Source organism: Manacus candei, unplaced genomic scaffold (assembly GCF_025592945.1).
Source record: "Manacus candei isolate 608988 ecotype Guabito, Panama unplaced genomic scaffold, ASM2559294v1 h1tg000017l, whole genome shotgun sequence".
Lineage (NCBI taxonomy): Eukaryota > Metazoa > Chordata > Aves > Passeriformes > Pipridae > Manacus > Manacus candei.
Window position 1 is genome coordinate 24,546,610 of NW_026138065.1, and position 121,956 is coordinate 24,668,565.

At 43.0% G+C, this 121,956-nt stretch overlaps 5 protein-coding genes and 1 non-coding gene across 10 annotated transcripts; 3 read left to right on the forward strand and 3 right to left on the reverse strand.

The window, feature by feature from the left end:
- The first annotated feature begins 4,695 nt into the window (after positions 1–4,695).
- On the forward strand, positions 4,696–4,768 carry TRNAT-UGU (transfer RNA threonine (anticodon UGU)). The gene has a single exon. It is a non-coding gene; the product is annotated as a tRNA-Thr (tRNA).
- Positions 4,769–5,761: 993 nt separating this feature from the next.
- Positions 5,762–25,744, reverse strand: HHIPL2 (HHIP like 2). 2 transcript variants are annotated; one of them, XM_051783556.1, is made up of 10 exons: positions 25,116–25,744; positions 21,832–22,043; positions 15,981–16,633; positions 14,132–14,275; positions 13,459–13,790; positions 11,873–11,999; positions 11,380–11,525; positions 9,863–9,944; positions 7,002–7,084; positions 5,762–6,219 (listed from the first exon to the last, which is right to left on the reverse strand). In XM_051783556.1, exons 1-10 carry the CDS (start codon positions 25,117–25,119, stop codon positions 5,834–5,836), a joined length of 2,169 nt encoding a protein of 722 aa, XP_051639516.1. In that variant the 5' UTR covers positions 25,120–25,744; the 3' UTR covers positions 5,762–5,833. The 2 variants fall into 2 exon arrangements, with proteins under 2 accessions (XP_051639516.1, XP_051639515.1); XM_051783555.1 differs by lacking the exon at positions 25,116–25,744 and having other exon boundaries at positions 21,832–23,263.
- Positions 25,745–25,944: 200 nt separating this feature from the next.
- Positions 25,945–38,794, reverse strand: TAF1A (TATA-box binding protein associated factor, RNA polymerase I subunit A). Its single transcript, XM_051783560.1, has 10 exons — positions 38,512–38,794; positions 36,876–37,045; positions 35,472–35,585; positions 33,991–34,189; positions 33,148–33,278; positions 32,148–32,306; positions 30,978–31,044; positions 29,392–29,512; positions 27,438–27,598; positions 25,945–26,260 (listed from the first exon to the last, which is right to left on the reverse strand). Exons 1-10 carry the CDS (start codon positions 38,645–38,647, stop codon positions 26,118–26,120), a joined length of 1,401 nt encoding a protein of 466 aa, XP_051639520.1. The 5' UTR covers positions 38,648–38,794; the 3' UTR covers positions 25,945–26,117.
- A 4,075-nt stretch (positions 38,795–42,869) lies between these two features.
- MIA3 (MIA SH3 domain ER export factor 3) lies at positions 42,870–70,353 on the forward strand. 2 transcript variants are annotated; one of them, XM_051783536.1, is made up of 29 exons: positions 42,870–43,063; positions 43,720–43,853; positions 49,019–49,105; positions 50,702–53,636; positions 54,542–54,823; positions 56,457–56,524; positions 57,649–57,780; positions 58,991–59,012; positions 61,054–61,142; positions 61,272–61,349; positions 61,449–61,559; positions 62,420–62,491; positions 62,693–62,797; positions 63,573–63,695; positions 63,809–63,926; positions 64,777–64,832; positions 64,914–65,004; positions 65,117–65,255; positions 66,675–66,776; positions 66,877–66,937; positions 67,031–67,066; positions 67,158–67,225; positions 67,514–67,611; positions 67,727–67,858; positions 68,065–68,127; positions 68,254–68,330; positions 68,474–68,545; positions 69,141–69,297; positions 69,668–70,353. In XM_051783536.1, exons 1-29 carry the CDS (start codon positions 42,910–42,912, stop codon positions 69,925–69,927), a joined length of 5,922 nt encoding a protein of 1,973 aa, XP_051639496.1. In that variant the 5' UTR covers positions 42,870–42,909; the 3' UTR covers positions 69,928–70,353. The 2 variants fall into 2 exon arrangements, with proteins under 2 accessions (XP_051639496.1, XP_051639497.1); XM_051783537.1 differs by lacking the exon at positions 68,474–68,545 and having other exon boundaries at positions 42,871–43,063.
- An 870-nt stretch (positions 70,354–71,223) lies between these two features.
- On the reverse strand, positions 71,224–100,569 carry AIDA (axin interactor, dorsalization associated). Its single transcript, XM_051783568.1, has 10 exons — positions 100,355–100,569; positions 96,824–96,893; positions 90,159–90,212; positions 88,107–88,161; positions 82,912–82,975; positions 82,400–82,506; positions 77,901–78,023; positions 75,491–75,613; positions 74,899–75,016; positions 71,224–73,950 (listed from the first exon to the last, which is right to left on the reverse strand). The coding sequence occupies exons 1-10, from the start codon at positions 100,462–100,464 to the stop codon at positions 73,854–73,856; spliced, it is 921 nt and encodes a 306-aa protein (XP_051639528.1). The 5' UTR covers positions 100,465–100,569; the 3' UTR covers positions 71,224–73,853.
- Positions 100,570–100,605: 36 nt separating this feature from the next.
- BROX (BRO1 domain and CAAX motif containing) lies at positions 100,606–114,601 on the forward strand. Of its 3 annotated transcripts, none has more exons than XM_051783566.1 (13): positions 100,606–100,762; positions 103,007–103,137; positions 103,899–104,005; positions 105,491–105,587; positions 106,928–107,023; positions 107,684–107,756; positions 108,105–108,210; positions 108,782–108,871; positions 109,646–109,731; positions 111,057–111,138; positions 112,154–112,304; positions 113,719–113,878; positions 114,365–114,601. In XM_051783566.1, exons 2-13 carry the CDS (start codon positions 103,037–103,039, stop codon positions 114,449–114,451), a joined length of 1,236 nt encoding a protein of 411 aa, XP_051639526.1. In that variant the 5' UTR covers positions 100,606–100,762; positions 103,007–103,036; the 3' UTR covers positions 114,452–114,601. The 3 variants fall into 3 exon arrangements, with proteins under 3 accessions (XP_051639526.1, XP_051639524.1, XP_051639525.1); XM_051783564.1 differs by lacking the exon at positions 100,606–100,762 and adding an exon at positions 101,103–101,579; XM_051783565.1 differs by lacking the exon at positions 100,606–100,762 and adding an exon at positions 101,610–102,365.
- Positions 114,602–121,956: the final 7,355 nt, after the last annotated feature.

Here is a 121,956-nt window from a genome sequence, read left to right on the forward strand (position 1 = left end):
ATAATGAGGCAGGGACAGCACTGTTCCCCTACAGTATGACTTAGGAAAAGTGATGTTTCTCCAAAGAGAAGTACTGATGCTCAAACATGAGCAATGAGCACCACAACATCCATTACACGGGCTGGCCTAAGAGCAAAGAGAGATGCATGGATTCTGTCTTTACACATCCCTTGTGTGCTCTGTCACCTTTCTGAAGAACACAAAGAACTGAATTTTCACAGACACATCAATCCCTGCCTCCTCTTCAAAGCTGCACAAAAATGCTGTTAAAAAGACAAGATTTTTTTTTTTTGCATGTGATAATGGCTGTTTGTCCAAAAGAAGAGTATTACCAAAGTAAATTACCAAAGTAATTTTGAAAGGGCATCATATCTGTTGTGGTCTTGAACTTCTTTCCCATGGAAAGCAGAGTGTCAAGGAAGAGGAAGGCTGCACACCAGGATCTCTCGCACTACTCTGGAATAGGGATGCAAGCAGTGCACAACCTTAAACTTGAAAAGAGACTTCATAGCACCTTACCCAGTTTCTGTTTTAAATGGTAATTGTTAATGGAAAAATCACAGCAGATAATTTTTCCTGATTTTTTTAATCTAGTTCTAGCTCACGTTTTGTAGCCAATGTTTCAAAGACAAGTGGATCATTCCTGTGTAACTCAAAGAACAATGATTTTTAAAAGAATTTATTGGCTCATAACTGCAGAACCACAGGGAGTTTCCTCAGGCACATCTCAGTCAAACAGGACTTAAAGCTTCACAGGAAGAAGAGAAGGCGAGCCTCCACCATATGTTTAGATCCTTCCATGCCTAAAATACCCCAAGGACCACCTCCAAAAGCCACCCAAACTCAGCAGGAAATGTTCCCTTGATTTTAATAACATATTACTCAAAAAAACCCCGTGCATTTGCACAAGACAAAGTAATCCATTGGCACTTGCCAATTAAAATGGATACATTAAACTCAAATACCTTCTGGTTACTACAGTTTCTTTAAGAAACAAAGCCCAACAGTGCTGAATCTGTCAAACCATTAAAACCCACAGAACACCTTATTTCACAAGAAGACTGAAGCTGTACTGCAATTCCTTTTTCACAAAACTTAACAAGGAAAGGCAAGCATGCCAGTTTTGCTGCTCTGTATGTCTGATGAGGTAGTCCCAGGTGCACTAGGCTTCCCTCAGGACACAGAAAATCAGCTGCGATGAGGACAAAGGCAGGCAAGCCATGACAGCCTGTTAGGAGACACACCATGTCTGCAGAGAAAATATTTCCTGCTATTTATTTCATACTATTGCAGCCCAAAATGGGTCGCTGGTTTGTGCAACAAAGAACCAAACCCTGTGAAACACCAGTGAAACTGAATTCAGGAGGGAATTGGGTGGCAAGCTGGGTAAAGGAGTTTAGAAAAGAGAATACGGTAGTATAAGAGAATTTCCAGGGATAATTCATGAACCAGCTGTCTGAAGAGCCATTTCCTTCGTTCACTTCTCCTGTTAGCATTTGAATGCAAGATATGGCAATAAGTTCATATGGAATATGTATGAGATTACCTCACCGTGCTTAACGAGATGGACATAAACTCACAGCAACACGGTTGACATCTGTGGACTGACACCAGCTTTACAAGCAGTTAAACACATATTTGTTCAGTGGGGCTGTTAAGGACAGCCACAGAGCTAATCACCAACAAATAAGTCATTCTTTAATAACACCTTAGTCCAGACTGAGCAAGACCATACCTATTCTTACATTAGCCACCCTATTTTCTAGCTTGATGCTTCGTCTCAGTGTAGAGAAGGTCTAGGATATATCTTTCAAACCCTACTCCTTCTTTACAGCTTTTCTCAGGAAGAAGAAACTTTTCTGTGTGTTGCTCTCAATAACATCCAGCATTCCTCCCTGCCATGGGAGCATCTCTTACAAAACTCTCCGACAGGAAAGCAAAAGCCAAACGTGTCGTACCAGCCAGGCAGTTTGCAGAGGGCCTGTGTACTTCTTTCACAGGGCTTTTACCAAACGGCTCCTATTAGCCCTCCACTGCTTTCGGTATTAATTCACTGAACCAGATGAAAAGAACCCATGCTTGGGAAAGTCCTGGTTTAAGCAAGGGGACACACAACACAAGTTTAATCTTATTGCAAATCAGCAGAAATTTTACAGAGCACGTATAAACGTGCATCTTTACACGTTTGGCACACATTTAAAGGTAAGTCATCCTACAGATCTTTCTTAAAAAACCTGTGTGGTAAAAACTCACTTTTCGGCATTTGAAGTCTGTTAAAAGGATTTTCCTCATCTCTTGACGCAGTCCTTAGGTTCCACCTAGTGGCTTTCAACAGCCATGAACAGCAGACTAGATAGGCAATTTTCGCCTGAATGCTTCATTTTCACATCTGTGCGTCTAGCTGCCGAAATCATAGAGTCTTCTTTAGACGTATGATTTACCTTGCCATCTCCCTGAAAATTCTCTTGGTCCTCTGAGGGAAATCTTCCTACTACAGTTATTCTAGTTTAAACATCTAAATCGAACGGGTATTAAATTAAACCAAAGGTTATTCCTGCGCTAACGAGACTGAGCATGTGGACTGGCCAAGAGCATTAGCAGCTTGCAGACAAGAGCTCTGCAGTGCTGCTGTGCCTGTTAGACAAAGCAGCTGCCGTGTCCCAGCCGGGTCTCAGCAGGATACCTGCTCCCTTAACACAGCTCAGGGGTACAAACCTGTCCCACCCAGCGAGATGTCTCTGAACCCATCACAGTCAACTGAGAAACAGGCACCATGACTTAGATGACTTATTGTAGAGGTTTACCTCCAGGTGAGATGAATTACATCCCAGAAGTGTCTAATTTCCATTACAAAGAGAAGTCAGGGGGCTTACTGATAGCGTGGTACTACCACCACACCCTCTGAATCCCACCCAGGGTGTTCGACTAAGAAAGACTGCCTTGTGACACAGTATTTGAGGTGTAGCCCGCCGGTGCAGTGAGCTCTAAGTGGGCAGCAAAATATGGAAGCAGGGAAATCACAACAGTTACACATTTGCACTTAAGTTAAAAAGCCCAGTGGTGGCAGGCAGCCATACTATCACAGAAGACTTATTTCAACACTGTTCTGTTCTCAGAATACATCTTATCCTGCTGCTCAGATGTGTTAGACTGATGAAGGTAGAATTGTCTTATAGCATGAGAAGTGTAAGACAGTTTTGCTCCTGCCTGCTTTAAGGTTATAAAACAAGCTACGCTTATATTTCATTTCCCTGAGGCATTAGCAGAACACTCACCACAGATATTTTAGCCCTCTTTAGAAGAGCTTTACCAGCCCTAAAGAGTCACTATCTTCAAAGGAAAGGGCAAAAAGGCGACCAAAGAAATGTGAAACTTCATTAATTTATCAGCTGCCACACTGGAGGTCAAAAGCAGATACTTTAAAGTAATTTTAGTGGCTTACATAAACAACAAGACAGAGTTCACCAGAACTGGTCTAGCTTGTCCACAGAGATCATATCCATTTAAAGAAAAGGTGAAATAAAAACTACAGAAAAAAAATAAAAAGAGGAAGTTGACCTAGTTCATAATTTGTGGAGTGTGGGATGGATGAAAGGCCTTTAACTCCTTAATTCAGCTTTTTCTGTCTATTCTCATTTCAAGGAGCTTTACTTTTGGTCACACGCAGTTCGAAGCTCGCACCCAGCAAATCATGTCTGCTTTTCCAGAACATTACTCCAGTGTGCAGCTAAACTGCTCAGATTTATTATCCTGTAGTGGTGTCTCTCAATTTCCTCTCCACAGCTTATCTTTTCACCGTCACCTAAGCTTTCATGGAGCGGGTCTGCACGTGACAGACTGGCTCTTTTATGCAAAGAAAAGGAGAAAAATCCTCAAATGGCCTCAAACTTCCTTGCTCAGTAAAAATCAAGAGAGGAATGGAAGGCTGCACAACGCCTATCCTGCTGTTGGGTTCATCCCCCAGTCAAACCAGACTTGTGGTTTATTTGCGAGAGAGTTAAACCAGTTTTCCTGCAGCGGTTATTTCACAAAACCTAATAGGTTTTACAACAGCGAGTTGATTATAATCTACTTAAGCTGACTCTTTCTCCCCACTCTGCACAAAACCACGTGCTGTGCAGCCTTACCTCCCAAAACCTTCCGTCAGGGAGGGGCCGCTCCCTCCTTCACAGCACTGGGGGGACGCGGAGTCAATGCCGGGAGCAATCCTCTCGTAAGCCTCAGGGTACCACCGAAACACCCCCACCAGCACGGCAACTTCTCCCGGAATTTGCGGCAGGTGCGACCGCCCACTGATGAAGGGGGGAAGGGCGCCGGCCGCCCTCGGGCAATGCCGTGCAGGTGGGCTGGGAGCGGGATTCGCACCCCCGCCACGGGCAGCTTTTCCCATGGAAAACGCAGGTGCGGGGCGGCTCCAGGGGTCCGGCTCAGTGCCGGGGGTGCTGAGATGAGACGCCCCCAAACAGCTCCAAGGGGCCAGGAGCCTCGGAAGCCCCCGCGGCGGGAGTGCCGCCGCTCCGCCTCCCTGGCGCTCCGGCGAGCAGACACCCCGCGCAGGGCAGGGCTCGGGGGGCGGCGAGCGGACGGTGCCCACCCGGCCCCTGCGGCTGGAGGCACCCCCGGAATCCAGGAGGAGCGCGGGGAAGCGGCGCGGGAAAGGGCCAGGAGCCGTCGGCAGGGCTGGAAATGATAGGTGGCTCCATAGCTCAGTGGTTAGAGCACTGGTCTTGTAAACCAGGGGTCGCGAGTTCGATCCTCGCTGGGGCCTTTACAGCTTTTCCTCCTCTTTTTTATCATTATCTTCCCGCTGACCAAACTGGGGGCTTGGGGTCTCTCCCCGCCCGCGGGGAGCCACCGCCGCGGCAGCGGGGAGGTGCCTTTTGCATTCCCGACCCGGTGTTTCCAGGGGGTGGCGGTCGGAGACGAACGTAACGCCGGGACTGCAAAATGACGTCATGGGCCCGGCGGCCTCCCAGGCCCAGGGGGGAGCGCAGGTCCGGCCCCGGCTGCGCTTCCCGGATAAACACACTTGTCTGGGACTGAACTTTTGAGGGTTGTGACAGCCTCGCGTCCCCCTGGGTGGTCTCAAACCGGAGGATGGTTCCACCTCACTGCTCAGATGTAACTTGGGTGTTTGAGGGTGTTTCCTTGGCTCCTCCCCTGTCTCAGTTTAAAGCTGTTCCCCCTCGTCCTGGCACTATATGACCTTGTAAAAACTCCCTCCTCATCTTTCTTGTGGGCCTCCTTTACGGACTAAAAGCCTGCTATAAGGTCTCCCTGGAACCTTTTCTGCTCCAGCCTGAACAACCCCAGTTCTCTCAGTCTGTGTATTCATAGGAGGTGCTCCAACCCTCTGAGCATCTTGGTGGGCCCCCCTCTAAAAAGGAAAAAAAAAAAAATCTAATTTCATTGTCTGAAAGACAACTGCTCTTGAAATATACTTTTCACTGCGTCTCAAAGAAAAAAAAAAAAAAGAGGAAGGTGAGGTCGTTGACATATCTCTTCCATATTCTTTGATCAAAGATGAAAGTCCCAGAATTTGGAGGCACTCAGATTTATTAGACAGTCATGCACAGATAAATCTTACCAGTGAATGTCCATCAGAGACTCTCATAATCACTTATGTCAGAAAAGGACATCATAGGAGGATTTGCAAAGAAAGTTAATATTAGGAGGCTGGTGCACTTTAGGATTAATAAAACATATAGAGAGACTGCTAGCACTGCCAGTAACAGAGGCACACCCGGGAGCACTGGTGCAATAAGTCAGTCAAATTCTCTTTTATTTGGTCACTATTCAAGACATTTGTTTCACCATCTTACAAGTGACTTGCTTATTCTGGTACATCACTAAGCTTCAAAAGCTGCTTCTTCCTTCTCTTCTCCAGTTTTCCCTTAGCTAGTGCTGTGTTCTTCGGAAGAACCTTCTTGGGTCTGGCTAGGTGGGAGCTCTTCCTTTTAGGCAAAGGTGGTGCTGGTGTAGTTCTGGAGCTGTGTGCAACCTTTTCTCCCTGCCTTGGCTTGTGAGGTTTAGCCTCAGCTTTGATTCTCTTTCTCTCTTTACCAGATGGAGCTGGTTGTACTGTTGATGCTTTTATTTTGGTGGATGGGGGTTTATTTGCTTTCTTAGAATAAACAGTTGGGATGGCTGCAGGAAGGGTAGAAGATTTTTTTGGAGGCTTGGCTGTTGAAGGCTCATTAAGCAGCTCAAGGACAGTCTCTGAGGAAAATAAATAACATGGTTCAGCATCCCTGCTTTAAGGCAAAAAGGCTAATTCAGAGATACAACTGATAGAAATCCTTAGTAGAGCTACAGTTAAGAAAAATAGCTGACATTCTGAAAGAAGAAATGCACACTATAAAGCTCTCTTCTTCCATCAAAAGACCCTTGGTTTTCTTGGAAATAAAATGTTTAATTTTAGAAATTATGAATGTCTATTTAAGGAAAGTTACTTCCAGGCAGAGTATGATGAAACCTTGCACCCTTTTTTGGCAGACTTAACGATACAAATTTTTCATATTACACTAATATCTGGAAATCCCAGACAAGATAACCTCAACTTGCTAAACACCATTTCTACTCAAGATGGAACTCCTGCCCTAGTTGCATGAGACTTTAAGACAGATGATGGTCAGAAGGAAGGAAGATTGACTCCCCTAGAGGTACAGAGAGGGGATTATTTGATTCAAGAAGGTTGTCACCGAGTCAGGCATAAGCGCTCAGAACTTCCCAGACCTAATCCAATGCCTGACTCAAAGCCATCAGTGCCCATGTACACTACTATTTGGCAACACTAGGGAAAAAAGAAAACAGAGACTGAGATTAAGAAAAAGCATGGCATCTTGTAGATGGCAGAAGCACAGGTTAAATGTGATAGCCAAACTTCAAGATTGGTCCTGCTCAGTGCTTTAGTTTTTAAGACTGCTATAGATTCCAATCACATCCTGGAAAGATGGCTATATGTTTTGCTTCTCAGTAAAATGAGAAGCCTGACAACTTACTTGCACGTGGAACAAATGGTATCTGCTTACTCTTTGTTTTCACTGGAACAGGCTTGTATTTACACTTCCCAGGTGGAGCTCTCCTTGGAAAACAGAAACCCATATGCAGATGTCAGAGATTGTTAGGGAACTTTATTTATTTCATAGGCACACATCAATCACCTGTTGTCATTTGCCTCTGGTGGAACAGGCACGAAAGCACTTTAGGCACCTGGAGTGAAACACAGGTGGAATTCAAGAGCCTACACAAGGCTGCAAGCCACGAAACCCCTCTCCCAATAGCAGCTGGAAGGCTACAGCTTTTCTTCTACCACTCTTCTTGTCAAGTTTCTGTCATCAGACAGCCTGGGCTGTCTTTATCCAGCATCCATAGCCAGTTGGTTGGTTGGTTGGTTGGTGTGTGGGATGCTGGCCTGCCTGGGTGAACTTGCTGCCCACCACTGAATTCAAGGGCATTCAATTCCAGACAATCAGTCACTTCGGGTTGTCCTCACCAATACTGGCTTGTGCATCCTGCCTTGGAGCAGGGGAGTCTCACTCATGCACACAGGGCTTGTCAGTGACAGTTCTCTGCCCTCCCTCACAGTGCAGCACAAGGATCTCTGCACACACAGCAGAATGTTCCACACAGCCCCACAACATTAGTGTGACCTTCAGAGGGAGCTGCTTCGGACACAACCTGGTGCTGCAGTGAGAGGGGTGAGACAGGAAAGAAACAGGCAAGGAGTGAGGGAGGAACAACTGCAAAGAAAATGTGTCCATGTTCTTCTCCTGCTGTTCCCTGACAATTTCCCACAGTACAAAAGCACACAAAAAACCCAAACCTACGTTTTCCCCAAGGTAAAGCTGTCACATATTAAATGATGGGAAGGGGGTACAAAGAAGCACAACACACCTGTGTTTTCCCTTACCCACCAAGGGAAAACGCTGTAGGACAAATAAGAACAGGTTCTTCCAATTTGGCATGCTTGACAGCACAGAGCAAAGCAAAGCATAACCTAAGGCATCACATTTTCTTATGATTAGCATTCTCTTTCAGACAGTGACAAGAGCCAAGTGCTTCCTCCACACCATTTCAATTTTTAAAAAAAGGTTACTAAAGCAGAGTTGTTGGCATTGCTTGCAGGGATTTGGGGGGGGGTGATCCCCCCCTCTTTCTCCTCTCTAATTTTTAAATCACTTCCTAATTCATTTTCCCTCTGCTTATGACTGAAGGAATTTGGTGTGAATCCAGGCACCACTCTGCTGCCTCCAAGAGTAGTGCTGGAAAGACAAGCTGAAATGGGGACAAATGGCACTGCTGTCACCAGTTTTCCTGGCAGGTTCCTAGGGAAGTTTGAGTTGCCATCAGGTGCATGGCAGTGGCCCTGAGAATGTTTTGAAAGCAGGTATTTGTGTGGCTTGCTGCCCTTGCCAGCGTGCTGGCTGATGTGTGGGCAGGAGGCAGGGAGTGCCTGGCTGAGCAGACTGGGACTGCTCCCATCAGGGGAGCCAGTTATCCCAGCAAGACAGTAAAGGAAGAGCCCTATAAACAGCATTAAAATGCAAAGGATAAAGGAGAAATCTCCACTCATGGTACAGTCAGGAGGAGGCCAGAGTACAGCCCAGGAGCTGGAGGTGTTAGGACACTCTGCTCCAGGGCCAAGCATGCTCAGGCTCCAGAGGAGCACAACCCTGGACAAGCCTGCAACATGCTTAAACAAACAGACAAGGGCAAAGCTGACAGAGCAGCATCCGGGCTAAGGTAAACAAGGTGAAGCAGAAAATACAAGAATAAATTCCAGAGAGCCAAGGAAATAAGTGCCTGGTCCTGCTCTAGAAGTGAGGGACATGAAGCTTCAAAAGCACAGGGTCTTCATGGCACATTAGGGACTGGCATAGAGACTATAGAACTTTATTTCTTTGGTGAAATACAGCAGGCACAAGCTCTCGATGTTTATGCAAGCTCACAAATATAGAAATTTTTTAGTTGAAAATATTGTATTTTGGTCAGCCACAGTTAATGCAGTTCAAAAACTTCCTGGCAAATGATGTGTTAAAGGCAGGAGTCTCCTCAAGCAATTACAGCAAGTAAAAGACTCGAAAGTTCCTATTCCCATCACCTTGGTACAGAGCTTGAGTTTACCATCTAGCTTTGGATTTAACTTCACAAGAAAACATAACTTGATGTCTTCATTTTGTTAGTGCCCGAGGTCTCTGCAACAGCACAGACACGTTTGCACTGTATCAGCTTTACAGGGTGATTTGAAATCCATTTAATGCTTTTTAGCAAGATCCAAAATATTGGGAAGGAAAAAATTATGTAAGTGTGCTTATTATTGTAAAAACAGACTTTAGCAAGGATAATGCTTAATGGGGAAAAATATTTTGCTTGGAAAAACTCAAATTCAGACTCCAGTTATTATTTGAACACTGCGTGAACCACCAGGTTTCACTCATCTTCATGAAGAAAACTACACTGTGGAGTACAATTCACTTATTTATATTAAAGTGCATGGTAGATATTTGATGTAATGACCCTGAAGGATATGGGCTGTTGTTTTTAAAATATCACTGTGCTATATTTCAGATATGTAACCAAGGAGATATTCTTCTAATCCTTAACTCTCCCAGATCTTCCAAGGTATTTGCACTCTATTTCCGACTTCTGTGTGCACAGATATGACGAGTGAGGAATAAATTCATTAAAACTGATTAAAGTTGCACCAGATGTAGAGTGGGTGAACAAAAACCAAGGACTGAATGTAGATGTCAGTGAGATTATCTATCAGTAGTACTTAGCATTCTTTTACTGTGGTACCTGGAGAGCATACGGTGATTATAGAAGAATTTGGCCTGGAAAAACATCTTTAACTACAAACCTTGCAGGATCAATAAGCTTGTAGAGCGATCCATGTGGTGCATAGGCACTGGGATAAGAAGTAGACATAAAATACAGCTCACCTAAATGGAAGTGAAAAAAGAAAACTGGTCTTAGATTCAAGTGCCCAAGCTGAATCCCAGTTCTCCATTTTCCTCTCTTTCCTGGCTCTTCACTAATTCATGTGGTCAGAAAAGAAAACCCCTTCAGTTACCCCCTCAGTCATGCCTTATGTCCAAGAAGCAGGCTTTGGCCTCACCCTGATCTGTGCAGGTGGGCTCCCACAGACACCAAATCGTCTCTTGCCCACAGCAGGGTCCACACAGAACCAGCAGCTCTCAATCAGGCAGAATGCCTGAGCAGGACCTTCATTACCTCGTGTCTGTGGCTCTCCAAAAGGTTCATTTCCTCTGTATAAATATGTATTTTTTAAAACATGTTTGTACCGAAGAAGCAGCCAGAAACTACAAATAGAGGGGAAGACCACACAAGAAATGTTTAGCCATCTCATAGTCATACCAAAAAAAAAAAGAAGAAATCCAAAAAGAACTAAATTGGCTAATCCATGGAAGACAGAAGCTTCTTACTTCTCTATGGTAGTTGTGAAAGACACCACCATGTTTGTTTTCTAAAAGCAGCACCAGAAGAGACATTTAATATCCACTCACTCCACATGTTGTTAGAACAGTTAAAAATTGTATACATTATACAACAAAGCCTGCATCTCCATGAAGCTTTGACAGAATATGCTAACCAGACCATCTAGGATCTTTTCATTGCAAGCAAATCCCTTTTCTGCTGAATGGTGAAGCATCAGAGCTCACTAAACCACACCTGTGTTCTCCAAAAACTCACAGCTGCATTTTGTGTTACATAGCTATGTCAGGAGACTGTAGAAAAGTGCACAAAATATGCATCGGTACTTCCACCTTGGTGAGAGATCTGGTCATTGTGACCTTAATAATATCTCATGTGCTGAGACCTTTACACTAAATTTTAAAATGAGTGGCTTTCCTGATACCCAAATAAAGCCTTGGTCTATAATCCATAGTGTAAAGTGCTGTTGTTTTGAATAAGACTGAGAAACTTATACTAGGGAAGCAGGGAAAATTCAGATAAGCTCTAAGAACTCAAGCGAGGATGAGCTGTTACAATGAAAAGGTGAATTGCATTGATATAGCCTTTTGATTAATGAAACAGTAAAAACAAACATCAACAAGAGGACAAGGAAAGGCTGCAACAAACAGGAGCTCAGCCTCCTTAGAGAAGCTGGCATATTTCACGTGAGGATCTGTCTCCTGAGCTCTCCGTCAAGCCAACCTGCAATAGCCACACAGGGCAGGAGACCTCTCTGAACGACAGACCAACCCTCCCTGCCATGCTGAGACAGCCACAAACCTGTTTGCAATGCCTGCTCTGTAGGAACATGTGAGGAGCCACATAATTTTGCACATTCTCCCTACAACAGAGATCTGACAGTGCAGTTTCCAGTGAAGGTATGGCTAGCACGATACCCACCTGCTTCATCCTCAGCAAATGAGATGATGAATTTGCTGTAAGAACTGATCATTCCAGGGAAAGCACAAGCTGTTGTGCTGCCAATGCAGATATCCTGCTTCTTCCACTGATTTGTCTTCTCATCTTCCTGTAAAGCCATAAGTCGACTAGATGAAAAATAAAACCCTGTGTTTTATGTTTCCATTATCAAAATTAGTTCCTGTCAAAATCATGCATTACTGAAAAAAAGTCAGTGAGGACCCTGACTGTTGGCTGATTTTTGGAAAAATAGGCCTGAACAAAAGCAAACGTATCCCAAGGATTCTAAATTGGAGTAAGTTTAGATTCCAACCAAAAAAGTTGTTATAATAATCAAACAGAGCATTTAATCTAGTACACAGACATCCGGCATTCTTATTTACTGCAGCTCAAAAGGGTTTGGGATGCTCCAATACACTTATTTGCCCAGATGAGGGTACCAGATGGGAGCTGCAGAGAAAACAATTAGCCTCACCCGTTCATGAAATCACCAAAAATATAAAGGCCATTCAAGTTGGGCGATTCACATCCTCTGTAGACATAACCTCCAGTGACTGACTTCCCCACACTGCGGCCGTATGCGAATATCGGGAGAACGTCACCTGTTAAACTCAGAGAAATAAAAAGTCAGAAAATTTACTTCCAGAGAGCATCAAAAAGCAACTGCTCAATGACACTGACAGGTACAATTAAAAGAAGGACCAATACAGTTGAACAAAGCACACAGTGAAATTTCAGTAGGAACTCAGTACTTTAGGACAGAACAGGCCCAGGGGTTTTAAGGAGCTCTTTGTGTACTTGCTTATCAAGGCTTAGTCAAAATGAGCTTCCATAACACATAGAACCAAGATTCTTTGCATCAAGCAAGCAATGCAGAAAGGTATCAGCCTGCAGGAAGTGTTATCTTGCAGGTTTGTGACTGCACCAATCATTTCAACAGGGATCATCTTTACTGATTTCAGTATTTTTAGAGAAGGGAGTAAGATCAAGCACTTGCAATTTAACATCTTCATAGGTTCACTAACGTTCTCAGCACAGAACATGAATAAGTCTGCTACCTCTGTTCTATGTCATGAGACTTTAATAAAATAAAGACTTTGTCTCTGGCAATGCTAAAATTTAATTCAGCCCTTTCTCATATTGAATTATTAGATCCCACAAAATTTTAGTCCTGTCCTCACTTTTTTCCCCAGGATCAAATAGCTTGCCTTTAATGATGAGGATAAAGATCACAAATGCAATTCATTAAAAACCATAGATTAACCAGCAAAATCCAAGTCAGTTTTGTTTTCAATGGAGGACTGGGCCATTAGGAAAGCAACCAAACAAAACACTTGAGAGCTATGTGGGTACTGGCACAGCAGAGAGAAATACACTTGCATTGCACTTGTGCAGTAATGCACACTCTGCACTTGCCTGCTCATGCAAATGTTTCAGAAACACCTACACAAGCTTGAGACCAGGTGTCTTCAGGTCTCAGCTTAAGGAGCATTATAATAATATCCGGTTCTTCTACCATGCTTTGCGAAGACCTTTACAAAGACCACCAATTTCTACTCTTTTTTTGAGGCATGAATTGAGTTTGTCCATCACACCCACACTCAGACCCAGAGAACAGCTTTGGGGCGTTCTACTGCAACACCCTGCTTGCTAGGACACACTGCCTCTGCCACAGGAGTTGTTTCAGGGTCTCAGGATCAGCCTGGTCCACTCTCCTTAGCCACAGTCATGGCTCAGAGCCTCTGAAGAGAATCTCTTTTCTAGATAAACCAAATCCATTGCTTTCCTGGTTTCACTGGGAAAACGCTGTCTACAAAATGCACAGGCTTTGAACTTGAACATCTTGTCAGGTGCAGTGTGTGGCAGGGAATTCCCTGAATAAGCAGAGTGTAATTTCATACCAACACCACAGGGCTGGGGAGAAGGGATTTCTGCTCTTAAGTAAACAATCTCTATTTAACACACAACGTGGGATTATTCAGCTTCAATGGAAAAACAGTGCTATAGCCCACTAAATATACACATGTGATAAAGTAATCTTCTATAAGAAAACTTCCTTACCCAAAGAGGAATTGTGGCAAAGCTTTGTGTCGTAGCATTCAAATCCCTCCTTTGCTCTCCAGCCGTAGTTCCCTCCTTTAACAATGAGGTCAATCTCTTCAAACCGGTTCTGCCCGACATCCCCACAGAATATCCTCCCTCTTCCCTTTTTTGTGACAGGGTCCCCTCTGTCAACTGCACAGCGCCACATGTTCCTGACCCCATAAGCATAAACCTCAGGGCGGGCCTTGGGATCAGACACAAACGGGTTATCAGGAGGGATGCGGTAAGGCTTTCCATCAGGACTTTTTCCATCCACATCGATCCTCAAAACTTTCCCCAACAAAGTGCTCCTGAGGAGAACAACAGAAAAAGAAACCCCAGCATGAGAGCCAACTGAAAACACAAAAATTATCTTTCTCTTCCCCCTTTTCAACGGAAAGTTATCTGTCCGAAATTAATTACCCAACAGCTAATATGTCTTGCAACCTTCCCAAATTAGAAGACTCTCTCTTCCCTAAACAACTTGGCTTTCAAAATGCAAAAAAAATTTTTTAAATACTGCATTGGATAGACTTGCAGGTGCACAAGCAGTTTCAGGAAGCACTCTTACTTTATTCTTCCACACTGTCTCACTTCCAAACCTTGTATCTTAGTGAACAAGCTCAAAGCTTTCACTTCCCATCCTACTTACTTGTTCTGAGCATTTCCAAATTTTCCAAAAGGGTCTCCAGCTTTCCCTCCATCCCCTGTGAATAGATACATATAGCCATCCACACCAAAGAGCAGCTGCCCACCGTTATGATTTGCAGCTGGTTCCTCAAGCTCCAAAAGATTCCTGGGGAAAAAAAAGAAAAGACAAATAAGTCCAGATGTGGGTACTGGGAAGGACTGAGCATTTGGGAGGCTGCAGAAATATCACATCACCACTCCTACAGAAGAAAGCAGGATGTCCCAGCTGTACAGATGTACCAGCTTTGTCAAACACATTGCTGGGTGGCATCTGATTTCCTGTGAGCCTGCAGCATCAGGCCACCTTCCTGCCGTGCAGCAGAGCTCCTTTTAGTGTGGCACCCCTCAGGGAAACACTTTTCCCATGAACCAAGCAGCATTCCTGCTTTGGCCTGCACTGCATTAGCACCTCCTGTGCTACAGAGCTCACCCACCACCACGGGCACAGGAGTACCACAGCTCTTCTGAAAACACAACTGCAAATACACAATGCATTCCTCTGCAGGGAATACTTGTTGCCCTTTCAACTTTGGTTGTGGCAGGTGGGTTCTGCTTTCTTATATGAGAAGCAATTGGTGAATATGAGGGCTTCAGAAGCATCATAGGGTGATTGTGAAATTCTACAGAAAAGAAGACCATTTTTAACAAATTTTCCTCCATAATTGAGAATTAGCTTTTTTCTTAGCAGGGAACAGGGTAGGTGCACACACAGCAGATAAAAAGAGTGTATAGTACTGTAGCGAAGCTACAGAAAGGGGCTTCTCCTACAGTACAAAACACTTAGGGCAGATGTGAATTCCATAATAGGCTTAAGGCTGTTATTTCTCTTTAGAAGACAAGAGTACAAGATGGAGAGAGAAGATGACCTGGAAGTCTAGATCCTGGGTCCTCTTTTCATTTTAATTTTGATTTACTGTGTGACGCTGAGCCAACCTGTCTCTGGTAGACTGATAGTAGGCCAGTCACACACCTGAACCAGGGTGACTGGGAATGTGCAGGTTCTGCAAGTGGAAAGAATCATAGAATGGTTTGGTTGGAAGGGACCTTAGAGATCATCTAGTTCCAACCCCTTTGCTGTGGGCAGGGACACCTGGGACCAGACCAGGTTGCTCAGTCTGGCCTTGAACACTTCTGGGGATGGGACATCCACAACTTCTCTGGGAAACCCGTGCCAGTGCCTCACCACCCTCACAGTAAAGAATTTCTTCCTAATATCTAATCTAAACCTACTCTCAGTAGGTAGAATTTGAAGCCATTCCCCTGGTCCTGTCACTACATGCTCTTTTAAACAGTCTCTCTCCATCTTTCTTATAGGCTCCCTTAGGTACTGGAAGGCTGTTATTAGGTTACCCAAGAGCCTTCTCTTCTCCGAGGTGAACAATCCCCATTCTCTCAGCCTTTCCCCATAGGAGAGGTGCTCCACCCTTCTAGTCATCTTGGTAGCCCTCCCCTGGTCTCGCTCCAACAGGTCCCTATCCTTCCTGCACTGGGGATCCCAGAGCTGGATGCAGCACTCCACGTGGGGTCTCATGAGAGTGGAATAGAAGGGCAGAACCACTTCCCTCAACCCGCTGGCCACACTGCTTTGATGCAGCCCAGAACACGGCTGGCTTTCTGGGCTCCAAGTGCACGTTGCTGGGTCATGTCCAGCCTCTCATCCACCGGCATCCCCAAGTCCTTCTCAGCAGGGCTGTTCTCAGTCCATTCATCCCTAGTCTGTACTGATACCTGGGGCTATCTGTCTCTCTGACAGAGACAGAGAAAAATGATTTCTCATTGTGGCCTACAGTAGCATTCAACTTGAACTTTACCTTTCAGAGCGTGGATCAGCTTTGTTGGCATCAGACGCCAAAACCTTCAATTCGCTGATCCTGATCTTTTCCACTCGGTTCTTATCCATGTATGAGTAATAGATATAAAACTTCCCATTGTACTTGTACTTGGGGTGAAAAGCCATCCCCAGAAAACCCCTCTCATCCCCTAGCCATGGCGTAGCCAGCACTATACTTCTAATATCCAGAAAGGGCTCCTCCAGCCGGCTGCCACCGGGCAGGTAGACCCAGACGACGCCCACCTGCTCGGCCACGAACAGGCGGTGGGAGCGGTCGTTGGGGTGCACCATGAGCACCGGGTTCCGCAGCCCGTTGGCAACCTCCCTCAGGCAGAGCTGGATGCAGCCTCCCTGGTCCTCCACCACGGAGCCCAGGTTGTAGTTGAGGGCCGTGTTCCTCAGCACGTTGGGGAAGCAGTAGTCCTCGTCGTGCAGCTGGAGGAGGTTGCAGAAGCGCGTTCTGTTTGTCTCGCAGCATTCTTGGATGTGCTTGTCGCGCGTCAGCAGGCGGATGGCAGAGCGGCAGCTGGAATGAAACTCGGAGCAGTAGTCAAAGCAGAGCCCTGGGAGGCTTCTTAGAGGTGTCCGAGGGTTTTCTGCATCATAGAGATGTGCAGCATACGGAGAACATTCCTAGAAAGTAAAAGAAACTAAGTATGTGACTGTGTACACACATCTGGGAGTAGCCAAGGTGTCTTCATGAAAGCAAACTGGTTAATAAAATGAAAAATTAGTAATGCAGAGAACATAAAGAGTCACCCTTGATGTGGAGTAGTAGAAAGTCACTCAGGATATGGCCAAAATGGATTTAGAGAGCAGTAGTTTCCTTCATCAAAGCGCAAAATTCTTCCCAACGGAAGTACAACTGTGGAGGGTGGGGATTCTCCACTCACTCAGATGGGACTCAACAGTCTTGCAGAGGGGTAATCAGAGCAGGGTAACAGCTTAACAGAGGTCTGTAAACATCACAAGTGACATGGAGAAGTCACTTGTGATATTTACACTTACCCCCAGAAGAAAAATGAGGGAGCATCAGATAAAGGTAGTAGGAGCCAGGTTGAAAAAAGAAGGGGAAACTCTACCAGATGTACATCGATGTACATCTGTTAAAGATGTATATCGATGTACATATGTTAAAGATGTATATCAATTAAATACACAGGCTAAATTAATCTTTGGTCTGATGCTGTACTACTCCAGTCGTGTTCCTGCATGCACAGTATTACCAAAGCAGATGTAGTTGAGATTTAAAACTGATTCAGGTAAGTAAATATCATCTTATGCAATTCATGTAGATATCATTGACTCTATATGTGATCATCAGGAAAAAACCACTGCAAGCAACATTCTCAAGTCTTATGTATTTAAATTATGTTCCTTCAAAGATTACTAAGTTTTAGCTGTGCAAAATATAGGTTAAATTCTGAAAATCAGGCATTGCATTTGAATTTGTACCTAAATTCTGGGCCAGAACTTCCATAAAACATTTCCATTAAAATCCCACCTCTATTTTAATCAGCAAAAAGTTGCAGAAGTTAAAACAGAAGAGACTAAACTCTGCAGAAATATTATTATATTCGTTTCAATGCCAGCAGTTCAAAACAATCTATCCAGGTCTTTTTTTGGGCACACATGTAGGAAGGTAAGTATGTAGGAAGTCGACGAACGAAGAACTACTGCATTAGCAATTTTTCTGCCTCATTAAACAAGTTTGCTTCATTAAACAAAATTCATTTTAAAAATCTGGACAGCTATACAAGCACTGGTTTTTTTTTTTTTTCCTTTTTGTGCAAGAAGCAGCCTTTCTAGGGTATTTAATGTGAAGACTACAGTCCTTGATTCCAAACTTCACACAGTAAGCTGTTTCCTGTGCTCAGAGAAGTACCCGAGGGCTTCTGGCCATAATAAGAACAGATATGATTTGTAAGTAGTAAAGGTCAGTTCTTGGATGGTGTAGCAAGTTTCTCACTTTTCATTGCTGCCATAGAATGAACTGCATAGAATGAACTTGTTTCTGTTGCTCCTGCATCACATCTGTAAGGAACCTCTCCCACTTCCCAAATCAGAAGTCTCCAGCCTTGCAAAGGGAGGCCAAATGTCCTCGGCCTGCCCTTGCAGCCTGACTCCAGCCCTAGTTGGCAGAATCACACCATTTTCCCCATGTTTAATTTCTTATCATAACAAGGAAGGGCACCACCAAACCCTGAGCACCATCCGCAGAAGTCAAAGCTTCAGGTAAATGTCCTTGTCTTTCTGTTCTCACCTTCTTGAAGGAGAGCAGCTTTGGTGCAGGCATTTAACAACACTTGGCTGGCATTTCCTGCCCTGATGCTTTCCTGCCCTGAGTCCATTAGCCATTGCTCACCCTGCCTGCTTTCACCACTACACACTCATGTATGCACCCCCAAATGGGCTGAGGTTTTAGTTATATTTATATTAGCACCATATTTGCACAAAATGTGGTGCCGATTTCAAGTCACTAGGAAGCAAGGAGAGGTGACAGCCTGATAAGGTGTCTCCAAAGAAAGGTATGGGAGAGTAGACAGAGCCTAACCTGCATTTCTAGTCCTGGGAATCTCCCTCATTCCCACTAGCATGTGGCTGCAGCTGGCTCACCATTCCATTGTGCACAAGTCACTGGAAAACTAAAGCTCCTCTCAGCTCTGTTCTGAAGTGATTACTTTATTAACACCCTTGAAAACAATTTTAATTTCTCTCAAATAAGTGGGAGCAGAGTCCAGCTCCCAGACCTGTAACCTGAGAACATTAAAGAAACAGCTGCTTCTGAAACAAGGCATATTCTCACCACCTCTGAGCTTCCTCAACTCTGTTCTGCCAACAGGCTGCAGCATAAAGGTCTCCTACAGTTCATTCTTCTGAATAAGTGTAGCCCCTGAGCAGCTGCCATGCTTTCCCTGCCATTGGGCTTCTCCAGTGTTTGCCTGACAAAACAATGCCTGCAGCACATAGACCCAGCAAGACACATGAGATGGAGGCTGTTCCTCAGGGTCTATGTAAACTCCCGGGATTAGGTGGCCTTGCAGTCACTGTTGGTTGTCTGCTTTCATTTCACTCAAGCATGCAGGAAAATTAATCTCACTACTTTATAAAACCAAAGAAACTCCTAAGATCACATTGATGCTTCTCTGTTGTTTTGTAATAGCTTCTCTGAAGAGTATGCATTCAGGAATCAAGTCAAGCCTCTGATTAAAACTGGCTTAGAAAGTATGTTGCTTTCCCTGCATCAGCTCCCATTGCATGCTAATATCACAGCTTTCAATCATCTTGAACAAGGCTTAATTGACCTTTTTTGGTTTTTTAAGCCTCTCCTGTAGCAGTTTTCTAAACAGAGAAGCATCCTCCCAGCCATCAGCCAAACAGGTGTTCTAGCACACATAGCAAGGTTTGCATCCAGGGAAATTTTCTAGCCACGCAACTTGTACAACACCTCTTTAAGAACATTACAGGCAGTTTTCAGAGTTTCATATTCAGTTTTTAAGCTAAATCCTAGAACACCTCAGCTGGGTGTCAGCCTCTAAAACTCTAAGTTCCTAAAACAAGTGTAGCTAACTAAAATAGACCCAGATCTTGCCAGATGCAAACTGAAACAGCTCTGCCAACAGAGCCAGATTGCTTTAGATGCCTCTTCTAGCCTGTCAGTTTTTAAGAGAAATGAATCTGGTTTAGAGTGACAGCAGAAAATCCATGATCCAGAACACATCCCTGTATAATCACTGTCTGTTAAGAAACACACAGCCCCACTGCCAAGTTAAGGTGTGCTCCATGGCATCCTTCTTGGGCTCTGTGGGACCAAAGAGACTGCTGCTGTTGCCAAAACCAGCTTCCTCTGTGCAATGCTCAGCACTCCCCTCATTGCCACACCAGGAAGGTTGTCTGGTTTTTACTGTCTGCTGGGTTTGGCACTGAAGGGACATCTAACTGAATGAGCTGCTTTGTTGCAACACACAGCTACTGCTCTGATCTTCCCCAGAAATGTGAAATAATGCTACCTTTGCTAAATTAGAGCAGCTACTATTCAGGTTTATCAGTAAGCACCTACACCACTTTCCTCCAATGTTTTGTTCAAAAGGCAAAAGCTAACAATATTATTTTGTCTACCGCTGCTTCTGAGACTAATCTTTGTGTCCTAAGTTCCATATGGAGAATATCAATAAAAGCACTCCTTACCAACAGCAGCGGTTTATCTGAAGTCCTGCCATACACTGCAGAAATAAGCACTTGGCACAATTACATGCTGATCACATAAATGCATCTGTATTTTCATATTTAATGTGGCAATAAGTACATGTGAACATTTCACAGGTAGTGACTACAAACTGTCAGGAGACTGTGGAGGTGGTAGAATGGAGATGTTATCATTTCACATCCCTTCCACATGAGATCAGCAACAATTTCCAGCAAAGTGACTTCCTAGAGCAAAACCATTTGGTACATCTTCACTCTTAATAATTCAACAGCCAAATAATATTTGCTATAGAACTCAACATCATTTCCATGGTTGTCACCAACTTGACCAGGAAGAGCAACACATAACACAATCACAAGCTCCTCCTCAAAGATTTAACAGCAATCTTGCTCTTAAAGATAGAAAAAATAGTAACAGCTTATAACTTTGAAAATCTATAAGTAAATAAGGGTATGGGGTTTGGGTTTTTTAGTTTTGGTTTGGTTCGTTTGTTTACAAAATACACTTAGAACAAAATTACATTGCACCTTGCAGAATGAGCAATCAAAGAAGCAATGGTAAATTTTTATAGTGTTCTTTTTCTACCTGAAACACGTAGAAAAATGTTCATAACATCAACACCAGTGGTTCTGCTAGGACCTGCAACACATCTTTTTCTGGTTTAGCAACTTTAAAGTCACAAACCACCCTGATGCTACTTTTTTCCAGCCCTGGTGCTGAAAGGATGTGTCCTTTACACCAAGGAGATGCCACAAGCTTGCAGCATCCAAAAAGAGTGGAAACATTTTGATACACAGATAATACTTTAAAGCTAAGGAAATATTAACTGCAAGAGTTTTACACATTCTTAGAAAGATTAAGTGTGTCTTTTGGCTGCTTTGAATTTTGGCATGCAGTGAGTCCAGCTTTGTGTGACTACCAGTTGTTAAAAAGGCAGGTGGGTTCTGCTCTCTAATTACGGGGATGCAGAGGAGCTCAGCCAGAACAGTGCCTGTAGTCTTTCCTCCCTGCACAGTGCCCATTTCCATGAGCCAGGTGGGCAATGTGGATACAGCACTGATGAAAATGCTGTGACTGCAGCCTCGGGACCTTGCAGCAGCTGTTTGAAACCACTGCCTACTAAATTTTGTTCTACTTTAACAGCCACACCATTTGGAGCATCCTCAGCAGGAACACAGTCAAAACACATCCTTCATGCAGTGCAGAGATCCAAACACTTCGCCCATAATTCCCACATCATTTGATTGTGTAGAATTTGTAATCCAGCACCTGGTAGCTGCAAGCAGAAGATAAATATTGATCTGTAATTCTCTCCTTCATTATGAAAAAATCAACTGAGCAGCAGGATTCCCATCATCATCTGCACTGGGCAATGCTTTCATAAACCATTATTGCTAGCAAATGTCACTATATATTGCCAGATTCCAGAGTGATGCACCTTACACAAAGCATTTTGCAAAATGCACGCTGAGGATTAGGTGCCATTACCCTGTCAGTCCACCTTTTCCCTGCTCCCACACCTCCCTTCACAGCAACACAACCAGCCATAAGGAGCTATCAGAATCTCAACTGACCCCCAAACCAGCCCAAAGCATAGGATACATATATTATTTTTCTGCCCTACCTGACACAGGATATCTTTGATGTATGTTCCACACAGCTTATGCCCCCGGGGATCAATGTAATCCATGATATCCCAGTATTTTGCTGCAATGCTGTTGTCTCTCTCCTGGTCACAGCAGCCAAATTTTTCATAGGCAGAGCAGAACTCCAAGTGAAAAGGGGGCTGGAAAGGTGGCCCATAATCTAGACACTGAGGATGTCCCAGCACACAGCCTATCAGGCACAACAAGAGGAGGCAAAGGTAGACATGTGGGCAAGAAAAGGAAACTCCAGAGCTGCTACCATTCCTTTCAGCCTGTGGCCAAATATTCACTTGCTTCGGTGTGGGTGTCCTGAGGTCAGATGTATAGAAATCCTGGACTTCTTCAGAGTATGGTTCATTCATCTTCTCCACTTTATTAACTGCCAGCCATGGAGCAGGCACTGAGGTTTGCTTACATTCTCTCTCCCTCTTTCCCTCTGAAGTTTACTACTTGGCAGGAGAGAAACCCTCAGGGCTGCCTCTTTGGTATTTCACACGTCACATAGCTGAACCCTCCCCTCTGGGCATTTCTGGGCACTCACAAATCTAATCTCTACATTTTATTTTAAATTGGCCAAGAAATCCTTCGCCCAGAAATACGGATAATAAAAATACAAGATATGATATGTATACACAGGACTTGATAATCTCTCCCCCTTTACAAGACACAAGTGAATAATTTTCAATTGCTAACTACCATTTTGTTCAGCTTTTAAAATGCACCAAACTTGGGTCTGGTTTCATAAGGACTGAACAGGGGTCATAAAATACAACCAAATTAAGGCAGCAGCAGTTAACCATAGGAACAAGTAATTTCAGGACCGAAAGTTTTACAGGGATATTGATGTTACCCACAAATACAGGTATATATTCAGGGTTAAAATGAGGAGAAATTCAGAAAGTGAAGGAGAAAAGATTTATTTAAAGCACCAGCACAACCTGAACTCAACTGTGATATTCTGTGTTAACCCTGTACTGTGCTTAAGCTAATGAATTTTTAAGGGTTTGATCCCAGTTGATATTAAACTGATTTAAAGCTACACAAGACTTTTGCCCACTTTCCCCTCTGGTGAAGAATGCACGAGCAAGCCCTTCCCATCAGCTGTGCATGCAGGTGCACCCTGTTTGTACACACTGTACTCAGCCTGCGTTTGAGTATGACACTTCCCTAACTTTGCTCATCCATAAGCAGAACAAGGCAACTTTGATCACAACCAAGTGGAAAGGGAAGTTGCAGGGAGAATCTCACATATGGGGACACCTCCACTCATTCAAAACTTCCCCGTCTCCTCACACATCACCATTCCCTCCCAGGATCTAGCTCATGGAGAGGTCAGTGCTCCCAGTCCTGGCTTCTCAATACAATCACCAGTGTAATGTGACACCTGAGAATACTCTGTGACTGTGAGCCTCCTTTAAGTCTTTACTGGGAGACAGTTATTTTAAATTTCTGGGGGTTTAACCTTCACCTATTTTGCTGTGGTACCTTGACTGTCCAGCAGCCTCACAATAATCCTGTCTGTGCTTAGACTTCAGTGAACTGGAAATGCGCCAATCACAAGATTTCAGCACTGTCAGGAGATAAAGCTTTTTAAATCCAACTATTTATATCTGCTGAAGTATCAGCTTATCTCAGTTATTGCTCTCGTACATTGCAGACAATCCCTGAAATTAAGGCATTACTTTGGTGTCCAGAATGGGACAGCTGCTCAGAATACAGAGAACCTGCTTGGGAAAAGAAAGGCAGTAAAAATACATACAATCAACATGCTTTAAAGAGCAGCTGACATTTCATTACCTGGCTTGTCTTAAACTTTAGTAAAGACTTAATAGGAAAATGCAAGCAGGAGCATCAAAACAATGGATGGAACAACAGGGAAGGCAGAAGAGGTAGAGCTGATGAGTAATTTTGTGTTATCATTATGTTAGGTTTTAATATGAAAAATACCAGAGCAAGAGGTGGAATAACAGAGGGACACTGTGCAGAAAATGTGGATTCCCTGAAAAAGTTCCTTGACTCAGCACAAAGGAGAACAGCAAAGAAAAGATGCAATATTGCTTTCATGGAAAGAAAAAAAATCCTCACAAAAGCTTTGCACACAGGATGGGGAAGGCAATTGATAGGAAAATCAAACTTAGAGCACAGAATTCAGAGCCAAAGCAGATCATTCCAATCCCCTAGGATTTACCACCTTCAAAGTACAACACACAGGCTTGAAAACACAGTATGCACTGAATAACTTGCACAGAAATTTCACTGAGGACTTGTGATCCGTAGATTTGTCTCACATGGAAGTACTACAGTGTCAAGAAACAGCAATTTTTTGCAGGACAAGAGCAATGCTCAAGATAATTACACAAAATCTGTGCCTGTGCTGCTCTTCTACTTGCTGACTGCAAGGTAGACTGCAAGGATGGTAGTTCTACCACCGGGAGAGGACATGATCCCCAGCAGCAGTCCTGCTTCCAGAGATCACAGGAGAAAGCTGGAAGCTCAGTGGATTAACAGACTTTTCAAAGACATCAAGCTCCTCTTTGTCTTCTTGCTGTCCTTACCTTCACCCCAATATCTGATGCTTTGTTTCATATTTCTTCCTCAACAAAAGCTCCTCCACATGCCCCCAAAGGAGCACAGACAGTGGAAGGGGGAAGCCCAAATAACACCCTGTTGAGATGCTCCCAGGAGCATCACAGGAGAGTCACCAGCCCATCAAAGGCCTGTCTTTGCAAGTCCAGAGGAGCAGAGGAGCACAGTGGTAGGCAGGAAGCCAAATTAGGGACTCAAGGGAAGGGACACTCTGCCTAGTTGCCTCCCAGAGCTCTCCCAGGACAGGTTTAGTCCCACTGCCCAGGCATGAAACCCATCAGGATAAGTCACTGGGAGCAACAATCTGGACCATCTCTCTCAGCTAATGGGGGAGTTGCTTCCCAGGGGTGCGGGGCACTTTATGAGATGCTGGGGAAGAAGAACATTTTGAAACTTCACAATCTAAATTAAAATAGTCAAAACCCAGCTGAAGATCTCCAACAAAACCCCCTGACTATTACAAAGCCAGGCAACAGCATTTCTTGGGAGTCAGAACTGAACGAGCACACAGGTTGGGAATGATGAGTAATTGCCTTTTTTTAACAGAAGATACAGTTACAGCAAGTAGCTCTCAACACTAGAAACACTGTCTTAAGGCACATCTCACACGACCCATATTAATCCAGATCAAAATTCCAGATAAACACTGAGTTTTTAAAAGCACAGGTGTACTTACCCATAAACTACTCTGCTACTAAAGACATCTTTGTTTCATTCCCAGAGGTGGGTTCCAGCAGTTCATCCTCGAGAATTCTGCAGATCTCTCATTAAAACAGAAGTAGTACTTGGAAAGCATTTTGTTGTTGTTTTCAAGCAAGCTGGAATGCTAGTTTGTAAGAGCACATGAAGGTGTGCTTTCCAAGCACAGCAACACTGCACATTTCAACTCACAGGCAAGACTGCAAAAAAAAATTTCAGAAAGTCTCTTCCACCAAGTAGAGTTTTCAGTATTTCTGTGCCTCTGCTCTTTCAAAGCAGTGTGGCCATGCAGCTACAGCAACCTTTCACTCTTTCCTACCACCAATGTGAAAACAATCCTTGAACTGGACAGCCCCTAAGTATGACATATGGAAAAACTGCATCATCTGTTTGAACAAGCAGCAGTAGATCTTCACAATCAATAATTCTTCTCAATATACAATGCTATAAAATGTGACTGATGGCTCTCCATTTTCCCTGTTTCAGGAAATGATCAGTTATAAGCAGAAGCCACGTAACCTTTACAGGTTGAAAACACGTTTTGACAGTGTGTCAAGTACTGTTCTTGGGTTAAGACATGTCACCTGTTATGAATGCCACTGCTAGTCCTGAATGGAGTTTGCACTGCTTTCCACCATCTAGGCATCTAGACATGAGAAGGCTCAACCTTGTAATACTAGTGAAATAGAGATTCCAAACCATAGTGACTAAGTAATTTTCAAGCTGTATTTGAAATCAATGCTGTTTGCATTTCACACAGAAATATGGGACTAACATTAAAGAAATTCTTCAACCTCATCACTTGATTTATATTTGTTTTATTATAAAATAAATACAAACCAAAGAGGTTTTACAGAAGTATATAAAAAAGTCTAGTACTGAGTCGACAGGGTCTGCCCAGAAGTTTTAGAGTAGCACCAACCTAGACGTCAGTTTTACAGAGAGGAAAAAGTACAAGAACCTTAAGGATGCCTTCTAATCAAGGTTGTACAGAAGAATCAGAAAGACCAGATATTCTCAGGTAGACAGGATTGTGCCTGTTCACAAATTTCTTCAGAATCCGGAACCTTTTCACCTGAGCTTTGCAGCCTTGGTGTGATACATATTTAAAGTACTTGCCATCTAGGGGAATAAACAAACAAACTGTAAGTTATACCATGATACAAGTAAATACAAAATGCTCTCATTGTTTAAATCATATGCAAACATCTAAGAAACTTTTCAGTACTTGAAGGTATTAAAATCCAAGACATGTACATTAGAGATATAACTGTAGTGATAAAGACTCTATCCTCACTTAACCCAGAAAACATTACATGTATATAAATTATGCTGTCTTGCAAAATATTTTTTTCTTTCCTTAATTTTTGCTCTGCAAATAGATCACAAAGCAAAATTTCAAGGGTGTAAAGCAGCATTGATATCATACATTAACTTATTATGCTGGATAAGGAAAATAGAGGCTCACATTGACACCAATAAGCACTAAAACTTCATTCAAGAAAATCAGAACTGGAACAACCTTTTTAGCCAGCTGGAAATAAAAGCTGCAAGACATTTGATAACGTACTAACAACCAAAAAACCCAACTTTCATTATAAGAAATTGTTTTATTAAGTCCAGAAGATAAAGTTATAGAAACAAAGTTATAGACAACAAACAAGTTGACAATCAGAAGTCCACACCAGTGTATGAGCCATGGTCTCCATGACATATTCCCATTCTCAATTTAGCAGCTGATTCTTGGCCTGATCCTCCACTTGGTTTTGGCAGCATTCCAAACAATGCTACTGAAGAGGTAAAGATCTTCATCTTCGTATCAAACTGCTGATGGTTTTCACTCAAGACCCTCTGTCCTCCTCTTTCCTGCACTACAACACCCCCATGGTCCTAAATGTCCAGCTGCTCCCCAGCATTTGCTGAGACACTGCCTAGGCTGGCAGCCAGCAAGCAAACTCTCCACTGTCCTCACAACATTCCCTCAGGAGTGTGTTGTGCCTTTGTGAAATTGTGGTTTGAAGGTTAAACAAGATAAACAGTATTGTGACTGCTCAACAGGGCCAGATAAAACAGAATTCTAAACCAGGATAAGACGAGTTATGCAAAATATGCATCATTGCTAAATATCAAACCAATTTAAACATCTTTCATGTTTAGCTCCAAAGACAAGGATATTTCCTAGAAGGAAGAAATTGCATTTCTTCCAAGGAGCAGAACAGCTGCATCCCATCTTATTAGGGCTAGAACTAGACAGCATTTCTGTTCTATGTAGTGAAAAGGAAAAAACATGTAGCATTACCCTTTCCCAGTAAAATTCCAGCCACCAGAGCTTTTTCATATGAAAGGCTTTTATTTTCCTGCCAGTTCCTTTTTGCCAAGTACCGGCTAAAATGGAAGGCTGGCCACCAGTCCTTCCTGGAGTTCCACTCTTGCTTGATCCAGTCAAGATGCTTCTCAGAGCTGGAAAAAGGTTAAACAAGTTACATAAAAGCTTAAATTGTGATGAAAAGATTATTAGGAGACACTGACACTTATAAAACCAGCTTGCTACAAGTCTCCTAAATTGACACACCGACTTTATACTCAGACTGAAACACTAATCTAAACAGAAATAAGCTATTTTCTTAAATCCCTGGCAACACTCGTTGAGGCAGGAGGCAGTCTAAATAAGACTTTAGTAGTCTTATTTAGATTTGGCAATAACACAAATTATGGTGTGAAATGAAGCAAGCCTTTTGACTTTCGTGCCAGTTTGTCAATAGTAATATGGAAGTTTCTTCAAGTTTGTCAACAAATTGGTAGTATGAAGGGGCTGGTTTGTTTTTAGGAAAGGTTTGTGTTACTCTAGGCATACTCAAAGACTAACTTATCTCAAATAGTTATTACTGTTCTTGCATAACACCCTTAAAAAGAATCATAAAATATGCTGAGTTGGAAGGGACCCACAAGGATCATCAAGTCCAACTCTAAACTGAGCATCTCAGAAACAAAAGCTCTTTCCAGTCCCTCAAGGGAGCCTACAAGGAAGCTGGAGAGGTTTTTGCAAGGGCCTGTAGTGACAGGACAAGAGGGAATAGCTTCAAACTGAGAGAAGACAGGTTTAGATCAGATATTAGGAGAAATTCTTCACTCTGAGGGTGGTGAGGCACTGGGACATGTTGCACAGAGAAGCTGTGGATGCCCCATCCCTAGAAGTGTTCAAGGCCAGGTTGGATGGGGCTTGAGCAACCTGGTCTAGTGGAAGGTGTCCCTGTCCATGGCAGGGGGGCTGGAACTAGATGGTCTTTAAGGCCCCTTCCTAAACTATTCTAAGATTCTATAAAACCATCTGCAACAGGGAAGTGACATTCCCATAAAATGACCAAGATGCCCAGTATATTTCAAGATACTCTGAAGTTGTGTATTCAAAAACAAAAATGAAGGCAAAGTTAGAGTATCATACTACTTTTAGTAATTTATGCAACAACACTCCTAGCTCTAATCCACTAGCTTCTGGTCTTAACAGCAGATGCTGTGTAGGTAGAGGTGGCAATAAAGCAGTAGAATGGGTCACATTTAGTGCCAAATTAATTTACCGGAAATATTTAGGGCTTGAAACACACAACAGCCTGTTTGTTGGGTAAAATAAAGCCTAGACATTGGAGGCCTTCTGGGTGCAGATTGTCAGAGATGGCTTCTTCTGAAATCAGAGGCCATGTCTGTCAGAGTTGGCAAGGACATCAATCTCCGGGCACATTGGCTCAGATTTTAACAATACACCCACCAGCTGCACCCTGTAACAGTTACCACCATCACACAACCCACCAATCTGCACGGTACCAGCCCTGGTGCAGCCCAGCAGTTCTCAAAACAGCTTCCAACAATGCACACGTAAGAACAGAACTGAACAACCAACAACCTTCCTGCCCCAAAAGAGGGCAATTAGTGACGGGCAGCAAATGCTACCTCAACATCTGAATAACTCTTTCTGCATAAAGATGTAACTTGTTAAAAAAACAAAACAAACCAAAACAAACACCACAGCTTTTTTCAGGAAATGTAGTACTGGAAATTTTGAATTCTTCTCAATACTTTCTTCTTCCCTCCTAACAAGAGCACACTGCAGCCAAGCAGTGCCACAGAACTCAGAGTAGGCCAGGCAACTCTTCCCTTCACCAGCAGGAAGAGAAAGGCTACACAGGGACACTTTGCCAATTGCCAAAGGTAGAGACTTGATACATTTGTTTTTAACACATTGCATCAGAGATACTTACATTACAATTTGTTTCACCTGTCTTGCCAAGCAGCTCCATGCTTTCACATTTTCTTTCCAGCCAGCATAATCCAGGGCCGCAAAAATAACTTCTAGCCCCAGTCGACGCTTTTTTCTTTTCTCTGAAAAAAGGTTAAGCTGATTAATGACTTACTTAGACCAAGATGAACTCATTAGTAAGCAACAACTGAAATACAGATCTCTATCCTGCCTCCCCAAATGCTGCTACTGTCCCCATTACTGAGAGTGCCCCCTATTGCCTTCTGCTGCTTCCAAGAGCTGAAATTAAGGAATACTTCCTGTATCTAGAAAACAACTCACACCAGAGACACTCTGTCCCTACTCCCATCCCGCTCAAACACTGCTGATTCAAAAGGAACACATACAACACTCACTTATCACACACTGCCCTGCTTTTTCCAAAGAGAGTTGTTATTTCCAAAACTCACTAATCAGTGCCTCCAACTGGCACCTCTGCTCAATACATTCTTCCCATAGGAAGGGAACACAATGCCTCTGGAATACTTCAAATCCCAAGATGCCACCAAAAAAATCAAACCTGATATCAAAATGACTAAAGTGGACATTTCCCATCATTTGTTAGGTGTCACCAGAGTTCTTAAAACAACACTTGACCTATGACAGCAGGTAAATGAGGAAAAAGTTATGTTAACCTGTATAAATGTCTTCAAAAAATCAGGTTGTATTCATTAGCTACGAAAAGTTAGCAAATGTATCACAAATGAACAGAAAAAGGGAGGTTCCAGCCAAACAGTCTTTTTTACCTCCTTCCAATGAAGAATCACAGAATAGTTTGGGTTGGAAGAGACTGTAAAGATCATCTAGTTTCAAACCCCCTGCCTTGGGCAGGGACACCTTCCACTAGACCAGGTTGCTCAAAGCCCCATCCAACCTGGCCTTGAACACTTCCAGGGATGGGGCATCCACAGCTGCTCTGTGCAACCTGTTCCAGTGCCTCAGCACCCTCACAGTCAAAAACTTCTTCCTAAAATCTCTTCTAAACATACCCTCTGTCAGTTTAAAGCCATTAAGTCCTATCATATTAGAAAGGAGAACAATCTTCATTCAGGGGCATTTCACGAACCTGTTGACCTGCTGGGACATACCAGATCACAATAAGACAGACAACTTGGAATACAATTGATCTGCATGGAAAAAAGTCTCCAAATTGGAAGAATTTTCTACCAACTCCAAGATAAAGCTCTCTTGATTAAGCAATAACAATGAACTAAATAACAGATCCATCTCAATTCCTCTAGAAGAAAAAGAATAAATAAATAAATCAGAGATCCTCAAAAGGGAATGGAGACCCTGGAATTCAGGGTCTAAAAAAAAATCTAAATTATTTTTGAGATTCTGGCTGTGCCTTACAACAGTTTGCTTTGATCAGCCTTTAAAATGAGAAAGGCATTTGTTTACAGAAGTTTGTAAATGCCTACTCACACGTTCAACTTAAAGGTTTCTGTGATTGGAAAGCTGGGATTTGGGTTGTTTTTTGTTTTTTTTTTTTTTTTCTTAACAAACAAAACTACTTTAAAAAGCAGAAAAGAGAAAAGGTAGACTTACTTGATTTTTGAAGCATGGTATTAAAATCTATCATAAGTTCATGAGACGGAACAATATCATGCAAGATCTGAAAATTAAAAGGCAAAACCCAGACACATTATTTTCATGTGAAAACTTTTGAACACTTCTACCCAATCAAGAGAAGCACAGGCTTCAGAATTTTAGGGGACTAATTCAGAAAATTAAGCAATCTAGTACCTTACTGCCTTGGTATAAAGAATGAGTGTCTAGGTCCATTTTGCACATCTGGGACACTACTCTGAGATGCAATCAATGAAACACTTTGATAGCTGCTAAAAAACACTACATGAGGCAAATACAATATAGATTGAAGCCCAAATCCAGAAGGCAATGTCATTTTCTTCCCAGGCCAGTCCTAGCTGCCCTGTCCACTGCTCTGTGCATTGCATCAGTTTCTGGACCTACCAAACCAGTTCTTTGATATGTCACTACTTTTTAAGAGGCTAGTGTCTAAAGCCACTGCTAAAAAGCCCTGAGAAGGTGGAATTGTATACATATACCCTACAGTTTAAAAGCCTAAACTTTATAAAGCTGGTTTTAAACACCACCTGCACTAACAAAAGCACAGTAGTGCCATCAAGTGGCAACACAGACTGCAAAACATTGTTTGCAAGCAGTAGGAAGATCAAGGAGTGAGGGTAAGGAAAGCAGACAATTAAGAACAACTGTACAAAAGCTTAGTCAAGCAAGGTCTTGCCTGCCAATAACCAGCAGACACTAACTTTTATTTTAGCTTTAATGCACAGCTCATTAAAAACAAGCAGAGAAGCTAACTGCTAGACAGGATCAATATGTGAAAGAGCAAGCATCTAATAATTTCTACAATATTGTGAAGGTCAAACTTTAACAGAAATCAATGCTTGTTATGCACAAGACTGCTGATACAGACTTGTAGGACCATGTAAATATGTTCTCTGAGCTTGCACACTGACTTTAAAACCTGATACGATGTATCAGTTAAAGGCAAAGCAAGAACTGGAATTCAAAGATAGTAAAGGATACTGCTCCCTCCTGTAACTTCCCTCTAACCCTCTGCTTCCCACAAAGAATACAACAGGGTAAATAATGTTACAGAGTTCAAGGGAACCAAAGTGTCAGACCACCACTCAACATGAATGACACAGACTGTACCTCCCATGGAACACACACCTTCAGTGCAGAGATGACTGATTTCTTTGATTCACCCTGTCTCTTCAGGAACTGGTAGAGGTAGACATGAGCATTGGGATTGGCAGGAAACTTTGAGTTGTAGGCATATTCATTCAATACCTGGCGGGCTTCATTATGGTCTCCATAGAATTCCAACAGCTAGAAGAAGTTAAGTCATTAGTTTGCCAGATACATGTAATCAAACTCCTACAACTAACTTTGGACTACCACAAAACTATCCAATAGCACAATCTGTAGCTAAGGGTGTAGCATATTAGGTAAGACTAAGAACAGTGTATTTTCATTTTACTGGCTACTCTCATGACAGAGAGACAAAAGTTCATACACAGAAGCTACTATATGAGAAAATTCCTTAACACTTCATTGTCAAAGAATTACCAGCACTTGCTCCTTGGAAGAAGAGCCTGTCATGTCTTTAAAGAGAGAACTTGGGGGATGCCAGCACCAAGGAAAATTCCCTAAGGTTTGCTTAGAGAAGTCAGAGCTTATCAGCACTGACAAAGAGTAAATAATTCCCAAGAGATTTCAAGGTTAACTTTATTTCTTAATTAAAAATTCTAAGCGGATATTTAAAAAACCCAAAACAAAACATAGAGGGGCTGCATTTTTGGCACCTCTAACATTTAATGGATCCAGAAAAAACACTGCCCTGCCAAAAAACAGAGAACTTGTTTTCAAGAATTCAAACAAAAGCAACTATGCTCCAATTTCTGTAGCACCATGAAAAAAAAAATATGCAAGCTGTTTGTCTATTTCTTTCTCTTGACAATGCACAGATAAAGTCCTTTTTGTACTCTGTGCAGGCTCTGCAGTTCTACCAAGAGTAAACTGTGCTCTATATCAAAGCCAGTGACATACACATACAAATGCGGAGCTTTTAAAATATTTTGTTTTCACCCACACACACATAAAAAAGCTGCAGACAGGCATCTTAATGAAAATTAGACAAAAGAAATACGTGTGTGAAACACGCCCTTACGTCCACATAGCATTTCACAAAGAGATCCCAGACTCCAGGTATTTTAATAATCTCCTTTAAGTTCACCGCTGCCTTCCGAAAGCAACTGTGCATTTCCTGTTCAACAGACAAGTCTGCAAATCCATCCAGACCTACCAAAACACCAAAGGATAACACAAAGTTAGCTCTGCCAAGCAAATGAAGACCTTGAAGAGGCGGTGCACCTGAGACGAACACATTTTGCTAAACAGGGACTCCAGGCAAAGAGCTTCTAAGAAAAGATGTCTCAGTTTTCTCAGGAATGAAACAAGACATTTTCACTGCCCTTCAATCAAATTTATTATCCTGCAATTTCAGCTTATGGAGCATGATGAGCAGTACTCCAAGACTCGAAGATGCTACCAGCACAAGGTCCATTAACCAAATCCAACACTTAGTTTTCACAGAAACAAGTTTCACAGAAACTGTTATCAGTTAGATTAGATCTTAATCTAACTGATAACAGAGGTATATGCAGAATTAGATGTGACTCACTTGTAGCAACTTAGGTATCTTTAAATAAACAGAAGTTCAAACACAAGTTTTCAGGGCTTTGCTATCACTCAAAACTTGAGCAGCAATCAAGCAGTTGCACACCTATTAACCCACTGCTTCAAGTGAATACATTCCTCTGACATTATTTGGTTCTATTTCACGCTGGCTGGATATAAGAAATGTGATTCAAGGAGACAAAAAAGTTTCAGAACAGCCATACAGGGCACTTCAAATGCTGAAGTTCAGTAAAGGAAAAGGCATCATTGCAAACTGTGGTGTCTGCACAAGCCAGGTAGTTAAAGTTTACACTTCAATCCAAAAAACACTTACCACGCTCCAACAGGACGTTCTTCTGCTTAGACCAGCTATAGTAGTCCAACAGTCCCCTGTAAGCCTGAATCAGTTTCATTTCTTTATCCTGAAGGGCTGTTTGTTCTCCAAACCTCCAGCTTTCTGCCAGGGACAGGTTTTGGTAAGCTTCATCAATTTGCCCATTACAAAGGAGATGAAAGACATGCTCCAAGCAGATCTGCAATTTAAACAGTCCAAACCACAGCACTTGACACCTCCAACTGAGAGATTTTCAGCAATACAGCAAAGTTCTACACACAGGTTGTAGCAAAAGAGACTTCCTGACATGCACCAAAAAATACTGCCAACACAGTTAATAAAGTATTTTAATTAGAAATTAAAATATTCTTTTATCCAAAAAGTATCTTTACAAAGAATTTTGGAGAAAAAGGAAAGAATGGGAGATTACAAGTGTCACTTTGGGGAGAGAGATAAGACAAGAACCTATATATTTCTTTCTGTCTGAAGATGCTGGAAAAACATTAGTAATTAAAAGCATATCTGACATAGAAAGATACTTTCTGCCCCATAGGTTTCAAAAGCTTCAGTCTTTTCACTTCCCAGAGATACCTTCTCAGGAAAAGGGCTGAAGCACTTGAAATTTGTTGGGCAGAAAGCCACCCATCAGGTGGCAGACACTCAGTGCTACTTATCAAGGCAGCAGAAAGCAGTTGTCTCAAAAACCTGCTCATCTTTAACAAGTGCTGTACCTGTTTTATATCTAGAAATGACATGAGGAAACCCAGTTGGGTTGCATTTGCTGATTTTTCATTTGTCTACCCAACTGCAGAGCACCTGAAAGAGGGATGTCCTACCACCCTATCATGTTGATTAGGCACTGGATCAAAGCCTAAACCTCCACTTAATTCTAGCAAACTCTTGTACACAACTTCCTTCAAAGACCTTCAACAACAGAATGAAAGACAGAAGCACCATCCCAAGTAAGAAACAGCCAAGGAAACCAAAACAGTACAGGTTTGAATGAGCCACCCCAGGAAAAAACCCTGCAGCTGAGTGACACAGATGTGCACAGTGTGCTGTTTCATAGTCAGACTGGCTACTCAAAAAGCGAGATAACGATAGCAACATTTAAGTCAGGAGCACAGTGGTCAAATTAAGGACTGGAAACAAAACTTGGCAGGTGTTAACCTGTAATTAGATGTCATTGAGGCATGCATGAAAATCAATTCAACTGTTTCAAATTCAAATTAAAAGCTTAATTAAAGGGTTTAGGCACTTCTAAGAACTGATAATATGCATTTGTGATCAAATATATAGGCCAAATGAGATAAGGTTAGGTATAAAATAAGATTAAAATATCATGCAATTGGTAACTCAAATGTATTATCTTTTTCTTCTTTTGACGCTGATGTCAGAAATATATTTCAAAAGAGAGACTCAGAAGCTAATATTCAATAAGTGTTCAGGTAAATCATCAAGACTGCTTTAAGTATACTCACCTTCAAATACCTTTTTACTCCTAAAGTTTTCATCTGTTCTATGAAACAGTTGAACTCTTTCATGCTGCTATGGGAATGATGGCACAAAATTTCAGTTCCTATTCTCCAAATCATCTATGGATGGGGAGCAAGAGATTCAAAAACAACCTTAGTACAAAAATGGCAACAGTCACCATATATACAGTCTTATCAAACTTAGTTACTGTAGCACATTAAAAAAATGTACAGTTGAATTGTGAATAAAAAAATAACACTAAGTATTATCTACTGCTGTAGTAACTTACATATTCATCTTGTAAGACTTTTACAGTTATTCAGTGCCTGCTTCATAATTACTCATTATAAATGCAGCACTCCAGCAAAGCTTATGGAAACTGCATTGTCAGAAGGTTCCTCCCTCCTATCACTGAAAAATTATGTTCTCCTTTGATATGATCCCACTGAGACAGAAGGTATACACAGTTCTTTGAACTTAGTAATAAAAATTATTTCCAATTAGATGTAGCTTCCCATCTACATGCACCTGTTTTAAAGGTCTGCAAGTTAGCAATATTCAAGTACTCCGTTTCTTTAAGAGCTCTGATCCCTTTCCTTCCACTTGCTTCCATCTCAGTACCTGTGAGGAGTTTTGCAAGTACTGGAAGAGCCAGTAACGACCTAAATAAGCCACTAACTTTCAAACAGATTCTGACTGATGCCTGTGCCAGAGGCAAACACACTCACTGCTTTTCCATTTTAGAAGACTACTTTAAGCTGACTTTTCATAGATACACTCCTGATGGAATTAATTTATACCAAGCCAAGTTTTCATCTCTTGTGCTGAGAATCTGTGTTAAAAACAAAAACAACCAACACCAAAAAAACCCAAAAACCCCCACACTAAACCCAACACAACCCCACAAAACCAGCCTGCAAGCCCAAAGAACTTTTCAGGACTGCTGAGCACCCTGTCAGGAAAAACACTGCAGGTTCTCAGCACCCCTGAAAGCGAGACCTCAGCAGAATCAAGCTCTAGCAAGATGGGTTAAACCCTCAGCAGAGACATGTCTGTGCAGGGGCAGGCTTTTGGTGAGTAATTGGACAGCATTTGCCTTGAGCACTTACAGTGAGGAGTTCTGGTGTACTTCCTGCAGCCTGCCACTCAAGAGTTTCTACACCAACATCTGAATAGTTGCTCATTTGCTTTTAGAAGCTTCAACGTCTTTATTTTCTAGTCTAATTTATGAAAGTTGAGTAATTTTTCAGGTCTTACCTGCGATTCTTTTTTTTTTTAATTAAAAAAAAAAATCAAACCTGTGATTAATTAATTAAGACAAATGTTGGTCCTGAAGTGTCATAGATGCTGCTTGCAATGCAAGTATTTTTTCAACTGCAAAAGAACCCAGATAACAGACATGGACTTACCTCTGATGGACTGATGGGTTCTCTGGAATAGTCCTTCTCCAGTGACTCAACATAGAAGGTCAGAAACTCTGCAGCCCTTTTCCACTGCTTTTGTAGCATGGCATCCTGAATGTAACTTAGACACGCTTCCTTGCTCTTCTTGAAGTTCACTTTGTGTTCATGGGAAGATGCTAAACAAACAAACAAGCAACAAAAAGGTCAACTGAGCCCACAACTGTCACCTATTCAGATGACAATGTGCCCCCCATTTCAGTATCTTTCTTATATGATCTTTCTTGGACACTACAGAAAGTGATCTTAAACTCTGTGGTTTTGAAGATAAACACACCTATAAGTCCACATTAAAAAAAAAAACTATGGGAAAAGCTGAAAATATAGTATGAAATGGCATTTTCTAGAAACAGCACACAGCTGCAGACACTTAAAACAGTGATGAGCCAATTATTTCACACTACTGCCCTACCAGAATTAGAAGCCCACAGTGCTTAGATAGCTTCACAGCACATTTTGTGATATTTTAGGGGCAACTCTCTTCACTTATTAATCATCATCTAAGTTTGTGACTCCAGTCTGCTGAAAATTTACATACATGTATACAAACAGGCTATTCCAGTGCCAAAGCTAAGCAATTCCCACAAAGATAAAAGTAGATAATTATTCTCTTTTGAGTACAAAAGAGGCCATTTAGCCTTTTTACATGAATAGTGGGTCAACTTATGTTGAAACCAGCACTTCATGCCCACACCTGTTTAAAAATCAGGGCTGCATGCCATGGCCCTACAACAGTGCTCATCCATAAAAGCCTTCTGCAAGACACATGAAGTGTTCACCAAGACACCTCCTACTCGGAGGAGGCAAAGGAATTACCTAACTTAGCCAGCATTTGAGTTATCACAGAATCACAGAACTGTTAGGATTGGAAGGGACCTCTGGAGATCATCCAGTCCAAACCCCCTTACCAAGGCAGGGCCACCTCTCGCAGGTGACACAGGAACTCGCCCAGCTGGGTTTTGAATGTCTCCGGAGAAGGTGACTCCATGGTCTCCCTGGGCAACCTGTTCCAGTGCTCTGCCACCCTCAATGTAAAGAAGTTCTTCCTCATGTTGAGGTGAAACTTCTTGTGTTTTAGTTTATGGCCACTGCTTCTCATCCTGTCGCTGGGCAGCACTGAAAAGAGTCTGGCACTGGACTCTTGGCATCTGCCTTTATATGCAGTAATGTGATTCCCTCTCAGTCTTCTCTTCTCCAGACTAAACAGGCCCAGCTCCTGCAGTCTCCCCTCATAAGAGATGCTCCAGACCCCTTATCCTGTTTGTGGCCCTCTGATGGACCCTCTCCGGTAGCTCCTTGTCTTTCTTGTACTGAGGAGCCCCGAACAGGATACAGCACTGCAGCTGTGCCTCACCAGGGCCGAGTGGAGGGGCAGGATCACCTCCCTGCACTTCCTAATGCACCCCAGGACATCACCTGGCCGCAAGGGCACGCTGCCGGCTCATAAAACAACTAAGGCTATTTTCGAATCTCTTTCTCCCCGCTAACAGACGATTTGGAGAACGGGAGCTGAAATTTGGTGCCATCCTTGCCAAAGCAGCAGGAAGGAGCTCACAAGAACTCACGCAGCCAGCGCCGCCCTTACCCGGCTGGTGGAGGAGCACCGGCAGGAAGGGCAGGTGTAGGGGCGGCTGCAAGGAGCTCCCTGCCGGGGCGGCGGGGTTCCTCCTCCTCCCCACCGCGGCCTCCTCATCCTCCTCCTCCTCCAGGAAGCTGTCCATGGCGCCGCGGGCAGACCAGCACCTCCTCAGCTCATCCGCAGCGGGCAGTTGGCACCTCCCACCTCGTGAGGCAAGATCCGCCGGCCAAGCCGAACCCGGAAGGTCAGCTCGGACTGGGCGGGTCGCTACCGGACCTCCTCCTCACGCCGACGATTCCCGGCAGGCGCGTGCGGCATGGGCGGGGCGATCCCGGCGGGCACCCGCGCCCTGAGGAACATGGAGCGGCTTTGCCGCCATGACCGGTGAGGGGGGCGGGAAACTGCCGTGCGCATGCGCGGCGGGAGAGCGGGGCATCGCCGCCGCCATGATGGAAGCGGGCGCTCCGTGTCCCCGTGGCGGTGGGGCGGGTTGCGCTTTTCCTCGCTTCCCTCTGCCTATGGAAGTGGGAAAATGAGGAATGTCGGCCAAGGGTGGAGCAGGAGGGATGGGGAGCGGCACAGGACGATAGCCGGGAGTGTGTATTGGTGTGGTAGGGCGGTGTTTAATTCTACACGTATCACAAACAAAGCGTCACTAGACTAACCTGGCTAATGCACGGGTTACTCTCAAAGTGACTTAGCGAGGTCCTTTGTCACTCTTTCCATTAGCTGTGTTGCTGCTTTTCTGTAAGTTTGTAATTCATCATGTTCTACAGAAGTAAAGGATTCCCAGTCAAAATCCTGTGCCTTGTAGAGCAACAATGTTGCCTATGCTACCGCAGAATACCTGGATTCTGGGACTCTGCCTCAACCACAGATTCCTATTTGTACAAGTTTGTGCTGGGACTTGTTTCTTTAAACCACTTGTGGAAACTGAGTTTTTCGTGGACTATTTTGATGTGGGTAAAGTCCAGTTTTCTGTGTACAATTTTACAGAGTTTTTTCAGAACAGCTCTAAAATGGGAGAATGTGTAAACAATCAACTGGCTCGGATTGAAGGTTCGTGTAATGCAGTATCCTGGTTCAGCTGTGATCAATAATGTGTGTCAAGAGAATAGTACAAGTCAGAACAGTTGTTTGCAGTATATGAACACTGAACCTCAGTACCATACCTTAATACGACATTTAATAAGTGTGTAGGGACAACAGAAGTCTCCCTTTACTTTTTCTGTATTTTTAATCCTGTGTTCTTTCAGTATACGACCAGCATTTCAGTTCATAAATATTTGGTATTATTAATTGACAATTAACTTACTGGACTAGTGATGATAAACTTATATAGCACCACCTCTCTAAGAGTGTCATCTTCTTTTACTGTCCTTTATAATTGACACCCTCTGTGAGTATCTCATTGATCTTTGGTGTTCCCCAAGCGTGATGGCACTTCCTACAACACTTCTGATCTTTTGTTAGATCAATTCCCTAATTTCAGTATCCAGCTTACCCCACTTTATTTGCAAAAGTTTTCATGTTTGCATAGAAGGATGTTTACATTTGGCTTGTTATTTTTATTTTCCTATGTCATACATTGGTGAGAGTTTTTGCAGATTCTTAGACAAACTTAGCCAACTGATCTTGTTAGTGGGTATTAGTTATTTTAGTAGGTATTTTACTGCAGAATAGATAGGAGAGCTGCTTTGTAACTGTAGATACACACAAAATGTTAGATTTCTCATGTACAGTGGGGCTACTCTCATAGTTGAATACATCTGTTTCCAACATTGGGGTTGAAGACTGAAGGAAATTTTGCCTAAAATATCTAAATTGAACTAAGTAAAATATTTCTGGTTTGCGTCACACATTGGGGAAAGCTGGGTATGTTAATAATAAGTGGGTATGCTTTTACTCTGAAATACTTGAAATTTTAGGGAATGCTGGAGGGTTGCAGTGGTAATCCTGTGTATACCTATTGGCTGCTCGCTATTGCACAATAAAGGCAATGACTTATGCAAGAACTATGTGATCTTGTTTTTCTTCACATCTCCCTTTCTTGCCCTTATGACCAACAGATACCGTTACCTTTTGTCTTGCTCTTTTAATAAAGATAAGCTTGATAACTTTGTACTGATGGAAAATTACTAAACAGCTCTTTCTTCACAAGAGATCGGACCTAAAGGTGTGGGCACTAGAACATAAGAAATATTAGTGTTGAGGGGAAAATGCTTGTCTTTCATTTGTACAGTCATCATAAAATGTGACTTGAATTCATTTACTTCTATATTGTAAATTGTGACAAAATTCACTTCTAGGTTTTCTGAGTTAGGCTTTCCTAGAGCTTTTTATTAGCCAATATCAGCAATGGCAAATACATATCACCTCATTCTATAGGAAGTGAAACACAAAAATGTAAAGAAAATTACAGGGGGGCTACAGCCACAATATTGCACTAGGTCTGGAGAACAAAGGCACTGGATGAATGAACCATTGCATTCCTATACCATGTGGATCCTCAGGATTGACAGGCAGGATGTCCAAGGTGGGCAAAGAGGTACCGACACTTCATTGCAGCACTAAGGTAGACACCTGTTTCTACCTTGATACTTTTTTGTAGTGTGATTAAAACATTAAACTGCTCGAGACGGAGGCTGAAAATTAAATGTTTACATATTTTTCAGAGATTACATAGCAGTAACTAAACTTGGATCTCGGGCCCTGTATGATGGAGAAATGAGAGTCTGTAGAGCAAAAAAATCAGTAGTCATGAGGATGGGATAAGAACACATGCAATTAGAAGTGGTGATGGCTAACTCTTGAGATGTAGCATTTAAAAGGGCTCTTAAAAAAAACCTCAGCTGCCCAGAGTTGTCCTTTGACATTCACAAAAAAAAGCAGAAACATTCACCTTGACTATGAGTTCTGCTGAGTGCCTGTTCATTTTGGGAGCCACTTCAGACTCTGCCCTTTGGAAAGTGAAAAAAAATTAAAATTAACCAGCAAGAGGACTGTCTTATGTTACCTGTCCATTCTTGGCTGTGTCATTTATTTTCTTCGTCTGCTCAGAGTCTCTGCTAATTAACATGAGACTGAAAAGAAGGAGGGATAAAAAGTTTTGGTTTTCAGCTGTACATTAGCATTGTCACTTCTTGCTGTCATCCTGCTATTTTAGATCTCTAAAGCAACATAAAAGTGATAGATGTGAAGAAAAGGGAATGCTAACCTAAACTATTCTGGAATTCTGTGATTTCATGATTCTCTTCTGCTCTGTCCCCACGGAGCTGTGCAGCTTTCCTTCACCAGAACTGCTTCTGACACAGCAACTTCCATTCAAAGCAGAAGATTGTAAAGGCCAGAGAACAGTAAGTTCAAGCCTGTGTAACCAATTGAATTCACGTTGTTGGTGATTATGGTTCTAAAAATCTTCCTTTCTTTCTTTTACCATTGCAGCATAATTCCAGGAATGTGAAATGTGTATAGGTAATTTTGATGAGAGGACTTTGGAACACCAGTGTATTTATTTCTCATTAACTACTCACTGTTTTGGTGTTACTGTGTATGTAATAAGCCAAATTCTTCTGCTCTCAAAACTTTGGCACATGGTGGGATTTTGGGACCTTCCTGTGCCAGGCCAGGAATTGGACTCAATGATCCTTGTGGGTCCCTTCCAACTCAGGATTCTGCAAGGGCAGGCACAGATGTGTGCAAGCACATCTTTCTGTTTGCAAACATTCAATACCTAAAATATATCATCAAGTGGAAGCTGCAGCTACAGAAGGGCAAGGATAGGCCTGGTGGGGAATCCTGTGTTTTCGGCTGCCTGGTGTGAAACCCTGCACTTTCCCCAGTGGGACCACAGCTGAGTGAGTTCAGAAACCCGCTCTCACTGCAGGTGTAACCTCAGGCTCTCGGAGGCCACTGAGGGAGGCGACGGCTGCTCCTCTTGAGCGGAGATGAGAACTGCCCGGCAGGGCAGCAGGGAGAGCAGCCAGAGGGATGTTCGGGTCTGTCATATCCTCACAGGGGCCGAGTACATCCTTCCTGCAACGCGGCCAGGCCGCTGCGCCGCTCGCTACTCCAGCGATCCTCTACTAGCGAGACCCTCTATTAGTAAGCACAAATAAGAGGTAGAACCTTCCCTCTTCTCTCCCCTGCGGGGCGAGCCTGAAAAAGAGCCGGCGATCTGAAAAAGATCCCTGCCCGGCGCGGCGGCAGGGATCGGGATCGGAACGGGGATCGGGATGCCGCCGGCAGAGAGGGAGGGTCCGTATGCTGTCCTCCCTCCCTCCGCGGCGGCGGCGGGGCCGCGCTTGTCCCTCCCCCGCCACATCGCCCTCCCGCCGGCGCTGCTGACGTGTCTGCTCCCTCCCTCCCTCCTCCGTCCCTCCTTCCCTGCCGGCGCCTGCCGACATGGCCGCAGCCCCGCCGCCGGACCCCCGGCTGCTGCTCGCCCTGCTGCTGCTGCTGCCCCCGCCGCCCCTGCGCTGCTCCGCCGCCGCCGCCGCGCCCGACCTGGGCCGCCGCTTCGCCGAGCGCAAGCGCTGCGCCGACCCCGAGTGCAGCAGTGAGTGGGGGCGGCGGGGGAAGGTGGTGGTGGGCGACGATGCCTCCCGGAGGCGCTTCCCAAAGCCCCCTTCCCCCCGCTCCCTCCTGGCTTTGGAACGGAAACTGGGGAGAATCGGGAAAACGGGAACGCGGCGCCCACGCGCGCCGTTCCGCTCCCCTTGGCCAAGTTTTCAGGTCCCCGCAGCTCCGTGGTTGTTTTTTTTTGGTTTTTTTTTTTTGTCTCTTGCAAAGCCCTGTCGTGGTAAACCCGCTCTCTGGGTGTTCTCTGTGCGTGGGATAATTTCAGGACTTGATTCGCTGGGACGTGGATGTCATCTTTCTAATTTAACATTAATAATTAGCTTCATAGTGCACCTCAGAAATGTAATTCTCCAATGCTTTGTCAAACGCTTGTCTTGATCAGAATACTTGCCCTTTTTTTTATAACTAAATATAACTATTTAGTTATATTTTCTATAACTAACTTAATCTCTTATTTTGGCTATACTTTCACTTAAGTTATCTCTTGACTCAATCTGGAAAAATAGGAAAGCGGTGCTTGCGGAGAGGTCTTGTTTACTGCCAGTTGGCAAAGTCCCTTTTAACGAAACGGGTGTATTATTACTATTGTTATTTTTTTTAAGTAGTACTCTTCTCTTTGTTTTCTTTGGACAGTGTTAATGTGCCGAGGGAAAGCAATGCGAGATTTTAAAGGTCCAGATTGTCGCTTCGTAAATTTTAAGAAGGGAGAAGCGGTGTACGTGTATTACAAACTAGTGGGAAAATCAACAGAGCTTTGGGCTGGAAGTGTAAGTACTATAAAGCATTTCTTCTTGCTCTTCTTGGTGCTTTTTATTGGCAATCTATTTTTCTTCCTTTTGCTTTTTAAGAGAATGCTTAGGGTTTTGAATATGACTAAATAACATAACGAATGCCATTTTTTCTTGAGACCAGTGGGAAATGGGATGCGGTTTGATCAAACCTAGGTGTTGTGAAAAATGGGCAACCTTAATGTGTGCTAAAAACTGTTAGAAAACTGCCTTTGTGTTGGAAACCTCCCATTGCAGCACTGTAAGTCGTGGCCCTGGGCCTGTCTGGAAGCTGAGCCACCCTTCCCACTTTGGGTGGCTTAAGCCTGTGGTTGTGTTTTCCCAGAACGTGGTCTCATCCTGCTCTTTGTAATCCTGCTAAAGATCGCTCCATGTACATCTTTTCATTGCTTTTCTCTTCCTAATATTCGTCTGCAGTTGGAGGGAAAAAAGTAGTAAAACTAAAAAGGATTAAGGTAAATTTGATTTTTTTAAAAGGTCTCTCTCTCAGCTGCACTGTAGCAACTTGGAGAGTAGTGGCCTTGCCTGAGTCAGCGTCTTTGGGCAATCTGAGAAGCTTCTGCTAACGGAAAAAGAACATCCCTATACTTGCAGTTTTTTCATAGAAAACTCCTCTTGACTTTCATAAGCACCTTATTTGCCTGACAGAAACAGAACTGAGATACCCCAGAGGAAGAGCAGTTTTTGTGGGCTTCCCTTGAAAATGCTGGCCATCTGGAGGTTGCTTAAACTTAGTCCCTGTTGCTTTCTCCCCGTGTTTACCCTATAACCTTTTTTGTGTCCAGATTGTTTACTTCAACCTCCTTTCTTACTCTGGTCTTCCTAAGGGATAGAAAATTGGGCCAGTGGTCCAAGGTGCTCGAAATCACACCTGGGTGTTGACTTGTGGGACTAGTGGTTTAGTGAAACTCAGGATGTATCACTTTCTGTAACCACTTCAGGCTGGGCGTTGACAGCCAAGCTCTCAGTAGGAGCTGAATCCAATTAGAACGATACAGAAGAGAGTAGAAAAACTGTAGCACGTGGTTAAAGACGAGTTTATAATTGTATCGTGCTGGTAATTCCCTCCTGACGGGTACTGTACCATAAATAATCAGGTTAATTAGCTGGTACAGGTTTCCAGGGCTACTGGGTCTTGAGACACGGAGTAGCAGCGTGGGGCCAATTTTGCATCTTCTTACGAGGTGTAATGCAGGCTGCAAGATCAGACAGCAGGTTCAGTTAATTGCTGAGTTAATATTCAGTTGCATTATTCGCTGATAGGCAGCTCATGCAACAGTTAGGTGTGTCTCCAAGTTAAAAGGATGTTTGCTTTGAGTTTAGCAAGTAAAAGCTGAAGTTGGCAGGTCTGAAAGAATTTCAAAGCTCCGTTTTATTTTTTGTCATTTTTCAATTGTGTTACACTATTTTCAATGTTCCTTTTACAGCTGTGCTGACAGACTGATTTCTTTTGCTTGGTGGCTGTAACCATTATTTCTTTTGCACCCAGTTTGACTGACGGCTGCTGCATTAATTGTACCACTGCAACACTCGGCGTGGAGGTGCTGCAGCAGGGTCAGGGGTGCCTGCCCTTGCATGTTGAGGTTGCTCCTGTCCCTGACTCACAGATAGCACTGGGGTCTCTCTCCTGCAGTGTGATTTCCCGTGCCAGATTTGGCTGAGCAGCTTGATTTCCCATGCCAGGTTTGGCTGGGCAGCTTGATTTATGCAGACCAGCCGTGCCTGCTGTGTGCAGTCTCGGAGCTAGGGGGAAGCTACTCCTTGCTAATTAAAAACAGGCTACCCAGTGAGATCTGCCATCAAACAAATTCCAGTGGAAGGCATGTTACCTTCTGCCACAGCCCTTTACATTTTGCCCACATCGCATCACTTCATGTGGGCTTTATGGGCATCATTTGATCCCACACATCTGCCCTACTGCCTTTTTCCATTCCCCAAAGTTTTAGGGGGAAAGGATTTGTTAGGGGCTAATAGAAACTTTGAAATCAAGGGATAACTGGGGTTCTGGTCTTCAGGTGTGGGCAGAGGTTAGGAGAATGAGTGTATGAGAAGCTTCAACTAATGCAACCTTATTTGAAACAAGTTGTAAATACAGATTCTGATCCTGAAATCGATTTGGAGGAGCCATGAGAAATACAACAGTATTTCTGACCTGAAGAGAGATGATCTGATAAGAAAAGGAGCCTTTCACCAAGTCTGAAAAATCTATAGAAGTTAGGTCTGGGCTTTATTTGCCTTTGCTTTCCTAATTCACTCCACCCTTTTCAAGCCATTGTTGATTTTTTTTTTTTTTTTTGCCCTGTGCCATCAGACATGTTGTATTTTGATAAAATAGGTCCCTTATTTTATGATCCCAGTCTTGTATATTTTATTGCTTACAGAGCACACACTATGCTTATTGGGTATTTTGCATGTGAAAAAATTCTGCAACCCAGTTGTATATTCTATACAATTGTATAGCATGCAGTTTTTAGCAGAGCTATCTAAACCTTAGTAATGAAGCAAACCCCAAAGCTTGGAAAATATTCTATGACCACTATTTAATGGTCATTTTATGTTGTGAATTTCATGAATACATCAAGTCTCCTCTTCAGCATCAACCTTGTGTTGCTTACTCCATCAAGTTGTTATGTAGACTCTCCTCCTATGCCTTTCCCCTGTACTCTGCCCTCACTTTAGCAGGGTCCAGAACTCCCAAAGTAATTCAGGTAATTCCAAGTAAAAACTGCTGCTTTTTAAGAAAACCTTTTTGTCAAATACACTTTAAGATTGTTTTATCTTATGGCAAAGAGATGAACTTTATGCCTATGATTCAAGATTGAGAAAACTATTTCTGGCCTAACATTAGAAGAAATGGACTTGTCTGCAGACTATGGCTTTTTGGGTGGTTGCTTTTTGGTTTGTTTTTTCTTTTGCTTGTTTGTTTGTTTGTTTTCAAATCTTGTACATACGTTAGTAAAAAGAAAGACAGGAGGGGTACATTTATGGTAAGAGAGGAAGACAGAGTATGTTTGGAAGACCCAGAGGACCAGGGAAATTCTGTGTTTTCTTAACAATGCCAGCATTCAGCAAGGGCAGAACAAACAAGCTCATCTTTGCCCCATAATGTTCTGCAGTTTTAGGTGCCTGTGCTTTAGGGATGATGGGCTTTAAGACTAAAAACATGTGAACCTCTTTTTTCCCAGCTGTCTGTTTTCTGGTAGGTGGTGTGAGGGTCTGGCTGCTTGGTCAGTGAATCTGCTGCAGCTGCCTGTCACACGTGGGCACTGGTGGGGACAGATGCTGCACACACAGCTACGTGCTTTGTCCATGCACAACACTTCAGCTGGAAAGAGAGTGGAAATGAAAGATGCACTTTTTTCTCCCTTATTTACTTGGCATTCACAATGCCTTTCCTCTCTCATGTCTGTAGAGAATGAAGAATGTTTCCTTTATTTGCACAATGAGGCATTTTTTTCCTTTACAAGAGAGGACTTGTAGGGAGAAAAGGAGATGAAATTTTGGGCAAGCAGATCCCATATGGCTCATAAACCACAGAAGTGGCAAACTGGGTCACTGCAGAGGACTTGTATGGTCAGCAGCTTGGATTATAATAAATGAGTTTCAAGTTGTGATGCCTGATTATAATTGGAGTCACAGAGATTAGTAAGAAGACTACTTTGAAGCTTCAGCTTTTGTTTTCAGAAGGATTGTTTAAAACTAGAGTAGAAGTTTGAAGAGAAAAACAACCCTATTTAGAGTAAAACTGTAGCATACCATGCAAGGATGAGCTTTTGATTTGATTTGGCAAAATTAATTTCTCATTCCTGGTAATTCCCAATAATAAACCTGTATTCATTATCTATTTTCTGTAAGAGAGTATATGTGTTTGCAAAAGGTGGGGAGCGAACAGTTTGTTATTTTAAATATATTTGTAACTAACTTCAGAGATATCAACTATGGAAGGCAAGATTTGAATGAGAAATAGTAAAAAAAGGAAGTCATCAGGGCTTACTTTGCATATTGAAACAAACACCACCAAAATTATTAGTACCTATTATTTACTAGATACTAATTCCCTTTCTTTTTTTCTATGCTGTTGTAAATCCAGAAAACTTCAACTCAGGTTAACCTGTTTCAGTGCAATCAGTGTAACAATACATATATCTCTGTATCCCTAATTGTTTTGACATAACTGATTTCTTCTTTAATTTGATCTTTAGCTGACTGCTCTTCCCAAAAAAACTCTTCAAGAAAATGGGCAATTGTCATTTTCCTCCTATGACAAATGATTGAGGAAATGACCAACATTATTTTCCCCCCCAGATATTTTGGTCATCCAGGAACTCTGTACCTTTTTAGGTGTGTCTAATTACCTGAATTATCATATCTGTGTAGTGATAGCATGCTATTAATATCAGCTTCTTGACAGCTGTTGTCAGAACTCTCAAGTGACAGTGTTACTGTGTAGATATTATCTGGTGATTGATAAGAGAGATTCTTGTCTTCCACTGTTTGCCTTGGCTTAACATGTTGACTTGCTTGAAAATGGCCATTTGTGACTGATTTTTGCTTGTGTTAGGCAACGAAGAGCAACAGTGCATTTGCAGAGGAGGGTATATTTTCCACACAGGTTTTAAAATGATTAGTACTCCAGGTACAATTTTGCATTTTCCTACAATCCGCTTTAAGAATTTATTTTTTTCCTGTAAGTTACAAAGTGAGCATACTCTGGGCTATAATAATGTGCATGGATGTAAATCTTATTAGTAGAAGATCCTCTTCTGCTTGGTGCTTGAGAAAATCCTCCAGGCATGTGTGGTGCCCCTCAGAGCACACAATAGCAGCTAAAGTACATGAGCCAGAATGCGTGGGCTTCGTTCCCAGCTCTCCTAATAATTTGTTATATGTCAGGCTTCAAAACATGAACAGTAAAACCTACCAGCTTCAAAAGGCTGTTGTGAAATGTAGTATAAAACCTCAGTGAAAACTATAAATAAGGTGTCACTGGTCTTTCATTCACTGTGTTAAACGTAATTTAGAATACTTGAGTCAGTTTGACATATTTGTTACTGGTGTCTGTAATTAGGATTTTTGACACAGTTGCATGATTTCTAAAGCTTCTCTACGGCTTTTTCTTTGCTTATGTTTTTGTTTTGTGACAGGTTGGAAGTGATTTTGGATATTTTCCAAAGGATTTACTTGAAATAAATCATAATTATTCCAATGAGGAGCTAGAATTGCCAACAGATGTAAGTATTCTTTTTTTTTTTTTCAGTTGGGCTTCTTACTGTTTCCTAACCTCAGCATTCAGTAAAATCCCTGAGGAGGAGAATGGGAATATCGTGATTTTTAGTAACTTTTTGTTAGTAAGCAGCTACATATGTGCAAGGGTGCACATATATGTTGGGGGTGGATGTTTGTGCAGCTATGTATGTGGATGAGTGTGAAAGGATCAGCCCAAAATGTGGGCGTTGATCTTTCTTTCCTTGAATGTTATGGTTTTCTTCTAATGGAATCTGCTTGGATTGAACTCTAGAAGTGCCACTAGCTGGCTTGAGCATAGGCTCTTTGGTAGGTGTTCAGAACGGTATCTTTTCCCAGACTTTTGAAGTACTGTCAGAGACAAAGAGAACCTGATACACTTAGCCCTTTGATTCTAGAATTGGTCCTTCAGCCCTTTCACGCATGAATGGGTTCCATGCACTAATAGCTGGTAACTCCACAGTTGTGTGAGTAAGGCCTCTGAGGCTGCAGCGTTAGACAGAAAGCCGGTCGTATCCTGGGCTGAATCCAAAGTGGTTTGGCCAGCAGGTCAAGGGAGGTGATTCTGCCCCTCTGCTCCACTCTGGTGAGACCACACCTGCATCCAGCTCTGGGGTCCCCAGCACAGGAAGGACACTGACCTGTTGAAGTGAGTCCAGAGGAGGCCACTAAGATCATTAGAGAGATGGAGCACCTCTGCTATGAGGAGAGGCTGAGAGAACTGGGTTTGTTCAGCCTGGAAAAAAGAAGGCTTTGGGGTGACCTAACTTTGGCCTTCCGGTATCTGAAGGGAGCCCACAAGAAAGCTGGAGAGAGACCATTCATAAGAGCATGTAATGACAGGAGAAGAGGGAATGGCTTCAAACTGAGAGTAGGTTTAGATTAGACATTAGGAAGAAATTCTTTACTGTGAGGGTGGTGAGGCAGTGGCACAGGTTGCCCAGAGGAGTCATGGATGCCCCATCCCTGAAAGTGTTCAAGGCCAGGTTGGATGGGACTTTGAGCAACCTGGTCTAGCGGAAGTTGTCCCTGCCCATCGTAGGAGAATTGGAACTTAATTATCTTTAAGGTCCCTTCCAATCCAAACCATTCTATGCAATCATGTTCAGTGTCTTGCACTGCTTCTATTTACTTTTCAGAAATTGTGTGACAGGGAGCTTCAGCTTGGAGGACTTGGTCATTTAAGGAGAGATCAGCTAAAAGAGACTGTGACAAACAAGCTTAGCAACATTTGTTTTCTTCTCTTCACTGGCATTCAGCAATAGACTCGTTTTTGATTCAGGATATATGATGACGAGTAAAGTGTAATACTGTCAACTCTGTTGCTGACTTCCACTTTGTTCCTTGCTAGGAGGTCTCTGGAAGGGCAAAGCCAAACACTTTTTGTTTAGGCTTTTATGAGTCCTGGGGTGAAACCTCCACCGATTTCAGAACTTTGGTTAAGGACGCAAGAGGTTAATTCTGCATGATTAACATAAGTTACTTTGCTGCTGCATCTCTCTCTAACTAGGAAAATGGATTTGGTGTCATCACTGTAATAAAGAAAATAATATTTTTTGACTACATATTGTTTTTCATTTCAGGAAACAGACTTTGTTTGCTTTGATGGCGGAAGGGATGACTTTGATAATTATAATGTGGATGAGCTTTTAAAGTCATTGCAAGAGATGATAGCAAATGAAGGGGAAGCTGAATCGAGTGATCCAGGGACAAAACCAGCTGAAGGAACAGAGAGGGATAAGGAGACTGAACAGGCTGGTAGAGTAATGTCCCCTGGTGCTTTGGAGACAGGCGAGCGAAGCGCTGAAGAAGACAAGGAAAACCTTGTCTTGACACACGAAGTAGATAGTTCTCTTACAGAAGGAACTGAAAATACTGGGGGAGACTCCAGTGCCAATAGTCACAAAGAAAACTCTCAGGGAGATCAAATTGCACATGAGCACTTGAAAGGCATGCTACATGGGAAATTAAAAGGGCTAGAAAGTGAAAATACCAAAAACACTAGTATTCCTCAGGGTGAAACAAGTCAACTCGACCAAGAGAATGAAGAAGTCAATGCCTACACACTTTTAAACAGAGAGCTCTCTGTGAACTTGAAAACAAAATTTGGCTCAACTGCTGATGCTGTTGTATCAGATGATGAAGTGACTCGCCTTGTTACGTCACTGGAAGATGATTTAAATGATGATTTGAGCATTAATCCTACTGATGCAGAGGAGGAGCCAGACTTTGAAGATCAGTCTGCAGAAATCCCTTTGCTGTCTTTTACGGCAGAGGATGAAATTACATCCCCAGAGGATTTAGAAGATGATGGAAACGATGACGTTGAGTCACAAAACCATGAACCTGATGAAGATGCAAAGGGTGCTACAAAGCTAAATAACCAAAGAGACAATGAGGAGAAACCCAATTCAGATGCATTAATTCTTGAGGATGCCTTCAGTAGGAGCAAGAGGTCAGGTGACAGTGGAAGTGTGGACAGGTCTGAATCTAAACAGACAAAAGAGAAACAGGATGACGTGGTGCTAATTAGTAAAAGAGAAGCACCAGCAAAAACTCAGCCTGAGGATCTCTCCAAAGAACTCCTTAGAAAGGAACCTGTAGGTTCTGGTGATCTGAGTTCAAAAGAACAAACAAACAAAACTGAACAGTTTGAAGAGCAGCTCACTGATGGAAGAGAGTCACATCCTGGAGTGCTAAAGAGTACAGCTGTGCCTGATTCTCCCACTTTGCCTAGTCCAGAAGATAATCTGGAGTCCAAATCATTTGTTAAAAACAAGCAAGATGCTTTACAACCATCTGCTGATGGTATCAACAAAAGTCCCAAAAGAATGCCGCTTGCTCAAACAGAGAAAAGTGAGAAAAAGTTTGAGGGTGATACCTCAGAGGAGGTCTTGGAGAGTGATTTAAAGCACAAAAGGTCGTGGGACAAAACAAATGAGAAAGAAGGAGCTGAGAACAAGCCTTCTGTTGATGTTCCAGCCAAACCAGTGGAAGAGGTAAAAAATGCATCTCAAAGTGACTTAGGAGATACTGACCCCTTGAGAGTGAAAGTGGAGCATAGAATGCCTGCAGTGGAGAAAGAACTTCTTGGACACAAAGAAGATTTAAATCAAAGAGGGGAGACCGATCACGAAAATAAAAAACCTGCCTTTCCTAACAAAGAACCGGCAATAAAAAATAGAAACATGAAAGAAACTCCTGTAGGGGAGGAAGACCTAAGCCATAGTGGAGCTGTTGAGCAACACAGGCCATGGGAAAATGAGACTGAGTATTTAGAGGCAGATGTGAATGAAGAACTTTCAAGAAATCCTGTCAAGATGCCAGTATTTGAAGAAAGCATTGAGAAAAGTTCCCCAGACGAAAAATCAAAAAGCACTACACATAATACTGATACAGAGAATCTTACTCAGCAAGGAACTGCTCATACTGAGGATGCAGATTCAGACAGAAATCTTGGCACAGATTTAGCTAAAGAAAGAACTCTAAGACCAGAATTGCAATCTGAAGAGCCACATGCTGAAGATGACCCTGACCTGAAACAAGAAGAGGATGAGCTGCTGGAAGATGAGAATGCAGCAAGTGCAAAGCTGTCACAAGTAAGGGCTGCAAATGTACAGGGTGATACACTAAATGTTGAAAATACAAATCCTGAATTGGAAGGACTTAGTGAAGCTGTTTCAGGAACCCCAAATCCTACTTACAAAACAGGAGAAGACACAAACTCAGTTTCTAAGGAGGATAAAAGAACAATCAGCATGCAAAATGCAAGTGAGAACAAAGATGTTGATGTACCAATGAGAAAAGATGCTAAATTGGATGAGATGGAACATGTCATGGAAGATGATGATGAGTCTTCTGAAACTGAGGAGCCATCAGCTGTGGAAGAAGATAATTTCCAATCTCCTGACACAGAAAGCAGCGATGACTTTGACCAAAAGAAAGACCATCTCCCAGAGGGCATTTCACAAAAAGACTCAAAAGAGGTGCAAAATTTAGAGCTTACAAGAAATGACCAGCAGCAATCTGCGCATTTCCCCAGCACTGCTGACGGCTCAGCAGCCATGAATGACACCGTAACAGACTTCAGTGAGTCTGTGAAGCGGCTCACAATAATAAGAGGTTTTCTGGATGAGAAGCGTGTGATGCGTCTCCAAAAGTACCTTGGGTCCCAACACGTGGTCAGGATAGAAGCCATGTTCCATGACATGAAGGTGGAGATGGAGCTTGCTCGTAAGGCAAGCCATAATAACGGAGATGTAGAAAAAGCCTTGGACCAGATACTCGAGTTTTCGGAATCGAACATCATGGATGTTGTAGGAAAAGTTCTGGATTCCAGAGTGGCAGAAAATAAAGAGGAGGTGGTGAAAGAGATGGATTTGTATGATGAGGAGAGTGCACTGATGGATGACATTCAAGAATTAATATATTCTTTAAGGAGTAAATATTCGTCTGTTAGTGAGAGTGTCCCACTTGCATCTGCTCCAGATCAGGAAGATGACCAGCTGTACTTTCAAGGTAGGATGTCAAACCAGTTATTAAATAGATGAAACAGAAGTAAAACCCTATCCCAGGCAACACTATGTGACCCAGAGAAGCCTTAAGAAGAGTGTGAGGGAGTAGAATTGAAAGAGGCCTTGTGAAATCTTCTGGGATTTGGCTTATTTTTCATGCATGTTTTCAGTGTTGTGATGAGTGGCTCAGGGACAAATCCTGAGAGGAAATGTTGAGCTCAGCATGCCTGTTCTTATGGGCCAAGTTCTCTGTAAGATAAGGGGGATCCATGCATGGATATGGCTAGAAGTAGCTAGTCAGGACAAGTCTGTACCTCCTTAAGAAACAGAGATTCATATATACTATTGTGCTGAACTTTCTGGAGGGTTTAGAACAGTCTTTTTTTCCTGAACTAGTTAGCACCTAATTATGAGAGATCCAGTGATTAATGCAAAGTTGAGGTACTAAATCCCTGCACCTAAAATCTCTGATGTCTCTATTATATTTTTTTCCCACATTCGTAAAAGAGCATGTAGGTAGAAATACTGAACAAAGAGATCTTTTCACGGGGGAAGAACCAGAGATACAGTCTGCTGCAAACTTGCTGGTTTTTCTAATTACTGTGTAAGATGTTAAGATACACTCTTAGCAAGGCTCCTTTTACAGTAGTGCATGTTAAGTATGTCATTTGTGACAAGGTCATGAGTGATGAAAATATTTCACCTTGCAGTGTTTCACTGCAAGGTCAGTGGTTGATATCTTGCATAAATTTCATAGAAACATTTAATTAGACGTTACTGAAAGTTGATTGAGAATATATTGAAAGCAATACACGAGCAGAAATATTTTAAAAGTGTCAAGAAAGACAGCTGTGGGTAAGAAATATACATTAGCTCAGTGCTTAATTCCGGTCTCCTTGTCTGTCACAGATGGTGCAAAAGAGGCTGAATATGGCAGAGTTACCATCAGAAACCCAAATGCCATTGATGAGGTCAATCAGGAATTTCAGCAGCTTGATGGTAAGACGCCAGAGCAGCCTATTGAGGAGGAAGAGAGGGCTGTTAATATTCCACCTGAGCATGAAGAGGCCAACTTCTCAAATAATGGGGAAGCTGAAGAAGGTTATGACAGTGAAAGAGGATCGCTCCTGGAAGATGCTTCCTTTGGGTCGGTTGATTCAGAACAAAGTGCCAGGGAAGATATTGCTGCAGGTAACCATTTGGAATTGGGTTATTTTGTTCTTTTGCTCTTGAAGAGGTGCATGGTTGAAAGTATTTTTAGGCAAATACCAGGGGTTTTCACTAATATTTTTACTGTCCGTTGTAATACTAATGGCTTTCCCTGATCCATGGCAGTCCCTCTAGTGGCAGTACTGTGTCATGAAGTTATCTCAGCACAGCAGTTTTTCTGTGATTTCTCAATGTAGGAATAAGAAAAGTGCTCCTGTGAGTATCATAGTTAGAGCTCTGTGCTTGGGCTTGTGGACTGTGTCTCAGGACAGTAGTGGATAAAGAGCAGGAATCACGGGAAGCATACCATTAGCCCAGGTTTCTTCCTTGCAGGGACTGACAGCCCTATGTCGTGTGCTACAGACGGGACTGCCCATAGAATCATGTGCCCTCTCTTCTCACTCTTTTTAGCCTGTGTCTCTAGGCTATATTACTTTCCAGGAAAGATAGTGTGTACCTTCCCCCTCAGGCAGTTCAGTAATGTCTCTGTGTGTTGGAGTAGGAGCAATGTTTGACTCTCTTTGGATGAGGCCTTATCCCTCTGGAGCTAGAGTGCTGATCTGTGCTGACTCGTCATTGTACCAAGAAGAGATCCTATTACTGTCATCTTCCCTAGCTCTGTTTTGGCATGAAACTATCTTTGACTCTATTCTCGGTGCTAAGCTCAGCTTTGCTGTTCTGCATTCACCTCTGATTATGCTTAATAAATCTCTCTCCACTGAGCATTTAGAAAAAGAATTCAGGCACATCTTGCCTAGCTGTTGTACCCTCCTGAGGTGCTGTACCATCCCCATAGTGAAGTATTTTTGAGCAGCTTCTAAGATCTGCAGGAAGCTCTATGTTGAATGCAAAGACACCTAATGAATTTTAAATGGCTGGTGGATAACTTACGTGGTTAAGCAGTCAGATGTTCAGCTGTATTTCAGACCACCTTCCATTCCTTCCTAAGGGTGGTTAAATGTTTGCCAGGATTTCCTACGAGGACTGGTAGAAGTGCTGTGCAGTACCAGGGCAGACGCTGTCGAGCCGCTGGTCTCGGCAGCTGTTCCACGGTGTAACAACAGGCAGGTGGCTGTGGAATCTGCTGGCCTGGACTCGTGGCAGGATTCAGGTCAGGGTAGAGGTGTGAAGATTGTTTAAAGCTTATGCCACAGTGGTAGGGTACCGACAAGAGTTCAGGGAGCGTTTTGACAGTGCTCTCAGGCACATGGAGTGACGCTTGGGGATGCCCTGTCAGGGCTAAGGGTTGGACTCCATGAGCCTTGAGGGTCCCTTCCAGCTCAGGATATTCTGTGATTCTGTGGACAGTGCTGGAAACTAATCGTAAGGATAGGAAATGAAGAATGTGTGCTGCTCTGTTGCCGACTCGCAGCTGGCGGAGCTGTGAGTGCTCTGTCAGAGGCAGAGCTCGGCAAAGTGACGCTGCACAGCGGCATCCCGCCCTGTAACGCCGCTTGCGGACTTATCAGCGTTATTTTCCGAGGACTTTTTCCTCGGTGCCCTGGAGCGCCGGGGGCCGCGACCTGACCGCGGGGCCGCTGCGGGGGCCGTGCGGGGCCTCCCCGGGCTGCCCCTTCCCTGAGGTGACGCCGCCCCTCCCTCTCCTCCCCCTCAGGTGCCGGCCGGGCCGCGGGCGCCCCCTGGCGGGCGGCGCTGGGCGCGGCGCGGGAGCTGCTGCGGCGGGTGAGTGGCGGCGGCGGCGCGCGCGCGGTGACGCGGGCGGGGGGCGGGGCGGCCGCGAGGGGGCGGGGCGGGGCGGCCGGTGCGCGAGCGGGGAGGGAAGGGAGGGAGGAGGGAAGGGGAGGGGAGGAGGGAAGGGCTGACGTGTGCCTGGCGCTCCCGGGCCGCCATGGATCCCGCGGGAGGCTGCGGGCGGCCGGCCGAGCTCCCGCCGGGGCGGCGGCTGCTGCAGGTGAGGGTCGCGGCGGGCGGGCGGTGAGGAGCGGCGGAGGGGCCCCGCCGGCCAGGCCCGGCCCGGGCGGTGACACCGTCCCCCGAGCGAGGCGCGTCCCTGAGGGGGTCACCCCGCCGCGCCCCTCCGTGAGGGGGGCCTGGCGTCTCGCACCCCTGCCCCACAGTGTGGGGCGATCCCGAGGGAGCGGAGGCGGCCGCTGGCGCCCGGGATCCCTGCCGGGCCTCCCGGGGTGGCGGGGAGAGCTCGCCCCTGGGCCGGGCTCTGCAGGGGCAGATGTGCGCCCTCCTCCTGGTCCCTCGTCGCTGTCGGCTGCAGAGAGGGTAGGGAGGGAGAAGGCAGCGGTTCCCGTGTGGGTCGCACAGTGAGTTCCCTGAGCGCCATGTCATGTCACTATGAGCCCTGCAGCGCGTACCAGGCACTCACACCCCCACCAGGTGCTCTCTGGCCTCCAGGCAGAGGAGGAGGCACCTGGCGTATGACCCTGTGACCGGGGAGACAGCTGGGGAGAGATCTGAGCCGTTTTCGCTGGACTGTGGCAGACGTCCAGATGTAAAACTGTTTGGATTTTTTTTCTATATTTTTTCCAACCCTTATAGCTTTATTTGTAAGCAACTCAGATAGCTCCAAGTGCTGTGTAACACAAAATGTGAGCACCAGCAGGCTGTCACTGCCAGGTGCCCTCCTGATACTTGGAGTTTTGCGTTGAAATGCAGGCAGCGAGCTGCTCTGTGGTTTTCTTAATTTTCGGTTTTCAGTTTGTGCAAAAACTGCGAGAAAGCTCTAGATGGTTCTCTGGTTTTACGAGAGAGATAACAGCACCTCGCAGACCGTTTCTTTTGCCCGAGTATTTAATGAAAACATGCTCATAGCTGTCGATGCTGTTGGTTTTCAGCTGGTTGCCACCCTGCCTGAGGAAATGCGTCCTGGGCCTGATTTCCATGGACTTCCATGGGAGCCTGTTATTATGACTGCCTTAGTGGGAATTGTCACGCTTGCTATTTTTTTCTGGAGAACCTGCCTTTCAGTGAGTATACTTCATGCTTGCCTGCTGATGTTTCACTTACTGAGCGGTCCTTTGTATGGTTAAACTGTTTCAGCATTACTGGGCTCAAAGCAGTATGTAGTCTTTCATGGGTTTACTTTTTCTGTTTAGAGCATTAATGTGAACTAAACACTGGGCTGAATAACTAAAGTAAGTTGCAATTTTGTTTGAGCTAAGAAGCATTTTCTTTAAGCTGTTAATTGAAGATCTCTTAGCACAAGGCGATTTTAAAGTAAAATAGAGGCGTGTGATATAAATAAAGAAGCTTTAGGAAAGGGTCAGCATATCTTTGAAATGAGAAGCCTTCCATGTGCTTGAGCCTGTTGCTGACTACCTCCAAAACAAGCAGTTAATCCTCCCCCCTTCATGTTGTCCAGCTGCTTGTAGGCACTGCATTTAGAAACCTAATATTAATTCTCACTGGAGACCTCCTTCCCCACTGTTCTCCTCACTCTACATTTGTCCCCTTTCTTACATGGATAATTTTCTGTGCAACAAAAACACCATCACCAGCTCTCAAGTATAGCAGTGCATCTCCTTGGGAGCTGAGATGAGAATCAAATAGGCCAATTTCTTTTACAGCTGTCAGATGCAGTCATGATATGCTCTAGAAATCTGTGGAATACTTTATATTTGCCTGACAAAAATGAATTAAAACTAAATATTATCTGTAAACAATATTGGTATTTTTTTCTTTGCTTGGTTTAGGTATTGAATACACGGGGTCCGTTTCTAACACAAAGCAGTGTAAATAGAAGAGCATAAAAAAGCTTCTGAAATTCTTCTTTTTTCGTGTTAATTTTGAAACAAGCACCTGTTACTTAAACATACACTACTTTAAAGGGGATCAGAACTGGGATTTTGTGTTTGTTCATGACTGTGGTTTAGTGCAAAATGGTTTCTTTCAAATTGGATATAGGCAGTTACCACTATCCTTTTAGTGAGTGAGTAAACAGACGTTTTCTAAGGCTCTGGGACAGGGGTTTAGCCTAGAAGCTTTTATTAGAAAACAACCTAAGCTTGTTTGTAGTGTTACTCAACACTTGTTGGCAGTGATAGATGTGTCTTCCATATGCTGCTTTAATCTGCATATAAGTGGTGGCTTTTTTCTATAGGGAAAATTCACTTACCACTTTTTATGACTAATCTTTTTTCTTTTTTTCTTTTTTTTTTTGTGTTCTCTCTTCTGTAGGTAAAGAGTAGAATATATCAAGGTAAGTTTCTGCTTTTCAGTGTAGTTGATGCTTGGGCATGTAAAAGTTTTGAAGATTGTTAGATTGTTTCAGGGGACCAATTATTTATCATCACTCCTTTTTAAAGGGAATGCTAAGTCCAAGGTTACAGTGTAAGCTTGGCCAGTAGATTAGTTAAATCTGAAGATTTAAATTTTGCCTGTGATAATGCTTTGATCACTCCTGCAAAATAAAGGGCAAGGAACAGCTCCACCTTGTTCAAAATAAATGAACCATGGGTTTACTGATGTGGTGGTCATGGGGCAGTTTGTTTTGGTTTTCTGACTAGCAGTGGATCTACTTTTGCTTGCTGTTTCTCTCAGAAAGCAGGAGCTAGTTCCTCTTGCCTTTTTGGATTGAGGGGATCCTGAAGCTGACTGCTGGGCACTTGCAAAGAGACACTCTAATTGTAGACCTAAATTGGCAGGTATTCCTGTGGCTAGCACATTGCTTCTTACAAGAGTGTTTCTCCAGCTTCAGGTTTCCAAAACTGAAATGTACTGTGTGGGAAAAAAATTGGGTTAAAAGTAGGGTGATTGCTGAAATTCATAATTGAATACAAATTGAAAATATGGAAGAATTGGCTTCACAGGAACTCTCTGCTTCTTCCTTACAAACCATACTATTTACCACTCATTCCTCTCTAGTTTCATTGTGGTTATGCTGCAATTTTCTTCTGTACAGTTAATGCAGAATTGATGAGCTGAAAAAAGTCCATCTTAGATCTGTAAGGTGATTTCTGTAGAGCAGGAAAAACATTGGTATTGGTGGTGTAGAAATTACTTAGCAGCACAGCCCACCCTAAACCAGTGAGGAACATAGATCTAATTCCACTCCCTCCAGTATTCTCCTATATGATGCTGTACAGAAACTGGTGAAGCTAGGAACAAATAAATGTTCCTTAATCTTGATAAAGCTCATGTTATTATGATCTTTACCCTAAATAATAGAATATTAACAGTGACAAAAATAAAGATAGATTACATTTAGAGTCATAAAGAAGAAATCTATTGTTCTCTCTTAATGACAGTAGTGAAATTGTGAGACCAAGCTAATGAAAGGATTCCTGTCCCCCTTAAATGGCTGAGAGCTGTCTCGTACCTTGGCAGTCACTTGCTGGCTGCCCTGTCCCCAGAGTGGGAAAGGCTGGGGATGTCCCAGGAGCCCTGGTGGGGGAGGGGAGGGAAGGAGGAGTAGCAGTTACCATTGCACTCTGTGGGATGCAGTTGGAACATCCAGTGCTTCTTGTTCTGCAGGATTTGCTGTGAGGCAAATGGCGCTTGCAGCGTTCAGATACAGGCAGAGGTGGCTTAGGACCTGAAAAATAACTACAATTGGGTGGTTTTTTTATTAATTTGCAATAACATAATTTAAGTATGTTAATGATTTTTGGTGAATCCTGAGGATTGGTTGGTGACTTGTTCAAGGTGAGAAGCAAATGCATGCCTAAAGGCTCTTGCTTGGTCACAGCATTTTTGAGCTCTAAGCATTCCAGTTCCTTGAGATTTATTGATGCTGTCTCCTAGCCGACAGTCTCCTTTTTGTTCCCAGTAGGAACAGAACAGAGCTTTCATCCTCTTACCTTTGCTGACCAAACATTCAGCTTCAATGCAGCAGAAGGGTGGTTGGTGGGGGAGGTGTTGCACCTCCCAGAGTGTCCAAAAGCATTCTGAGACTGCTCTGAGACCCTTGCTTGCCAGTTCTTCCCATGAACATACCTCATCTGTGCACAGCCAGCACCTTACTCTGCTCTGGATTCTGTGACCAACTCCTGTGAAGTGAATGCAAGAGCTTTGTGCTTTGTGTCAGTGTTCAATGCTTTACTATCTTGTTTTCAATCTAACTCTAAATGAAAGCTGGAGGTGCAGAAAGGGCTGACTGCCAAGGAATTGGCACTATCCTGATTTATGCTTTTAAGTCATTACCTGAAGACATTCCCTAAAGTGGCAGTAATGATAGCTGATTTTTTTTTTTCTGCTAGTATATGAAGTACAGTTATTGTAAGCTTTCTTTTTCTTCCTAGTGACTGAAAAGCAACTTGCTGAAAAGATTAAAAACCTTCTGCAAGAAAAAACAGAAATCTTAGAAAAGTTGTCAGAATATGATCAAAAGGTATTTTTCTCAGTTCTTGTCCTTTGCTTCTGTTATTGCTTTAGTGACACAGTCAATTCAACAGCTAATGTATTATCTTCTATTATGCTGACAATTTCCTCAGTTCTGTGTGGTTGTTTCTGTGCTTAGATAAAGGAAGCAAAGGAATCCATGAAAGTGGCCCAAGAACAAAAAGACATTCTCTCCGATGAAACTGCAGGGCTTAAGGTAAGAGACAGTTAGTTAACTCTGTACTGACAGCAGAAATATCAGTTAAAATAGTTTGCTTTAGGTTGGTCTTTTACCCCTTTTTTTTTTTCTTTTAAGGACACTGTCAAAGAACTGGAAGAAGCAAAGCATCAGCTGGATGACAAAGTGAAAAATCTGCACACAATGCTTGAAACAGAGAGAAAAAAGAATGAGAAGAAACAGAACAAGGTTAGAGCAATGACACTCATGTTTTATATTGTTCTTAACTTGGTGTGCCCTAAAAGCTGGTCACAACCTGATGAGTTAGATAGTATTAGAACAAGCAAGGTGAGCCACCTCAAAAAGAACTGAAATGAAATTTCATGTTCATCCCAGGCTCTAGCGGGAGAATCTGTTTGCTTGGTTTGGTTTGGGGTTTTGTTTGTTTTTTTATTTGGGGTTTTGGTTTTATTATTTGTTTTGGTTTTGGATGGTTTGCTTTTTTTTTTTTTTTTTTGGTAATAACTTGATGGATTTGTGCAGTTATGTGCTTTCACAAACAAACAAATGTATTCAGGTCATGGCCTAGTCTAATACTCCTAGCTGGAGCCAGAAAGCTTCTTGACAGTATAAGCAGAACAGAAGGTTTCAGGTTTGTGAGAGATGTTTCCTAGCTCTACAGTAAATGTGAGGATCTCTAAGCTGCCTCTTGTTCTTGTTTTCTCTTTTTTTTTTTTCTTCTTCTTAAGGCCTGATTTTTCTGTATCAACAAGTTCTTTGCTCTTGTTTTTGATCAAAGGTTGCTGCTAATGACAGCAGTGTGTGTTCCTTTCATAGTAGGCTGCACAGGTGTACGGGGAACTTCCTTGCCACAAACAGGAGGAGTCATAGGTGGCAGCTGATTCCAATGTGCTGAATGTTTCTATTCCTTACCTTATTGATAAGGCAGCACTGTGTTGCTGCCAGTCTAATGGCTGCTTTAAATGGAAATTCTTTGGTGTTTTGACTTTTTTCTTTCATACTTCCAGATTATACAGGGAAAATAATCGCTCGGGCTGAGGCATGTACCTGGCTAATACTTTGTCACTGCTCATCTTTTTCTTACATAGCTCTCTGAAACCCAGAAGTCCGTGGAGAAACTGCAGGAGGCTATCAATATGCATTCTGCAGAGCTTTCAGAGGTAAAGCATGATTTACACCCTCTCAACAGTCACAAGTTCTTGTGCCAGGAAAATTCATATCTATGTAATAGAAAATGCTATCTTGGCAGGCTCCAGTTTGTGTGTGCATATGTGCTTTTTTCCTTTCCGTTTTACCAGGTTATATGTAGCTCTATTGTAGTTTGACTTACTCTTTTTGCTCCTTTTTTGTTTCACATGTAGGTGCAGTTAGCCCTTAATGAAGCTAAACTAAGTGAAGAAAAGGTGAAATCTGAGCTGCTTCATGTGCAGGAAGAGAATGCTAGGCTGAAAAAGAGCAAGGAGCAGGTAAGTTATGCCCAGGCCAGGCAACCTTGTATTTAGAAGGAAATATCGGGGCTTTATTCCTGGAGGTTTTTTTGCATATAACTTCAACGTGTGTCCATTTTCTTAGCATGGCAGAATTCCATGTTTCCTATTATCACAATAAAATTTAAATGCTTTGTGCCTGCCTGCACAGACTTTTTGTGCAGGTGAGCTTCGTACATGTCTCTGGTACGAGGGCTTTGCCAGTTCCAGTGGTTCAGTTTTGGTCAGCAATGTCACAGGAAGTCTGTGCTGATGTGGTGGTCACTGATTGCCACTTGGGGTCAGGACCCAAGGAAGTAATGGTAAAGAATTGCCAAAAAGCAATTCTGAAGTGAAGCTAAGTGGGGAGGACCTTTAACCCTGAAATGTTGTGACAGTTCTTTCACAAATAATTGTAAATATTTGTTTTCTTTCTCCATATATGAAGTAGGTGGCCTTTAAGTTTTGGTTACCTCTGGACTGCAGTTAATTCCTTGTATTTTGAAGTGTATGAGCAGTTTGATTCTGATGTTGGGATATTAGCTGAGAAAATGTCAGATTTGTAAAGTCACCTAATAATAAACTGCAGAAATATTCCCAGCATCCAGTTCTGCCAATGGAACAGCAATGTGCCTGATAACTATGAAGTTTACCCTTTATCTGTGACCTGTGGTGATCAGTTATCAGCAGAGCTGGCAGTAAAATAGACTTTAATTACATACACCCTGGACTCAAAATAAAGCAAGTAATCATCTTGCCTTGGTGCTTCATACAGCTGCTAAAAGAAGCTGAAGGTTGGAGTGAGAGGCATTCTGAGCTCCGTGAGCAGATCCAAATGTATCAGAAATCTCAGAAGGACATAGAAGAAACACTTGCCTACAAAGAAAATGAAATTGAAGTAGGTTCTTTATAACCAGATTGCCTCAAATATTCTGCATCATAAAATACTTTGTCATACTTTGCAAAATGCAGAGCAGTTCTTCCTCAGCGAACCTTTGATTTCATTCCTAGGTTTTAACTAACTGCATTATGCAGCTGAAGCAGCTGGACATGGATCCAGAGGCCAAGAAGGATGAGAAGGGGTGTGAGTGGAGCCCAGGAGATGAGCTGGCCAACGGAGAGTTGCCAGGTACAGTAATCCTGCCCTGCGGCTGAAGCACGTGTGGTGGTGTGTTCGTAGCATGTCACAGAGGGAACAAGGACAATCCATGCATAGAGCTGCCTGTGGGTTAACAGGCTGACAGCTTTAATCCTCAAACACATAATAGCCCCTAGCTGAAGGGAAGAGCTGTCAAATAGGCCAGTAATTGCTTTTAGATGCCCTTTTAGGTAAATCATGAGTGTAATGACACAGTTGTAAAGATTGCGTATAAAGGTTGGCAATTAAGGGCACTCTGAAAGCTGAGAATCTCAGCTTTGTTGTTATGGTACATTTATTTTTAATATGAATTTTTAATGAACATTCTGCTTGGCTCCAGCAATTTAACTAATTTAGGCAATCACATTTTTTAAATCTGAAAGACCAAAATAGATGTTTTCAAAACTATTCAGGCAGTTTGTCATTTATGATGTTGCACGTGTGTTTGCTGCATCTCTGGTTTTGAAATCCTCTTTTTTTACTTTTTTCTATCTATGGTATATGTGGGCTGGAAATTTCCACTGTTTGATTTTCAGATACTCAGCACAGTAATAGATGCTGCATTCACATTAATATTAGTGTGGTGTCCAGAAGTGACAAGAAGCAATCTTCTGAACACCTTTTTGAATAAATCTAATAGTTCTGTTGTGTTGGTCGTGGATTTGCTATTGTGCTTTGTTCCTCACCTCACACTCTTGGGTTTGTTTTTTTTGTTTGTTTTTTTAAACCGTGTAAGAAGACCTATCCTAGACTAAAGTGTAGGGAATGTTATTTTTTACAGCTGTAGAGTGTAAGGACTTGGGGTTAAGAAACAGAGTAAAAAAATATTTTTCTCTTTTAGATACTGAGAGTGAGAAGATGAAGACTCAGATTAAGCAAATGATGGATGTCTCCAGGGTATGTTGTACAACATTTCTAATAAATGCAGTCACATTACTGCTATGCCTGTGATCAGAAACACTCAGCTCCTCTTTTCAGGTAAAAACTATGTTGTCCATAGTTGAAGAAGACAGAAATCTTCTGCAGTCCAAACTGAATGATGAAGTAGCAGCAAGACATGAGCTGGAAGGTAGGTTTAGCAAAAGAATTGTTTGTGGTTTAAAAAGAAATAGAGTGTGTAAGTGGCATAATGGTTCTCATTGCAACTTCAACTTCCTCACTTACCTTCGCTTCTCCAACAGAGAAAATAAAAACGTTGGAACATGACTCCTCTTCGCTCCAGTCAGCCAAAACTCAACTGGAAAATGAATGCAAAACTCTTCAGCAGAAAGTGGAGATACTTGGTGAACTCTACCAGCAGAAGGAGATGGCACTCCAGAAGTAAGCCTTTCCTTACTCTGCCACGACACAGGATATTATATCATTGCCACTATCCAAATGCTCTTTGCTCAGAAGGATCAAATAACTTGAAGTTATAGTTGGAATGAAAGATGATGACTGCCCTTTCAGCGCAGTTGAAGCTAGTACTTGGTATTTTAGCCCAGTAAGCTTCTTGCATTCTCAAAGGGCTGAATTAAGGCGGAGTTGCTGATGGCAACTGAGGTGAATGAACTGTGAGCAGTGAGGATCCATTGTGTATCTATGTTCATTCCTCTTTTATTTATTCATTTATTTACTTACTGAAATGTCTGTAATACCATCTCAACTGGGGAAAATTTGAGAATAGAATTCAGGGACATTTTCTGCTAAATTCTACAGAAAGCTGAAATTGTGATGGAGAAGCAATTGAAATTTCTAAGGTTTGAGTGTGTAGGTTGGGGGAAGCAAAGGGTTGGAACAAGCCAAGGAAGTGAGGCTATACAGCACCTCACTAGTGAAACTGCCTGACCTTGTAACTTCAGGATCTACATGTAGGAAACACACAATGGAGAAGTGAAGGGTAGCCCACCTTTCAAGAAAACTTCCTCTTGACCTCTGTAAAGAATGTCTGTTCTTTCCAAAACTTACATGAGGTCACACTGCCTGTTACCACTTTATTAGAATAAAGAACTTCTTGCACTTTTTTTTTTTCCTGGAAAAATGCTTTGACGTGTAGCCAAGGAATTGGATTATGTTGAGCTGGCTGTTAGCAACAGCTAACTTGCTGCTAGTTTAATGGTTCCAGTTTTGTGGGATAGCTCTTCTAAATTAGGAACACATTATGGACCTTTTAAATACTTTCAGAAAAATGTCAAAAATAAAAAAAAAATAGTGAACTGTGAGAGTAAGAGGTTAGAAAAAGACTGTGATAATTGGTCATGTAGTAAATTGGTATGTTGAATAACTGTGGGGAAAGAAGATTTTTCTAAGTAATGACTATTGGATGTGTTTATCACCTGGGCCCCAAATTCCCCCCTTTTCACTACACATTCCATTTCTTCATTTCCCTTGGTTAATGTCAGTTCAGTGTATTTCCATGTTTGTACCTTTGTAAATCTGGATTACAATCTGTAGAACTGCTAAGAAAACTACAGGATCTGAAGAGATGAACTGTCTGCAGTTGGTAGATCCTGACAGATCTTCGGATGCTGACAGAACTTTCTCTGTGTGCTTAATTTTAGGGTTTTATACACAAAGGGTTTGTCTGTTGATTTCAAAAGACAGTATTTCTGTTTCTTAAAAAAAAATCTTTTTTTCTCTGTGTTCTCACACATTGTTACAGATTCTGATGTTGCTGCTGATAGCAGGGGAGTACCTTGATTTTGATTTGTAGTAGATGCAGAATGGTGGACTACATATATTTTTTTTTCCCTTATGCAGAAAACTAACCCAGGAAGAGTATGAGCGTCAGGAGAAGGAACAGAAATTGTCTGCTGCAGATGAAAAAGCCGTGCTGGCCATCGAGGAAGTGAAAGTTTATAAGTAACTTGAGTTTCTGAAGATTATTGCTTTCCTTTTGTTTCATCCATTGAGGAAAATTCATTCAAACCTCTCTGCTTTCCCTCTTTTTCCTTCTGTATAGGCAAAGGATCCAAGATATGGAAGAAGAACTGCAGAAAACGGAGAGATCTTACAAGAACCAGGTAAACTTGCTTGCTGGTTATTGTGTCATCTTTTACTGCATCATTCCAGTGCTCTGGTAGTTGGACAAAAATCAATACTTCTTTTCTTCTCAGATCGCTGCTCATGAGAAAAAGGCACACGACAACTGGGTAAGAATGTTCTTCCTTTTCTTATGCAAACAGTTTGTATTTGACTTCACGTTGGTGCCATTAATTCAGCTGACAAAATTTTATCTACCAGCTCATTGCCCGCTCAGCTGAGAGAGCTCTGGCTGAGGAAAAAAGAGAAGCAGCCAACCTGAGACAAAAGTGAGTATGGAACCAGACCCTCTTTATTCCTCTTTGAACGTGCTGTGTGTTGCTTGGGAGAGAAGAAGCTCCAGCAATGCCAGGTGCTCATTTAGCTTGCTCAGAATGTGCAGTGCATATTTAAGAGACTAATTTTAACCACGATTAAACTGTTTTGGTGGTTAAAATAAGATCTCTTGGTGAAAGTGGTAAAGTTTTACAATGGAGTTTGCTTTGTTGCATTATAATAAATATAACTCACAGGTATTGTTTGAATAGTAATAAGAAACCTTTATTTTTCAAAATTAGATTAATAGAAGTAAACCAAAAAATCGTCATGCTTCAAAGACCAGTAATTGTAAAGCCAACTCCAGGCAGACCCGATCGCCAAGTCCCGCCACGACGAGGTAAGTCCTGCTGGTTCTCCCAAAACTTTGGTCTTGGAGTCAGTACATCATAAAAAAATAAGGCTATTTTAAATTACAGAAAAGTAAATCACGTGGTTTTAATTCTTTGGCATAGGTCCCTTAAGCAGAGATGGCTCTTCTGGCCCATCCCCTGTGAGTGGAGGAAATCCATCCCCCACGCAGATGATAGAAGTTCCTGCTCGGCCCCTTTCTGCTCCTCGAAGGGAAGGCGCAAGGGGTGAATTTGGTAAGCACTGAAGCTTCCCTTGTGTGACAACTCTTATGCTACAAACACAGGAACACTAAGGTCAGATCTTGATTCTAGGGGTAGTGTTAAGTATTGATACCTACTTTATTAATACATAAACGAGGGGTTGGAGGGGAGGTTAATAGAAATAGCTCAAGGCCGTGTTGATCAGAATCTCTGGGGTTCTTGTTTCCCTTAATGTACAGTGGTGGATGGCCCCCCTGCTCTACGAAGGCCACCAGAGTTACCTGGAAGGATGTCTGTTCCTGGTAAGTTATGTTTTCTGCAACCAACTGCATCTTATTCAGTTACTCTTTCACTTGAAAAAGGCAATTTTAAACCCACCTTCCTTACCCTATGCACAGTAAGACAGGCATTTGTGGCTCTCTTTACAGATATTGGGCCTGCTGTAGCATCCCTGATCAGCAGTGAGCCAAGAACCTCCTCCCCTTCCACAGCAATGGATGGAGTGGTAAGCTGAGAAAACCCCAACCCTCAGGAAGCGTTTCTGCTACATGATGCACTGTACTTCTGCTGCTTCTTTAACTGTATCATGTTCTGTCTTGTCTGTATCCTGTCACTATCCTTATTTGCTGTCAAAAAAACCCCCAAAAGCAACCCTCTCCCAAAGAGTCTGAAGCCCCCAGTGTAGCTACCGATTCACCTTCATCCAGTGAACCAGCTGCAGTGAGTATCCAGAGGCTGAACGTGGTGTTACGCTACTGTGATGGAGAGAAGTAACAGGCTTGGTGTTCTGAGCTGCTTAGTAACAAATGCTCTGCAGAACTAACCAGGGGCTCCTACCTCTGCCTCAAAGGGCTTCTCTCATGATGAAGTTGCTGTCTGGTTTTTGTGGAATTGAGGAAATGAGATGTTTCTTGTTAAGGACTGTGGGCAAACACTCTGGAGTGACTACAGCAATAATCCTAAGCAGCTGACTTACCTGTGGTGTTTAAGCACAATTCCATGTGGAATTCAAAGTTCCAGGCCCTTTACCAAAGGGGGTGTCCACCGAGGACACTTTGAAAGGGATCAAACTTCAGCTAAAGAAAACTCATCTTCTCAGAGAGTTACACTAACCGCTCACTCCTGGGTAGTGCCCGCAGTGTCCTGGGTAAAGGGAAGATGATGGTGCAGTAACTCCCTATTTTCTACCAGGTTAATGTTTTGGGGTATGTTGGTTTTGCACCTCTTTGCCTCTGGGTGAGTGGTCGTGGTGTTCAGCAGTGTCATTGCTTCTCCGATGCAGTAAGGCACTGAAGTGTGACCTCATCTCACACAGGGTAATGCCAGTGCCAAAGGCCCGTCTCCTTTCCCTGGGACACCCATCATGCCCTCCCCAGTGATGGGACCTCCTCCTCCGCTGCCTGTTCGCTACGGACCACCGCCACCTCCTCTCCGTGGGCACTTCGGGCCTCGGCCTCACCCTGCGCCCCAAGGTACGGCCGCATCGCCCTGCGCTCAAACGTCCCTCCTGGGCGTGGCTGCAGAACCTAGATGTGCTTTTCCTTAATGCACCGCTTCCCAGTGCTCCATGGGCTCCAGCTGTCTTGCTCAATAAGCTTGGACTGGGTGGGTTTTTTCAAGCTTTCTTAATGCCAAGGTATTAAGAAGGTATTTTTCCTTGTTTAGTCTGAAAAGGAATCAGCATCTAAAGTCCCTAGAATATAATTCATGGGCTGTGAAGTTTGCATGTGATGGACCCCAGAGCTGCCCTAGAAAATGAAGGAAGTGAGGAACAAGTCAGGAGCTTCACTATCTAGGTTAAAGCAAGATTTCATTTAACTCCACGATTTTTTTTCCTTCCAGTTTGTGGTGCTCCCTTGCCACCTCCGGCTGCAAGAGATTTCTTACCTGGTCCACGTTTAGGAATAAGAGATTTGCCTCCTGGCCCACTCCCACCTCCCCCAGATCCCAGAGGCTATGCACGTGGGCACCCTCCTTTTCGACCCCTAGGCCCTCCTGGCCCCAGGGATTATCCTCCAGGCCCACGGCTACCCCCACAAGCTTCCAGAGACTATACACCTCCTCCCAACAGAGACTTGCCTCCCTCGGCACCCAGAGACTAACGTGGCTGCCGGGCTCCAAGGACTACGCACAGCCCCAGCACAGGGCCCTGATGGGACAGCAGCTCCACACAGCTGGCTCCGGTGCACGGCCCGCCGCTGGGATCGTAGGAAACGGCTCTTGGGTTGAAGACATTGGTCTCATTTCAGTATATCTCAGCTTTTGCAGGATTAATTTTTATCCAGTTGCTACAGACATCTTATGTGCATTTATGATCACAAACTCATCCATCCACTTGGGCTGCAAGAACCTTTTTGTGGTGGACTTGAACCTACTCTAAAAGTGCAATAGAAGGAAATACCTGTGTGGATAGTTTTAATTCTATGTAGCCTTTGTAACCAGTTGGCGAATGAACTAATTTCGTTAAAAATGTAAATCAAATCATTTCCTGTGGAAATAATTTTATAAGTAAAATGCTATCCAACCTGCCTTCTCCATCTCATCATTGAGCTGCAGTTACTGTAGGCCAGGGGTTTTCATGAGGACTCTGAAGTTCTGGGGGTTTTTAAAAAAGATGTCTGGTCGGAGATCAGAAGCACAAATGACACTGTATTCAAAGGAAAGTTATAATAAAAAGCAAAATTCCTTTTGCTAAACCCTGAAGGCTTTGTTTCAGTGCCATTCTTTGTTCAGAAAAGACACTGGTTCAGTAATGTGACCAGAAAATGCTACACTTCTGAGTTCAAGAATTGAATCAAGGCCAAATTGCTGCTGCTGCCGCAGGGTTAATGACGCTGTTACCCTTATGCTGGATTAGTCTGGCATGTTATGGACTTGTTTCACATGAGGACCATGGAGGATACAGCTTCCAGAGGTGGAAACCTTTATGAAGTTGTGTAGTTACTGGGGAAGCACAGGTGAACTCTCCACTAGATGGACTTAGAAATTTCCTAATTGCTTTCTGCTTTCAAGACCAGCTTGCAGCATTAAGCAAGGTGTGAGCCGAGTTTTCATCTTACTCAATGTTTAAGGCCAATTTAAGACCAATTACTCAATGTTTAAGACCCTAACCCAATTCAGCTTCCTGTATTTTGAAGTCTGTATTTTGGAAGCCTCTTTTACTTAGTTTAAGAAAAGTAGCTTTCTGTAAAGCAGAGTGGGTGTATGTAAACCGTGTTAACCTGTATTGCAGACACAGAACACTGAATAACTTTAAAAACACGCCCTACACTTGTAGCTGAGTATTAGTGCAGGTATTTGGAATACCAGGCCCCTTACTGTCTCAGTGAGTAACGTTTCTCAAAAGTGCACTGCACAAAAGTAATCCTTAGGGAGGAAAAAAGGAAGACAACTAGGAATAATAAAAAACCCTACTGGGGAGGCCATTACAGTTTTACTGCCAGAGTACAAGCAGCCATTAAACTTGCCATCTAGGTGTTATATTCTTACAGTACAAGTGTAAAGCTTTAGATTCAAGATGAAAGACAAGCTAGAACATCACTGAAGCATAAAACAATACCAAAGCTTGTGGTGTGGGCAGCAGCAGTCCTTTCAGTGAGAGACAGTTCACAGAAAATTGCAGGGGATAGAAGCAACTTTAAAAATGGTATTTCACACTCAACAGACATCAATTCACAATTAGTTAAATACAAAGCTCTACTTGTGTATTTAACAAAAATATTTCAAAGTTGACATTTCTTATAACTGGCGTTAATACAGACAGCTACAAGCTGGGGAAGGGTCAAGGTAAGCAGCAGAAACGACGGGTTTGTGGTTCAGGGGATAGTATTTCAATTGGCATGGTGGCCATCGACACACACGTTGATAACATACATGTTTGAAAGTCGGGTTCTCCAAGTTCAGGCTCTTTCCTTCTTCATACAAGGCTTTGTGATGTTTAGTGTCTCCTCCCTTGCCCGTCCCAGCTAGTGTGAAAAACTTAAAAGCTGGATGGAATGGCCCTCTGGATGCCCCAGGAGGAGGCACCTTGGACACACACAAGTGAGGGCAGTGCTTACAGCGGGCTGCAAGGAACAGGAGCAGAGCCAGACAGAGCCCCAGAACCCTCCCTTGCTGAGTGAGAGAGGCCTTCCAGGGACACTCAGTGTCACAGATCCTTCAGTCAGAGCACGTCCTGAGCCAGCCAGGGACCACTGACAGGTAACACACCTACTGCCCAAGCTCAGAGTTATTTGCAGCCATAGACTAACAAACACTTTGCTCCGTCCTTTTGCAGAGTTCAAAGGATGATGGTTGGTTGGTTTTTAGGAATGTGTGTATCCTCATTTTGTCTGGTCTCCAGAATGCTGCATTCAGAGGTATTTCCATGACTTGTAGGGATAACTTTTCAGGCCTTGATGGTTACCCTATCACCTGTAATACCATTGGGGTATTGTAAAGAAACATAAACAGGACAATTCAATTGGCCTTTTTTTTCCCCCCTCCAACCAGCAGTGGAATTTGAGAAAGTGTTGCTGACTTCTGTCATAACACCTAAATAATGTCATCTCTAGATATACCAGAACAGAAGAAAGGCAAGAAGATTAGGACATTCAAAACCAGCTTTTTATCCTAATCAGTAAGGTAAAGCCAAAAATGCTGAACACCTGCCTGGAGACAGACAAGTAGCAGGAGGAAAAGTAACATCTCATAATGTAACATCTTGGGGTTATATGACAGAGAAGACGAATGGATGATACACCTGCATCCAGGCTGTTTAAAATAATTGACACTATTGTGGGAGCTGGGTCCTCAGTTAGCATAGCAGAGTATTCAGGCACTAGGTTAGATATGCAAGAAGTTTATCAAACCTTAAAGTATCGTATTAAATATCCACGCAAATATATGAAAAATTTGACTGGGTTCTACTTCTGTCCCTTTATTAGGTCAAAAGATGAATGTAAGTGTGTCATAATAAGCCAATGCCCTGCAGCTTATTACACACCAAATCAAAAATATAGAAAATAAATGATAATCCTATCTACTTACATAAAAAGGTAATTTTTAGAGTAAGTTTCCAGACTTGCACAAAATATGCAGAAAACTGCATACAATCAGTTTCCATAAGAACAGCAGTTTCATGTAAAAGGTGGGTTGGCCTGCTAGCCAGATCTGCTTTATACAAAGCTCTGGAAAATCAACATTTCAACACTGAGGGGCCTGTCCTGCTGTCACTGCAATGGTGAAACACCCACTGCCACCAGGACAAAGCCCTGGAGCAGCCTCTCTATCCCCCACCCACCTTTGCAAACCACTCTCTGACAAGATACAGAAAAAAAATAGCTCTATTAGGGAGTAACAGTGATTTAAAGGATTGTAACATGTATCCAAAAATCAGTACAAGTGGATCAGGCAAGGCTGTTAAAATCATAGTTCAGTGTTCTCATCTGCAGTTGTCCTGCTCCTGACCTGACCACGGCCAAGCAGCTGTTGGAGGAGCCGTGCTGTGGCCACCCACCTGACCTGCCCACCTCCTCTCTCACTTCAAAGCACCTGCAGTACCTCAAGCTCCTTCCCACCCCACCTCATCCTTCTCTCCCAGTCTTCTGCCACCCTGTCCACTACAGAGGACTCTGAAATGCAGATGAGAGGAACTACAACAGCACAGCAAGTGTAAACAGTTAGTAGGCCTGCCACGTCTTTATTGCTGCAGGTTTGGCAGAGGGGCAGTCTCCATCCCTGGGTGGAAGTTGAGGCAAAAGGACAGTAACGGTTAAGATAAAAAGTGATGAACAGCAAACTTAGGAAAAGCAATCAACATATTTCAGGGCTCTCAGAAAAACCTGTATCTGGAAGTTACTGAAAAAAAACCTTGCACTTGCATGGTGGGCTTGCCCCTGACCCTGAAGTAGTGCTGTGCAGTGTGTGATGGTCCCGTCTGACCTACTGGCATGAATACAGTCGGATCTTTCCGCCCCTCGGAGGCTAAGGCTACTACACACAGCTACCAGGACGTGTGGTTCAGTTCACAGAAGTCTCACAACTAGGGTCATTCCTTGTGCAGTGTTTGATGGAGGTGAAGGTAAAGTGGTTTCTTGGTCAACAGTTGCAATTTCTTCCTTTTAAAGTCAGTGGGTTTTTTGTACCTGTAACCACAAGAAAGTGAGTTAATCCAAGTGCTAAGGGCTGCGCAGGAAGATGATGGCAAACTAGAAAGCTCATCCTGTACAGATCTTATTACCCTAATCTTTTAAATACATCTGACAAGGCTTATTGGAAGCAACAATAATGAGTAGATTTACAGGAAGAAACTCAAACCAGTATTTTCTCTGGCTTATTTTTTTAACAGAACAAAGATTTCAATATGTAAATGAGTGTAATATTTTTGTAAGGAGATTCCCAACATAATGCTCCGGACTGTAGGAGACCCAGTATCAGTTACTCAGTACTTCAGAAGTACTCCAGCTATCATAGACTAAGTGCTTTTCCTAGAGGTGCCCGGAATTGCAAGGTTCATCTTCTTCTTGAAAAAAACCAACCCCCAAAACCCTCACTCAGACCTTCAGCCACGCAGCAAGGGTAGGATGCACACCAAAACCACTGCGGCATAACTGGCTGATCTATTTGCCTCCTTATTAGGGCAAGGGGAGAAAAAAACACAACCACCCAATAATGCTTTGAAACGTTCATAAAATTTGCAAATTGGTACCTCATTTCTCAAATCAGCTTTCCTTTACAGAAGTTCTGTACCAAAAGATTGTGAGTTGATTATTTTTTTAAAATATAGCTGATCTGAAAGTCAAGCTAAACTCCAAATTAAAATCTCCCATACAGACTTTTTTAACTTCATACAAAATTAGGTTACAAACACCAGCATTTTATTTGGAAATGGTCTAATTTCTGAGAAGGGTCTCTAACCATCTTACTTGCCTAAAAACAGTTTATCTTCCCTTCTTTATTAAAAATAGAATATTCTTTATGGAAGTCAATCTAATGAGTCCAAGAAACTTTCCTTGATGCAACAAGTCACACATTGTAACTGAAGTCTAGTTCATTTTTTCACTCATTGTCATCCATAATTGTGAGTCACTTACAGTTCTATAACAATTGCCCCAGGTTTAATTTCATCCATCTCCATGAAAGCAAAGCACTTGGTGCTAGTAAACCTTTTCTTAGGCTTGTAGTGTTTGAATTCAAAGAAAATAGCTGCACCTAGAGTGAAAAATGGTTTAATAGAAAAGTTAGCAATTATGGCTAATAGTTATCTGCCAAGAAAACTTATTGCTGCCTGTACATTGGAGGGAATTATCTCCAGTAATGCTTCTGTTACTTACTCAAAAGCTACTCTGTGTTCTTAAAATGCTCATCACTCTCACAACAGCTTGTCCTCTTCACTCAATTGCTCATACCAGGTAACAATGACTGAGCAGGTGATAAAGCAGCTCAATACCCGTGTAGTAGAGCAGACTACTGCATTTTTATCTCTTTTCATTTCTCCCTTGTCTGCAAGTCATTGCAAGGAGCAATTTGAAAGCGACAGGATGCAAAGGTCTATTTTTATCCTTGTCTGGATCTCAAGCCCTGCAGCACCAGCTCAGGCACAGCCTGTTTATTAGATCAGGAGCAGACCAGTGCCTGTGCTTCCAAAGCTCCTGGGCCCTGTTTCAGGTCCCTGGTACCACGTACCTTTTGTTAGTCTCTCAATGTGTTTCTGAATCTCGATGTCCACATTAAAATGGACATATGTGTCCTCCTTTCTCAAAGCCACGGGAGTATCTTGCACAGGAGTCAGATCTATCCCATTTAAATCTGCAGGAAAGAACAGCATGAGAATGGCAGAAGCTTCTCAGACTTAAGGTCCTGCTTTAAAAGATTCATGAGTCACTCCTAATCCTGCCACAAAAAGTTAATGCACACCTGGATTTTCTCCTTAAACTTAAAAAAGGGGCAATCATGCCTCTTCACAGTCAGTTCATTTTCTTCTTGATTGCAACATGAAAGCAGCTAAAGTTCTGACAGTACTTCAGATGAAAAGTTGGAATTCTCCCTCTTTTTATTTTTAAGAGTTCATTTCTTTCCACTCTCAGCAAAAGATTCTATTCCCTCTGCACACAGGACTCCAGCAGAGCTTCAGCCCGAGTGGGATATGTACCAAAGGCTGCCCTCCACACAGGGTCTGCAGGGCACAGCTGGCACAGCTTCCACAACTTGGATATGCCCTATCTTGTGCCTAGACCCAATGTCCATTATTTCTCTTGGTTTTTCCAAGGATAGAGGCATTGTGGGGCCACAGGCTAGACTCCAGCTCCCAGCACCGGCCACTGGTTGTGCTGCTCAGGCACAGCCACCACAGATTCTCACTAAGCCTCTGCTGTTTTCAGGAGTAAATGTGTCCTCTTACTCCCTCCCCTCATTACTGATCCCTTTCCCTCTGGCAGAGGAAGTTGCTAAGACTTGGCCAAGATTACAAATATGGACACGTTGTGCTTGGGGCACAGGCTGAGGTCGGGGCCCTGGAGCACCACTGATGCCCTTGATCTAGGGCATGGGCTGGGATTTGCCAGTGTCACATCAGGAATTAACCTCTTTCCAAACCTGCAGAAGAGCAGCTTGGTATAGAACCAAGGAAAACACCTGCTCAGTGTCTTCAGACTCCTAATAGTGAGAAAAAGACTTTTCAGAGTTACTTCTCTTGACTAAAAATCTTGAGAAATAAAGGATCAAAAGGCACCATTAGCAGACTAGGTGATAGCCTGCCCCCTCCACTTTTTGATCCTATTTTCTACATCATTCCTTGGCAGTCACCATTTACAGGTAAGTGAGTTAGGAAGTAGAAAGCCACATGTTAACAGGCAGACTTGTTGGGAAAGCAAGCCTAGCAATACACAGTCTCCCTTAGTTCCAGAAAGGAAATGAGAGCTAGCTCTGAAGGCAAGCAGCAGTTTTACCACTATGTAATAAAACAAACACTTTGGTGGCAAGGAACAAGGAATGTTTGCTTTACAAGTTCAGATACGGACTCAAGTGACACTTGATACTGTGACCCTTCCTTCTGCCAGCAAACATCTCTGGTGGAGGAAGCACTGACTGCACATCTAACAAGTCCCTACGTTTGGTATCCAATGGCACATCTAAAGAGGACACATACAAGGTCATTATCACAACTGATAACCAGAGGCTGCTGGCTCAGCTACAAATTTTTATACAATAAACAAAAAAAAAATACCTCCAAAGATTGTAAAGAGAAGCAGAAGTCAAGCAGGGCAGGCTAAGGGTAAACAACTTTGACTACAGGGGCTTCCTGCTAAGAAATGCAAAATGGGGAACAGACACTCCCACTAGAAGGAGTGTGAATACCAAAAATCTCAGTGTCAAGTAGAAGACATCAACCATGCTGCCATTTAAAACAGAGAAATCCTAATATTACCTATCCTGGAATGACAGAGAAAGAGGTTCTTCCAGATTCATGGAAGCTCTCAGAGGGGGAGGCCATTTGCCTACCATGCTTTGGCCAAAACATTTCACTGCCAAGGCTAACATATATTTTATATTTTATTTCACTTGCAAGCTTTGCTTCCCAGCAAATATATACCCATTATATATACCCACATATATATGGGTATATACCCATTCCTCTAAACATTAGGGCTTGGAAAGATTATATTTGCTTTATTACAAAATTAGTTTATTAAGAGGGCAAGAATGAAGTCAGCAGGCTGTGGTTCACCATCTCCAGAAAGCCCAGAGACCAGTATGTGTTGGGGAGTACAAGCACTCCAAACAGATCTTAGAGCCAGCTGAACAAGCTGGAATGGAGAAGCACTGCCTGCCAAGTCACTGACACTCACTCAGCTCCCAGCACGGGGAAGGCACCCTGGAGTGCGCAGAGAAGTGTGTATCCTGCACAGATTCCCTTCCCAGTATCTCTCAAATACAGAATTTTTCCACCCTTGATTAAAGCAGAAGCCTTAAGTCCACAATATAAAATGCAAGTAACAACAAACATTTTTCCCAGCAGGCTGAAAAATCGATGCAGCTTTCAGAAAATGCACTCTGTCCAAACTAGCAGTGAGGAGCCAGGAACAGAAATCATTACCCTTTACACTGACAGTGATGTAAGGATCAATGCACTGCCCAGCATCTTTCAGACCAATTTTCTCTATGTTGATAGTGAGTAACGTCATCCCGGGTTCAGATGGCAATCTGGGTAACAAAGTACCTGGAAAGAGTAAAGCACATTATTAACCCTTTGTGTCATCTTACAGCAGAGGCCTTGCTTGTCCCATCTTCTCTCATGGAAGATGATATTCTCCTTAAGGGGTTCGAAGCTCCAGGATTCATATCCCAGTAGTACACAGCACTATGGGAATGTCTGTGTGCAGAGACACGACATCATTTGACAGATTTCAAAGCCCACACGAAAAAGCGAGGACTGCCTCAAGTCAAATCAATTCATGAAAAACTAATGCCATAACAACAGAGAGGAGCTTTGTTCAAAGTGTTATTTCTTGCTGTCACGCAGAATAACTCATTCACGGAACTCGCTTTATATCATTTTGGAGGATTAAATTTGGGAGGCTGGATTCAATCTGCAGTTGAAGGAGCTTCAGACACTTAATCAGGAGTCCCACCCCATTGAGCATGACTTGGCTTCCTGCTGAACATTTACACTGGGAGATTAAGGAGGAAAACGGCCTTGGTGCAAATCCCACAGCACATAAGGGAACTAGAGGATTGATTCTCAATTATCTCAGTTCTACTGGCCTCTACTTAAAGAGAGAAAAAAATAGTATCTGCATCCCCCAAGTTGGCTTCTGCCTTAAGGAAGGAGTTTCCAGCTCTGCATGAAGAACAGTTTGTATCAAAACTTGGTGGTCAGCATAAATGAATCCTCACAGTGCTAAGGAAGACTGTGCAGCTGGCAAGAAATCCAAACTGTTCAAACTTACTAAGAGCCACAATATTCTGTCATCAACAATGGAGTAGGTTATTTCATGCTGAATTTAGCAAAAACTGACACACTTCAAGCCTCTCTCCAGTATTAGATGAATTAGCACCAGAACAGAAAAAGCTCAGACTCAAGAGCAAGTTTGATTTAAAGTTTTGGTTTTCTAATGAAAAAAAAAGTTATCCCCAGGCTTAAGATGTAAAGAAAGTAATAATTTCCTTTGACAAGTCTGAGTTTTTTCTTAATACTTTTTTTTCCTCTTGAGGAGCTGGAGAACCAAGGATTTGTTGTCCTGTGAGAGAGAATGATTTCGCAAGAGGGGGCCATGTATTCTGCCCTTAGAACTAGAGCCACAGCTTCAGCAAGATTTCATCAGCATTCCTGAACCCAGTCTCCCTCTCAGGATCATTAGCAAGACCTGAATTCACATCCATGATGCTGTATGTTTCTGTATTCCCTGTCCTGGTAGCTGGCAGGCTCATGGCCTCCAAAATACCATGTCTGCAGCCACTTCACAACACACCACAGCAGAACTCGACCCACTGTTCTGAAGCAAAGACTTCTGATATTGGGTGAGAAATGTTAAAAGTAAACTCAGAAGAGAGCCCTCATTTCTGCAAAGCAGCACATGCTCTAGTTAACCTTGCTGTCTCTCTTGAACAGATGTCCAGAGTCCTTATTTCGATCTAAATGAAGGTAGAAGCAAGCCCCCCTTCTCTTTGGCACAAAACTTTGCTCTGCCATTTCTCAGTTGCCTCCTAAAAGCAGCATGGCCCCCAAGAGCCAGGAACAACTTGGCCTTCAGTTTTTCCTGTCCACCACTCAAAGGGTGATGTGATACTTGATAGAGAAATCACCAGAAAGATGCATCGGACTGGCATTTATTGTAAAAATAGTGGCCTAAGAAAAATTATTCTGTTTTTGCAAAATGCTTTCCAGAATATGTGAAATTGCAGAGTCGCAATGAACAGAACAGTCAAGGCCACTTCCAGGAGATAAGAGAACAGCAGGACAGAAAGTCTCCAAGGAACAGTTTCCTTTCTGCCTCAGTGGGAGGAACAGTGGACTAGAGCAGCTGACTGTAACCTGTCCCACGTGAGTCACAGCCCCCCAGTCAGACCTGGTGCTGAAGCCTCTGTAGCCACCTCAGACAGGAGCCATCAGCTGACAGGGGCCTCCCCACGGTACAACTTCACTGAGGCTGGGCACCATCACACTGCTCTCTGCCCCCATGGCTCTGGCCCATGGGCCTGCAGCAGGCTCGCACTGGGGCCTTTCAGGAGAAAACTGCCAGCCATTCCAGACACAACCACAGGGCATCTTTGCCAGAGTGGGAAGGAGCATCTACAAATGATGTAAGTGTCCTCCTACAAAGCGTGTTTCAGAGCCATGACAATGATCCAGCCCTACAGCTTTCTGCCACCAAGACACAGGTGGCTCAGTCTCTCCCTTCCCAAACCCCAGTTCAGAGGTGGAGAAAAAACTGACAAGTCTGCTGGGTTCACAAATGAAAATGGTTTACAGAAGAACCCACTGCAAGCACAGCACTGGAATAAAGTCATATATAACCAGGAGAAAGGCAGGAAACCCTTGCTGTTAGAGGCAGCAAGCCATTGGTCAGTTCAGCTCCCTATAGCACAGAAGTCTAAGTACTCTGTGTGTAAGATTTCCCAGAAATGCATATTCCAGTGAATAAAATCCAGCTACACCTACCCTTGGCTACACAACTTAGAATGCCTTCATTAGCACAGCAGGACTTCTAGAGAGCTATGTAAGGTGTGTCAACAGATACAAGCTTCACTTTTTCTGGTACTGAAGGCAAAGAAAGATCAGTGCAGAGGTGCCCAGCACTGCAATTGTTACCAACAACTGTATTTTGAGGATTGGAACTGAGAGCTGAATGAAGAACATCACAGCTACGGGAACATGATCAAAGAAATAACTGTACATACTAAAAGGTTCTCATACCATCATTGGCTCCTGGGTTAGATGGATGGGGCAATGTGATAACCATGAAGCCATGCATGTAGAAGACAAGACCACGATCAGTTAGACAATACAGTCACACACTATGGATTAAAGGCATAATGAAGCAAGGAGTGCAACATGGTTCTGTTAATTCAATATGGGAAGTTCACTTCATCTATAAGGCTCAACCCAGAAGGCTGCAAACTGCTTTTGTTTAAGCCTCATCACCCAGAGGAAGAGCAACAGACCAACCTCCAGTCAGGTAAGAAACCTCACAGTAATTTGCATTCAGTGGGGAAAACAAAATCTGTGTTAAAGTACTGCAAAACCACCTCAGGAGTTTAGATTATTGTAGCTCTGGGGAAGTTTACCTTAATGCAAAAAAAGTAATTCAGAAAAGTCAGATAAGCAGTCTATTAAATAGATGACAATGTAAAAGAGCAAGTAAGTTCATGAGTTGCTCTCACCTCCTCTTAAAAGCATGATCTTACTGAGAAATAATTCTGTAAGAAGTATATGCCCCAAACATCTCTTCTTTCAAACTTGGCTACCCTTCTTCTTTGAAAATGATTTAACTGTAAAGTCAGTCTGTTTATCATTAGCTTATATTGTTTCTTAAGTCCATACACAGCTTTTATGTCCACTACATACCTACAGCTCTGATGGGTTGCAGAGGTACCTGTTGGCACTGTGGCAATGGTCACAACCTTATTGATTCACCACCACACCGAGAGCCACTCAAGGGTCTCTCTGCTGTACTTTGGACAGACAGAATGCACCTCCATCATGGTGAATAACAAGGATCGAGACAGCAAGTGTCAGCAACCAAAATTCACAACACATTACAGCCTATTTGTGAGCTTGGCACAAACAAGTGTAGACTGTGCACATCTACATCAGTGCAGCCTGCAGGGACCACATTCAGTACCGTGCCCTGGCTCACATCTAAGGACACAGATGTGTTTTCTCCAGGCACAAGTAACGCAGCACCCCAGCTCTTTCAACCATAATTCCAGTACTAGTTTCCTTACTTCTTATCTCATTTCTGAAATACAAAGTTTGTCAACCAGCTCTGTTTCTCCTGCAAAGAAATTACACCAGGAACCTGAAGAACCTCTGTTGGAACATCTAAATTGTCAAAACCTGAAGCAACAGGTATATCCAGTTCTACAAGTGGACAAGGGCTTAAGCTATCAAAACCAACATCCCCTCTTTATCCTCTCAGAGCTTGGCTTCACTCTAAGCCACTGTCTCACCAGACAACGCAACACAAAAATCACCAGCAACAATTTATCACATCTCTAGCAGGATGTGATGCTCCTTGCAGGAGAAACACTGCCACAATTTACATTTTAATGCATTTGAAACACTGCACACAGTACAGTTAAGAAAGTGCACGGGACGAAAATACTGATCTTGAATAAGGAATAAAGGCTAATTATTTGAGGTAGATGGTACCACCCTCACAGGTTATTCATACAACTATTTCACAATGAGACACTGTTCGCTGAGCAAAAAATTCCCTGGCCACCTTTGTGGTTCTCCAATACAGCATAAGAGTTTACATTAGCTTGTTGCTCCTCACCCAAACTTTTCAAATCACGGGGGAGAAAGTTGCTTCTCAGAGACAGAATTTAGAGATGCTACATAGGCTGGTATGGCAAGGCTAGTGCCCCTACCTGGAACTCTAGCAGGAAAAGAATTTGGAGACCCTGCTCCAGCTCCTCCTTCCTCGTCATCCTCCTCAAACTCCAAGTGTTCCTCTTCTCCAGGTGCTAAAATCTTCCTGTAAAACACAAAAAAGAAGAATGACACCAACAATCACTCATTATCTGGCATTCAACTCACAAGCCAGCATCTGGGTACAGAGCAGGGACAACACACTTTAATGTCATTTCATACTTCTTCTTAACTTCTGCCTGTACCTATAGACTCTGACAGAGATTGCAAGAGCTCAGGCCAATAGAAAGCACAGTCTAGAAACAAGACACAATACTGGCTATTTCAGATGTAGGGATGTACCAAGTCCTGATTTTACCAAAAGTATGGCCTTGACTTTTAGTGGTAGCTAGACAAACAGAACACAAAAGTTCTTTTATTAACCAGTTTACACAAAGCAGTACAGCAAGTTGGTGGCTCTGCTCCCTTTCAGATATGTATCCGTACATGAAGTGAACCAGTTCTCACTTACCTGAGTGGGACAGGCTGAACATCAAAGGGGAACTCCTTGTTGTAAGTGAGGATATTCTTTAGGACTGCAGAGAGGGGAAAAAATAAGAATCCATACTCATAAATCAGCACTAATTCTACTACTTTGCAAAGCTATCTACACAGATATCTACAAGATCTAACAGCATCTTCACACACAAATAATAATAACAGTATTTAAAAAATAATCGGATCATACAAAAAACACCCCTGTTCTCTCATATTTTAAACACAGCACAGCTGTGATCCAAGATATATCACTTTAACATTCAGACAGGTGAGCTGCAACTCCAGCATGAAATCACCACCACACTCACACAGACAGGGAAGTAAATGTGGCAATAACCAAAAGCATCATGAGAAAAAGCTACAGACCCCAGGGTGATGGTAACAATCTTTGGTGGCCATTGAAAGGAGGGGGTGGTGTTACTGGCATCAGCTCCAAACAGCTCCATGTTACTGGTATCAGCTCCAAACAGACTGAAGTCTCCAGAACTGACACACTTCAGCACACATGGAGGCTGCACATTCAGGCAGCCACTATGGGAGACCAAGTGTGCTGGTAACATAAAGCTTTGGTGAGATTTCCTACTTCTTCATTTCACATGCTTTGTGTTTTTGTTTGGCGGTGGTGGCGGCTTTGTTTGTTTTTTCTTTTTATCTGTCCTTGGATGTCTGGGAAGGTTGGCAAAATTCAGAAGAGAGTGCAATATCTGAGCACCAAGCCCCATAAACACCAGCTATATCTCCAGCATTCTGTGGAGAACAGTTTTGCCATTTTTATTGGAAGCTTGACTCAAGTTTTAGTAATCACAACTTTAGCTATTATTTCCAGACACATTTACCAGTAAAAGCAAAACTTCCAAAAGCACATGAATGAAATAAGCATTTCATGACTCAAGGGCCTAAAAATTTAGAAGAAAACACCTGCTGGGAGAGGCACTCTCCTACCAGACAATGAATATCCCAGACTGGGTAGGGGGAGAGAAAAAAAAAAAGTGATTCCTCTCACAGAGCCTCACGTTGCAATAAGCCCTCTCAGAGCACAGGAAATCTCCCCTTACAACTACTGAATGAGAACAAAACTCTTTTCAAACAAATGATTGGTATGATTACACAAATACCAAGAAGTACTTAAATACCAGTTATGTTTAAGGAACCACTGCCAGGCCCCTCTGCCTGTGCTACAACTCAGCCACTGGAAGAGAGCTTCCCTCTCTGTCTTCACACTCACATCAGCCAGCATGGGCTCCAGCATTAGCTTACCAGACACCATCTGAATGCTCTAAGAATGAAGTATCCCTCAGGGAAACTATAAAGAACCTAAAAAGTCTTTCCAGTCTTTACTCACACTGATTTTTTTTTTTCTGGTTTCTGTATCACTATATGAGAGGTTAAGTACTGCCTGATTCCAGCCAGACACAATACATAAATACAGAGGAAGGTTTAAGCTGCCTTCAGTGAGAGCTAGCAAACCAAACTGATGCCATGTCTCTCTCTCCAAAGGCTTCTGCTCTAAAAGATCAGTAATGCAGATCTCAACATGAATCTTAAGAATCACAGACACTTCCCAACAGAAAAGAAGCCGATCAATAGCAGACAGTCATCTTCCAGTGCAGCTGAGGTTCAGGAAAGGAAGGGGATTTTTACCAGTCTCAGAATTCCCCAGCTCTGGGAGAGCTACACCACATCAGAGAGAGAAAGTGAAACTGTCCCAGGCAGAAAAACCCCAGTAAAGTGAGATCTCTTACAGATCATAGGGACATTATACAGAAGAGACAAAAGTCACAGTAGCTATCCTCCCATCTTCCAACAGTTGGTAAGTACCAGATTCCTCTCTTCCTAGTAACCAGTTCTTCTCACTAAGTGAACGAACAGCCCCTGAAAAAACCCTCCTAGTAATACATTTCGGACATCACTAGAGGGCACAAAACGCTCCACTGACACGAGCACAGGCAAGAGGCAACAGTTTTACAGCGCCTAAAATCCTGATGCTGCCCGAGGCCGGGCTGAGCACGCACCCTCCTGCCACAGAGCCCACCCTCCTGCACACGGGCACTGGGTGGGCACCAGACCTGCCCACAGGAGCTGCCTTCAGACACACTGGCGGAGTTGGGAACAAAGGTGATGCTGAATGTTCAGCTCAGAAGCAGAATCTCTTGCCTTTTGCTGCAGAAAGCTACGGCTCAAGTTTTTAAAAAGGTTTCAACTTTGTCTCATCACCAATAGCAAATAATTTTTCAAAGTTGTAACACAGCAATTACTGAAGTGCTGGTTTAAACATCGTAAGGATAAGCAGCAAAACTACCACACTCACCTGGTGAAATACTTATTCAGTCACTAAAAAAAAAAGAAGCTAATCAGTAAAACTTTGAGGAAAAGGAAAATCCTCTTTGCATCTACCACAAGTGTGACTTTCAGTTGATTCAAATAAAAATAACCAGATCATAGGAAAAAAAATTAGGTTACAACAAACAGGAATCTCCCTTGTAATACCAAGTAAGACATCAAAGTTTTAAAAGTTTCGTTTGGGCTTTTTTTGGTCTCTGTTTCATTTTCAAAAATATGAATCACCCCTGGGAGAAAAGAGACCTTTCCCTTTGTAAGGGCTGCTACTTGGGAACATGATTCACAGTAAGTTCTCCACGTGTGAGGTAGACTAATGGGAAGATCCCAGTATCATGGCCTCCAAGAGAAAGCTTTTAAAAAATATTGTTCTGCAGGATCTCCTTAGAAGCTCTCTTTTCTTTTGTGATGTTGGACAATACCACATTGATTTATCACCAGTTGGCACTTCCTTGAAAGATTTTTCAAAAGAAATTGTCAACATGAGCCATAAGACCAGGACACATTAACTGTGACAGCGATTTTTTGTGATACCTGTAGTGATTTTTTTTAAATAGACAACATAAAATAATTCAGATACCAGACTCCCCAGTACAACCCAGTATCCACCTGTCTTGTAATACACATACACTGAGTTTGACCCCAGTTGCTTAGTGGCTAGAATTATCACCCAGGAGCACAGGCACAAGGGATGCCCCAGCCCATCCATGTGTACTGTGTATTCTAACACTGCTATAAGCTCCCACAAAGAAAAGGATTTGTGAGATCCAGTGTGTTAACAATGACTTCACACAGCGCAGTCTCAAAAGAACTATTTGTATGTATGGACCCTCCTGTAGCATTATTGTAGCACAAACGATTCAGTGACAAATCCTATAAACAAACAAAACTAGCCAACTGCTTCACTTTCTAAGCTGCATGAAATGTAAGCTCAAGTAGGAAAAGTTAGAACTTGACAACAAAGATTGGGAGGGGGGGAAAGTAAATCTAACAACACCCAAACCAAATTTCTCAGCCATTTTGACAGCTTCAGGCACGAAAGTAATTAAAACAAGCCAAATTGTGTGAATAGCTGTTTTGTGTGAATAGCTGTTTTCGTTCCACCCTAATGGGATGGCTTGACCTAACAAAGGAATCACTTATTTGCATTGCCAGCCCAGATTTTTTTAGCTTTTTCTAGTGCAACACAAAACAAAACTGACAACACAAAAATTAAAACACTATTTTATGAGATGGCTGGTGTTGGCCTGATTAAGATTTACTCTATTCAAGATACACTTAAAAACCACAAAACAAAGGCACAATTCAGAGAGAAAGAGGCCAGAACGATCCAAGTTAGACAGCAGCATTAAGAACATCAATGTTCAATTGTTGTCGTAGAGGCACCCGTTCTCCTCCAAGGAAAATAACTCTGTGTATTTGAAAACCGATGGCCACACACTCTTCCTCAGTTTTAATATAGTTGCTTGTTGTATGAGGCACAGGCTGAATGCACTTCACACTGCTGAACAGTTTTTTTGACAGCTAAAAACCCCTTTTCTGATGGAGGGCAAGATAAGCAACAGGACTGTTGCACAGTAATCGAAATTTTGGACAGGATTCCCCTCCCTCTCCCATCATTCAGTCACTCACAGGGCATTTGCAAAACAGATTCTAAAACCCACAGTCATTAAATGATTACAACATTTTAAATACTTTGTAAACAGAAAGGGCAGTATCTATACAAAACAAGCCCAAATCAGAGGATTCAGAGGTCAGATATGCAAGATGTAGTCTGAGAAAGACCAAATATTCCAACACACAGTTAAACCCCTTCCTGAGTTATGATCTTCACAGATCTGGTGGTCTTGTAACATACCTTCACTTACCATTTTCAGGGAACAGTTTAAAAGCATTTGGAGTCTATGTTTTGGTAGAGATATTAGGAAGCTCAGCTCAATGCCCCACTTCTTGACAAGTTTTTCCTGTAGGATCTTGTGCAGAGAAGCTCAGCCTAATCATGAAGGGGAAACACTTCCCTGCCCATCATATCTATCCCCAGGATCACCCTTAATGACACAACTGTGTCATAAGCAAAATGTAACCAACTTCTGTCAGCATGAAAAAAGCTCTTCCACATCTGCTGTTCCCCAAGAACTGCAGACACATTGACATTCAGGATAATATTGGTTAGACGTGGAAGCTCTAATCATAAGGATGCTTTGAGAACACAGCAGCCAGTGTTACAGGAAGGAAAATGAAGCTGATAAATAGATACTTCCTACATGAAAAAAGTTATTTCTGGATTGACATACCAAGACCTGACCCAGGATCAGCTGGGAAAAAACAACATCACACAAAACCCTTCAAAGACTGACTCACATCCTCATTTTGACTCTTAACTTAACTAGTCTGGTAGCTTTACGGTGGGAGGTGACAAGTGATTGGCTACCATGAGCACAAGTTAAATATTTTCAGAAGAAAAAATAAATTTCATGCTGCAAGGAGGAAGACCACAAAGTGCTGAAATTCAGCTCAAGCAAGAAAAGTGCAGGTAAATGATATTATATACTACTGGATACCTTAAAATACTATTTTGTGCAAAAATTAGCAACACCCAAATTACTTATTTAACAATAAAGACGAATATATTATCTGAAACATTCAGAATACTATACTCTGAAGTTACCCACATTACATTCCTTAATACACATCAGTTTCTGTCTACACGGTAGCAGACATTTGGAAGAACCACCTAAAACCACATTGTGGTCAGTCAGTATTTGTGGTGCTGTCATGTTTTCCACTGTCATGATAAATGTCATTCGCTTAAAACACAAAGATACTACTTACTTGGTTCCAATTTCTTCAGATCCTCAAGCTTAAACTCATCCTGTGATTGGGTGGACTAGGACATCACAAAGAAAGAGTTAAATGTTAGGATGCACCCTCCTCTCAGACAGAGCTACTAGATCTTAGAATAAGCATGCAGGGTGCCTCCTTTGTTCAAGTGTACTAGGTTGCTTCAAAGCTACATGTTAAAGAACCCAAATAAAATTTCCCCAACAAAGGGTAGGTTTCACAGGTGAGGCAGGAAGGATGTTACTTCTCATTTATTGAGAACAAACTTAACCCATGTTCCAAGCTCTAACGCAAGATAAATATTTTTAAAGCAACTAGTTCCAAATTTTTACTTAATACACACAGGAACATTCACAGTTCAACACTGAAACATGGGCAGAAATTACAGTATACAGAATGAGTTCGACAAAATTCAACTAAGAGCTCACTGCAAATGGAAGAGGAATTACCACCTTGCCTTTCTCCATGATGCAGTTTCCTCATCTGTCTGTAGCATATATGTGTCTGGTTCTCAGTAAGCCTATTTGACTTACTAACCCAACAGAAAAACTCTTAATTTTTTGTTCTGAGGTAGCTCACCAGCAGTTTGGTAAGCTGAACTAGCTTGTTCTGAGACAACAAGTGGTGTAAATAAGAGGATTGACATTGGACGTCCTCTTTTAGGTGGAGGATCAGGTCTTACCTACTATGTGACTGCACCCTTGGCATCTCTTAAGATTACCCATTGTTTCCAACATTTAAGGCCCAGTGAGGTTTTTTCTTGATTTTGTCCAAGAGTGGCTAGGGACCTTCTGCAAGACTATGTAAGGACAGCAAAGCAGCTATACCCTTCCTGTTAGGAGAGTGGGAAAAGATAACCACACTCACTGCTTTGACCTCTCCTAAGAAACCATAACCAAACTGCAGGAAAACAAACCCCTCCTCAAAGCGAAGTGGATGAGAAGTTCCAGTAGCCTCACATGAGGTTAGGAAACCTTTGAGTTACTGCTGAGGAATCAACAGCAAGGAAGGCTGGTTTTGCACAACATCATCTCCTCAGCTTGGCAGGTTATGACATGGCTGCACCTCCTGCTGTTGCCCCGAGACGTGTCCCACAGTGGAATACGCCTGCCCTCAGCACAGTCATGGTGACCCAGAGCAAATGCAACACTCCTCAAACCCCCCAGGTTAGACCAAAATGGAACAACAGGTAGAGCTAACCAAGGAATTCCTCAAACACTGCATGGCCTGGAGACTGGACAGCCTCACCTCATTAGTCCAGCTCCAGCAGCTGTATCCCAGCCCCTCAGGCAATTGAAGGCAGCACAGTGGAGCTGCTGCACCTTGTAGAGCCACACAAAGTGCTCTGGAGTGCTGCTGTGAGTAACTTGATGCAAAATTTGCCTTTCACCACTCTTGGTTGGTAAAGAGGTAATCCAGTAACCTAAACTTCACTTCCATTGATTCATCCCTTCCCTATCCACAGTCTTTCAGAAACTTCTCTCACTTGCCTTTCGTTTTAGGGATAAGATTGTGCTGAGAGAAAAAGATATTCACTCCCATGACATCTACTTTCAGTCTAGAAAAAAGCTCAAAGAGTAGTTTATAAACCATTGTTTTCCCACATTTTTCTACAGCGCTGCCAGTTTTTGTGACTGCTAAAAAGTCATTTTTATTCTACACACACACTCTTCCTCATGGTCTATTATGACTTGTGAAGCAGCTGAATTAGTGCAAGAGTCACTTGGGATTTTTTTACCCTTGCACACAAGTTAGGAAGACAAACTAAACAGTTCTGAAGGAGGAAAATGAGGCAGAGAACCAAAGACACAAAATGTGCAGTTAAATTCCTGTAAAAACCCTCGCAGATGCTCATATACACACTTTAAGTCCTTTTCAAGGCAGTCACCTGGGGCATCATGTTGACAATCTGGAAATTCCAAGTGTTCAAGGGTTTGTTCACCCTGTTTTCAGAAGTTTTAGCTATTTCTGAAGACACTGAGTTTTAAAAAGCTCTAGTTACCTATTGCTAAAGGATGAAGTCAAATAGGAAAAGAGTGATACCTGTAAAGCTGCACTTCTCAGTTCCAAGCATGTTGCAATTTTAGCTATGGTTTTCTGAAAGGGAAAACAATATAATTTAGTACTGAAACGGCATTCTTCCAGATTCACATTTTTAAGGAATATAAATACAAACAATTGCTTTTTCTTGTAAAGATTTCAGATCTATTATTCAGTATCAGATCATTCAGCATCAAAAGCCTTTTTTATACACAAGATTTTCTGAAAGCACAATTGATGAAACAGACATCTGCCACTTAACTCCCCTCCCACAGCCCAGCAACACAGATGGGGGTCATTCACTCAGTAGAAACTGTAATAATGCCTCTCACATCATAAACTGTTTATAAACTCAACTGCTCTCAGGTGATAGGGGACTGAAGAAAAATAAAACCAAACTAACCAGTGTATTAACTTCTGAGAACTTGAGTGGCTTGTTCTTATTTGCTCTTTTAGGAGCCATGCCTACAGCTCCTCTATCAGGCTCACAGCCTCAGCAAACCAAGTCCCCTCTCCTCAGATGTTACAGCAGCACTGAAAAAACACAGTTTGCTTCTGCAAGTCTCAGTGGAAGTATAAAGGTGGATTATTTTTCTAACTTTCTATTTTTGTCATCTTAAGAGATTTAAACACCAAGTGAATCAGGGAATATATTCTTCGATTCAAACTTCTCAGCAATCTAAAATATGTCTGACCATAACTGAATTTCTCATTTTCATTTAAAAACGCAGAACAGAAGGAAGGGCTTCAAAACCCATTGCAAGCAGTCTTACTTTGAAGACAGTGTTAAGCTTTTACGTCTCACAAAACAGTCATGTTTGTTTCTGTCACTACCATCTGAAAGGAGGAGTTAGGACTTCCATATCTCTTATCAAGTGGACACAACTGCCCAATGTATTTTACTTTACCTTGCCATCACAAGTTTGTTCATTAACTAAAAGCTTTTGGTGAATTAAAACTCAGACTATCTGCAGAGATAAGGGCCAGATATAAATTCAAAATGCTCTGTGGAACACTTATAAGGCAAGAAAACCATCAAGAATGAAGCTACAAAGAAAAGCAGATTATTTTCAAAGTAAGTTTTCCCCCAGAAGGAAGATTAAAGTTGAAATATGCACCTGTAACTCATTCTCTCCTTTTAAATCAGGCAGTATTAAAACAGCTCTCCCACAAGCTGGATGTAAGGGGAGGATAAGATTTCCTAGAGCACAACTCTAGCATCAAAGAACTTCAAGAGTATGGGCACCTGGCAAGTTATGCAGTGTCAGTCAAAAGCCAAAATGGAGGGTGACATTTTTAGGGCTCCAAGAGGTTGGTAGCAGCAGATAAAAACCACCTTCCTCCATCATCTGCCCTGAGAGATGTCACAACTCCTCCTCCATCAGCTCCTGGGCCACCACTAGTTTCATTAGGCTGGGCTAAAAGCTAAGGGACTCCAGTTTCAGTTCACCTTAGGGCACACTGAAAGGTGAAAGAGTTCAGGAGCTGAATCATAAGCAGATCACACACCAACACCTCCAGGGCAGAGCCAACAGCTGAAGTGTGCAAAAGCCTCAGACACCTGATTTTCATCTGCCACCACAGGCTCATCAAAGCTTTTGAAGCCATTTCTCCCCAGCTGACACCTCCTCTCGCCTTAAACATTCTGTTACAACATGGCATCGGGCCAGACTTTAATTTCTCACAGTTTTTACTACTGTCCACTGTATGGAGGTCTTTCAAAAAAAATTTAGTTCTTCTGAGCACCTTCCAGGAAAGCAGCGAGTGTTGGGTATTAACACAGGACACACAGTTTTCTCCTCTGCCAAGGATGCAGCACGTGCAGCATATGCAGCAGCACTGTTTGGGAATTTCAGCATGGAGTAACATGACCATATGCATGCATGCAACATGGCAGAGAAAAATATTAACAGTTCCATTCCTGTGGAGGCTCATTTTGCAGCCTAGGTTCAGTCAACAAATTCCCATCTCCCCAAAATAAATTCTGCTACTACATAACAGAGACCCATGACTGGATCTCCAGCACAGCTTGTAAAAACACAGATATTTTCAAAAACAAAGGAGTCCTGGATTCATGTTGAGATTTCCAGACTCGCACCGCACACATGGGTGTTGTGGATTTATCTACATGTACTTTCAGGCTGGATGGGAGGACACCAGGTAGCACTACAGAAGCAGATTCTCAGTTCCTATAATTATAAAACACTACATCCACCTAATGAGCTGCAGTGTAACAAAAGGAATTCCTTTTCATATTTGAGAACATCTGGAAAGATTCATTTGCAAAGGTAGATTCTCAAAGAGGAAGGTGTGAAGTAATGGGTAAAAGAAAGGAATCCAGAGGTTCCCTAGGGAAGGGAGGGGAATCTCTGAGGTTTGACTGCAGCTCTAACATTTGCAGAAACCCAGCTGTTTCAATGGTTTGGGTGTTGACTGCTGAGCAAAAAAAAACATGCCCATCCTGTGTTAGATCAAAACCCCTCCAACTACACAACAGAAAGAGGGCTACAAGTTTGCAGGGTGCCAGCACACAGTCTCCATGCCCCATCACAGAACAGACTTTCATGTGGCTCTTCTCCTCCTGGTCCCTCATGCAGAGCATTAAGCCCACACCATAAGGGAGGTCTCAGAAACACCACTCAAGTCCTATGTCTGTTGTCAATTCACCAATAAGTTCAGCAACACCACTATTCCCTATGCTGCAGATTCATAACTGCCTGAACTAGGAACCTCCTAAGAGAACAAAGAGCAGCACAAAAATGTGTGTCCTCCGGCTCCTGGGGGCTGAAGGGCAATAAATGGCTCTAGAAACAGATTAATTTAAGAGAGTTTGGGAGTCTTAAAATAGTAAAGAATAGGTTTTATATGGAATCTATTGAAATATGGCAAGCTCCCAGCAGGCATTATTCATAACTATTTTTTTAAGGGACCACACCCAACCCAAAAGTTAAAAATGCAGCTAAACACTGCTATCATTTTCAGCTGCAACTATCCCATGCAAAGGCTCCTTTTTGCAGCAGGGAAAACATTCTGCATCTCATTAGAAGGACTGAAGCCGTAATTAACTTTGCTAGTTTAAAATAGTTAAGATTCAGTTTTATGTAAACTTGTGATTAGAACGGGAAAAAAAAAATCAGTTGATCTTGTAGTCAAGGTTTCTTCAGTGCAGTTGTGTGAGTAATGACTGTGCTAACCGTAATGCAGTCAAAGATGTTTGCATAAATACAGAGCCAGAGCGGAGTTTGGCTTTAACGAAAGGTTTAGGCTGTTAGAAGACCAGTAGTTTAATGAATCATGCTAAAACCGTTCAACAGTGCTCTTATTTCAACAAGTTATCATTGCACAAAAAGCACGATTTTCTGATGCTGAAGAGAACTCAGCCGAGCACAAAAACAGTTACACGAGAAGCAACAACTGCGGTTGGGAGAGGGCTTTAAAGGTCACATTTATTGCACAGAGAACTGGGTGAGAGTAATTGTAGCTGGAGGCAAGCTGACAACCCCGGCCAAACCTAACTGGAACAATTCATATCGCAAAACACAGCGGCTGATCATGAATGAAGACAGGATTTTTTAGAGAACGAAGGTAAAATAATGAACAGGAGGATTAAACATGTTAAGACTAAGGTAAATTCACCAGTAACTGTATCTGCTAATGTTCCATACATGCAGCTTCTAGGTGATGAAACTGTTGCCCGGCCTCCTTACAGCTGTTAAAGGGTAGCTAGATTTAAACACAACGATTTTCTGTTTATAGTATCTGCAGAGAAATTCTTCAATAAAATTCACAATCACTAATGAAGATTCCAACACTGTCAATTATCCAAGTGAAGATAGAGCCTTCCCTAAGGACTGAAACTACAGAATTATGTCCAGCAATAGTTTTAAGATGACAACCCCTCAGAAGTTGAAAATACAGGAATGAACAGCAAAATCTGGAGACCAGTCTGCTCTATCAAGGCAAGCAGCATACAGTGTTTCAAAACAGACTCTTCAGATCAAGAGCAAAAAGGCAAGATATGACTACTTAGAAGTCTGAATTCTTACACAAACAAGACATTCATTATAAGATAAATGATAACTAGCTCACAGTATGCCTAGGAAAGAAACTGGTAATATCTGTCAAGTGTTTTTAGATTAACCGATTGTAAGATTAGATTAGCAAGTAACACACCATCAATTATGGTGCTGCCATGTCTGCACTGTAACACCACCTGTGATACATGAAATAAACCCAAATGTGGTAAAAGTTTATACAGGCAGATAGGGCTGAGGATTTGAACTTTGTCTTATCCTTTCCCCGTAGCTGTAAAGTGAGTAGCTTTCCCTTGGTACTGCTGAAATCCACCGTCCCTACAGAGTACACAAGCAAGAAACAATGACATCCTCACAGTAATTCTCAGCAGTATGGAAGGTCCTTTGGAAAATATATAACTGGAAATCCATAAAAAATGGAATGGGCGTAGATCAAGCAACTGGAAATCAAAATGAGCTTCATGGCCTTTCAATCTGTGAAATTCTGTGTGCAGCCTTGGCCAGTGATATCAGATAAGCAAACCCTGAAGTTTACACACTCTTCTACATTCAAAAAAAATGAAAAGGTGGCTCTTATACAACATGCAGAACCTTAGAAAGTCAAGATAATAGGGAAGAGGCTTTTTGGAACCACAAGGAAATATCGTGTTGGCAGATGCACTGGCAGGAACACAGCTGTAACTGTTTTGGTAGCTGATTTTTTAAAGGGTGGTGAGAAAGAAGATACACTTCTGTTTAACCAAACTGCTTGCAAAGCCAGCAGTCTGCCAAGTGAATGATATCAGCAATGACAGTAATTGGTCATGATCACTAAATGATATACTGGCTGAGCTCCTGCAGAAACAGGGAAGACCAGAACAGCAAAGACCTTTACATAACACTAAAAGGTTTTGCTGTAAAGCATTTTAAGTGCTTCTTTCAAAGCAGTAGGAAGACTCTTAGTTTTGCTGTGACTAGCATTCCTCATGGTAGAGGTGGGAAAGAGAGTGTTCTTCCAACAAAATGTTGGGGAATTGGGCTATGCATGTGGCTAATCAAACAGTTACTGCCATTTGATAACCAGACTCAAAGTTTCACTGCATCAGCCACTTGCTGATCTGCAAAAAACAGCAAGTGATATAAATGCAAACCTCTTTTGCAAATTTTATCAGCCTCAGAAACAGGTATCACTCTGCAAGGATTTAAAACCACCACTCTCTACTTTTTTCAGAAGACTGTTGCCTTAAGACATGATTACAGTTGTGCATCTCACATCTGAGGTCAGTTATCTCCACTTCCTGAGCCCCCCAGGCCTTCCCTCATGGCTGACCTCATTCACTTCCACAATCTGGTCCAAGGTCCTTTTCATAAGACTCAGGGAACATCTGGAAGCAAAGCCCTGTGTGGTTCTGGTTCCCATACTCACAGGAGATGATGTCTCCAGAAGTGAGATTAACAACTTCGCCTTCATGGAGTAACTACATTTTCAAAAGTCTCCACAGAGGGGAAACACGCTGCAGAGATAACTGTAGCTGAGAATGATGGAGAAAGCTACCAGCAAGGGATAGAGAGCAGAAGCAATCAAAGAGTAAACAGCTGTCCAACATTAACAAGGCTCTCAAGGCTTACAGTTCAGGAAAAGTGGACCAAATCCTTCTCCAAGATTAAGACTTGCTTTAAGGCAACCATGAGTTTTATCACCTTCTTTGCAGAAGGTAAACAAAACATGCAAGACCAGCTCTTTGCTTTTCTTATTGGTACAGGTTAAGGAAACAGTTACAAACCTCTGTCAGAGTCTACAAAGGTGCATTTCTTCGTATGAGTTTCTTTAAACACATCAAGTTCATCTCGAATTTCTGTAGCTAGGACCTGTTTTCAGGACTAACATTTCCAAGCACAGATCCTATTACTCCAGCACTCTATTATCATGAGACTCTGAGCTAGCAAATGTCAATTTTCTGGTAACGGCTTTGCTCAAAAAAGTGTTCTTATGACCAAGAAATCTGGAAATACAAGTCTCTAGTTTGGTATTCCTAAGAAAAGCATGTCTTTATAGGAGACAAGAAAATTTTGCAGCAAATGCTTGAGCATATGAGACCCCAGTTAGCACTGTCCACTTAATTCCACCACAGAACTGCAGTAGTATGTTTCTGAGACGAGAAACAGCCTTTTCAACTGAGGGGAGGGAGGGAGGAGTAAATTCCAATATTTTGAAAGATTATAAACAAATTATGTTCTAAGAGGCTACTAGGGAGTATTCTGCCAGGACCCTTCCCTGTCAGGTGTTACATGTTAAGCTAACATCCCCCTCACACACCCTCCATGTCTGCAGTTCACAACATTTTGTATTTAGAACTCACAACATAAATTGTACTAACATTGAATAAGCAAGTTATCAAACATCACCCAAAAAAAGAAACACCCAGGTTACGAAGGACTCTGGCCAGCATGCATGACATTTAGTGCTACACAACAGAGCATCCGTCACATCTCATGACAGCAACTGTTTCAGCCATGCTGGGCTCTGTTTCTGTTTGCATATATTGAGGGAGGAAAAAAGGTCTCACAAGGCTCTGGCCAGCAAGATCAAAAAACATAACACACATCAACATCTCTGAGTCAAGCTCCTTGACTGAGCAAACAGCAAATGCTCACCTTTTGATCTTCTGTGAATTCCGAGTTGTTGTGCTGAGACTGCGCCTCTTTTTGTAGGTGCCTTGCTAATCTGGATGGGGGAAAAGAAAACTGTAGAGTGGGAACACAACATAAACACACCCCCTTCCCCTGGCTCCACAAAATGTGTCAGACAAAAGGTCCACAGACTGCTGCTTCAAATAGTTTTAGAAGTTTTTTTTTGGTTGTTGTGTTTTTGGAGGTTTTTTTAAACAAAGTTTTCTATAGCCCTGGTAGTCCATAATTAAAAAAAACCCAGAAGGTGGACAAAGTGACAAAGTATGGAACCACATCAGGCAGGAAAGGCCAGGTATATAATGCATCATGAAGGGAGAACAGGTAAGAAGGTTCTTCTAGCCAACAACCCCTTTTATAAGCACTGACCTTTTTCTCTCACCATCTTCTTTTATCCTAACAAACTGCAGCCCCTGTGAAGACTCACTGTGGTACAATCCCACGTGCATTTCACAGGGAGAGTCTGAGACACCTCAGATTGCCAGGAGGCAAGGACTGCCAGGGTGAGGGCACCCCGGGTTATGGCACATGGTCTCCCAGCGCTGGAAGGCAGGCACAGGGCTGCTTGGCCCAGGCTGCCGGGGTGGATCAGCTCACATTTGTGCCTGTCAGCATCCCAGGCGGAGCAGAGACCCCACCCCTTGTCACCACGGAGGCGGGAGTACCAAGGGTTCGGAAAGTAACAGTAAGCAAACAGCTCGAGAAAGCGAAAGGAAGCTGGAGGGAAGCTATGGGAAGAGTTACAGTTTCCGTCCCGGGAGGAAAGAGAACATTAAACAAGCAAAACCTCTGGGCAATTGTTGCCATTCCCTGTAAATAATTCTTTTTACAAGCAGAGCAGGAGGGAGGACAGGGGGTTGAGGGGAAACCCAGGGACAGCAGCAGTACCCAGGACATCGCAATACTTTTCCACCTGGAACATCCAAGTTTGCACTGTTAAAGGGATTCTGCTTCTCTCCACCATTGCAGGGAGCATTGGCTTGGTTTCTGGGGGGAGGTTAAAATACATACACCAAGATGCACACAGCAGAACAGATTATTGTCAAAGCCTGTGGCAGAAACAAAGACCAGAACTCAGTTTCTTTGCTTTTTCTCAAAATAAACTCTCTTTAAAAACTCTATAACTGGAACCAGTGAAAACACAACCGAACAGGACGAGTAACTGCACAACGCGGTGCTGTTGTCCCCCTTAATAAAAAGTAATGATTTGAGAAAACATCACCATAGCAGCAACGTGCCACCCACAACAGGCAGCATCACAGCATTAACATTTCTGCAAGCATCAATAACACAACCCTCTTTCCATTTGTCACTAATACAAAAAAAAAAAAAAATCCACCCTAATCCAAATAAATGCACCTGGCATCCCACTTGAGGCTCATTCAAAGTTGGATTAGACCAAGTTCCACAGATGGGGACGTTCAACAGGGAAGCCACTGCTAACAGCTCAAAGGGCTCCTGTGTGAGTAAGCACCTGAATGAATGAAGACCAATCTTTGCACCAAGCTTCTTGCACTTCCAGGAGTAACAAAGACCTGAGTGGACGGACACAGGAGGTAAATAACTCTTACGTGAGCATCCATCAGGACTTAGCTTAGATTTGGGAAAATCCTTCTCAGCATCAGAAAGCTCACTGTAACCAGCTTCTCCTCAGGCTCCTGGTGTTGATCAGTACAGACTGTGGTGGTGTTCACAGCATCTGGACAACAGCAGCACCACACCTGTTCATCCCATCTCAGGGTGCCATTGGAGAGGGCAACAACAAAAACCCACATTGTGATGTCTCTCCAGAACTACAGGTTGGTATCTTGTCTGCTGCTTGTTTGCAAATTCTACTCCACAGCTTGAAATTGTTATTAATTTACCTGCTAAATCTACAAACAGCAGATATACACAGAGAAAAGGCTTTACTCCTCCCTAGGAATTACCCGCCTGTAATCCCTTGATCTTCTCTCTCCTTTCTTCTCAGTCCTGGAACCACACAGTTCATCTACTGAGGACTACTCAGTAGAAACTCACTGATAAGAGCAGCTTACAACACACCACTACCCAAGAGGAGCTTTCTTACAAAGATATCACACTGCTCCAAAGTCAGAGCAGAGCCAGGGCGTGGAGATCACCTCAGTTCTCGTCCGACACAAGCGATGGAGGGAGGAAAGGAACAGAAGTTGTACTTCAGCTCTCACACTGGACTGTCTGCAAATGTTTAGTGACCTCACCTGTCAGTGAAGTGTGATCAGAAGGAAAAGCACAAAGACTTTTCATTCTGAAGAAACATCATTATATAAAACTGGCTGCTGAGACTGCTAAGATAGTTTAAAGCATTAGGATCCTACTGGATTCCTTGTAGATATCCACGTAAGGGCAGTAGTTTTACTTTTCAATGATTTTTTTTTTCTGTCGAGATACAGATCTGGAAGAGAATTTCTTTTCATCACTGTGCCAAGGTTTGGATAGTAACAGCTTGCCCTACTCAAAAGACCATCAGAAAACTGCAAATAACTGAACTTGCATCATCCCACCTGGTAAGTGAATGAAATTATGAGATTACAGACTCTCACAACCATGCTGTCCATGGCCAGGAGACTTAGTTACTCTGAGTGGCAACTGAATTGGTAGCCAGTGTGGTTACAGCCCATCCCTGAACAGTGCTACAAGATCCCTCAGGGAGCATCCCTTCAGCTGACTTACTCTTGGGAACAAGTGCAAACACTCTTGACCACTTCCAGAAAATTCACCAAGAGAAACTTAGCCTGAAATACTTAGATCACAAAGAAATAACTTTCACCTTCACGATGAATGGAGTAGGAGGGGAGAGCATCTGACTAAAGTTACCAGGTGTGTTACTAAGGATACCAACAGTGCTCTATAGACAATACTCCTCTGGTGCCAGAGGATTCATGGATGGTGCAGTCCCACCCAGTGCCACCAAATCTGACTGGGGTGCCAGGTTCCTCACATTCCCACCCCGATTTCATCAGAAGCAAAGCACACAAGCGTGTGACAAACCCCTTTTAACTCTGATGGGTTGGTTAGGATTTTTTTTTTTCGGTTAAGGCTAGTGCTTCTGCAGCCCATTTGCCAGGTCCCCCCTCCCTTCCCCACAAGCGTGGGGCAAACAGGGCGATGGGATGGAAGCATCCCGGCCCAGGGTTGCCGCGGGGGCTCCACCAACCAACCACTCCGGTGGTCCACGCTGGGGTTGGAAGGGACCCTAAAGACCATCCCGGTCCATCCCCGTGCCATGGGCAGGGGCACCTCCCGCCAGACCCGGCTGCTCCAAGCCCCGCGCCGCCCTCACAGAGGGTAGGACGGGCCGGCTCCCGCCTCGCCCACGGCCGGGCTCCCGCGCCGAGGGACACCCCGACCCCCGGCCCTGCGCCCTGGGGAAGGGCCGGGGGGCCCCAGGGGTGCGGCTGCCGCGGCCTGAGCTCGGCAGGGCCCCCCTGCCCTGCCCTGCCCCGCCCGGGGCCGCTCCCTCCCCGGGGCCGCACTCACATCTGGTACTCGTCGATGGCCTCCACCAGCTGCCCCCAGGAGTCGAAGTCGGTGCCCTTCCTGAAGCTGGCGCCCCAGCGCTGCAGGAGGCTGCGGGCCGCCTCCGACATAGCCCCAGCGCTAGGGCACCATGCTCACCCCGCGCCGGGGCACCGCCAGCGCCGGCACCGCCCCGCCCGGCCCCGGGACACCCGAGCGCGGCGGCGGCGCCTCCCGCCCGCACCGCCCCGCACCGCCCCGGCAGGGAGGTGGCGCCGGCCGCGCCCGCCCCGCCATCGCTACCGGGGCAAAGGGGCCCCGGCAACGCTTCCGCCTCGGTACCGCCATGGCGCCGGTCACGGGGCCGCGCCCCTCCCTCCGCTCCGCCCTCCGCTCCCGGCCGTGCCGCCGCCGCAGGCCCGCCCACAGGTAAGCCCCGGCGACCCCCGGCAGCGCTGCGGGTGCTTCGCCCCTCCCGGACGGCCTCTGCCGTCGCTGCGGTGCCGGTGTCCCCCCGCTCCCGCCTGTGTTGGTGGCGCTGAGGCGTCCCTCCCGCGGGAGGGCCGCGGGCCCCGGCCGTGCCTCCGCGCCCGCTGTGCCGGGAGGAGTCCCCAGAGCCGCGGGGCTGCGGCGGGGGCGGCCCGGGGACACCGGGCGGGGAGGGGGAGGGAGGGGGCGAGCGGCGGGATCGATGCGATCGGGCCGCGGCGGGGGGACGCCATCGGCTTTCGGCTGGCGCTGCCTGCGGCGGCGGGCGCGTGACGCGGGGCCGGGAGCGGCGGGGCCGGGGCGGAACGGGGGGTACCGGGAGCGCTGTGAGGGACAGACTGATAGACCCGGAACGGGGGTCACGGGAGCGCTGTGAGGGACAGACTGACAGACCCGGAACGGGGGTACCGGGAGCGCTGTGAGGGACAGACTGACAGACCCGGAACGGGGGGAACCGGGAGCGCTGTGAGGGACAGACTGACAGACCCGGAACGGGGGTACCGGGAGCGCTGTGAGGGACAGACTGACAGACCCGGAACGGGGGTCACGGGAGCGCTGTGAGGGACAGACTGACAGACCCGGAACGGGGGTCACGGGAGCGCTGTGAGGGACAGACTGACAGACCCGGAACGGGGGTCACGGGAGCGCTGTGAGGGGCAGACTGACAGACCCGGAACGGGGGTCCCGGGGCCTCGGAGCCCTGCGAGGGACTGACAGACCGACCCGGAACGGGGGTGACCGACAGACCGCTGCGCAGGTGGGTGGGGTGTCGCGATGGGTGCTGGCAGGAGACGTCGTGATAGGTGCTGACACGATGAACAAGTCTCGATATGTGCTGACGTGAACAAGTCGCAGTAGGCACTGAAACCATAAACAAGTCGCGATAGGTACTGGCATGAAGAACAAGCCCCCTGCTCGGTCAGGAGGACCTGCACAGTGCCAGAGGGTCGCTGCTTTGCAGATCTCCTTGGTTTTTTTTTATTATAGCCAAGCTGCAGAGTGTTTTGTAAGGATGAACTTAGAAGGTTCCAAAAGAGCCGTGAGGTGATGGGGGGTCCCGGGGGTCTCAAGTCCAGCGCCCTGCTCAGAGCAGGGTCAGCTCTGAGGTCACCCCAAAGGCTCAGGACTTTGTCCAGTGGGGACTTTGAGAATGGGAGACCACACAACTTGTTCCTCAGTCCTTCTGTCCTCCTGGTGAAGGGGTTTCTCTTTTGATCCAGTACAGCCTTCCCATGTTTCAGCATCTGCCCATTCTGTTTCATCACCACTGTGGTGAAGCTCATTGCAATGCTTGTGTTATATTCGTTTACTGAAGGTGAGGTGAAAGAAAAGTGATGGTCAGTTTTATCTGTACTTCCAGGTCTGTCACATGTAAGCAAATAGATCCATGTTTTCAGGCAGGATTACTGTGTGACTGCAGGTTCATCCATACCAATGGCTCTGCAATAAAAGTGACTTGCAGATTGACCAAACACAGTAGAAAAGGAAGCTTAGGGTTGATCTTACCCCTCTCTACAACTGCCTGAAAGGAGGGCGTAGGCAGGTGGGTTTCAGCCTCTTCTCCCAGGCAAATAATGACAGGACAGGAAGAAATGGCCTCAAGCTCTGCCAGGGGAGGTTTAAGTTGGAGATCAGGAGAAATTTCTTCATGTAAAAGGTTGTTAAACATTGAAATGGACTGCCCAGGGAGGTGGTGGAGTCCCTGTCCCTGGAAGTGTTTAAGGAAAGACTGGACGTGGCACTTGTTGCCGTGGTCTAGTTGACAGGGTGGTGTTTGGTCAGAGGTTGGACTCAATGATCTGAAAGGTCTTTTCCAACCTATTTGATTCTGTGATTCTGAGATATTTTTCATGTAATTTACAGGTATGTTCAGCCTTCTGCAGGAGGTAACAACTGAGGGGATTTATTTCTTTGCTAGGAAAATATATGCTCACATAGAGCAAAGCAGGTGATAGATTTTTGCCTAACTTAAAATAGTTGCCTCAGAAAGCATCTGTATTTCTCAAACTAACGATGGATGATGAAGACAAGGCATATGGAAACTCAACATTTCAGATGGGGAAAAAAAGAATTCTAGCTTCAAATTAATTTCGTGCCTAATTGTTTACATTTGGAATATGTTTTTATGTGTAGCACCTCAGTTATACCTGTTCCTGCAGCTGTTCTTTCCTTTCCACACTTTAGGCTTGGCGTAAACAACACTACGGAGAGAAAATGACCCACTGGTTCCACCGCAACCCTTTGAAGGCCACGGCTCCTGTTTCATTTAATTATTATGGGGTAGCCACCACTCCAGCTGCAGCAAAGGTTTGCAAGTAAGTGTTCCTTTGACTAATTTCACTCTGTTTGGAGGACATCCTTAAAAGTAATGGCTACTCTTCAGGTTTTGAGCTGAAGATGACTGGAAGTGTAGGCAGCGAGACGGTAAGACACTGCTAACACTGAACATTTGATTACAAAGAATGAATTCTCCAGTTTTCAAGTCTCTGAGTGCACAGCAAGGCCAGTTATAACAATGCAGCAGCAAAAGATGGAACATTTCATTGTCTTTCTGGTGACTGTGCATTCCTGGGCAAAATATTCCTAATTTCCATAAGTGGATAAGGCCTGACTGTTCTATTGTAGATAGGAATGTAATGGAAAGAGATCTCAGCTTATTTTGCTGATCTGTTCTTATCTCTTCATCTCACCCCATCCTAATGTTGAAGAATGTTCCTGCTTGTTACTTCCCTCCCCCTGCACCCAACCTCTTGGTAGGTAAAGGCATAGTTATTTTAGTTTGTGTTAAAACAATAGATTGAGTACTGATTATTCATTGCTGTCTGTCCAAAGTGGATTGTGCTAAAGAGTCAGTCATGTCCATCCAAGGGAGAAAGGAAGATTTTTCTATATTTATTGGCATCTTCCTCATAAAATCCCTTTCCAGGCCTTCAGGTAGCTAAATGGAATGTTTAGCTTCACCTTCTGAGCCAAAAGGGTGGTGCTATACATGGATGGGTACTTTCTATAGTACATTTTGGAGTAGAACATCCTAGGTTTATTTTTTCTTTTTTTTTTTTTTTTCCCCTCCACGTAGTGATTTGAGATTATCCCGAACACGACTCTTGGAGCTGTTTACAGACTCCAGTTGTAATCCAGAAATGATGAAGAATGCAACTGACCTGTACTTTTCACTCCTGCAAGGTAGGCAGTGCTACTGATACATCAGGAGGTGTATCAGCTGAGTTTTAATGGCACTCCTCAGAATGTGTATTGTGCTGATCTTCTGTAAGGAAGCTTTGCACTTTTTAGGAAGGATAATGTCTGTGTGGGTTCTGTGCTTGATACCAGTGGTGGGTACTCACCAGGCCCTTTTTCCAAGTTTTGGTGTGTTTCGTGACCCTGCCAGTACTATGTGATGGCAGTCCTGTCCTCCTCCTTTGAACCTTATCCTGCTTCCTGCTGGAGGAGAAAATGATTATTTGTCTCTTAGGTAATGGTGAGTTGTTCCTTAAGTATAAGTTGAGTCTGTTAATCAGTTGTTAGGATTTGCTCTTCAGCGTAAACTTCTAGTTTGTCTAATACCAGATCCTAGACTTGTTGCAAGTTTATACTTCTGCTGCTTGTCTTAGGTGTACATACAGGTGCTCATTAGCACGGTATCTACGTTTTCAGTAGATGGTCAGCTGTGATCATTCCCTTGAAGTCTCCCTTCTGCCGATATTTTAACGATTCCTTTCAGCCAAGTTTCTTGGGACCGAGTTTTCAGGAGTCAGCTGAGTCATGGAAACTGATCTTTCAGTCTGTGGAAAGTGAAGCAGCTCACGTTGGTTTAGTTTCCTCAGTCCCTGGGAGGGTGTAAGCCAATGCCACATCTAGATAAAGGTGAGATAGGAGTTGATGTTGCTGCAGTCAAGATTTAGAGAGTTGCTTTGGGAAAACATCATGCTTGGCCACTAAAATCTTCTGCATGTGAAAGGAATGAGTATTTTTCATCTTTATAAACATGTGACAGCACCTAAAGTTGTAGCTCCAAAAGCTGCTGTGGCTAATCTTGAGTTCTTAAAGTCTGTAAGACCTGATCAGACCAAGGTGTTTCTTAAGCCTCCCTGAGAAATTCCTTAGGCCTGCATATGCTGGGATTTGAATGTCTCATAGCGTGAGCTTCATCCCACTAACTGCTGCTTTCTGGGCTGCTGGACATAAAGAGACGATTTCCTGTAGCCCTGGAGACAAAAGAGGTGATGACTGGGTGAGTCAATGCTTACAAGCCCTTTTCCCTCTCCCTTTTGACCAGGAAGCTTTTCCTGGAATTTCCTGATTGCCATTATGGTGAAAGGGACAGCCACTCACTCACCTCCGGCAGCCTCAGCCATCCTGTACCTGGGTCAGTCCAGCTCCTAATTAGTCACAAACATCTGCAAGGTTTTCCTTGAGCAGTCAAGACTCACAGGGTTGATTTGGTAACCTGCTGGGCAAGGAGTTTCTTGTAGTAGTCAGTTTTTTTGTTTTCTAAATTTTGCTCTCAAGATACTGAGGAATAAAAGCCTCAGGAAGTAACACGGATTTTTGGTGCAGAAAGAAACATTCCTTTATCTCTGTCTGTATTCTTATTGATCCCTCTCCTTCCTTCCTTGTTTCTGTTTCTTACTTTGAGATTGCCTGTCGGTACCTTTTTTTATTCCATAGGTTTTATCCTTTCACTGGATAACTCTTCCCAGGAGTGCAAGTTGAGATACATTCAGAATTTCAAGTGGACAGACACGTTACAAGGACAAGTCCCAAGGTGCGTGTGCTTCTATGAATGCAGGGTATGCAGCTGTTATCTGCTGCTCTGTTAGAGATGTGCTCATGTGCCAGCACAGGCCTGAAGAAAAGCTGAGAAGTGTAGCAAAGTGTTGGACACAAAGTAGTTTCCAAAAACATGTTTCTGTGTGTTTTTGATAACTGCCCTACTGTGTTGGGTGTTCTGAAGCGTGTGTGGCCTTTATGTAAAGGTGTGGTAATGCACAGTAATGGTGGAAGGATCCATTGAGTCTTAGTTGATCTACAGACTGAATCTGCAGTTGGCTACAGCAGCACAAAGAACCTTGAGGGTGTTGGTAAATTGAGTATGATAACAAAACTTACTGCAATTTAAAACCTTTTCATTTGGCACTGTTACCTGACCAGCCGCTTCTCCGTGTTTTGCCATACCAGTGTTGCTGAAGATCTGACTTTGCTCTTGTCCTCTGAAGCTCCTGGTCCACGTACTCTTGGTTCAAACAAACAAATCTTCTGTTTTAAGTAGGAATATAGATCTGTAACCTGCTGGATTATTCAGCTGTCTCTTGCTATTGTAGGTAATTGTGTGGTATAACCACGCCTACAAATTGGTCAAGCTTTAGCTAGAAGTGCTTGACTTCCTCAAAGCTTTTATTCCCCTTGGAAGAAAATCTGTTGATTAGGACTTTCTTCTGATTTTCTCACGGTCACAGACACTTGTACTTGTGCCAGCGTTATTCTTCCCACTCCCACACCTTTTTTTTTTTTTTAGAGGCTTGCTAGTTCTGAAACCATACTGAGCTTGTGATTCCAAGTTCAGTCTTTTCAAAGACCGTGTTTTTAGCTTCTGAAATTTCCTGCTATTTGCACATGCTGTTTGTCTGCAGTTACATAAATAGTTGCAATAACGTGCGTTTGAGAGAGATGTAATAGGTTCTGACTTATTAACTTAGCAGTACAACATTAAAGTAGTCATTCCAGAGCAAGGCTTTCCACAAAATGTGCAATTTAAAAAAAAAAAAAAAAAAAAGAGATGGAAAAATGTCAGCCACACCCAAAGCTAAACAAGTCTCAAGTTACAGTTTTAAAATAAAAGTTCCCAAAAGGGAAGGGTGGGCATCCGAATGTGGGAGATTCTAATTACAAGCTCTTAAAGAGAATAAGTAAAAATATTTAAGTCTTTCTTAGACAGTTCAGCAAGTAGGAGGTTCTGAATTGGAAATCATTGATATCTTAAATTAAATACATTTTATGGAGAGAAATGTCAACTCATGCTACATAAATTATCAGCAGATGCAGTTTGTCAGGGCAAAATTGAAGACATTAAGTTGTTTGGATTTTTTTTTGTCTGTCTTTCTTTAGTGCCCAGCAGGATGCAGTGTTTGAACTGGTTTCTATGGGATTTAATGTAGCTCTGTGGTACACAAAATATGCATCAAGACTTGCTGGAAAAGAAGAGTAAGTGTTTTCCTTCTCTTAGTAATTCTATTGCAGCAATATTCCACCAAAGATTTAGCAGGTTCTGGGTTTTGACTGCTGTAGTGCATGTCCAGCTGAGACAGTAGGAGTTCAAGGAGGTGGTTGGCCTTCACTCACTCACATGCTGTAATGTCCAAGTGCACTTCAGTCCCTTGTTGCATCTGTAAGCCAAGTGCACTAGGACCACGTGACTGTGATACAGAGAAAGTGTCAGTTGTGAATAAACCCTTCATCAGTCCTGCTCTAAATGTCTGAGTACTAAATTGAGATTCTCAGAATCACAGCTCTGCTGATTTCTAGCCCTCTAAATCTTTGGCTTTTAACACTGAGGTTACCTTTTACTTGAAAGTCATTACAAGGTCTTATGTTTCTTTTTTTCAAGCAAGTTCTATTTGATTATTTAATAATTGGACACTGTAAGAAATTTCTTTACCATAAGGGTGGCACAGCAGCGGGACAGGTCACTTAGAGAATTAGTGGACTCTTGATTCTTGAGGGATTTAAGATTCATCTAGACAAAGCCACAACTGACCTGATCTACTGTTGTTGATAGTTGTGCCCCAAAGCAGGAGGTGGGACTAAATGTCACCTAGAGGCCCTTTCTAAGTCACATTTCCTTGACTCATTCTGTATTCTTAGTATAACAGAAGATGAAGCAAAGGATGTTCACAGAAGCCTGAAGATAGCAGCTGGGATTTTTAAACACCTGAAGGTAGAAAAATTGTCTTTGCTGTTTGTTCTTCAAGGTGTCTCCAAATACTTGACCTTTTGTCTTAGAAAAGCCTTTGCTTTTCTGATGATGTTACAGAATACACAGGTACTTCAGACTACCTGAATGACAGAGGAAAAAGAAGGGTAGTAATATGTTGTGCTACCACTCAATCCCTGCTACTCATTCCCAATGACAGTGGAGGAGTAATTTGTCTGCTTGCCCAATATCACATTCAACAGTGAGGTACCTTCACTCAGTGCCCCATCCATTTAGGAATGAGGCACTGGTTTTGCACTGACAGCAGTGGTATTAAGTCTAAACTAACTCTGAGACTTGCTTTTTGTTTAGGAAAGTCACATTCCAAAATTGATTACACCTGTTGAAAAGGGAAGAGATTTAGAAGCTCGACTTATAGACTCTTACATCATACAGTGCCAAGCTGAAGCTCAAGAAGGTACCTTCAATTATATGTTTGTTGGGTGTGGGAAATGACCGTCTTTGTGGGTCACCTGATGTCTTTTGAACTCTGCTTGGCAGCAAGGTCATGTTTTTTTTTATTCTCTTGAAGTACTGTGGCTTAGTAGGGCAGATTGCTTTTAAAGAAACTTAAGTTACAATTATAGAAGAAAAATCCCAAAAATCAATCTGATATTACAAAGGTAATAAGGAATATCTTCCACTTTGGAAGGACTTGCATGTAACATTCATCCCTTCTCTTTTGCCTTTCATGCAACCTTTTCACCACCATGCTTGCCTAATGTAAATTCCCAGTTCCTTTACTTTAAAATATTTGCAGCTTATGTTTATTAGCTAGTCTTAAGGATGACATTCCTTCAGTTTTTCTATTAAATTGGGATCATTTCATCGAAGAAAAAAAAAATCTGTCTTTATACTGCAGTTTGCTTGACTGCACAACATTCATTTTCCGTTTATGCAGGGGTTTTAAAACCCCCAATTCCTCTGCTGATTTGATGTGAAGGGACATTTCAATTAAACTTATACTGTGGTGTGGAACTTTTTTTCAGTGACAATTGCTCGGGCTATTGAGCTGAAACATAATCCAGGACTAATAGCTGCTCTTGCTTATGAAACAGCTAACTTCTACCAAAAAGCTGGTAAGTGTCTTGTTTTGTATCCTTAGTGACTTGGTTTGTGCCTTCCTGCCAGCAGACATACTTTGCCCACCCATAAATTGCAATATTAACAGTTTCTCAGTGGATGTGTTTTGTATATTTAGCTTCTATTTAGCACATTTAAGGCTTCAGTTACCAGCATATATTTCGATAAGGCCTTTTGTTTTCGTAGGAATCTTTCTGTAGCTCGTGGTAGGAAATGTTAGTGAGGGCAGGCAGAAGACAGAGTAATGTCTTGAGAACATGTGCTGGCAGCAGACAAATGGCCTGATGTAACTGATGTGTGCTCCAGCTGCCCTTGGGCAGCAGATTCTGATACAGATCATGAAGAGTGTAGCAAGTTAATAATGTACATCCTTCCAGATGAGTAAGCTGATCTTGTGCTTACTGGGCAAGTGGGAAGAGTGCAAAAGCATGGGAGTCAGGAGAACATTGTAACACATGTCACATTATAGGGCGCTACTTGAATTTAAACTAGGAACAAGCTTTGACATGCTGCCTAAAAATACTTCTGAGAATTAGCCATCCAAACTTAGGGGACAGCAGTTACAGGGATTCTAGGGAAAACTGCATGAGAGCTGCATATTTTTTTGGTTTTCTCTCATTGTTTCTCTATGCCTAGTAATTTTTGTCACTTGTTTCTGGCTACTTTATAGTAAGATCTATTGCTAACTTTAAGAATTCTGGTCTTTGAGTGTATTTGGGATTTTTCTTTTTGGAAATGTCCTAAAAATAACTTCATGTGTGTGTTCACAGATCAGACATTATCCAGTTTGGATCCAACCTATGCAGGAAAATGGAGGAAGTACTTAAACTTGAAGAGCTGCTTCTATATGGCCTACGTAAGTATTTTCATTGACAGCAGTCACAGTTTGTTGTATAAGGGCTGGATAGGGAATGGAGGCTAGGTATTTCCTTGGCTTTCTTTCCATGCTCTGAAGAGAGATTGTGCAGTGTCAGTGGCATTCGAAGTGTTTTTGTTGAGCCAAGTGCAATTACTGCAGTGTGGAATTTATTGTGATCACGTATCGCTAAGTGAACCAATTCAGCCTGAGCATAATACTCGTCTTCCATTATCTGCATCACAATGGAATTCTAGGCATAATTCAGAGCTGATCATCGTTTTGAAAGCCCTGAATGAAACTGAATCAAGTACCACCACTAGGTACCATTCCAAGTGCTGTCCCTGTTTGCCTGACTGATCTCTTAGCAAGTGCAGTGGCACCTGTGGAATCCTCAGCTGCTCAGTTTGCTGTTTGTTTCTTGCTCCAGCCTGTCATCTGGCTTTTTCATACTGTGCAAAAGGCCCAAACTAAGCAGTTAACACAATTGTCTTTCTCTTAGGTTAAACCTGTAGCTAAAAGTTTTGCTTGCCTTATTAGCAAGTTTGAGAGGTGAGGGGGGGTCAGAGTTGTGGTACTTTTCCTTTTTTTTTAATTTGTGTGATATGGGCAATGGTAAATTTTGGTACATCTGTGCTGTGAGAACAGACATTAAAGGACAGGGTGCAAGGTAGGTATTAGTTGGTGGGATTGCTTCTTCACCTGTGGTATTTAGTATTTAAACTCAGCTCCTGATAATAGATAAGAGGCAGTTCAGTTCTCACTGGAATACAGTACTATCTTCAAGCATGGGTGTGAAGGAATGAAACTTTTTGGGGTGGAAAAGTTATTTAGACTGTGGCAAAACATCTCAGCCAGCAGAACACCTCATCTCTTCCAGGTTCAGTGGTGTTTGTCACAGATTCTGTTTTTGAGTGTTCTGGTAGTTTCAGTTTTTAGTCTTTGCTTTGTAAACTTAACTGGGGTTCATCCTCTTTCTGTGATGAGGATTAGTGCTGCACATTGACACAGTCTCACTGTGAGAGGTGAGGGGACTTGAACTGGAACTTGAACGGAACTGTCTGCCAGTGCTTTTGGTCAAACAGCTTCATGGAGCTCAAAGTTACTCTTGACTAGACTTGAGACAACCTGGTTCATACCTGCCTCATGATGTTTATGTTGCACTGTTCGGTGAACGCTGCTTTGACTTGCATTCCCAAATTGTCAGCTGTCTGCAGGGAATGGCACCTTCACAGAAATGCATCTCTGATGTAAGGGACAGCACAAGGGAATTGGTTCAGGAAGTGCCCAGTGATGTTGGTAATGATTTTCTTCTCTCCTATCAGGCATACTGTTACCATGGCCAAACATTACTGGCGAGTGATAAATGTGGGGAAGCAATCAGATCTCTGCAGGAATCAGAAAAATGTAAGTGTGGCTGAGACTGGATTACAGTGTGTGCCTGTTCTAATTTGCTGTATCGTGTTTATTTGGTCTCCCATAAACTTAAGATTTTATCTGTCACCTGATCTGAAAATCCAGCACATCTTTGAAGAGAGACAGTGCTTTTTTTTTTTTTTTGTCTTACCAAAGACTGTCTTTGGTAACAGTGCTGCAGAAAATTCCATCTTCACTTCTCAGCCTGCTAAAGACTGGCTTTGGACTGCCTGCAATATACACTGTAAAAAACAATGGTCTTGTTGTCATGTTTTCTGGTCTATATGTTAGGTTACTGCAACCATTTCTGATTTGGGGGTTGTTCTACCTTATATTAAATAGTAAATCAAGATCCTGCTTGTTTGCTTTTAAACAGGTTTCAGTAACTTATTTCCTTTCTATTCATTTGAAAGATAGATTAAGGCAAGTTTGCAGTAGTTCAAGGTCTTCTGCCCATTCTTCTGTCTTCAAAACTATTGCTATCCCAACAGCCTGCACTGCATAACTTTACCACAGTGTATAAAATAAAAAGATTTATTTTAAAAATAAATTAAAAATTTATTAAGAACGAACTAAGTTGGATTACTTGCAGTAAAACAAATACTGTGGTTTTTATTCTGCCTGCTGGTCAGAGGAGAGTGCTTCTTTTCCCACTGCATGTTGTTGTTTGGTGTTGGACATCAACTGTGCATGGACATCTTCATGCCCTCTCTTTTTCCCTATCATGTGACACAGTTCTTGGGCTTATTGTTGCATTTTGCCCCACACATAAGACTGCTTTCCTGTGTCTTCCCACCCAAAAAGCTGTCTTTTTTTTTTTCTGTTCCTAGTCACTTGTTGGATGCAGTATATCTTGGCTGGAAGTACTGCCTTTGAACTAGTTTGTTTTTGTTTCTAAGAAGCCTGAATGGATTCTGGTATCTTCTAAAAGTGAGGCACTGTAGAGCAGAACTGTGATTTAAGAGGTTTGTGTAAATGATTTTTATTTCATTTCTTTCTTTCAAAGTTTTTTCCAAGGCTGAAGCATTGTGCAAAGAATATGGAGAAACCAAAGGGCCTGGGACTACTGCCAAACCTTCTGGACATCTCTTCTTTAGGAAATTAGGAAGTTTGATTAAGACCACACTAGAAAAGTGCCAGAGAGAGAATGGATTTATGTAAGTAATTCATGGTTGGTACAATACTCTGTATAAAGTGTTATTACCTCATTTGCCGTTATTTCAGGATGGGATGGTAAATTTTACTCCCCAGGTGTTACATTCCTTTAGGGCATGGCATGTAACTTAAAGATAAATTTGCAATTCTGTAGTTTTCTCTTAGCAGATTTGCTATGGGTCTGTGCTGTCACACTCTGCGTTCTGTACCAGTTCACCAGGGTAGGTTGGACTGACACCTGGAGAGGTTAAGCAGTTTTCTTCCTTCATTCCTCAGCCCCTTTGTTACGTTTCCCCCAGCAAAAGAGAAAGGCCTGCAGAGGTTGTTGTGTTGCTCTAATGACCTCTTCCTGGCTGCTGGAATCTAGTAGGCAAAAGAGGACAGAGAGGGTGATTCTGCTTTGCAAGCAGGGAAGTCAAAACATGGTCATGCCTTCAGTGAAGAACATTCTTAGGGTAGTAGGAGCTTTACCCATCTAAATATAATTAGAATTTTGAATAGGGCTTTCTGTTAGTTACTGCCCCTTCCAAAAAGGGTTTGGAAGTGTTTAAGATACCAAGATTAGTTTGACTTTAGAATTCCTTTGTTCATTTGTTTCTCCCCTTCCCTCCTTTTATGATTTAGCATTCCATATTAGGTTTGTTATTTCCCTTTTTATATTTAAAGACCTGCATAATGGGGGAATTGACTAAACACAAATGATTGTCGAGTACATCAAGCAGAGCTGCAAATAAAAAAAGAAATGCTCACCTCTTCTGCTTTGGTTCAAATAACCATTGCCATAGCTTACAGCAGCAGCATACAGGAGATTTCAACAAATCCATGTCCCTCTAGAACCAACCTTTGAAAGAGAAACCAGTGACTGTTTTGGGAGATGTGCCTACCACAGAGCTCTGCTGCAGCACAGCAGTAAGGTAGTGTGTGTCAATATTTGTGAGTTTTCAGCTCATTGATCTGCCAAGGGTAGAGTTACACCCTGATTCAGGCTTTGCCTTGTAGCCAAGTCTTTGTGGGTGTTGCAGTGTTGTTGCCATCATGTACTGCGGCACATTAAGACTAATTTAGGAAAAGAACTGTCCTCTTCCTCTTTCTTGGGAAGTATTTTAAATCCCCATTTGTATTTTGAAGGAGTTTTTTGGTCAAAAGGTGCTCTTCTCATTGAAGCACTGGGAATAGTGGTTATCAAGTAGGAGAGAACCTGCCTCACTGTTAGGGATGAACAGTAATACCAAGAAGGAATTGCTTTTATTCTTGTGAATCTTGCTGACAGAATGCGTGTTAGATGGTGCCTTAATGAAATGGAAGAGAGCAGCAGTGACTGCCAGTGTAACCCAGATTGTTTTTCTTTAGAGATGCAAACAAGACTTGCAGAGATGATGCATTGTATTTTCAATACATTTCTGTATTCTTTTACAGCTATTTTCAGAAGGTGCCAGCAGAGGCTCCCCAGCTAGAACTGAAAGCAAACTATGGCTTAGTAGAGCCTGTTCCTTTTGAGTTTCCTGCCTTGAATGCACATTGGACTCCTGAAACACTTGCAGCATTTGATCTCACCAAGAGGCCGAAGGATGACACTGTAAGATAACCTGGTGTACTGTTCTTTCCTGTTAGCTTTATTCTGTGTATCCTACAGAGTTACCATGTTGCTCTTTTGTAATATTCCCCAGCTCAGGGCAGGATGTAGACACAAGGCTGCAAATTTCTGCTGTGCCAGGGGCAAGTCAATTAACCTCTGCTACACTGTGAGCATCTGGGAATTCAGAGACATTTCTTAACTAAGTCCTGAATAGGAGGAAACCCTTTAATGTGTGTAATATGCTGAAATGGAGTGACAGGAGTGAATGCTATAGAAAGATTCTTTTTTAGAAGAGGACTTGTTTAAGGATGCTGAAACAGAGAATATTTGACTTTTCCCCCTTGCTTGAGGTGTACTCAAAGTCTTCAGCCTTGAAAAGAGAAGGGACTGTTACAATATGTAAAGTTAATCATGTATAAATACTGTGCAGATACAGTGGCTTGTACTTGTGGTATTTAGTTGGTTTTTTTTCCTTCTTGTTTGCAGGCTAAACCAAAACCAGATGAAGAAGTAAAACCTCTGAAGGAACCAGATATAAAGCCTCAAAAAGACAGTGGATGCCAGATTTCTTAAGTGCCATAAGTGTTTTGAACTCACTTTGAAACTCTATTAATAGGACTCTGGGGCTTTAGTTCTGATCTCCCTTTTTTTTGATTCTCCTTTTTAAACTTAGAAGACTAATTTAATTTACCTTCATTAATATGTGTCTATCTTGCTTGAGAATGTGGTGGATTTCTAGGAGGTTATTTATATCTGACTTATTTTTGGTTTTAGTGGGATATCATAGAATGAGTGGGCATAAATGTCCCTGTTGTGCCTCTAGAAAGTTTCTTTTTGTGGGTTTAGTTTTACCCACAAATAGCACAGGAAGTATCATGATTGTAATGCTAGAGGATTTTTCCATTACATTATATGCTATATAATGTTAAATTCTGCAAACATAGGTTTGCATGAACAGTTATATTTATTCAAGTTTTGTCATTCAGGCTTAGCACCCTGTCATATTCCAATTCACATAATTGTAGTGAGCAAAGAAAATCTGGGTTTGTTTTATAACACCCCTGTGGTATTTCAGAGGACTTTCACAGTTCTTGGAAAACCTTAAGTTCTGCATAACTGGAGCACAATTTGTATTCTGAAACTATTAGCCTCTGTTCTTTCCTCTCTAGAATAGGGTTCTTGTATCAGAATTTGTAGTAAGGTACTTTAGCTTGTCTGTCCTTAAATTAAAATCCTTTAATATCCAAGTGTATCTGAAAGTGATGCAGCAAGTAATAGGGAAATGCTTAAAAGTAATGCATCACTGTGTCATTAATTCAAAGTTTTTGAATCCTGAGAGATTTGGTAAGTGTGAAAGCTGCAGACAGTTAAAATCTCTTGGCACTGGAATTCAGGGAGTTGTCATGTGTAAGGTAATGGAATTGTAACTGAGTTGCTGTGCTTCCATCTGGGTAGTGTCTGTAAGAAGCTGTCAGGAGAACAGGGAGGAAAGATGAGCTGAAGAGTTGATGGCACAACTGGGAAACCAAGCTCTAGATTCCCTTTATGCCCTGTGTCAATAGTGATACTACTCAGCTTTTGCAGTATTGCACTGAAATCAGCTCCTTAGGAAGAAAACTTGCCAAAAGCCAAGCCAAATCAAGACTGAGAAAGAAAGTATTTTGTAGAACTTGCTGCTTCCATTTTTGCCTCCTGTGGAGCATTCTTTAGTGCTGAGCACTGCAAAACACCCATGACAGCAAAACCATAGCTTTCTGATTTGCTGCAAGGGCAAAGGAATATGATGCATGTGTTGGTGTGAGAGCCTTGCAATCCTTGGTGCCTGTTGCTGCATTTCACTTTACCTGAGAAAGAAACTGAACAGCCTGACAACGTTCACTGTTTCAACAAACATGATGGCATATGCACTCATCACTATGTGCACTGTAAACACATTCCTCCCTTTGTTCTCTTTGGATTTGTCTTCCACTGTGGTTTAATTCAGTGCTTTTGCTTGAAGTCTTTCATGGGGCTCAGAGTCACTTAGCTTAGAGGGCTGGTGTGTAGCTCCTTGAAGGCCTGTGGAACAAAAGCTTTTGAGGAGGTTAATTGGAAACTCAAGACTCTTCCTGTGACACTGGACCAAACTATGGAATTTGTTACTGCAAAAGGCAGAGGCTTTTTAATGCTGGCAGTCCTGGGTGAATCAAATGCAGAATTCATTGCTTCCTGTGGTGGATTTTTATTTCTGCCAGTTCTGCACATAAAAATAAGTGTAAAATGAGCTGAATTTCTTTGGAAGAAGTTTCTGTTCTGTACGGGCCTATGTGATTAGAGAATAATGAGTATCAAGAAGCATATTTATCTAAAATTGATCCATTTCTTCTGGTGTTGCACTGGGGCCTGGGGTATGTTTTATGAAGAATTGCTCGGATCTCTTCATAACTTGATCAAGTGACTCATTTGACTTCTTGCATTGTTAAAAGACCAGCGTAGGTTTTGCCAGAATGGAACATGGGGCTACTTTGCTTGTACAGATGTTAATTCTAAAAATGTATTACATCTGTAGTCATGTACATTTGCTTATCCTACCGCCTTTCAGGATCAACATGCAGTCAACTCAGTTTGATAACCATGATTTTTTTTTAGTTACTGATCCCTGTTTGTGTTAATTCGGACATGTCTCAACTTAATTACTTTTCTTTCTGTGCAGACTAGATTCCTTTTTCCTTCCTCCCCTCATTTTCCCTTCCATCTGCTACACGCCGTGGCACAGACTTGCCCATGTTTGCTAATGCATGTGTAGGTCCTGGGACTCATTTCTTGTTGAGGCTTTTACCCATGGCTGTATTCCTGTATAGGAATATCTTAAAATTAACAGATCATGACTAAATCATTCCCAAACAACTTGGTAGGAAAGATTATTTTATGGATTGGAATCCTTTGGATGCTTTCTCAAACCGAGTGGTTTGTCTGGATCAAGTTCACTTTAAATAGTTTGAGGCATAACCAAGTGAATTGTGTCAGATGGTGACATTACTTAAGCCTAGCTGTGTAACCTCTTATGCCATAGCTGTTTCAGTAAATATGATGTAGTAGTTTAAAAATAGACTAATGGAACAAACTAATTCACTTAACATGTGTTGCTTTTCAAGACAAACTTTGTTTACTTGTAGCTAAAATCCTATGGCAAACACTGGATGCCCAAAAAATAAGAAACTGGTGACTGTTTAGTTTGCAATGCATAGAGAGCTGTGAGCCAATGAGCAGTTTTCTGTTTTGGTTTTGTTGGGTAGTAGGAAGAATTATTGTAAATAGGATGTAGATTAACTGTCCAATGTGCTTAAGGATAAGGATGAATGGACTGGAAGCTTCAGGTAATCTGGAAACCTAGCAGCCATGTTCCTTCTATTATAGTTCCCTTTAGTAATTTTTAAAAATGAGGTATTTTGAATGGTGACTTTTTAATACTCTAATGCTGCAAGAGCCTGTTTCTGTGGCCTCTCTCTGGTTTTAGAGGCTCTTGTGGCTAAACCTGCAAATCTCTTTGGTGTAAATAGTCTTTAAAAATTTGTGCCCAGTCTGAAGTAGGACAAAACTGCAGCTGAATAAAATACAGAGTGCTGGGCCCTCTGTTTTGTGCTTTAAAAATAAAAAGTGATTGTCTTTAATCTAGTATAAAACAAACCATTAAGCTCTTTGTAAGATTTCTATTTAAATACCTTCCTCCCTGTATTTAAATACATTCCTTCCTTGTTTCGTGTTCCTGGGTTTACAGTAGTTAATCTCCATCCAGCATGTGACACACCTACAACTGAGGGACTAAGCCTGGCCCTTGGATGCTGATGTCTGCCTCCCACTGGATTTGGTAGAGGAATTTTGCCTGTCAGCCTAAGGATGGCATTTGGTCACTTAGATGTTCAGCATGGATATGTGGTGTGTCTGTAATGACGGTAGTGGTTTGTGCTCTGAGCAGGAGAATGGATCCCTGTATCTGTGTAGAATATAGACAACTTTGCACTTTAGAAATTTCTTGTCTTGCAACTTTGGTACAATACAATATGGTTGTAAATACTCCTTCCTGGCATTTTAGTTTTGTTGCACTGATCTCAGTACTGTGCTATCAGTAAGGTTATAATGGGAAGCATTACTAAAATGTATTTTTAATTGTCTGTGTTGAAACAAACTCATGAAGCATATCTCTGCCTTAAGAACATGAGAGGAGGGAACACGAGAGGAGGCAGTAGTTCATCTGTCATCCATGGGAGTTCAGAGAAATTAGAAGTTTCTGTCTGTTGGCTGCTGGGTGATACATTTCATCCCATCCCCTTGTCTAGTATCTAAACTGAAGTTTCAGCATTAACATAAATCCTGTTCATGCCTATTAATTATCCCTAGAGACAAAAATCTGTCTCTAAAGTTCATGATTAAATTATCATAGCAGCATAAGCTGCTTTTTTTGTGTGTGGTTTTTTCCTATAACTGGCCCAGTCGAGTGAGGAATAAAGTACAGGCAGTATGACAGACATGGAAAAGCCCCTGCAGTGTGTCCCTGTCTCCCGAGTGTGAGTTCAGTGTAAAGGCGTTTCCACAGTGACTGTTGGTTTCACTCAGACCTTTCTCTGCTGCTGATGCTCCCAAATTCAACCAATGTCTCATGGCAACCAAGGGGACCTTTGATTAGCTTTTTATGTAGGAAGGCCCACCTCCTTTGGTGTTGATGCCTTCATGGATTACAACCTTCCTGAAGCCATCCTGTACTCTTGAGTGATCCCACTTCAACGGAATCAGCTTTGATAATATTGACCTAGCAGCCTTATTTTGTGAAGACAGTCACCATGCAATCTTAAGCTTCATAGTTTGAAAATTTGTACATAACCACGAACTTCAGAATATCATTTAAAATAAACAATCTTAAAGTATCACGTTTTGTTTCATCATTTAAAATTTCAAGTATAGTAGCAAGAAAAAGGCTCTGTCTTGAATGTTACTTTCTCCAATTTTATACAGCTTTATTAATTATAGAAAATACTTCATCCTTGCAGTAGGCTGAAAGGAAGACTTAAATGAGCAAGATACTTGGGTGCATATGGAAGTAGTAGCTACAATGACACACGTGAAGTTGTGGGGCAGGAAGAGAGGAGATGGAATTTCCAAACTTCTGTTTTAAAAAAAAAAAGTAATTAGATAGGATTTCATATGGCTATGCAAAATTCCTGTACTTGCCAGGGTCTATGACATTGTAGGATATTCTATATGTTACATGAAGGAGTTATTTGGGAATAACCCCAGATTGCTGGCCACTTCTCTAAGTAGTCAGCCTGTGGCAAGCAGATTTGTGGGGAATGTTTCTTCATTTTCTGAGGCACAGCTTGCTCTGCTCATTTTTAGTGTAAATACACACTAATTCCTTTCAGCCTTTCAGGGTTTAGCACAGTTTCTGGAGGAAAAAAAATAATCTTTATTATCACAGTGACGTCTGTCTTTTTGTCTGACATAAGATTTACCCACCCAACCAGGGAGCCAACGAAACATGTCATTGCATTTGGAGAGCATTCATAATTTTACCGTGTAGTCATTATTCTGGATATACGTTTTCCTTTCCTCTATAAGGAAAAGGATCTTTTCAGCATGGGAAACACAGACCTGTCTTACTGTGTGCTTTTTCTAGTGTCTTGCAAGCTGCTTTTCATGCCTCCACTTCTTAAAAAAAGTTGATTTCCTTGGCTTTCCTTGCTAAAAAAATCGCCGTGGGGAAAAAAAGTGTATTTCCTTTTTTGCTTTCCTTATTTTCCTGCACACTTGAGAAAGAAGTAAAATCACTAGTAATAGTGCTTATAGCTAACACAGCTGCCACCCCCACCAGCATTTGCTCGAGGGAGAAGGCATTTAGAGACCTCTGAACAGCCCAGCTTGGATGGGCTGGGAAGGCAGCAGCCAGCAAGCCAGGACAGCAGACCTTCCGTATCTCCTGGAGCATGGCATCCAGCAGGAGCAGGTCCTCACTGGCTGGGCTCGGCAGGCTGGGGCACTCGTAGGTGTCCAGGTCACTGCAGCTCATCCTGCTGGTGGCTGTGATGCAGCCAAAGCGCTGGAGGAGGGACAGCAGCTGCTTAGGGAGGAGGAGGAGGAGGAGGAGGTTAGCCACAGGCAGCTCGCTGATGACCCTGAGGGAACAGCAGCAGCATGTTCAGAAAACAGCTGTTGCCCAGACTTGCCTGAGGCAGGGGGAGCCAATGGCTGTGCTGTGCCTCTTCCCAGGTGCTCCCAGCCAGCAGTCAGGGCTCCTGCTCAACAGGCAGGTGCTGCCCACGCTCGCTCAGCTCACAGATCTCCTTCGGGCTGACCTTGGCCATCACTGCCATCCGCTCCTCGCGGAGCCTGTTCACCAGGAGCTTGCAGGAGGCGCTCCAGAGGAAGTCCTGCAAAGTCAAGGGCTCCAGATGAGCTTTTGAAGGCTAATCCATCCAGGAGCTCCTGGTCTCAGGATTCCAGCTAAGGTATCCTCTCTCAGTAGGTTTCCCAGGTACCTTTGTGGCAGTTCCTGTTAATCTGTAAGTTTGTCTCATAAAATAGGGGTTTGATTCCTTGTCTATGATATTCTAGATGAAGCCTCACTAGCATGTTGTGTTCAGTGTTCCCTATCTGAACCAGACATATATTCGCTGGTGTCACCAAGAAACATCTGTCTCTCAGAACCATGTGGTGGTCTCTAATAATGTTACTTCGTGCCCCCAATCTTTCTGTCTGGCTTTCCCAAAGAAGGACTCGCCTTCAGTTTGCAATGTCCATGTTGATGGCCCCTGGATGTAGGGCTGCATTTGCTTTGTGAATTGCTGTCAAATCTGAGTGTCTGGTACCTTCTCCTCTGTGATACCCAGACCCCCTTTGCTGACAGTACTTCCCCAATTTTTGCCACACAACTTAGTCAATACCTTCTCCCCAAACATCATCTAACACAGTGTGTAACAGCACCAGAAGAGCCCTCTTGAATATATAAAAAAAATCCTATAGGACTGTAGTGGAGTGATAGCCACCAAGGGGCAGCAGAGCTTGTCTTTTCCTGCAGTTTTTTCCACACAACTGCCAGCACAGACAGTGTGCACCCAGGAGTGGCACCGCAGCTTTAAAATGGGAACAGGTGTCACAATTTACACCTCCTACATCATTTTATACTGAAAAGAACATCTCTGTAATTACTGATGGGGTGGCATCCAGGAGCCCCTGCATGCTCTGTGACCTACCTCTCCATCAAGGTCACTGCCAAGGCAGTAAACTTCAGACCTCTCCTCCCTGCTACACAGGGTAGGGATACATGTGCAGGCAGGTTTCAAGGAAAAACGATGGATTGTATTGATACCTGCATCGAGACTGCAGGCTTAAATGGTGTTACAAGAGGAAGACTTCCCTAGCATTTCACATGCCCATAAGGTAAATATTTACATAAGGTAAATAATGCATAGTCAGAGTGCAGGAACAACTGATTTTGCAAACTTTTAATAAATAAACACTAATAAAAAGTGGTAAATTTAACAGACTCTCGAATGCAACTGAAAAGCTGTTTTGAACCTAATGCTGGGTATGTATGGAACTTCTGCAAGTACTGGCCTGAAGGAGCTTCTCCCATGTTACAAAATCCTGCCTTAGCCACGACTGATTTCAATCCAAATGAGGTGATATAAATAAAGCAGATCTTTTATCTTTCTTCTCTCCTTCCTTACCGTTTTATTTTTCTCACTTACAGTTAGTCCAGAACTCAGATCTTGAAGAGCATGAAAATCTACAGCAGAATGAAAACATGATTTAAATGGAACATTTGATTCTTCCTGCCCTGATTACAGGCATACAAATAAGAAACAATTCCATGGGTATCAATGTGACCGTAGTAATGTAATCTCAGTATAACCACAAAAATATATCAGCTTGCAGATACAAGATTGGCATAAATAAATGTTTGTCTATTCCACCTAAGAGCTGCTCCTTTTTCCCTTCTGCCTCTGGTTACTGTTAGACACGTTATTCCAATCAGCACTTGTTTGCAGCTGGTGTTTTAAAATGTACTGAAGGGGATAAGAGACGATTAATTCCTCAGTCTGTAA

Excerpts from the sequence above, each read along its gene's own strand:
- HHIPL2 (XM_051783555.1), bottom strand. The coding sequence starts at position 22,215 with ATGAATGAACCATACTCTGAAGAAGTCCAGGATTTCTATACATCTGAC. Across the intron at positions 14,276-15,980 it reads GCTGATCCACGCTCTGAAAG|GAATCTTTTGGAGCTTGAGG; the intron begins GTAAAGTTCAAG and ends TTTTTTCCCCAG. Across the intron at positions 9,945-11,379 it reads ATTTGCTGAGGATGAAGCAG|GTGAGCTGTATTTTATGTCT; the intron begins GTGGGTATCGTG and ends ACTTCCATTTAG.
- TAF1A (XM_051783560.1), bottom strand. The coding sequence starts at position 38,647 with ATGGACAGCTTCCTGGAGGAGGAGGAGGATGAGGAGGCCGCGGTGGGG. Across the intron at positions 37,046-38,511 it reads GGTGCTCCTCCACCAGCCGG|CATCTTCCCATGAACACAAA; the intron begins GTAAGGGCGGCG and ends TTGTTTGTTTAG. Across the intron at positions 33,279-33,990 it reads GAACGTCCTGTTGGAGCGTG|GTCTGGATGGATTTGCAGAC; the intron begins GTAAGTGTTTTT and ends GTGTTTTGGTAG.
- MIA3 (XM_051783536.1), top strand. The coding sequence starts at position 42,910 with ATGGCCGCAGCCCCGCCGCCGGACCCCCGGCTGCTGCTCGCCCTGCTG. Across the intron at positions 54,824-56,456 it reads CAGGGAAGATATTGCTGCAG|GTGCCGGCCGGGCCGCGGGC; the intron begins GTAACCATTTGG and ends CCTCCCCCTCAG. Across the intron at positions 68,128-68,253 it reads TGGAAGGATGTCTGTTCCTG|ATATTGGGCCTGCTGTAGCA; the intron begins GTAAGTTATGTT and ends CTCTCTTTACAG.
- AIDA (XM_051783568.1), bottom strand. The coding sequence starts at position 100,464 with ATGTCGGAGGCGGCCCGCAGCCTCCTGCAGCGCTGGGGCGCCAGCTTC. Across the intron at positions 75,017-75,490 it reads CATTGAGAGACTAACAAAAG|GTGCAGCTATTTTCTTTGAA; the intron begins GTACGTGGTACC and ends TTTTCACTCTAG. Across the intron at positions 73,951-74,898 it reads GGGGCAATTGTTATAGAACT|GTACAAAAAACCCACTGACT; the intron begins GTAAGTGACTCA and ends TTGTGGTTACAG.
- BROX (XM_051783566.1), top strand. The coding sequence starts at position 103,037 with ATGACCCACTGGTTCCACCGCAACCCTTTGAAGGCCACGGCTCCTGTT. Across the intron at positions 107,757-108,104 it reads GGATTTTTAAACACCTGAAG|GAAAGTCACATTCCAAAATT; the intron begins GTAGAAAAATTG and ends CTTTTTGTTTAG. Across the intron at positions 108,211-108,781 it reads CCAAGCTGAAGCTCAAGAAG|TGACAATTGCTCGGGCTATT; the intron begins GTACCTTCAATT and ends ACTTTTTTTCAG.